General features: G+C 40.4%; 6 protein-coding genes across 7 annotated transcripts; 2 read left to right on the top strand and 4 right to left on the bottom strand.

The window, feature by feature from the left end:
* Positions 1-34,466: 34,466 nt before the first annotated feature.
* On the top strand, positions 34,467-66,726 carry LOC137287357 (sodium-dependent multivitamin transporter-like). Of its 2 annotated transcripts, XM_067819611.1 has the most exons (16): positions 34,467-34,538; positions 34,970-35,360; positions 46,704-46,769; positions 46,930-46,981; positions 47,130-47,197; positions 48,664-48,818; positions 53,156-53,296; positions 59,548-59,677; positions 60,016-60,104; positions 60,336-60,451; positions 60,684-60,751; positions 63,324-63,410; positions 63,559-63,737; positions 64,146-64,246; positions 64,960-65,075; positions 65,571-66,726. In XM_067819611.1, the coding sequence occupies exons 2-16, from the start codon at positions 34,995-34,997 to the stop codon at positions 65,613-65,615; spliced, it is 1,779 nt and encodes a 592-aa protein (XP_067675712.1). In that variant the 5' UTR covers positions 34,467-34,538; positions 34,970-34,994; the 3' UTR covers positions 65,616-66,726. The 2 variants fall into 2 exon arrangements, with proteins under 2 accessions (XP_067675712.1, XP_067675713.1); XM_067819612.1 differs by having other exon boundaries at positions 34,538-35,360.
* On the bottom strand, positions 35,435-44,126 carry LOC137288274 (uncharacterized). The gene is made up of 4 exons (XM_067820749.1): positions 44,017-44,126; positions 39,937-40,042; positions 36,505-36,651; positions 35,435-35,449 (listed from the first exon to the last, which is right to left on the bottom strand). The coding sequence occupies exons 1-4, from the start codon at positions 44,124-44,126 to the stop codon at positions 35,435-35,437; spliced, it is 378 nt and encodes a 125-aa protein (XP_067676850.1).
* A 465-nt stretch (positions 66,727-67,191) lies between the features above and the next one.
* Positions 67,192-74,625, top strand: LOC137287359 (suppressor of tumorigenicity 14 protein-like). The gene is made up of 5 exons (XM_067819614.1): positions 67,192-67,437; positions 67,532-67,580; positions 68,268-68,390; positions 73,759-73,881; positions 74,430-74,625. The coding sequence occupies exons 1-5, from the start codon at positions 67,414-67,416 to the stop codon at positions 74,573-74,575; spliced, it is 465 nt and encodes a 154-aa protein (XP_067675715.1). The 5' UTR covers positions 67,192-67,413; the 3' UTR covers positions 74,576-74,625.
* A 4,354-nt stretch (positions 74,626-78,979) lies between these two features.
* LOC137287403 (perlwapin-like) lies at positions 78,980-89,082 on the bottom strand. Its single transcript, XM_067819667.1, has 4 exons — positions 88,950-89,082; positions 88,393-88,452; positions 79,909-80,005; positions 78,980-79,510 (listed from the first exon to the last, which is right to left on the bottom strand). Exons 1-4 carry the CDS (start codon positions 88,965-88,967, stop codon positions 79,218-79,220), a joined length of 468 nt encoding a protein of 155 aa, XP_067675768.1. The 5' UTR covers positions 88,968-89,082; the 3' UTR covers positions 78,980-79,217.
* A 4,887-nt stretch (positions 89,083-93,969) lies between these two features.
* Positions 93,970-109,522, bottom strand: LOC137286705 (uncharacterized). The gene is made up of 5 exons (XM_067818687.1): positions 109,496-109,522; positions 108,660-108,713; positions 107,955-108,042; positions 107,319-107,495; positions 93,970-94,238 (listed from the first exon to the last, which is right to left on the bottom strand). Exons 1-5 carry the CDS (start codon positions 109,520-109,522, stop codon positions 93,970-93,972), a joined length of 615 nt encoding a protein of 204 aa, XP_067674788.1.
* A 3,573-nt stretch (positions 109,523-113,095) lies between these two features.
* On the bottom strand, positions 113,096-131,789 carry LOC137287358 (spore coat protein SP87-like). Its single transcript, XM_067819613.1, has 11 exons — positions 131,657-131,789; positions 130,330-130,398; positions 129,224-129,305; positions 128,673-128,831; positions 128,523-128,557; positions 127,785-127,872; positions 127,362-127,561; positions 127,069-127,150; positions 126,250-126,449; positions 125,049-125,130; positions 113,096-114,090 (listed from the first exon to the last, which is right to left on the bottom strand). Exons 1-11 carry the CDS (start codon positions 131,684-131,686, stop codon positions 113,873-113,875), a joined length of 1,245 nt encoding a protein of 414 aa, XP_067675714.1. The 5' UTR covers positions 131,687-131,789; the 3' UTR covers positions 113,096-113,872.
* Positions 131,790-144,179: the final 12,390 nt, after the last annotated feature.

A 144,179-nucleotide genomic window follows, 5' to 3' on the forward strand; every position in this document is an offset into this window, starting at 1 on the left:
CGAAGCATTCAGCAATATTCCAGCTATATGGCGGCGGTCTGTTAACAATCGAGTCTGGACCAGACAATCCAGTGATCAACAGCATGAACATCGATCTGCGCAATGGGAAACCTATGACGTATAAACCAAGTCGGCAAGTCTGACAACCCGATCCCATTAAGTCCCCTCATTAGACAAGCATAGTCGCCTTTTGTGGCAAGCATGGTTGCAGAAGAACTATTCTACCCCGGAAACGATGAATGTGATATTTTACAAGTATAGTTTACATGGAGAGATTGTTATAATTTCAAAAGATTACGCTGGTGTAATTTTGTGGTTGTCTTTTCTGACAATTATACATTGTCATGTCTATGTGGAAGTGATTCAGTTTCAACGCACAGCTGTAAGAGTTTTCATATAAGAATCTAACAGGCTAGAAGCTCCTCAATATGACCATTACAAGTTAATATAGTAGTTTTGATGCCGCTTGTTCAATTTCGAGCCTAACGAAGAAGCCAATGTAATCTGAATTTCCCATGACACAAAGAATTAATTACTTCGTGCTGCGGCTTCTTTAAACAAAGCAAGTGCACTCCGAGAGATGTTTTAGGTTTCGCACGGTGGAATTTGGACAATGTTTTCGTGTTCACCGTAACATGTTTGTAAATCCTTTGTTTCTCTTCCGAAACTGCCACATAAGCACGTAAATTCGTAACCTGAGTGACAGATGAACTTTGTTGATTTAATGGTAAACCCAATGAATGAATTCGATGTACAGTTCAGTTTTGTTACTGTATTGTAGTCAAGCCCGTAAACTTAATATCATACATATATACATGGATCATATTTACATACAACAAATCGATCAGGGTCGAATCAATCATGTGCAAAGACTGATAGTCTCACGTGAGACGTTTTTTAATCATATTCAAAGCATACTTTACCCAAGTAAATTTCATCCGTTTTTCGGTCGAATAGTCGTTAAAAATGCAAGACAAGCTAACACAATTTCCATAGAAACGAAAAAAAAAATACTGTTCTCTACATACCAGTCCGGTGATAATATTTGTATATTATAGGTTGTTTACTGGTCACGATGGGGTCATGGGCTCATGTACCCTCGAGGTTTGTTTATGTTCCCCTCGCCCTGCGGGCTCGAGGATAGTAGTATACGTAATGGTTGTTCTGGCTCAACATATATAATCCATAATATAATAACCTGTCCTTCCCTCACCCATCTTAATTTATAAGCCCCATAACACGACCACTTTTCATCTTCCACGTAAAAGTTTACGATTAGTGATAAAAAGGCACTATGAGTGGTTCTGGACCAAACCGTTAAACCCTTGATAAATAAGATCAATTGAAAATATTGACCTCGGCGAAACAGTTTAATGTGTATCTTCTATTATGTCGTTGGTTTTTTGTAATAAATGTTTGTTGGGCTTGTATCCCTTGTTTTATATATATTTTTTTCTCGTCCTCGCTTATTACAGAGCTTTTTTATGACGAATCTTCTCTTTCATTTTATTGTATTTTTTGTTCACTTAGTATTAAACGAAACACTTCATCTGAGAGTTTATTGTCATTGAGTGCGGTAGAAATATGATCTTCTGTAGTGTTTAACGTTGCCTCAGCAAGGATTCTAATTTCATCGTGTTTCTTTGCTTTACGATTTGCGGGATACAAATTTAAACACCGTCCTAGCTGTTCCTGTAACTATAGCTGCTAATTCAAGTCCTAACACCACTGGTGCAGCTACGATGGTTGTCAACAGCCCAACTCCTACTGCTCCTGATCCCATGCTAGCTGCCATTAGGGTTGTATCCGTGTCATCTATGTAGTTTAAGGCTGTATTGTATTTTTTTTATGTAGTGATGCTCGAATATCACACTCTTGTTCTAGCTGTGGGTTTATTTTACATATCTGTTTAAGTCGAAACCCCTCTACACTCCCCTTTACATTTCCTTCTTCATCTAGGGCTGGATACAGCCCCATTCTGTGTGTCTATAATATAATCGTCCATATTTTTATACACTCAGTTTTCACGTTTCACGTATACAACCAGATTAGGCGTATCCTCAAAGTGATCAGCGCTCCACTTCCACAGGACAAGACATGGAATGTAACGAACAACGCGTATGATAGACGTGCTAACGAACGGATTTGTAATGAATTCGGAATTGACCCTAAGACCGATTGGCGTTTACCAGGTCTAAATCGTGGTTTAGGAATGCCTTACAGCGATGGGCTCTCGGTAAAAACATTTAAAAACATTTACTAACAAACTTTATGAAACGAAAAATGTTTGGTACGGAAATTTTTTTCCATGCCTTAGATGATATTGTTCCTAAACCTACCAAATATGAAAAAAAAAAAACAGTTAAAGATGCCAGCGATAATTTACTGAGACGAGGTATACTTAGCCAGGACTTTGGTCTGTCAAGCAATGCATGGAGAGATGATCGTAGGAAGTTTAAAGGGGATGTTGCTTTCACTATTCAAAAAGTGGAGCAGCCTCCAGGTTCGGAAGATGATTGGAAAATATTTATGCTGGATACATCGAAAGGATACACTCGCGCTGGTATTATCTGTTTAAACGATTCGATTAGAACGTACATGTGGGCTATTCTAGGCGCACAATCACAGACGCGCTCCAGTAGTAAAGGAACCGCTTACGACGCGCAGAAACACAATTCGTGGCTAATACTGAGGACGCGATGGCATCACCGGTTTATCTACCTAGTGCAATAAAATGATATCAAAACACGTTGCAATATGCCAGGTCAAAAGTCGACTACCTGTTCGATGTGGGATTATATATGACTCTGAGTGATATGCGTCTGAGAATCAATAAAATAACGGGATACAACAATGAAATAATCATCGCCACGGCCCATCAAAAATTGGGTGTTAGCACCGACGTCAACGTCTCCCACGTACAACCATCAACGCATACTGGTGAAACGGGTATAGTGACATCACCACCAGAGCCAAGGGTTAAACCAGGGGTATCCCCCACAATATCCCCCACCGTGCAGGCGTCCAATCAGCAGCACATTGATAGTAAAACAGCGTTAGTTGTCGGAGGTATCGTTGTCGGCTTGTGCCTTATTAGGCTAAGACTCTTCTAGTGGGGTTGTGGGGATACCCCCTACCTTATTTGGCTAAGACTCTTCTAGTAGGGTTGTGGGGATACCCCCTACCTTATTTGGTAAAAAATTCCTTAGCTGTAACGTACACCAGCCCACCCACGGCGACTATGAATGCCCATATATTTTGACTAAGCCACGTGGCGGTTTTACCCAGTGTGGTGAGCATCCACGATACAATACTTCCTAGTATACCTGGCAGAGCTTCTGCGGCCTTACCAGCGAGTATAGCCAGGTCTTCCCCGCGCGATTTGAGATGGTTTTTTTTTATCCAGTCTCTGACGTCACCACCACTCGGTGTTGGGGGTGGGGTAGTCCCTCTGGGGGAACCCCTACTAGTAACAGATACTACAATAGTTGATATAACGAAACCTAATGCTGTCAGAACGCTGACAAAAGTGATACCTTGCTCACGGAACAAAATTTTAATCCTGTCGGCTAATGCTGTATCCTCGTTCAGTATTCTATCGACGGTTTCCCGAATGCGGCTGATCTGAGTTCGAAGCCGTGCACGATTCGAGGAAGCGGATTCTAATTGGGTACGTCTCTCGTCTTCTAAGTTACTAATCCGTTCCGTGATACGACGCTTCATATCGTCTTCCGTTTCCCTGAGTTTAACTTTTTCACTAGCTATGTGCTTGTCTAGTTCGTTCAGTGTCCCCATGTTGTTCACGAGTTCTCCGCGCACGTGTTTCAAGGCTTCGTCTAGACCATACAGTTCCCTCATTGGAAATTCAAATCTCGGTAATGGTTTATCCCAGTGTTTACTCAACAGATTTTCAATAGTGGTCGATGCTTCTGTAGCACGCTGTGATGTGTCGTCACTAGGGGTGTGGGGTATCCCCACCCTACTTAGCTCGGATCTGGTAGTTTGCAGATCTTGAACGACCTCCGGGGGGACTTGCAGTCGGCTGTCCACAGAACTCCCCATTTTAGGTTTTGCACCACCATAATCCTGCATGTTTAGTTTATCGCGGATAAAATTGGTACCATGGCGACTGGCTAGAGTTGATAAGGCAAGGGCTTTTCTAGTTCGCCTGCTAATGATATCAATCTCCGGGTTATCCTTAAGACGAAGAATGCCCTTATCATCTATGGTAAAATTAGAATAGTCTTGACCCTGAGGCTCCACGTAGTTTTTATCGTTTTTTTAATCCATCGTAATAATCATCTACTGTTGTTTTTAACATTTGATTACTCAATGACAAACTAGTAAACGAAGTATCTTCATCGACATCAACATCAGGATGAGTAGTAGCTCCAAAATCATCCATCTCAAAACTGTCAACGTCAGACCGCACCCAGTCGTAGCGCACCACATCGCGAAATAGAGTTGGTTCTGCCAAAACTGCATCGGGCTATTGAACCACGCGTGGACAGATTTCTCATCCGTGACTAATAGCTTATACTTTCCAAAAGCATCTACAAACTGGGTTTTAAAATACGAACCATCTACGTCAACTAAGATTTTCATGTGTGTGAAGTCAGAGGCATTTATGTTATCGTTTTTTGGGCAACGTACTTCGGGTTTATACATATTATTGTTATATAATATAAAAATATAATAATATGTACATTACTCTTCCGGATATAAAGAGCGGTGAGGCAGTTCAACTTACGCACGCTATTGATAACACATGTGGGCAACTAGAAATAGCACTATGTGATATAACCTACTACACACGATCAACAAACATGAATAAAAATAGTAATAAAATGTTTATTAGTGGAGCCAGACACTTAATAACCGATGGATACTACAGCGTATGTTCTCTCAACGATGAAATTTTTAAACCCTTAGGAGCTGACCTTAAAATAAATGACAAACAGAACAGTGGTGTTAACAACAGTTCAACAACACTGAGACTATGCCGACCGTTGGCGAATATACTAGGGCTACCATCAGAAGAAATAAAACCTAATACTACCGTCACCGGTAGGAAATTACCAGAGCTAGTTCCATACCGCGAGCTATATTATATGTTCATCTCGATCAGCTTCGCAAAACAGGTAACATAAAACATAAAAATCCCTTCCACATTGTTAAGGGCTGTCCCGGTTAAAACAGAAAAATACATTGATGGACGAACTGAGTCATTTGTATCGAGACAGTATAAAAAATTAATAAATCGTAATATTTCTGAATTAAAAATTTCAATTTTAGATATAAAAAATAATACTATAAATATCGGCTACTTAAGCGTAACACTACGTACACAATAATGGCTAGTAGTCAAGGCCCAGGAATGCGAATAAATAAATGCATTAATGTTGGTTTATCAGACCTCCGAGATACTAAAGGGTTTGATGACTCAGGAATAGATGGCAAAATATACGCTTTTAAGCTTATGAACAGCATTTGCAAACGCGTTGAAGTTCCCACCGTCGGTGGTGGTTCTGGTGGTTCATTTTAACCTAGATACATCAAGATCTATCATCAACACACGATACGATATAGTTCGCAACGACGAGGATGAATGGAGAATATACCCATCTTTCGGGTGTAAATTATGCGATTTAGAAGACTTTGAAAGAATAAGTGTTGAAGAAAACAAATCGTACTATCTATTGCTCACTGACGACAAGAAGTGGGTGTTGGTACCATGTGGAATCGATTGGCTTCTCAACATAACACTAAGTTCACCATACGTTTTCCCAGAAAACAAAGACCACCACCTGAACAAAGTCGTAAATAATGGAATCATGCTCGTAGCTTACGTCCAAGTACAGAGGCGCAATGCATTAATTAAACCAGTCTCGAATATGGCAGCCCATGGCCACATGCTATCGGGTAAAACCGGGGAAAACGAAGTATTGCAGTTGGTTACTGAATTTAACGGTGTGCATTACCAAATGAAAAAACTCCCAGAGAATTCAACGCTGGCCATACATGTTTATTTAGGTTTACCAACATTTCAACCTAGTGGAATCAAACTTACTTGGAAAACAGAATCAAGTTTGCTCTATTTATGTACGGGTGATGCATGAATCACGAACAAGCCTGCAAGGTGTTCGCGTTAACTTAGAAGACACTATATCTCTAACCAAGATTTTTCTATCCGATACCTTAGATTTTATTACTTTGAAGTTCACACATGAGACATTATCAGAAAAACAATTGGCAACTATTTTCTAACAATTATATAAACAATGGTAAGCAATCACTCCCGTGTAACACTCGGTGATCTAGGTGACACAAAGCGATTCAACTCCCCTGGTGAAGAAGGCACCCCATACCTCCTATACTTTAATGACGACCCATACGAACAGATGCCACTAACAAATCTTACAGAGCTTGAATGGTTAACTGAAATAACAATAAGCAACCCTTACATATTTTTTAATCAAAATGATTTCGTCTCCAAAATTATTAACAACGGGATACTTCTCACATCCTTTAATCCTTTAAAAGATGATACTATACAAGTATTACACACACCAGGTCACAGTGGCAACATGTTAGCGCCAGGCAACTTGAACACCAGTTTAGTCATTCGCAGTATTTACGATTACCAACGTGATTGTTTTTCAGGTTCAAATTATGGTATGAAACCAAACACCACATTAATTATAGACGTATATCTCACACAGGACTGAGAATAATTTGGTTTAAACAACATGAGAATAAACGTTGCCTAATCATAACAATTCAAGGCTATGAACCATTAATAAGCCCAAATGGGGTTCGTATTGTAGATAAAAACATACCTATTAATATTTCACCTATTTACCTGCACGATAATGTAAACCTCGTAAGCCTTAGATATATTAATCAAAAATTAAATGACAGAAAATTAAAAATTGTGGATGGCAGTAGGTGGCGTAGTAACCACTGCTGTTGTTTCATTATTCATGTTCCTGCGGACAGCCCACCACAAGTCACCCCAAGCACAACCAGTTGCGGACAGCCCACCGCAAGTCACCCCAAACACAAGCAGTTGCGGACAGCCCGCCGCAAGTCACCCCAAACACAACCAGTTGCGGACAGCCCACTGCAAGTCACCCCAAACACAAGCAGTTGCGGACAGCCCACCGCAAGGCACCCCAAACACAAGCAGTTGCGGACAGCCCACCGCAAGTCACCCCAAACACAGCCAGTTGCGGACAGCCCACCGCAAGTCACCCCAAACACAACCAGTTGCGGACAGCCCACCGCAAGTCACCCCAAACACAACCAGTTGCGGACAGCCCACCGCAAGTCACCCCAAACACAGCCAGTTGCGGACAGCCCACTGCAAGTCACCCCAAACACAACCAGTTGCGGACAGCCCACCGCAAGTCACCCCAAACACAACCAGTTGCGGACAGCCCACCGCAAGTCACCCCAAACACAACCAGTTGCGGACAGGGCATTCCGTATGGCGGTGTCCCCCACTATCGACCCTCATATTATGTTATAATTAAAATTATATATTTTCCTTAATATATATTATGTCTGAGGGAAGAAACATTCGTTAACGATGCATACCATGGAGTAGTGGTTTCCGGATTAGCAGTAGGATACGCTCGGTTGACTAAAATGATTATAAAACAACCGACTATAAAACTCGACTTCGACCTGTAAGAGATTTTTATGCTTACTATGAACATTGGTATGGCGATGGCCACCAAGGACGTTTTGGTGAAGCAAGGTATTATACCTGAAAATATTTTAAAGTATTAAATATAATATGGCCACGGTAGCAATGATAGCTGGTGGGTCTCTCGTGATTGCCCTAGCATTTTCGGGGAGTAATTTTCTATTTTCACAATTTGGAGGGTCAGGCGCCGCTGAAGTAGAAGCGGAACGAAAACGACACGATATAGCTGTAGAAAAAAACTACAGGCAGCACAGGCTGAATACGCTATGAGACGAATGAAGAGACTAGATTTTATCAATATTCAACTCCAGCGCGAAAATAATTCCTTTAGGACTTTTAAGGATGTCGATGAAGCTATGAAAGAATACTACATGTTAACGGGTAAACAACTAGGATGATTAGGTAAAGAACCAACGATATCTCAGTATTACACTCCTTCAGAGGGTCAGAAAGATCGTGAGTTGGTATTTGTGGTACTGGGGGTAGCAGCGACAGTGTTAATGGTTAAACAATTAGACTAATTACACAAAATATTAAAAACATTGAGGACAGCACCATATACTTGTCAGTGGGTACTTATGGGGAAAACTGATATTTGTGGTGAGGGAAGCAAAGTTGAGGGTTATTGTTTTTTTAACTGTAAAGATTATACTAACTATATGTGTTCTGTGTGTGGTATAAGAGTCAAAGGTCATTACCGATTAGGTAAGGCCCATGGCGCGGATAAAAAAAAACGATTTCAGCGTCTTTATGAGAAGAAAAAAGAAGTTAAACGTTTGTTAAAGATAAACGTATAAATACTGAATAAAAAATCGTCCATATTTTTGAAATTATAATATATTTATATAAATATATAATATACGGAAGCACTGAAGGGACCTCATGAAATAAAATTTATCACAAGTTAAGATATTGAGCTCTCAAGATAATATCTTGAGCGCACAAGTTAATATCTCGAGCGGTCAAGTTAGCATCTTGAGCTCACAATTTAATATCTCGAGCGCTCAAGTTAGTTATCTTGAGCGCTCAAGTTAGTATCTTGAGCGCACAAGTTAGATATCGTGAGTGCTCAAATTCTGGTTCAGATGCCATTACTTGAACGTGCATATGCTTGAGTGCGGGTTAAAATGGACAAACTCTTATCCTTTCTTGAGGACCGCGGTATACCAATAGAAGACACCGAACGAAGAAAGACCAATGAGGTATGTAAAACTTGTTCCTAACATTTTAAACAATGCAAACGATGCAAAGTCGGAGTTGACTCCGTGATTGTGATTATACTATGTAAAAGTACGCGAAATTGTTATCGAGAAAGTTACTGTTCATCGTGTTTATCCTCCACAATACTAACCCTCCTCAATACTAACCCTCCACAATACTAACCCTCCTCAGTACTAACCCTCCACAATACTAACCCTCCTCAATACTAACCCTCCACAATACTAACCCTCCTCAGTACCAACCCTCCACAATACTAACCCTCCTCAATACTAACCCTCCTCAGTACGAACCCTCCACAATACTAACCCTCCGCAATACTAACCCTCCTCAATACTAACCCTTCACAAAACCAACCCTCCTCAATACTAACCCTCATCAGTACTAACCCTCCACAATACTAACCCTCCACAATACTAACCCTCCTCAATACTAACCCTCCTCAATACTAGCCCTCCTCAATACTAACCCTCCGCAATACTAACCCTCCACAACACTAACCCTCCTCAATACTAACCCTCCGCAATACTAACCCTCCACAATACTAACCCTCCACAATACTAACCCTCCACAATACTAACCCTCCGCAATACTAACCCTCCTCAATACTAACCCTCCGCAATACTAACCCTCCGCAATACTAACCCTCCACAATACTAACCCTCCACAATACTAACCCTCCTCAATACTAACCCTCCACAATACTAACCCTCCTCAATACTCACCCTCCACAATACTAACCCTCCTCAATATCCACCCTCCACAATACTAACCCATCACAAAACTAACCCTCCACAATACTAACCCTCCTCAATACTAACCCTCCACAATACAAACCTTTCACAAAACTAACCCTCCACAATACTAACCCTCCTCAATACTAACCCTCCACAATACTAACCCTCTTCAATACTAACCCTCCACAATACTAACCCTCCTCAATACTAACCCTCCACAATACTAACCCTCCTCAATACTAACCTCCTCAATACCAACCCTCCACAATACCATCCCTCCTCAATACCCACCCTCCACAATACTAACCCTCCTCAATACTAACCCTCCTCAATACTAACCCTCCACAATACTAACCCTTCACGATACCAACCTCCTCAATACTAACCCTCCTCAATACCCACCCTCCTCAATATCAACCCTCCTCAGTACTAACCCTCCACAATACCAACCCTCCACAATACTAACCCTCCGCAATACTAACCCTCCGCAATACTAACCCTCCTCAATACTAACCCTCCTCAATACTAACCCTCCACAATACTAACCCTCCTCAATACTAACCCTCCGCAATACTAACCCTCCGCAATACTAACCCTCCTCAATACTAACCCTCCTCAATACTAACCCTCCACAATACTAACCCTCCACAATACTATCCCTCATCAATACTAACCCTCCACAATACTAACCCTCCTCAATACCAACCCTCCACAATACCATCCCTCCTCAATACCCACCCTCCACAATACGAACCCTCCTCAATACTAACCCTCCTCAATACTAACCCTCCACAATACTAACCCTTCACGATACTAACCTCCTCAATACTAACCCTCCTCAATACCCACCCTCCTCAATACCAGCCCTCCTCAGTACTAACCCTCCGCAATACTAACCCTCCGCAATACTAACCTTCCTCAATACTAACCCTCCTCAATACTAACCCTCCGCAATACTAACCCTCCACAATACTAACCCTCCTCAATACTAACCCTCCTCAATACTAACCCTCCGCAATACTAACCCTCCTCAATACTAACCCTCCGCAATACTAACCCTCCTCAATACTAACCCTCCGCCATACTAACCCTCCACAAAACTAACCCTCCTCAATGCTAACCCTCCTCAATACTAACCCTCCTCAGTACTAACCCTCCACAATACTAACCCTCCGCAATAGTAACCCTCCTCAGTACTAACCCTCCTCAGTACTAACCCTCCACAATACTAACCCTCCTCAACACTAACCCTCCTCAACACTAACCCTCCGCAACACTAACCCTCCGCAACACTAACCCTCCCCAATACTAACCCTCCGCAATACTAACCCTCCACAATACTAACCCTCCACAATACTAACCCTCCACAATACTAACCCTCCTCAATACTAACCCTCCGCAATACTAACCCTCCACAATACTAACCCTCCACAATACTAACCCTCCACAATACTAACCCTCCTCAATACTAACCCTCCACAATACTAACCCTCCTCAATACTAACCCTCCACAATACTAACCCTCCTCAATACTAACCCTCCACAATACGAACCCTCCTCAATACTAACCCTCCTCAATACTAACCCTCCACAATACTAACCCTTCACGATACTAACCTCCTCAATACTAACCCTCCTCAATACCCACCCTCCTCAATACCAGCCCTCCTCAGTACTAACCCTCCACAATACTAACCCTCCGCAATACTATCCCTCCTCAATACTAACCCTCCGCAATACTAACCCTCCACAATACTAACCCTCCTCAATACTAACCCTCCTCAATACTAACCCTCCGCAATACTAACCCTCCTCAATACTAACCCTCCGCAATACTAACCCTCCTCAATACTAACCCTCCGCCATACTAACCCTCCACAATACTAACCCTCCTCAATGCTAACCCTCCACAATACTAACCCTCCACAATACTAACCCTCCACAATACTAACCCTCCTCAATACTAACCCTCCTCAGTACTAACCCTCCACAATACTAACCCTCCACAATACTAACCCTCCACAATACTAACCCTCCACAATACTAACCCTCCTCAATACTAACCCTCCGCAATACTAACCCTCCGCAATAGTAACCCTCCTCAGTACTAACCCTCCACAATACTAACCCTCCTCAACACTAACCCTCCTCAACACTAACCCTCCGCAACACTAACCCTCCGCAAGACTAACCCTCCCCAATACTAACCCTCCACAATACTAACCCTCCTCAATACTAACCCTCCGCAATACTAACCCTCCGCAATACTAACCCTCCACAATACTAACCCTCCTCAATACTAACCCTCCACAATACTAACCCTCCTCAATACTAACCCTCCACAATACTAACCCTCCGCAATACTAACCCTCCTCAATACTAACCCTCCGCAATACTAACCCTCCTCAATACTAACCCTCCGCAATACTAACCCTCCTCAATACTAACCCTCCTCAATACTAACCCTCCACAATACTAACCCTCCTCAATACTAACCCTCCACAGTACTAACCCTCCTCAATACTAACCCTCCACAATACCAACCCTCCACAATACCCACCCTCCTCAATACTAACCCTCCTCAATACCAACCCTCCACAATACCCACCCTCCTCAATACTAACCCTCCTCAATACCAACCCTCCTCAATACCCACCCTCCTCAATACTAACCCTCCTCAATACTAACCCTCCTCAATACTAACCCTCCCCAATACCAACCCTTCCCAATACCAACCATTCTCAATACCAACCCTCCTCAATACTAACCCTCCACAATACTAACCCTCCTCAATACTAACCCTCCTCAATACCCACCCTCCTCAGTACTAACCCTCCTCAATACCCACCCTCCTCAATACTAACCCTCCTCAATACTAACCCTCCACAATAGTAACCCTCCTCAATACTAACCCTCCTCAATACTAACCCTCCTCAATACCCACCCTCCTCAATACTAACCCTCCATAATACTAACCCTCCTCAATACTAACCCTCCACAATACTAACCCTCCACAGTACTAGCCCTCCACAATACTAACCCTCCTCAATACTTCTCTTCTTTGTAACTGATTTTGCTTCATTGCATAAAGCAGGCCAGGTATGTGTAATGTCATAATAATGATTAACACATTAGCTGGGATATTGCTGAATGCGACGTAATACAAAACTTACTCATTTACCCTTACGACGTTTTGCAAGTAGGAGTTATTTCCCTTTGAATCTTGAGTAATCATGCAAATGATAAACATGGCCATGGATGAATTCAATTCCCCGAAGACGTCCAGTAGCATCCATGCAGCTCTAGCTTATAGTGTCTATATTTCACATTTGCTCAGGTAGTTTCGAGCATATTCAGAACTTTTTTTATTAGTTTTGCAACGTTACAATCTCCTCCTCCTGCGAATTTCCAATGAAATTGACCTGAATTGTGATCTCCCCTTTTCCCCCCAAACGATCGCATTATCAATAGTCGACGACCGTACTTCCCCATTGTTGCGGCATTGCACTCATAAGGGCACACATGTTGATAACAGTAGTGGTTTTTAGTCTTGATAGGTGTGTTTTTTGTGTTTTCAGATTGACTGCGATGTGCTTCTTCTGCTTGACGACCAGGAATTATCTGAATATTAGCCACTTTACGGAGATAGACTTGCTGCGAGGAACTTCTCTCGTAGACTTGGAGAACGATCCTCCGAGAGAGCAAAAAGGAAAGAACACCATAGGAACCTTAAGGGCAAAATGCACAGACCTTCCCCGCCAAACAGTGACGAAGATGGACCGTCGACATTAACAAAGTGGTCCGGAAATAAGAATGCAAGGAAAAGTAGCCGACGTATAGAACTAGGATGGTTAAACTTTGGCGCAACAACTCAACAATACAAACAGGTACAGGCCAAAACAGGAGGCGGCATCAGGCATCTGAAAGTTGAGAAAACTATTACCATAGGTGAAATTCTTTCCCAAGGAAAACAGCTGTTTTTCCCAGACAGTAGATCAAGTAGAGGTCATATTGACGAGTTTTGCTTTGAAGTGAGAGATTTCAAACAGGAACTGATTCATCCTAACACCACTGTGGCTACGAACAGACGAAATTGAGAATGCTTAGATGCTACATGAACAGAAAGATCAAGGAATCACCTGATAAAATGTCTGATGATGGAGAGTTACCGGATGCTTCCAGTCTTGTTATGTCAACGTCAACGTCAAACACATCTACTTTTCAAGATGACAAAAAGGTGTCAGATGTATCCGCGATAACCATTTCCCAACCCATGACATATACAGCACTAGACCAAGATGACGGAGAGCTCCCAGATGTGCCAAACACTGCTACTTCACAACAGCATGTATCTACAGAACAATACTGAGACATACTACAGATATTGACCTAGATGCCACTCTTCCATATGTTACTCTTACGATACACAGAGGACATTGCCTACAAGAAATGGTGCATTATTTTAAGGATCCCACACTTGTCTCAACAGAAACTGCCTGCACGATGGTACTTCCTGATGGAACAGAGGAACATGGTCATGGCGATGGAGTGTTCCGGGATTGTCTCACACAGTTTTGGAATGAATTGTACGAGTCGTCCTGCGAAGGAAATGAAAAGAAGATCCCGACTTTTCGCCATGACTTCCAACAGGAAGAGTGGATGTCCGTTGGATGTATCATCTACAAAGGATGGATCCAAGCAAGCTACTTTCCAATTGTGTTAGCACCCATTGTTGTTGAACTAGCAATGTTTGGCAATTATGCATTTGATCTTATCAAATCCTTTCTAGACACACTGTCGACAGATGGTGAAACAACTCTGCAACAGGCCATGGACAATTTTCCGGACGACTTGGAGGAACTTGTTGACATTCTTGATGATCACAAATGCAGAGTGTATCCCACAAAAGAAAATCTTTAAAAACTCGTACATGAGGTAACTCACGAGGAGTTGGTCCAGACACCTGCTTACATTATAGAGAGATGGTCATAGGTATTAAGTGACCTTGCAAAGGTTCTGAGCCCCCAAGACTTGCAGAAGTTGTATGACGATTTGGAGCCCACAAATCGGAAGGTAAGTAAACTCTTGAAAGCACCTGAGGTCATGTCGGAATCTGAAAGGGTAACCATGAACTATTTGCGACGGTTTGTACGTGAAACTAGTGCAACTACACTGAAACATTTTCTCAGGTTCACCACAGGCTCAGATCTGATGTTGCAAGCACTCAAAGTAGTCGAGGTGGTCTTCTTCAAAGCCTCTGGCCTTCAGACATCTCCTATGGCACACACCTGCGGCCAAGTTTTGAAACTTCCATCAGAATATGAGAGATATGCAACTTTCCGGTCAGAATTCAACAATCTGCTGTCAAGTGACATGTGGATTGTGGACATTGTACAGACAGCTCATGTTTTTCTGATAGTTGCATTCCCCAGTCCATTATACCTATGCCAGCTACCTTGAAAGGAGTTGGAGAAAATGCTGAAATGTTTTCTGTTTACTAAGTAATATATCATTTGAACATTCGTGCATGTTCATCTGCTACTTCTCGGTTTCAACAGTTTCATACTTGACTTACTTAAACCATTTTCCTTTTTTTCAAGTGCTGTGGTCACCTGCTTTCAAGGATTGTTTATCAGTTCTTTTGTTGACGTGAAAGAAGCATTATTTTGTTAAAAATCATTTTTTCTTCTTCGCAAAAATGAACAACCATTAGCATTACTGGTGATTTAAAGAGTTTATATCTCGATGTAATCATTAATATTTACAGCAGATTGCTTATAATTAAAAAGTTAACAAGAAAGCGCTTTGTGTATTGCATACTACATGTAAATGTAAAACATGTCCAGAACTGACACAAATCGCTATTGCTCAAAATTAAACGGATGTTCAATTCACTTTGGGTTTCTTATTCATTGAATATGTTCTTGAAGTGCCTACATTATTACATTTAATCCTGTGACTCAAATGTCTGGAGTCCTGACTGCAGGAGTTTCATCACATCACAGTTCTCTAAGAATGTGTTCTCTTAGCTCCAAGTACAGATTGGAAGCAGTGAATGCGTCATTGGGGAGCTCCAGGTCATTGTCCTCCATATACATTTTGCAAAGACTGTTAACATCTTCGTCACAAGGTGGGACATCATCCATAAATGTGCATTCAGTGGCACAGACATCAAGTCGCTGAGGGACTATCTGACATCTGTAATCCCTTGTGTCATAAACCTCTGGAAGAGAAAACATCACTGAAGGTCGACCGCCAGCAGAATTCATTGTTGGTCGTATGCGATGGGCATTCCAAACCTTCTGTGTGTCCACTAGATCTTCCTGTACAATATACCCAAAGACGAATTACAGCCACGGTGAAACATATTGGCATCATGTGCATAGATGAGTCCGTGAAGATGAAAATGTCATTTATGTGATGAAACTAGCATCTATGTACACTTAACAAAAATAGGTACATCGTACTTTCATATAGTCAGAAAATATATCTATCTCCGTGGAAAATGTACTGAAAGGCAACATATCTTTATCGCTTTGGAACTGAGACTTCTCTGTATAGTTTTCACTACATCTGTGTAGACAATAGTTTCATTCACACACATGATAAACATAATTACGCATGCGTGGATGCACACATTAAACATCCATGCAATGGCACATTCACTTGACAATTTACAGAACAAAGTAAAATATAAGTATGTCTGTTCTGGTCAAGAACTATATGTACTGGGGTCTTTGATATGGCTTTAAACGTAAAATCGTAAGTAAAATATTACATGAAACATATCTGCGGAACTACAAGGGTCCCTGATGTATTTCCTTAATAAGATGCAGGAAGCAAAATTATCAGACTCTTGTCCAACAAATCTCCTGAAAAGTAACCATCTGATTTCATGTCATGAAATAATGACATCCAAAACTGACTGGTTTGACGTCTAAGCATCCCCCACCAGCACTCTATTATCTGCTTGTGTTGACTAGTTCCACGTAGGTTACACGGAAACCGCTGGGGATGAGTTTCGCTTAAGAGCTCTTGCATATTCACTACTTTGATATTTTCGGTACTCATGTCGGTACGTATACACATGGGCCTTCCTTATAATTTGCGACATGCTCTGACATAATATCCGGCTATGATACGTGGGTCACTGTTGGTCTTTGCAGCTTCTAGCCATATCACTTTGCGCGAAAATCCGTCAATGCATCCACTGATACAAATTCCATAAGGGGACAGTTTGTCATATGAGTCCATATGCCACAGGAAGTTAGTCCCCTTTGAAGAATAAACACGTCGATGAAGACGGTGTTTTGAGCTGAATTCAACACCTTCTGGGTCCAACACCCTCAGCAACAACCGTACAATGTCCTGTTTCACGATTAAACCGCACTGGATACATTTCTTATGCATCCAACGATAACCATGCCTTTGGCCGGATCGTCGAAGTTAGTCCGCAATAAAGTCTATAACACCAGCAATTCTGGTGTAATTATTTCTGCGAAAGAGGGACACACACCGCAGAATACGCACTGTGGCGCACTGACAATAGTATACCATGGTTTCTGGCAAGAAGTTGTGTTATATCTTTGTATTGTAACCCAAGACTGAAATAAGCATGAATCAACTCCTCCATTGCTTCCACATGAACTGCTTATTCAGCAGTGTATTTCAAGTTGAGCGTTCAACATATGAACTTGTGCGCTCAACATAACTAACTTGTGCGCTCAAGATACTAACTTGTGCGCTCAACATACTAACTTGTACTCTCAACATATTAACTCGTGTGCTCAAGATACTAACTTGTGCTGTCAACATATTAACTCGTGCGCTCAAGATGCTAACTTGAGCTCTCAACATACTAATTCGTGTGCTCACGATAAATTTTATTTCATGAGGTCCCTTCAGCGCTTCCGTAATAATGTCATATGGTAGAAAGCCGTGCGTTAGTCGGTTACTATTACAAATAATCCCAGCAAGATAGACCAGAGCCAATTACTTGTGGTTAGATTCCCAAACTTGGGTGAGAACGATGTCATAGTCAAGTAAGAGTGAACGCGATAATGGTGCGTATCAGGGATTCGGTAACAAGACATCAAATAGGTTACGTATTGGGTATATTTTCACGCCAGAAGAGTTACCCAAAATATCGGTTGGTGAGCAAGCAATCTATGAAGCGTATGGGAACAGGTTTTGTATCCCACTAGACTTTGAGTTATTAATATTAACTGGGCATGCACCGTTTTACCAAGCCGCACTGGGTGAAAGGTTGGAATACAAGCACATGTTCAATGATTACAACAAAGTCGTGCGTTTACCAAACAGTAATGATAGTAATTGTGAGCTTGGTTACGAGATTAACAACATATCATTAGAGTTCGATAAAGTGACAAGGCCGGATCTTGTGAGGCAGATTCAAAATCAGTACTCTGGAAAAATGACTATCCTCTACGATAGGATACTGCGACAAGGAATGGTAACACTCGATAAGAGCGACACGGTATGGAATATCAACATGAACGTTCGAGCTCGATCGATAAAAGGAAATTTAATAATACCCGTGGATGAATACGAACCATTCAAAAGAGACAACGAGAAATGTTTCAACCCAGGGATCACCAAAGTAGATGTGACTGTAGCGGGAGTGCCTAATCAGTTATTTAGCCATGGAATGAGAGCATACCAGCAGTGGGATGAAATAAATAGTTAACTACGTGGTCAGTGACCTGGATCTATACTCCGTGAATATCGGTGATTACGTATCCACAAAATACTCGTTATGGTTGGATATCAGATCGACGGATGATAACAGTCTACACGGTAGCGGTCGTCTTATCCAAATGGAACTACGGCGCTGCTCGAAAGACTAGACTTCAGTTGGGGTATTTCCCACTATTAATGTGACCCACTCTTTATATGGCAACCAACGCTGGTAGGGGGAGGACGTTTTACTACTCAGTTCCAAATCCACATGGATTCCACCAACAATGACAAAAACCGTCCTGCAACATGTGATGATATCAGTATAAACATCAAAATATTCTTGAAAATGTTGTATGACATGGATTAACATTCAGGTTGCATAAATTGAATTAAAATAATCATGTATTGCAATACACTGGGTTACAACATTCACACAATACAGTGAGAAAAATAAATTGTGTTTTTAAGAAAATAAACCTTACCCATTTGTGGAAAGGAATGGCAGTTTAATTTACCCTGTTTGGCACCTGCAAATAACATTTGCCAAATTCATACCACTGCAAGGCATACAATAACTGAAATACTTTAAGTACTTGTTATGTTGAAAATAATTATTTGTAATGTTTCTTAAATTATATTTAAACAGTGTAAATGATAACATTTTATCTTAAGTGTATTTGAATAAAAGAATATCAACTGAAACTAACCTGTGGCAAGTAACACTGTTGTTTCTGTGCTGTTCTGTTGCTGGATACTAAGTGCCATGTGCTTGGACACTCAGTGTATTAATATCCCCAAAAATAGATTGTACCCAATCAGAGACTTAATCTCTGGTCACATTACACACAATATGAAACTGAGGCCAGAATGAACCACCTCACGTCTTTAGTGACATAAATGTTCCACAAAGGGGCATAATTTAGATGCACCTCAACCACATAGAATTTTCTACCACACCCTCAACAAAACCTCTTATGAGTTTTGAACATCAAATCTAAAAAAAAAAAACACAATGTTTATTGAAAAACCCTTCACCAAAGAAACTTTTAAACATATTTTTGGAATTTAGCAGTTTATACTTTTTATTTGCATGATTTTATATAAAACACCCTCACCTGACAACAGTAAAATCTGTCATGTCTCAGTTGACATCACTTCCTGTTACATAAAAAACCTTCACCTGACAACAATAAAATCTGTCATATCTCAATTGACATCACTTCCTGTTACATAAAACACCTTCACCTGACAACAATAAAATCTGTCATGTCTCAATTGACATCACTTCCTGTTTCATTAATTTACCATGCATTCCGCGATGCGGTATAATATGTGGGCAGACGGGTTGTGGTAAAACCTTTTTCGTACTTAATTTGATGGAGGGGCAGTATAAATACATATTTATATGTACACTACGAGGGTGCATGAACCGAGGGACCAGCGAACAACATATTTATCTTACCGAACACCTTAATTTTAATTTTGAACGGTTTGAAGCACTTCTGTTGAATGCGAGGCGAATCGCCATTTTGCAGACACAAGGTAAACAGATTTAGAGTTATCTCCGTTCCATTGATTTTCAATCACAACACATCGGTAATTTCCATGCTTCATGCATAATTCAATGTTATTCGAGACAAAGAAGTACTACAATGAAGCACCAGAAGAGTTCGGAATTCCTAGCGGTGTACATTGAAAATAATACATCGCTTCTATGCGGGGTGCAATGAAAACAAAAAGAACAGCGCTTAGCCAATCAGCAGAAAGTGACATTCATGTGTGAGGTAAGATGAATAGGTATGTATATTATATATATGATGACGACAGCTGACGAACTTCACCAAGACAAGTATTAGTTATGTTCAACAATACGTGTAATTGATTGACCTATTGCGCCAGTCGTTTTATATCTTCGACTGAAGTAATACGACTAACTGACCCAAGAAATGAAAGAATTGCTCGTTTTGTGCAAGAATCTTGATGAAAGACTTTAAAATACAGAACTGATATCTCATTGTCTTTACTTACATTAGTCCAATACGCGAGCAGGTCTTTGTTTTTGATTTCTTTGTATAACCATTTGTAACAGCCACAGGTTAACAATGGAACTTGTGCGCAATGAGGATAGTCACAGACAGACTCCAGATATATCTGTTAATTTACACTGGATACATGGATCTATCTGTTTTGAAAAATGTCGACAATGTAATTCCGTTTGCGCAACATTAACTTGGTTCCCGGAGCTGACAAGCGTCAGCAGACCAAGACCCACACTGGTCGAAAGAAATCCATGGATTCTAAAATTTTAGGAATGCGACAGTGAACAAAAGTAGAAAGACTGCATTCACATGGCTTCCTTCTTGTAAGCAGAAACCGACTGCATTTGAAATGTATGAGAACATTTGTCATAAGCAGCATCCAACAACTGAAGTTGATTCTCACCATCGTGTTTCCTCAGGACATTTCTCATCATGTACCATACATTCGTATATGTACCACATCGGTTGTATTTTGACTGTATGTAATTCATTGAGCATCACTGCCTTGGTAATTGAATCGTATCACCATGTATCACACTGACAACACATCCTTTACAATTAGGTCATAGTTCATTTCAGTTTCTCATTATTTATAGAGGATATTACATGAGTTCCCATGTTGGTATTTTCCAAGCGAGAGCGAGGTAAGTCCTGATTTTTTAGATACTTATGATGTTATCAGGTAAGAAAGCCAACGTTGCCCACTTGAGTTGCGCTTAGTCAATTTTTCTCATAACACAGTCTACACAAAGTAGAGACGCGATGTCAACATACGTACGGCAGGTCACCAAGGTCATGAGATGACTTATACACGTCATTCCGGGATATCCCTTACTGGAGACGAGCGAATCAACAAGTGTTGCTTGGCCACTCCATCTTGTGGACTGGGCAGATATTAGTAAGCTGTATACTTCGTTTCTTGCATCTTTATCTCTCCCTACCACCCCCGTCGGGTGCTTTTAGTCAAGTGCGACTAGGAAGCTTTCTCTTTCTTGTTTGTTGTTTGATAGGCCTGCTGTCAATTCACTCGTCAGCCCGCGCTCCTCTTGCACGAGCTACACGAAACTCTCGCGCTTGTGTAGCTCAGGCAGATAGGCGGACCTTCCGTCTTGATGAACCCTTCATCAGTTGACTCTCGTTTCCCCTCCGCCTCTCAGCACAGTTCTCTTACCTATTGAACCCCTCCACCTCTCGTGCAAGAGGAGCGCCGGCTGACGAGTGAATCGACAGCAGGCCTAACAAACAACAAACAAGAATGACAAAAGTTCCTAGTTTTCGCCTGGGCGGATCCTTTGTTAGTTCCTTCTACTATCGAACCCCTCCGCCCCAGTGCGGAGTAGTGGAGGACAGACGGACCCTCCGCCAAGGTGGACCATTCGTTAGGCGTTTCTTCTGTTGCTCCCCCGTGCGTAGTAAGACAGCTAGCTTGTGCCGGTTAGGGCAACCTTTAACTTTACTAGGCTAAAGGGGCTGTCAAGCCTCGATTTGGGGAATTAGCTATTGGGAGCGAACCTTGAAACAAGAAAGGAGAGAGCTGTGAGTTCCTTGGGTTTATTCAAGCAAGTGTGTGATGACATTCACAATACACCAATTAACACATAATAATGACATACAAATAATAGACATAACAATCAATATCCTAATACACTTTCAGTATAAGTCAAGTATACAGAGCATGTATGGTAACTGCTTACAGAAACACAATACAAATAATACAACATAACCTATCTTGCGGGTAAAGTGATACCTACTGTAACGATTTATGACTATCAGGGGTGTAGAGCCTAATATTCTAACTACGGTAATGGGTCCACCACGATAATTACGGTATGTAGTGCCTATTGCATTAACTACGGTTTGGATTAATGTCCGTTATGATAGGTCGCGCTTGATGCATTAACTACGGTAAAGATTTTACGATTAATGACAGTAGTTTTCAACTATCAAAATACATGCATTGAGCAAATACGATAAAGGGCATGTAGTGTACAGACTGGACATAAGCCATTTAACTCTGGTATTGACAGACGCACTCTAACTACAATGTTAGCAAATGTTTTCTCAATACAATACGGAACGTGACATAAGTAAGTAATATGTGTAACTGCAGGGGAGAAGGTACAGTTTTAGCTAGAGTAATGCTAATTTGTTTTATCATGAATTATTTGGGTGACTATGGTAAATGTGTTCCGACTGATGTTGCCGTGGACAACGAACGGTTTCGATATATATGGAGTTTTATCAATAACGTAGAATACATGTAATACTGTAATGCTATACTTAAAGATGTCGGAATGTACATTTTTGTGCTTTACAAACAAGACAATAACACAGCTAAATGGCAATGTTAACTTTCTAGGATGGCTCTGATAAAATACGGCACTGGATAGGAACAGAATGAAGGCTGAAATTACATGCTGAACTATGCGGGTTTGAAAGTATAATTTCGTGAAATAGGAAGAGAAGACAGTGCCATTTTCGAATGATTACGGTATTTAAATTCACGTATAAACTGTTCTGTACCGTATACAAGAGCACGTGGAACTGAACGTTTCAAATCATAAGTGAAATACTTATTTATGTTTATGAGACATCAAAATACAAATGTTGACTGTTGTAACCTGTTCTGTGAACGCGTATTTGATGCAAATCTACTCGAATATTATTTGATCCACGGAATCTCTTAAAATACGGAGTAACTGCCCTACATATAAATTCATCATTGCTCGAAATAATTGTATAAACTCTCGGAACTGATTTTGCGACTAAACTACAAGCATCTAGGCTACTGAACACGAATCTAACCTGTATGTACAGATCTAACACGCAAATTGAATAAAACTGGACAAAGACATGTACAGCTGTGTGTCGAAAGATAGAAAAGAAATATTCGTTTGTACATGAAAAACATAAAACTTGAGGAGCCCACGACGCAATGTGCATAATTAAATACTTCTGGGTAGTGGCTAAGGATTAATGTAAAACCAGCACTTGCACTGAAGAGTGCTTCAATATCGTAGGAGCGCTTCAATATAACTCTAGCCTTTTAAGACGATAATTACAAAGACATAACAAGTTAGATATAAACAAGAATAAGGTTTAAATGTTTCTTACCTTGAAACAAGAAAGGAGAGAGCTGTGAGTTCCTTGGGTTTATTCAAGCAAGTGTGCCTGAGATGGAAGAACCCAGGATTTTATAACCCACAGCTCTACCCGTTTGTCGTTATCAAGTTTCTCCGATGTTGGAGTTTTCCATATGCATTATCTACCCTATGCTGACAAGGTTTACTATACGAGGTGGGTGGTAAGGAGATGATTACCTAACAAGACTTGATTTTCTTTATGGTATAGGCATGGCCGGTTTGTGTCAGCTGCTAATCCACATATCTGTCAGTACGTGGTCATGGCATTTACGACAAGACAAAGAGGGTGGTACGATGGTAAAGTTGATTTTCGATTACGGCCTAGTTGGTGGTATAGATGCTCCTGCTGAGATGGGCCTACCTATCTGCGCTTGACCATGGGATGTAGCCGAGAAGAAAGGCCAGTGCCGACACAGCTCACTAATTTCATCTGTGATTAATTAGTTAAGGCTGGCATGGACGTGTTTGCTAATTGCCTGACGCTTTGCTTGACAAAACAAGATACACTATGCATAGTAATTGCTCCTATACGGATTTCCTTAGTTAAGAATTATTTTTGAAAAATATAAAAATATATGAGGAAATATATGCACTGTAACAGTAGTAGAGGAGGATAGGCGAACCTTCCACCTGGTTGGACCCTGATGTGTCTCTCCTCAGATTGGAGCTTAAACGGACATCGCCCCTTGGTAGCGAATCCTTTCGTCTGTTCCACCACGGTAATTCGCCTCCTTTAGTACTCAGTGTGGCACTCGGAAGTCAGCTAAGTGGGAACCTCACACCTAGTGTAGGCTTTGCAAGATCCCCTGTGCCCCGGATAACACTTGCGCAGAATGTGAGGTTCTCTCTGAGCGAGACTTCCATCAGTACCTGGCGGGACTTAGAAAGAGTGAGAGGGAGTCTCCCCAGAAGAAGGCGGCACCTTCTGTAGGTCCGCCCATATCTCCTGCGTCGTCCAGACGATCGGTACCCCCCCCCCCCCCTTCTCAGTCCGCCTTAGAGGAGTTAGTTATTCATGTAGAGGCAGAGGAGTGGGACCCCATCAGGACTATGCCAGAGGGGAGCTTCTCGCTCCTGTTCCTCCTCTCCCCCTCTGGTCCCCCTGAGGGAGGACGTGGTCGTATCACACGAGGGTAGGAAGGAGAAGGAGAGGAAGGAGAAAAAAGCAATGGGGGATGACAGCGACCCTATTACTCCGGAACCTAACCCTCCAGTCTGACTCTGCTTCTAGGTTGGAGGCTATTGCGGGATACACTGCGTGATGTTGGATCAACCTTCCACCTCTTCTAGGGCAAGAGGCGAATCTTTCTAGGAGGATCAGGCTTCTGGTGGCAAAATTACCCATTCCGCTAGATCCTCCCTCCTTGGACACGGACATCTCTCGAACGCCTGCCAAGCTATGGTCACTTTTGCCAAGGAGGCGGGGATGGACCAGGGCATTTGGAGCGGTATCCGTCAGAGTAGCACAAGTCACCCTGTCGGCTGCGAGGATTTCGGCTGCCATTACTTACGTCAGATGGGAACGCTTTCTGGGGCGCACCAATCTCCCTCCAGAGAAGGGAAGGCCATTAAATTTCTAAATAAACCACGCACACACATATACTTCACAGTTTTGAACTCTTCGGAAAATTCCCAGTTTCTTGATACCATCCGCTACTATCTCAGACCAAGCTAAATTGCATTTCAAAATAGGCTTCATCTTAAATGTCGCTATGTTGTATGTTTTGAATGTGAAAATCGGATAAATACTGTGAGTATTGAATTTAAAAAATAGCATATTAATGATCACTGCTATCAAGTTTTCATGTAACCTTTAATGATAATTCTGAACCGTCGCCGATGAACCTAGAATAACGCCGAAGTGCGCCGCCATATTGGATAATGCTTACAAAATGTTTCGAGAAGGCCGGTATTGACACGCCTATTACATCATGTATACTTCATAGTCAGCTGCAACATAATTATGTATCATTGAATTCCCCAAGCGTCTTAGAATCAAATTGCAAATGGTCTTTGTCACCCACACCAACTGTCTAGATAAAGATACTGGGTATGAAAACGAACGCTGTGCTCGAGAGACTGCGTTTGTTTGAAATGTAAATAATTTCATTCCGATTTTACACTGCGTAGCATTTTCGGAAATTTTCCAACATCCAGCACTGTAACCATTGCTTACAATGGCTCAATACGTTTAGAATATTCAGTGAAAAGTATCGTAGCAAGAAATAGCAAATTAACAGTACATACAATGCAATCATTTGATAATTCTTAAGAAACTGCCAAACTTTTAGTGCAGCGTGACGCCATGACTGACGCAAAATCACGCATAACGACAATGGTACTTATCGGCAATTCTGGCTTCTTCCGCCATTTACAATGTAAAGATAAAAAACATATAAGAATATACAGATAGTCAGAATAATTCTGAATACTTACATCTCACATTTATGTACAAAGGATCCCAGAATCAAGGGAAAAGTCCTGTGTACCCTTGTCAGCAAAGCCGCCATTTTGAAGTAAATCAGTCAACGGTAGCGATTTCACAAGTTAACATTGTTGCACATATTAGGCAACTTCTTTGAGGTGAAAGTCGGTTGAACATGAGTATACCATTCCGATTGTACTTTCAGTATTGTGATGTGTATTTTGTGTATTATATCACATTTTATTCCTCTACACAAGTGTTAGAAGATCACACGTAGCCATTACTGCAACATCTGCTTTAGTTCCCGTGATGTACAATAGTCAAAACATTGGGACAAATATTGCAGTTCCATATGGACAGTTTAATAAAGAGCGATTTAATTCAACCTGATAAGTAAAACTGATAATATTAATGAAAACGATTTGTACATTTTACGAAATGTATAGGCACACGTATTTAAAGGAATTATATTATTCATTGCATTGGTTTGTGTCGTTTTTTAAACGAGAAAACAATTATGAAGATTGATTGACCAGGTGCGAGTTTGTCAAAAACCTCTTATGATGCATTAGCATTGTTCTGGATAATAAAGTCAATTCAGATTCGATTTAAACATATTTTGATGGCAGAATATCAAACTCAAACAATATTTATACGAAAATTGTTTTAATAAATATAAACCAGGTGATGTGTTAACAAACCTTGCGTCCCAAACCATAGTTCCATACTAAAAAAGCGATCTCTTTGTAACTTTCATTGCATACTTATGAAGTGAAATAATTACATAATCATAAGAAGAAAAGTGTAATATCCTAAATGAATATTCCATGAATATTCCATGAATATTCAGGTACATGTATGTATACAGGTGTATGTGTTGTGAAATTGTCATTTACGCTGAATCGATGCCTGACAGGTGCGCGTGTTGCTCACAATAAGATACGTAGTAAAACCGTTTATCTGTTGACATATTCAAAGACACTATTTCAGTGGTAAAACCATTCGTATTATGCTTTGTCTAAAGAGTGTTGAATTCTGACACAGAACCCGAGACCCTTTACACACTGACTGGAAATTAGGTTAGATATACTAATCAGCAAACCAGTGTCGTTTTTTCCCACGTCTCAAAAAATCGTGCTTTCATTGGTACACGATAAAAAGCGGAAAAATGACTGCTTTTTAACACACCCAAAAGTTTTGGACAACATTTAGCAGTGTCTATTTCTCAGACCCGTGAGGTAACCACAGTTGTATTTATACCAACGGATAAGAAATGAAATATTCTACATTTCTGTGTAATTTTATAGCCGTACGTAGATCCAGGACCACGCGAGCGCAAGTCTCGCACAACGTTCACTTTTCTATTCTTACGAAAATGTGCACCTGAAAAAAACCCCTCGGCATCCAGTTAGGTGTTAGATGACTCCACGATGTATGTCGCCTACGACAGAAGCCATATAGTACAGCTTGCAGCTGCCTACAGTAAACTACACCGTAGCTCCCCGATCTTGATACGCAGTTGCTTCACTCAGCTAACATCACCTGTGGAAACATCGCGTTTATGTTTTCCGACGAATATAATGTCTCAGTTCGACTCACAAATAAACAGTGACACCATCGTCGTTTCACAATGTTTAAATATTACTTTTCAGTGATCCTATCTACTTTGCATTGTCACTATTGGCTTGATGACGCGAAGATGTAGCAGAAACGTGTTTGTGGAGGGTCACCTTTGGGAACGAGTAGTGATGAGAAAGGGATACGTGGAAAACGGACCCCAGCGAAACTGGGCCCCCCAAAAATAGAGAAAACGGCCACTGCGAAGGAGAAAATGACCTCCGAACTCAGAGAAAACAGCCAACATGCTGATAAACGTTTAAAAATTCATTGTTTTCTTTTTTGTTTCGATCTCCCCTCGATGATTGATTGTGTGTTTCGATAATCACAATGAACAAACCCAATTCATTGATATACATAGATATAGGATATTTATATAGCGCACATATCCACGCACTAGTGCATGCTCAATTTAAGGCGCTGGTATTTTCCCCTCGATCACTGGATGTCAATCTCAACAGCACATCGTATTTCAATTTCAACTCCCTGGGGAGTATACAACTCTTGCTCTAGGCGCACCGAGTTTATTGTGGCTCTCTCATGCTAATGAGGTACCCAAATCGACAGCTGGGTGGACTGGGACACATAGTCACAGTACTTTGTCCAAGTTTACTGCACGTTGCTATACCCGCAACTAGGTGTATGCACGTATTCATGTGACCACCATCTGGTCATATACCAACGGCTTCGTAGGTTCTTTTAAGTGCACAGGGTTGTGTACTGTACACTTGGGGTTGTGACAACACTGAAAGAGTCTGCACACAATGTTGACTCCAATATTTTTACACCCGGTCACAGGTGGGCTCGATCCCAACACCTCAACCTCGCTGGATCACTAGCCTGGCGCCTTAGCTAGCTCGCCCACCATGCCCCCATTGGTTGTTTATTTTACAGGTAAGGTTCATGACAGAGAAGAAGGGTAATGATGTAGTGTATGTATTGACGAGCGGGTCAGTAGTACTAGTGTAAACTTTAGCTCTTGTTTGGTTTAAAATATTCAAATTTAATTTCTAGTTTTAAATTTATACCTGCGATAAACTAGTTGTTTCACTGTCCTTCGGTGACAGGTGTTTATTATCTGCCTTAAATTATCATGATATTATAACTTGTTTTTAGTCACGATATGACTGAAATATTGTCGGTAACTAATGGTAACTTCCCATTTTTGGCAGTCTGTTGTGCACTGGACCATGCAGGTGTTGGATCTCACTGCCAAAATTGGGACAACGAGTGTAACCAATTAAGACCAATTAGGTCAAGTGTTAGGTTCGTGAGTCAGGTGTTAGGTTCGTCAGTCAGGTGTTATGCTCGTCAGTCAGGTGTTAGGACGTCAGTCAGGTGGTAACAAGCTAGCTATTGGATCAACTGGGCACTGAGAATGTTTGTACAGTACGTAGTTTGTAGTAGCAATTGAGATCAGTTAAGTCTCATCAATAAGGTGGTAACTGGAACAATTAGGATCACTATAACCCATTAGGAAGCCAAGTGACGTCACTCATTCATAAACGTCGTGTTCTGTATTGTTGTGCAGCTACGATGAGAACCTGTGAAATTTGAATCTATTCGACCATAAAATGGTGCCATTTTGTGATGTGTAAGAAACAGATTACTGCACTTGTGTCAGTCAGATACCATTTACCTTACAACTCGTTGTTTCCAAACCTATTTTACACGCTTTCGCTCGTTAGATACGTTTTCGAACAATTCCTTGTAAGATAAATGGTATCTCACAGACACTAGTGTGGGCTTAACATATGACGTCACAATGCGAATATAAATTGTATTGTTAGTTAAGAAATAATTATTACGGGTCACATTTCGCGTCATAAATGCTCACTACTTTTAGTAGTGTGGGAGCAGGTTTTCAGGAAGTGCTTTAGAGTTATTTCCCTTTGAGGTTATGCTTTGATTATTTGAGTGTACTTTCGGAACACTGCTAGAAGATTCAACGTTAGTGGCGATGGTCGTAAGTGCACGAACCTTCAGGAAATATTGACTGTGTATATAAAGGCTACTAGCCGTGTTGTCGAGACGGACACACATATACTGGGTTAATGTGGCCGAGATGATTTTAGTACTTCTGCTTAAATGTTTTAGAAACGTGTTTTAATCTATTTTGTGTCTCCTTCTTCAAGTACATGTACAAGGTCAGTTTGTGTTTTGTCCTCATATTTATGTATATATAGATATGCCGATGTGTAGATGTATAAGAATTAAATGCATTAAATTAATGCATTGATAAGATATATTCCTCTGCTGAGCCAACAAATTAACTTGCAATTTATGCTGTGTTATTGAAAGTTCATAATTAGTGTATAAGTATATTTAAATGTGCAGATATTAGAATGGCTTAATGAACTGCCCGCTCATTGCCACACAGTGGTAAGTTAACTGTACATATTGTATATATTGGCTGTAGATCTTGAAAGTTGGTTGTAATGTGTCAGCCTTGTAGGCATACAGTTTATTCTGAAGAAAATATTCTTTTCAGTTTAACTGTAGTGACTGTTCCCTTTCTATATTATTCAGGCATAATTTATTCTGAAGAAAATATTCTTTTCAGTTTAACTGTAGTGACTGTTCCCTTTCTATATTATTCAGGCATAATTCAAAGATATTATGTGATATGGCTGATACAAGCAGTTTATCTCATGTATGGTAATAGTATTTTTATATAATATTTACAGAGCTGGAAAACACTGACTAGTAAATTGGGTTTGCTTAATAAACTGCTTGCTGTCAGCTCACCATCCAGTAGCTGTTCTGGGTTATTTCCCCAACTGGAACCTCGTCCGCTACTACAGTAACATCATCAATCTCCGTCAGCGCTTGATCTACATGACCGTTGCCTGACCAATCGGTGTGTTACATTCTGCATAACTGTTTCTCACTCTCAGATCAAGACTTCCATGAGTTGACACTATATTTGTAACCCATTATTGTAGATTTGACTCATTTGCATTGTATATGAAACCTCTCTTGTGAATCTGTATATTTTTGCCTTTGTTTGCTAAATATAAAATATCATTGAAAATCTTAGACTTGTCAATGTTAAATTTTGCTGGTTCTGTGGGGATTTCTTACACCTTTTGTCACGACTAATTTTTAACCGTAACAAAACTACTAAACTACTTCCGTGAGATATCGTTTTTATTAAACTCGTAAAAGATTTAGTATCACGCTCGCTTTTGCTCGTTTCATACCAAATCATCAACTTGTTTGATAGAATGGTTTTACACTTAAGGTCGTTTGATGATGTTTTAGAACGGAAGTTTGTTAGTCACAGACAAAAGTTCTTTTCACAGTTCGAGTCTAGATTAAAATGTTACTGTGACCGAAACTGGCGCTGCTTATGTTTTAAAGTCATAAAAAATACTTTGTAACCTTGTTTCGGGCAAGAATTGTATGGAACTTTTGTGCAGATAAACAAGTTTAGGATAACCATGGCACGATTTAGATGTGAATCTCGTAACCGTAGGATTGAAACTGGTAGATACAATAAAGTGCAGCCTGATACGAGAATGTGTGTATATTTTAACAGCCAATGTACTGAAAATGAAAACAACTTTTTGTTCATGGGTGATTACTGTGGAAGCTGTCAAAACCGGCATCTGTCCAATCTGGCAAGTTGTCAACACTGGCATAAAATATCAGTCCCATCCTTGTACTTTTATCACCAGTTCTTCAATTCGACACATTGTCTAAACCGGATAATTCAGTCCCAGTGAGTACCGTTTTAGACAACTTATACTGTATTATTGTGATATGAAAGGATTAGATATATTGCACAAACGTTTTACTAGTAGCCATCTTTACCTATATTTAATATGCTAATGGCATCATCAAATATTGAAGTTGTTAGAAACACGGATATGTACGTTGCTAAGCAAATGTAATACGTCATGCACCCTCCTCATTGCACATCCGTAGTCATCTGTTATACATCAACCAAGGGAGTAAACTTGTAACCACAGACGTAACCATGGGCCCATGACGTACATTACATGACATACAGACGAACTATTCCTGACTTCTAACGGGAGACTATACCATTTCTCTGATGTATCAAACACATAGGATCTTTGAAGCGTAGATCTCCGTGATATGATGCAATAATGACAGTATCTGAGATCATACTTTTGTGTTGTCTGACCGTCAAAAGTTTGTATTCACTTTAAACAATTACTATTTATTCATTACAAGTAATTGCAAATCATGGAATGATGCAATACAGTGGAAGCTGTCTAAACAGGTACTCACTGGGACTGTGCCGGATTGAACAACTGGTGATAAAATTACAAGCCACGGATGGGACTGAGATTTTATGCCAGTGTTGACAACTTGCCAGATTTTACTGATGCCGGTTTTGACAGCTTCCACTGTAGAAAGATGAAACGTATGTACACCTGATAAACAAAATGAAACAGTAGACTTACAAATCATCAAAAGCACAACCCGTGAAACTGTCGACCAAAATGTGCTGCATTGATGGAGCAAACTGTTAACATTAAAGTTGAAGTGAGCGAAGTCGTGTTCAGTAACTCTTATGCCCACCAGGGACGGATGCAAGCTCCTACACATCTTCACACTGACAAATGATCCTGTCAAGATGCTGTTGTGGAAGTTCTGCCACATTGTCTCTGTAACGCCTGCTCAAGTCCGCACGCACGGCTTCAAATAATCTGCCACGCATATTCATTGGGGTTATGATCAGTCCATGTGTATTGTTGATCTAAATAACATCATTATTATATCTTATAGGGCCTTACAATGAACTTATGACACGCTTGTTGTGCCCGAGAAATCTTCATTTAGGTCTCGAACGAGAACAACATTTGGTTAAATGTCAAGGGCTGATCGATTCTTATGAGTGGCCAGGATAGGTCCACTGTGACGTAGGGGTGTTTGGTGGGCGATATGCAATGCGCATTAACAAACTCGTTGGAGATAATGTACTTGAAACCACATTATTTCATGAAGAATGTTGTCAATTTTCTTTTATTCTGTGAAAGGCGATGTTTCGACATAGATCATGATGTCGTTGCTAAGCAAGTGATGTATATGCATACAAATTGTCGTCTTTCTTCATCAATTCAAGTTCTAAAATGCCCGCCACAGAACACATTATTTCATGATTGTGTAGTTCAACATTTATTCTGTGATAAAACCCCAGTGACTCACGAAAATATACCACAAGGTATATACACCACAATATACCATTCCCAAAGCAAAATCTGATTTTGTAGGTAGAACTGCAGTCGTAATGAAACAAATCTGTGGAAGCTGTGTATAGCATTACTACCATCATAATCTACACTGGGAAACATCAAAGACAAGTAATGAGAGCAATCACAGGTTGGTGATTTTCCTGTGTCACAGGTAATAATTTGCCGTGACAAAAGGTATAAGAGTCCCCTTTGAACCACAATATACTACTTGGAGAAGTCTAAAATATTCAATAACATACTGAGCAAACAATGAACAAGTTACAATGAATTACAATTCAGATTTCTAGTACACTCTATTTGAGTCACAAGACTAAGATAACTGGTCACACATATAAAATATCAACAAACTAGAATCTTGGCATTTTACAGTGGGATCAGATATTCTAACTGAAGGTAGTTTCCACAGTGAGCAGTCAGGCATGCAGTGTCAGTCTTGAATCTTGAAAGTAGACGATGCTGTTGACAGACAGACGTTGATCTGCCTAGGGACACAACTCCAGTAATTCCGAGTGTACGTCTGTGTGTATGTCCGTCAACACAACAACCAGTCTTTATATATATTGACACAGTGTCGGGTACATTCAAGCCAAGAGTGACTGTCTCAGTCAGAACATTCAAGAACAGGAAATAACAATAGACTGCCAAGGGCAGGTCACCGGACTGCTATCAAAAAAGGTCTACCGCTAAAAATACTGTTGCCATGTATACTATATGACAATATAAGTGACTCACAATCCACAAACAAAACTCGAAACGTTGTGACTCAGTGATAACTATCACTTAATCAATGATAATAGAAATTACAGAGAACACACTCTCGTTACAGAGTGCATTGGTATGCTATATAGTCATGATTAAAAGTAAACTAAAATGTAAAGCGTGAGAGCGTTTGATCCAAAGAGATTATGCATCTACTCAAAACTTGCCAGTCAATAAGTGATCCTATAGTTGCATTTCAAATTCATAAGCATCCAAGCTTATTGCTTGACATCAATAATATCTTGGTTTTCAACCAACAGAAGCGTTCTCAAAGTGTGTGACACCATGAGAGATGTAATGCATATAGAGTAGGGTGACTTGCAACACAATGCTCAAACTGAAACCGATCGCCATGGCGTGGCGGTGTCGAGTTATTGACTAGGTAAACTGAAGGGTGAGTACTCGCCATTTCTTGTGCTTTGCAATGAAACAACAGTCAGGCATGTCTGCTACTTTATGGTGTTGATTTATTCATCAAAATTGATGTCATCCTTGCACTGATGGTGCGAGCCCCCTGTGTGTCAAGTGGATAGCAGAGGTTATGTAAGTCTCAGCCGTGCCTTGTTGTTGCCCAACCTCAGTTGCTGGTAATCTGTGGTCCGCAATATATGTACGGTTATCTACGAAATACGTGTATACATACTACCTGGTTTCAGACATGCATGTGTATTATATGTAGTAATCTAGTTGTTTTCCGACATATGCTTGCTGTACATGTATCAATTATGCATACGTTTTATGGTCACGATATGCCTGATGTAACTCACTCACACGGTTAAAGAGCTATAAACCGGGATGTTCATGATATATCACAATTTAATGTAATTTTCAAAAATAGCACACTCTGCACATGTGCACTATGACTCAGTGTGAATGCATCAAGTACCTCACTGTCTCCTCCCATCGCGCCCAGCAACCAGGTGTTGTGCGTGATCGGTTACTGTGAAGTAGGAACGGGGAGGTAAGACTCTGACTTACAACTTGCCAACAGACAAACTATGTTCTGTATTTGAAGTAAATAGTATCAGGTTTTATGTCAGCAGTGATATGCTCTGCTGCTTCGTTGGTTGGTTGTGACGTGTAATGGGTAAACGGTTTCATGGCAGAGCAGTCCGGGAAATATGTATGTTGCCATGACTCTGTATGTTGCCATGAGTCTGTATGTTGCCATGACTCTGTATGTTGCCATGAGGATTGTATCAACCTTGCTAACATGCCGTCATCGGAATAATAAATATGCCGCTCCGCATCCTTGTGACACACATGTTCATGTCGTGAACATCTACTATTCCTATGGCACTGAAACATCTATTGTACGTATCACCGTGATAGATTTACACGCATGCATGTCCTAGTCCGTGTTCTATTCTGTGTCAATCTTATTTCAAGCAGAACGTGACTGTCACCGAAAGACAAAATGGAGACGTCGTACAGCATCCACACTGGAGAGACTAAGACCCTGGGTGTGGTGGACTTTGTGGTGTTTGCCAGCACACTGTCAGGCATGTTATTTATAGGACTATATTTTGCAATGAAAGACAAGAAGAATCACGATCCAGCTCAATATTTGGTAGCAGGAAGAAGTATGGGGGTACTTCCAGTATCATTGTCCCTGGCTGTGACCTTCCTCTCGGCCTTGACCTTGCTAGGACTTCCGGCTGAAATCTACAACTACAACACGATGTTCTGGTGGATAGCTCTGGGGCTGGTTCTGGCAGTAGCTGGAGCTGCCCACGTGTTCAACTCTGTGCTGTACAACATTGGGATCACCAGCGTGTATGAGGTAAACAAAGAGTGCATGACAGGGAGGGATGGATATTGCAGGGAATGCTCATGTTGCTATATACTGCGATGTGATCACCACACGATTTTCTGTGTAAAACATGGAAATATCCGAATATTTCCGAGCGTTTTCCGAAGTTTTATGAATGCATGTAAAAATACCATTTTCGATGAAGATATCGCCTCCATTGTTCCCATCATTTCAATGTATTCATTATTATGCATGGCCATAACAGATTTCATGCATTGTGTCTATTTTTTCAGGTGAAATATACACTTCAGCTGTTTCATCAGGTTTTGAGAGTGACACAAATGATAAGATTATTTACACATATTCCATACACAGGGATTTGGTTTACTCGCAGGAAGGCGACTTTTTAGTTTTAGCTTTCCGCACACGAAGGCGAAACACGGCACCCGTTGATGCTGAGTGTTGTTATAGTAATGTTTACGTCAGGACTTAGTGTTGTTATAGTAATGTTTACGTCAGGACTTAGTGTTGTTATAGTAATGTTTACGTCATTACTTAGTGTTGTTATAGTAATGTTTACGTCATTACTTAGTGTTGTTATAGTAATGTTTACGTCAGGACTTAGTGTTGTTATAGTAATGTTTACGTCAGGACTTAGTGTTGTTATAGTAATGTTCACGTCATTACTTAGTGTTGTTATAGTAATGTTTACGTCAGGACTTAGTGTTGTTATAGTAATGTTTACGTCAGGACTTAGTGTTGTTATAGTAATGTTTACGTCAGGGCTTAGTGTTGTTATAGTAATGTTCACGTCAGGGCTTAGTGTTGTTATATTAATGTTTACGTCAGGACTTAGTGTTGTTATAGTAATGTTCACGTCAGGGCTTAGTGTTGTTATAATAATGTTCACGTCAGGGCTTAGTGTTGTTATATTAATGTTTACGTCATTATTTAGTGTTGTTATATTAATGTTTACGTCATTACTTAGTGTTGTTATAGTAATGTTCACGTCAGGGCTTAGTGTTGTTATAATAATGTTTACGTCAGGGCTTAGTGTTGTTATAGTAATGTTTACGTAAGGACTTAGTGTTGTTATAGTAATGTTCACGTCAGGGCTTAGTGTTGTTATAATAATGTTTACGTCATTACTTAGTGTTGTTATAGTAATGTTCACGTCAGGGCTTAGTGTTGTTATAATAATGTTTACGTCATTACTTAGTGTTGTTATAATAATGTTTACGTCATTACTTAGTGTTGTTATAATAATGTTCACGTCAGGGCTTAGTGTTGTTATAATAATGTTTACGTCATTACTTAGTGTTGTTATAGTAATGTTTACGTCAGGGCTTAGTGTTGTTATAGTAATGTTTACGTCAGGGCTTAGTGTTGTTATAGTAATGTTAACGTCAGGACTTAGTGTTGTTATAGTAATGTTCACGTCAGGGCTTAGTGTTGTTATAGTAATGTTTACGTCATTACTTAGTGTTGTTATAGTAATGTTCACGTCAGGGCTTAGTGTTGTTATAGTAATGTTTACGTCAGGGCTTAGTGTTGTTATAGTAATGTTCACGTCATTACTTAGTGTTGTTATAGTAATGTTCACGTCAGGGCTTAGTGTTGTTATAGTAATGTTTACGTCAGGGCTTAGTGTTGTTATAGTAATGTTTACGTCATTACTTAGTGTTGTTATAGTAATGTTCACGTCAGGGCTTAGTGTTGTTATAGTAATGTTTACGTCATTACTTAGTGTTGTTATAGTAATGTTCACGTCAGGGCTTAGTGTTGTTATATTAATGTTCACGTCAGGACTTAGTGTTGTTATAGTAATGTTTACGTCATTACTTAGTGTTGTTATAGTAATGTTCACGTCAGGGCTTAGTGTTGTTATAGTAATGTTTACGTCATTATTTAGTGTTGTTATAGTAATGTTCACGTCAGGGCTTAGTGTTGTTATAGTAATGTTTACGTCAGGGCATAGTGTTGTTATAGTAATGTTCACGTCAGGGCTTAGTGTTGTTATAGTAATGTTCACGTCAGGGCTTAGTGTTGTTATAGTAATGTTTACGTCAGGGCTTAGTGTTGTTATAGTAATGTTCACGTCAGGGCTTAGTGTTGTTATAGTAATGTTTACGTCATTACTTAGTGTTGTTATATTAATGTTCACGTGAGGGCTTAGTGTTGTTATAGTAATGTTTACGTCATTACTTAGTGTTGTTATAATAATGTTCACGTCAGGGCTTAGTGTTGTTATAGTAATGTTTACGTCAGGGCTTAGTGTTGTTATAGTAATGTTTACGTCAGGGCTTAGTGTTGTTATAGTAATGTTTACGTCAGGGCTTAGTGTTGTTATAGTAATGTTCACGTCAGGGCTTAGTGTTGTTATAGTAATGTTTTCGTCATTACTTAGTGTTGTTATAATAATGTTTACGTCAGGGCTTAGTGTTGTTATAGTAATGTTTACGTCAGGGCTTAGTGTTGTTATAGTAATGTTTACGTCATTACTTAGTGTTGTTATAATAATGTTTACGTCATTACTTAGTGTTGTTATAGTAATGTTTACGTCAGGGCTTAGTGTTGTTATAATAATGTTCACGTCAGGGCTTAGTGTTGTTATATTAATGTTCACGTCATTACTTAGTGTTGTTATAATAATGTTTACGTCAGGGCTTAGTGTTGTTTTAGTAATGTTTACGTCAGGGCTTAGTGTTGTTATAGTAATGTTTACGTCATTACTTAGTGTTGTTATAATAATGTTTACGTCATTACTTAGTGTTGTTATAATAATGTTTACGTCAGGGCTTAGTGTTGTTATAGTAATGTTTACGTCATTACTTAGTGTTGTTATAATAATGTTTACGTCAGGGCTTAGTGTTGTTATAGTAATGTTTACGTCAGGGCTTAGTGTTGTTATAGTAATGTTTACGTCATTACTTAGTGTTGTTATAATAATGTTTACGTCATTACTTAGTGTTGTTATAGTAATGTTTACGTCAGGGCTTAGTGTTGTTATAGTAATGTTCACGTCAGGGCTTAGTGTTGTTATAGTAATGTTCACGTCAGGGCTTAGTGTTGTTATAGTAATGTTCACGTCAGGGCTTAGTGTTGTTATAGTAATGTTTACGTCATTACTTAGTGTTGTTATAATAATGTTCACGTCAGGGCTTAGTGTTGTTATAGTAATGTTCACGTCAGGGCTTAGTGTTGTTATAGTAATGTTCACGTCAGGGCTTAGTGTTGTTATAGTAATGTTTACGTCATTACTTAGTGTTGTTATAGTAATGTTTACGTCATTACTTAGTGTTGTTATATTAATGTTCACGTCAGGGCTTAGTGTTGTTATAGTAATGTTTACGTCATTACTTAGTGTTGTTATATTAATGTTCACGTCAGGGCTTAGTGTTGTTATAGTAATGTTCACGTCAGGGCTTAGTGTTGTTATAGTAATGTTTACGTCATTATTTAGTGTTGTTATAGTAATGTTCACGTCAGGGCTTAGGGTTGTTATAGTAATGTTCACGTCAGGGCTTAGTGTTGTTATAGTAATGTTTACGTCATTATTTAGTGTTGTTATAGTAATGTTCACGTCAGGGCTTAGTGTTGTTATAGTAATGTTCACGTCAGGGCTTAGTGTTGTTATAGTAATGTTCACGTCAGGGCTTAGTGTTGTTATAGTAATGTTTACGTCATTACTTAGTGTTGTTATAATAATGTTCACGTCAGGGCTTAGTGTTGTTATAGTAATGTTTACGTCATTACTTAGTGTTGTTATATTAATGTTCACGTCAGGGCTTAGTGTTGTTATAGTAATGTTTACGTCATTACTTAGTGTTGTTATATTAATGTTCACGTCAGGGCTTAGTGTTGTTATAGTAATGTTTACGTCATTACTTAGTGTTGTTATAATAATGTTCACGTCAGGGCTTAGTGTTGTTATAGTAATGTTTACGTCATTACTTAGTGTTGTTATATTAATGTTCACGTCAGGGCTTAGTGTTGTTATAGTAATGTTCACGTCAGGGCTTAGTGTTGTTATAGTAATGTTTACGTCATTACTTAGTGTTGTTATAATAATGTTCACGTCAGGGCTTAGTGTTGTTATAGTAATGTTTACGTCATTACTTAGTGTTGTTATATTAATGTTCACGTCAGGGCTTAGTGTTGTTATAGTAATGTTTACGTCATTACTTAGTGTTGTTATATTAATGTTCACGTCAGGGCTTAGTGTTGTTATAGTAATGTTTACGTCATTACTTAGTGTTGTTATATTAATGTTCACGTCAGGGCTTAGTGTTGTTATAGTAATGTTCACGTCAGGGCTTAGTGTTGTTATAGTAATGTTTACGTCATTATTTAGTGTTGTTATAGTAATGTTCATGTCAGGGCTTAGGGTTGTTATAGTAATGTTCACGTCAGGGCTTAGTGTTGTTATAGTAATGTTTACGTCATTATTTAGTGTTGTTATAGTAATGTTCACGTCAGGGCTTAGTGTTGTTATAGTAATGTTCACGTCAGGACTTAGTGTTGTTATAGTAATGTTTACGTCAGGACTTAGTGTTGCTATAGTAATGTTCACGTCAGGGCTTAGTGTTGTTATAGTAGTGTTCACGTCAGGGCTTAGTGTTGTTATAGTAATGTTCACGTCATTACTTAGTGTTGTTATAGTAATGTTTACGTCATTACTTAGTGTTGTTATAGTAATGCTCACGTCAGGACTTAGTGTTGTTATAGTAATGTTCACATAAGGGCTTAGTGTTGTTATAGTAATGTTCACGTCATTACTTAGTGTTGTTATAGTAATGTTCACGTCAGGGCTTAGTGTTGTTATAGTAATGTTTACGTCATTACTTAGTGTTGTTATAGTAATGTTTACATCAGGACTTAGTGTTGTTATAGTAATGTTCACGTCAGGGCTTAGTGTTGTTATAGTAATGTTCACGTCAGGGCTTAGTGTTGTTATAGTAATGTTCACGTCAGGACTTAGTGTTGTTATAGTAATGTTTACGTCAGGACTTAGTGTTGTTATAGTAATGTTTACGTCATTACTTAGTGTTGTTATAGTAATGTTCACGTCAGGACTAAGTGTTGTTATAGTAATGTTTACGTCAGGGCTTACCGAGGCATAAGCGTAGGTCACTTCCTCCCTATGAAGATAAGGTGGAAACAGAGAGGCTTGTTTCAACGTATTCGCAACTGAGATATTGTAGTGAGAACTTCGAGACAATTTCTTTGAGTGGCATTGTAGGAGTTAGAAGTTTAGAAGTACAATAAAGGGCATACTTTATGGATAACAACATATTTTCTTCTTGCGTGCGACAGATTCATGTACCGGTGTCAAGCAGGAGTGGAACATGAAGACGGGATTGTATATATGTACCAGATCTAACGAAGAAAACAACTACTTTGATTATGTTGCTTTTTCTATGTTAATATTTCATATGTTTCCACATTTGTTGGTTTTACTTCTACTATTCATATTCAGCCTCCAGCCAGATCGTCCAAAAGGAATAGGATAATATTGATCACCCTGAGCGACTGCTCGATTCACTCAAGTCTTTAATGAGTTGCTGGTCGGCTAAACTTCAGATGTACTTACAAGGGCAGGTGGAGACTTCGGAATCTATTCCAACCAGAATGGGCATATTTCAGAGGGACCCCTTCAGTCCTTTGCTTTCTGGCCTGTCTTTATATCCTTTGCGTTTTCTGCTCTATAGGGAGGGGGGTTACCATCCCGGACCTCCTCAGCACAGATTCCCAACACCTCTTACTCATCTCCTCCACTTAGATGACATCAAGCGTCTTGCCAACGGAGATGCCTGTTTGAAAGAACAGGTTCTTACACTGTACAAGGAGATCACCATATCAAACACACTGAACAAGGGGAACAGTATGTCAAACACACTGTACAAGATGAACAGCCATGCACACTGATCTTCTAATAACACAATACTTAGGTAAATATGAAACCTTATAACCACAGAAAATTTTCAGATATTTCTAGCAATGGCAAAGTGGTTGACATTAGTGTAGGGATTCAGATAAATAGACCAGGGACGTAGCTATCATTGTACAAAAACGTCCCGAGCTTGACACATGATTTTTGCTCTGAAAATTGGGACAACCCTCAATACTATCTAAATGTAAAGCTTTGCAATCTGACTTTTACGACACTGCTTAATACGCGTTGTAGACATCATATTATTACATGACATGATTAAATGTGGAGGTAAAAAACACAGAAATAGGATCCAATTGGATCGGTCATTATACCATCCAGGCATTATAGTTGTTTGAGTAAGTATAAGGAATACGTACGCCTGGATTGTCAACAGGACATGTGTTCACGCAGATTATGATTCATGTGCAACGACCACTGAAATATCCATCACAAAATAGTGAAGTGTAACCAGTGCAGCGTTAAAAAGTGAAATAACTGCAACAGTAGAACAAACGGAACGCAAGGCAGTAAAGCACAACAATCGATCCAACACATGACAGTAATGTGCATCAATTAGTTGAACACATGGCAGTGATGTGCAACATTTAGTGGAAGAAGCGACATTAATAGTGAAACGAACAGCAGATGTTTATAGTACATTTATTACAGCAGATTCTAATGGTAAATGAAACACATACCTGTAGACTCTAACAGTGAATAAAGCACATGACTGTAGACTCTAACAGTGATTGAAACAGCGAAACTGAGTGTCGATCATTTCAGATGAATGTATATTAACATCTCCAACTATAGATACCAAGTCCAACGTAGGGGATACTAAGTTCTACGTAGGACATACTAAGTACTACATGGGAGATACTAAGTGCTAAGTCTTATGTAGGAGAAAGTAAGTCCTACGTAGGACATGTTAAGTCCTACGCAGGTGATACCAGGTACCTCATAGTACGTCCTACGTATGAGATATTATGGCCTCCGCAAGTCTTGATAGCTGCTACGTAAGCTCATACACAGGAAATAGTATAAGCTAAGTAAGGAGATAGTATCTGCTATGTCCAATGTAGGCGATACTGCGTCCTACACTGGACGCAATAGCTCTTACGTAGGAGATATTGTTAGAAGAGTGTGTTTTCTGTAATTTGTATTATCATTGATTAAGTGATAGTTATCACTGGGTCACAATGCTAAGAGTTTTTGTGTGAATTGTGGGTCACTTTTCAAATTATATATGTTCTTTTCTCCAAGGTATGATAACATGGACGTTATCTGCCAGACAGACGACGTCAGGATCCCGCACCTGGGATGGCGTGTCCTTACCCGAATTACGGTACACCCCTGTACTTCGGTCCTGACGATAGGGGATAATGTCAGTACCCGGAGGCCCTTGAAGTTTTACCGTAATTCCTCCAGCAACCACAAGACGATGACCTTCGTTTAATAATAATAATGATAACAAAATGGGAAAAGAAGAACAAATTCATCAAACAAAACAGACTTTTTAGAAACAATGAAAAACAATTCTATAGGCAACTTAAAATGATTGGTGACGGTGAGCATGATAAACGGCCTCCCATGGATGCCAATGAAAGGTTCTGGAAACAGTTGTCTATACCCGGCGACTGTAACCTGGAGGCACCATGGGTCAGTGATTATGACCATGAAATGCATGAGAAAGTAACTAGGCCGTTTGTCTGTTACATCTCACCAGATTGTCTGAAAAGTGGAGTAGTTGATTGGACCAAGCAAGACATCCAGAGTCTTGATCGCCTGACCAGAAGGATCATGTCAGATAACAGAGCACACCACCCTCGTTCCTCTCTTAATCGTTTATACATGCCAATCAATTCTGGAGGTCTGGGTTTTATGAATGTGACAGAATTTTATTGTGTACTTTTGCACATGTTTATTTATCGGATGATCCTCTGGTGATGCACGTCAAGATTCACGCTGAAAGCATGGAATTCCACAGAAATTTTAAGCGTGCCAAGGTTTTTGGACACAATCTGAAATTTGAAGTTGATTCCTTCACCAAGTCTGTTCGGAGTCGGTCCTCTGTGGAGAAGCTTTCTGAGAAAAGCCATTGCATCGTGTGGACATGCAGTGTGTAGAACAGAACAGCAGTCCAACCGACTCCTACGCCTGGATGAAGTCGACTGGTCTCAAATGTGAAACTGAGGGCTTCCTTTTTGCTGCTCAGGACCAGTCACTTCCCACTCGCAATCGCCAGGGTGTGATTCTGAACCAAAATGTGAACATGAAATGTCGTCTATGCAGTGAATTTACAGAGACTGTCCAACACCTTGTCAGTGGATGCCCTTCCTTGGCACAAACAGCATATCTTAAAAGACATGATGGCATGGCTCACTGCTTTTATTATCGTCTCCACAATGCCAGTGGCTTTGACCCCGAGGTCCATCCATGGTACGACCCTGAACATGTCCAGGGCATCCTGGAAAATGATGCTTTTAAACTTCTCTGGAATAGGCCAATTTACAGTCTGAGACGAATTCCTTGAAATCTTGTCCTTTTTGATAAAACCAATGAAATTATATATATCATTGAATTTTCTGTTCCTCTTGACAGCAATGTAATTGGGAACATTCGGGAAAAGCATGATAAATATGCCAAACTCGCCTTTGAAATGTCTCGCTTGCATCCCAAGTACACTGTCATCAGACTCCCCTTTAAGTCTTTGAAGACTCCCCTTTGTTCTCGATGCCCTTGGTTTGGTACCTCCAGATCTCTTGGGGCAGATCAGGAGTGTACCCGGGTTCTCCACCGGGAGCACAGCCCTTCTGACAATCTGGGTAATGCAGAATGCTGCAGTGTTGGAGAGCCTTCATATTCTCCGGAAAGTTCATGGTGGGTTCGACTAGGCATTGTTTTCTGGGAGAAATCCCATTTGATGTCTGGGCTGCGTGTAGAGAGGGCGAGGGCCCTGAGCTGATGATGAGCCTTCCCGGCCTGCCTGCATATCAATCTTAATCTGTAAAACATAATGATAAATTATGCATTTATATTGCGCCAGCTTATCCAGAAAATACTCCTGCTCAAGAGCGCTAAGCCGTAAGCTCTTTTGGAGAGGATGGTCTTCAGTGTGGACCGGAAGCTGCTGAAATTTTCAAATCGCCTGACATCCACTTGTAGCCCATTCCACAGATCACCGTCTGCTCTGCTGAAGGTTCTGCCACCATATGTGTTGGTCCGGAATGGTGGAACTGTCAGCAGTTTCTGGTCTGCAGATCTCAGTGTACGTCCAGGTTGGTGTATGCTTGTCAGTTCTTGCAGGTACATCGGAGCAAGCCCATGAAGCGACTTGTACACAAGTGTTAGAAGTTTGAAGATAATTCTTTGTTTAATAGTTTATTAAGACTGTGTTGCTGGTCAGCCCACTTTATGGTCACTCTATAAGACTTCAGCTGCAAAACTTCCGTCTTAAGCCAAATGCTGGTGCTTTTTAAGATAGTTTTTCAGACGATTCCTTGTGACCAAACACAAGAATGATAGCGCACGACTCCCGACCATGGGCTCTGCTACCCCTTAAAGCTGGATCCGTACGTCACAGCCAACACCTTCTTCCTTTTGCCCATTTGACAACAAGCCGTACGCCTACCTAACTTTTCACTCCCCACTTCTATTTCATGAGGCTGTGAGGTGGATTCCAAGAAACCTCAAATCTCCTAACCATATATGTCTCTTGGAATACAACGAGCTGCTACCGAGGTCCCCGGACAAGTTGTTCCATCTTGATAGTACACTCATTTTCCCTTTACCTAATCTATGAATCATCTCAACTTGCCTCCAACAGGCACTAACGACCTACTTTCTTGCTTATTTCCTCCGCAACCGAATACCTACCTCTCTTACCTTGTTTATGTTTCCTACCTCACAAGCCTTTATTTATCATTTCCTATTTGAAATGTAATAGTAAAACGCTTTAGTCACCTGTTATTAATAATATCATCCTAGATCTAAATAATATACCAATATGTATAAATCATCTACATCACCATCTATAAAAACAGTCTGTCTGACTACTTATTTAGTAGACAAACTTCATTTGAGTATTTCTGCTCTCTCTTTGTAAGATTTGGGCGAGTTAAATTTTTATATTTGTGACCCATTGCCTAAGACTTGTGATTCAGTGGCATTGTATTTGAAATCTGTATTGTGATTCACTGGAACTTGCTCATTGTTTGCTCAATATATTATTGAATATTATAGACTTGTCTGTTTTGTATTTTGCTGGTTCAGAGGAGAATCGTTATACCTTTTGTCTTATACCCTTTACCAACTGTAGCAATATGAAATCATGTATTGTATAGCCAACTAAAGAAGTTAGAACTCAACCTAATCCAACGACGTCGTCGTCACTATTCTGACCTAGTTTCCCCGTCGACATGCACGTGAGGTGGACAGTCGGGTTACGTGGGGCATGCATCAACACATTCTCTTAGATGTTCGGTTGGTTTCTAGTTCTATAATAGGAGTTACTGCATAACTCTAATACACACAAACCCATTTAAGCACAGGGTCTTAGCTTTTCACACACACACACACACACACACACATACACACACACACACAGACAAACAAAACACATTTCGCTGGTATGTCATGCTAAATCTTGTAAATCTTTATTTCTCTTTCTTACATATACCACATTTTATGCCAGTAAGTAGAATAAGTGCCTGATCGTTTTTTTTTATTATACACTCCATGGTTTTGCAAACGCAGCTAGTTTGTGAAATTGGTCAGTTATTTGAAGGATCGGTATGGTGACGACTAGGCATAGGAAATTGAACAATTATAACATCACGCCATAAAGAGCGAAATTCTTCTGAAGTCCAAATACTATCAAAATATTTAAAAGGGGTACCTAAAGAGGACTCTGGTGAGTACTTCAGGAGTTGATTCTTAATGTTATCAGTTCCTGCGGCAGTAGCGTGAAATTGTTCAAGAGTTTTATCCCATTTCGTGAACTTAAATTAATCATTTCTTTCTTGCTGCTTTAGATAATGTTGAAACCAGCAAATAACAAATCAGTAGTTAAGTATACCCACATAACATTTCCCTTTCATCATGTCGACATGACATTTCTCTTTCAGTATATGGACACGACATTTCCCTTTCAGTATAACGGACATGACATTTCTCCTTCAGTATATGGACACGACATTTCCCTTTCAGTATAACGGACATGACATTTCTCTTTCAGTATATGTACCTGGCATTTCTCTTTCAGTGTATGGACATAACATTTCTCTTTCAGCGAATAACAAATCAGCAGTTAAGTATACTCACATAAAATTTCCCTTTCATCATGTCGACATGACGTTTCCCTTTCAGTATAACGGACATGACAGTATATGGACATAACATTTCTCTTTCAGTATATGTACCTGGCATTTCTCTTTCAGTATGTGGACATGAGATATGGGAGAAGTGTCCGGGTGTTGGTGTCATCCAGCTGGATAATCCAAACGGTGAGTAAGTGATATTTGTTTACGAAGCCACCGAAAAGTCAGACATAGTTATTATGGTTCGTCAGCACCACCAACGTCATCTGAGTGTTGTAAACAACGGATGTGACTGTTGGTCCCTTTGTTTTAACACAAATGAATACTGACGTTGGTCATTTTTCAGATGTCCTATATGGGAACCGTGCTATATGCTCCTTCGCTCGCACTGAAAACAGGTTTGTGTGCTTCCGAAATCGCTAATCCCAACAAAACTACAAAGTATGTGATGAAATACTCCGTGTAATTAAAGCTTGACATATAACTAACCATTACTGTGCAGCAATATCGAAATGATATTCACTTGATATTTCTCTACTGTTACAGTAAGCGGCATGGAACTATGGCTGTCCATTCTTACGGTGGGATGTCTGGTCACTGTGTATACATCACTGGTGAGTGTACAGAAATGCATGCCTTTAACACAGGTGAGTAACCAGAAATGCCTGTCTTGAATACGGATGCCTGTCTTGAACATGGGGAACGCTAAAGATTGCTATAGACACATATGGCACAACTGAATGCACACATGTAAGTGATAGTGGGCAACGGCATGCCAGTGCCACAGCTGAATATACAGAGGTGACAAGTGAGTGCACAACACTACAAGTCCATGTGTCAGTCAGCTGTGGAATGTAAGAATGCTGGTTTCTGCTTGGCGTTTCACAGTTTTATTATAAAATTAACTAGGTTTACAAATCAATACAGATAGCGCTCACTTCAACGTAATAACGGCAGTGCAAGATCCAAAGTGGGTTGTTGACATTTTCAGTAGCAGCTACTGCAACAGTCGTGAAGGTAGCATCAGTTATGTTATTCATCTAGCAGCAACAAATGATTATCACCTATACGGTCGAGAAGATCACTTGCAATATTATTTTGGTACTTGCACAGTAAACGATTTAATGATTCCTAGTGCTCATTGGTTGATCGTACATTGGTGCACTGTCATTGGAAGCCGCAACTATTTTCATACCACCACGTTCATCCGTAATATTTCATCCAGTTTTTGAAGAATTGACCGTGCTGACCGACTTGTACGATATTTTAAATTAATAATAATAAAACAATAACATGCAGAATTTCTATTTTGATGTTAATTTAGTTCTTCATAAGTGTATTTTGCCTGTTTTTGACTGGAACTCAGAATTTAGAATTATCGTTCCTGACAAGGACACATGCGCGAGGTAAGAATAAGTACGTCACAGTATATTTCATGAAAATGTTGAACAACGTTAACATGTTCGTATTGTCTGCTTAAAACAAACATTCATCATTTATGCGTTTTGTTGTTCCCTTGCAGAACAAAACAGACTCTCCTATAACTAACACGTACATTGTGGTACGCAGTGGTTGATCTGGGATTGGGGGAAAAGCACAACGAATGTATCTCTAGGGCAAATGGCAACCCTGAAAAGTCTGATGAAACCCTCAGATATTGCCTGAGACAAGCTAATCTTAACCATGCTGAAAAACATCTGACATGACATCTGAGCATGATCGTTCCCAGTGGAGAACTTTATTAAAGCCATGATGATAAACTAAGCTGACGTGACTACTGAGGTGTTCATTGTTTCAATTCGGAGTAGGTGCCGATGATAATCAAATGAAAGGAATTCTACATCGAGAGCATACTGGGCTATCATGATATCACCGCTACTGCTGCAACAGCTGTGACGATTTCAATGTGATTTGTGCCACGTGGTTCCAGAAAAAAACATGACGTATCTCACATCCCTGGCTGACAAACGTTACTTATGAAAGTATATAGTACTACACATCTATTTCATGATTCATTCAGCTGTTTACTATGCATGTATGCGAAATATGGATATGTTCACATGATCATCTACATCTTCAGGGTGGTATGAAGGCTGTTCTGTGGACGGACAGTTTCCAGGCACTGCTCATCCTCGCAGGTCTTCTGTTGGTCTTTATACAAGGCTGTATCACGATCGGTGGATTTGGACGGGCTTGGGACATTGCAAGCGAGAACTCCAGAATCTACTTCCATGAGTAAGGAGAACGTCCTACGGGTTGTTTTTTCTTATTTGGGTTTTCCCCTTGAAAACTTTGAAAACTGAATAGGACAGCGACACTTTCGTCCAGTCCAATATCTAAACGTAATACATATGGCATAATATATATATCGAGAACACATGAAGTCATCGATTCATTAAACAGACACTTTGGTATATATCATTGGAAATGTGTTTATCATGAAAAGTTCTGCATCCTTTAGATGTTTTCATGAAGCAAATCTGGCAATAGTTAGTACTTAAACCCCTGACTGGCATTAAATGACATTCCTTTAGAGTATTTTTCAAAGAGTCTGGAAATATATGTAGTAAAGATCTATAATCCAAAAATACCTTGGATACCATATATTTCGTTTAAAGATTCCAATGACAATAATCCAATTTTCATCACAGAGATCCCTAGTATTAATAATCCCTTTACCTGCCCAGTTCGTTATATAGTTTGATGAATTTTTGAAATTGTGATTAAACCATGATGGCTGTGATAGAATTTCATTGATGTTATGTGGGTCAATATAATGTTTTTGGTGAAATAGTTGTCATACTTTTAGTACATCCTGCCCGAAAGGGTTTTCAGTCTTAATGTAGGCATCAGAATTTGCTCCTAAATTAAATGTCTTTGAAAGGTGTGTTGCGTGGATTTTCCTCATCACCTTTTCCGAAATATCATCGTAACCTAGATAATTTCAAAGCGTCCATAAATGTTTTAATATCGATCATTCTCAAACCTCCTTCTTCATAGTTATTTTTTATTATGTTCCTCTATATTTTGTCATTCTTATTATTCAAAACAACTTTAAAAAACATTCTTTCGAGTTAAGTAAGTCGATGTTTGGTGGGTCGGGCAGGGAATTGAAAATATGAGCCAATTTGGAGATTGCTAGAGTTTTTATTAATGTTATTTTACCAATAAGTGTTAAATCTTTATTTCTCCAAGATGCTAGGAGACTATTAATTTCTTGCAGTCTTTTTCTAGTGTTAATTACCATAGGTCATCAGGATCTGGTGTAAATTTAATACCTAGTACATCGAATTCAATAACTACCCATTCAACCTTTAGATCATTACATGCCATATCAGTAGATTTAGCTTTTGAGGCAATCCCTATTGCTTTTAATTTATCCAAATTAATTTTCAAACCTGACATTTTGTAGAAAGTAGTAACTGTGTCTATTGCAGTGGGCAAACTCTCTTCAGTCCCATTCAGAAATAGTTCAGTATCATCAGCATATTGATTCAGTTTATATTCATTATCATAAATAACTATACCTTTGATATTTTCATTATGTCTTATCATGCAACCAAGAATCTCATCTACAAAGAGGAAAAGACATGGGGATAGAGGGTCTCCTTGTGTACAGCCCCTTTCATTTGAAGAAAAACTCAGATAGGTTACCATGTTGGATGACACAAGATGTTGTTTCACAAGTTAAAGTATTTATCCATCCTATCATTTGGGGGCCAAATTCAAGTTTATGGAGGACTAGATTGATAAAATCGTTTGAAACAGAATCGAACGCTTTTTCAAAATCAGTAAGGATTAGCAAACCAGGGATGTTCTGTTTCTTTGTTTCAAACATAATATCATATAACAGTTTTCACTAATTGTCCTCCCTGGTATAAAACCAGTTTGGTTAGAGTGAATGAGTTCATCTAGAGTAGTTTGTAATCTGTGTGCTATATAGTAGCTGATGATTTTGTAAATAGCATTAAGTAAAGTGATTGGTCTCCAGTTTTTAAGTAATGTTCTATCCTTATAGGGGTTTGGAATACAGATAATAACACCTCTTTTCCAATTTGCAAACATTTATTCTAGGATAATAAATCGTTAATGGATCTATAGATCCATGTCTATGATTCCTTCCCCCCAAAATAAAGAAATCAATAGGAAAACCATTAATCCCTGTGCTTTTATTATTCTTCATTCTGTACACTAATTTCACGTAAACTGATTACTCTTTCAAGATAGTCCCTCTGTGTTTGATTTAAAGCTGGAGTATTAATATCCTTCAAACAATTTTCATCCTCATATTGTTTGTGAGAGGCATACTGATGTTTGTAAAATAGTTTTAGTACATTCAGCATTGACTTGCTGTCAGTAATTTCACTATGATCATTAGTTACTAACTTGTTGATTGATTTTGGGGAGATTTTTTCCAGGTGGCAGGAATATTGTCAAGGTTTGTCTCCCTCTTCGTACCAAAGAATTTCATTTCCTCTTTTTTAATTTCTTCCATTTCTCTTTTATATTTTGATAGTTCACTCAAAAGTTCATGTATGTTTTGAAATTTTTTTTCTAAGTTTTTTTTTTCTAAAAGTATCTTATACCTGTTTTATTTTTAATTCTAACTGTTCTGTATTTTTACTTTTGTTTTCTTCAAGTAGGATGAAAAGATATAGTCTTTGCTCGAATGTTCATTTATAACGTTTCCAGACATAAAGAGTTAGAAATAGTAAGTATACTATTTCCAGTGTTATAAAAATCATCGGTTTTGTCTGTTGAATATTTAAGAACTGTGTCATTTAAAATAGATCTGACTAAGTTTCCATATTCAGGATTTAACAGCAATGACGTGTTAAACTTCCAATATCCATGTCCCCCGTTCCTGGCCTAAAGTGTTTGAAAAGGTTAATGTTATTGTTGAGTGATCTCTTTTATAGCCTCGCAAAATGTCTGAATCTAAAGTTATATCAAATATATCCTCTGATACAATAAAGAAATCAAGTCTAGCTTGTTGTCTTGGATTTCTTTCTGCATTTATCATTCATACTGCTCCAAACATCAATAAGGTTTTAAGATTCGATAAATTCTAAAACAGTATTTCTTGATTTAGGGTTGTTTACATGTTTATAATTCTCAAGATCAATTGTTGGACGAGTTAGCAAATTCTCCAACTATTATCAGAGAATCGTTCTCAAAATTTAGAATAGTTTTGAACAGATTAGTGTACAAATGACTGTTAGGACCATAGAGATTAGTTAGCGTTGGTCTCTTAACCTCTATTGTTAAATCAGCAATTATGTAATTTCCATTTTCATCGGTTAAGGTCTTATGTAGTTTAAGATCAAGATCATTGTTAAAGAGAATGGCCACTTCTCTGGATTTAGATTTAAAAGGTCATCAATATGAATATCTTGCAGACATATGACTAAGTGTAGCTTTTTCCGGTGTATGACCATTAATTCTTTTCTTTAAGATTTGTCTGCAAGTCCTCTACAATTAGCTGAGATAACTTTGATTTTCTTAACATTATCCATTGTAGTCAATGGTTATGAGAACTATCAATATACATAACATTGTCTAGACACTGTGGTATCGGTGCAAACTGAATGGAGGTAGAAGCTCTCATGATATGCTTGTGAGAGAGCTTGTACAAAAAATACTTGTGATATCACGGGAACCTTTTTTTCTTCATAAATAGAAAAAAATGTGTTAAAAGAAACAGAAGGTAAATAGAACCAAATAGCGGGCGAACTGTTTTGGATAATACTTAATAAAGTGCAAATTCATAAACATCATAGGGTTGAGTTCCATCTACGGTTTGAAACGACACCCAATGCATTCCATACCAGGATGACTAAGAAAGATAACCGGACATTAACTTGACATGGCCGTAATGTGACTGTAGGAGATATTCCATGCTGTACTCGAGGCCTTGGTGACTATACTCGCCATGACAGGAATGGCATAGACATGTCACTAAGACATACACTGTTGAACTGAGATGAACCACAAGCACGATCTGCCACAGGCTCCAGGCGCTAACCACATGTACAGCTTGACCTCGTACTTAATATGTTTAATATGGTATATATATATATATATATATAAACTAAGAAACTAAGTTTGGAAACTAAGTTATTTGATGACTCATTTCTAACATATATATATCCATACTTGTATATACCGCAAATCAGTGTTAGAAATGAGTCATCAAATAACTTAGTTTCCAAATCAATACAGAATAGTGGACAGTATTCAAACATTTGTGTGGCAGGGCAAAATTCATTGGCAGCTCAGCTGCAATGGCTACTGATACTCAACAGCAATATTAGGTGCCAAGACAGTGAACGTGATATTCAATGGTCACACTACCAAAGCCGGCGCAGGCTGGTTATTGAAGGGGAAAATATGCACCTTCACAGACAACTGATCTACTGTCAAGTGAAGATGAGCATATACAATAATTGTTTTCTTGAAACTCGATGACATGCTGCTTCTGGGTGGCTCTTCTCGGAGTTTCAAACGCGTGAATCAAATGCTTGAATACTTTAGAATATGTTAAAACAATCTTTACACCCAACCCTGACTAGTTTCAGCATGGACCCGAGAAGCCGTGCCTCCTTCTGGTCTGTGGTTGTTGGGGGCGGGATAATGTGGATGTCCTACTACTCCGCGAACCAGAGTCAGGTGCAGCGCTTCCTTGCCTGCCACACGCTGAGAAAGGCCCAAGTGTAAGTCAGTGATCATCCATGAAGTCAACATGTGTTTGGTGCAAAGCGTTGGTTACCTTCTGTAAATGCAGGCGTATTTTTTTAATCCATTCCAGGTTATTCGACACTGGTTTCTTCACAGAAACCTGAAGAGATAACTGATCATCCGTTTGCCTGAAACTTAATCCCGTGACTTATGAATGAGATACTATACTCTGAAGTCTGAAAGGAATGTTGTATACCCACGAAAAGAATGCCGTTTTTCGTTTGACATCCCAATCGAATTCATTTTCCCCACCTGCAACGCTTCATCACAGTGCTGAGAAAAATCGTTCGTTTCTAGACAAACTAGATCTTGTATTCTGTAACCACCCTTTCATATACACCTACCAACATACATCCAACAACATACTCTTAGCGACAAACATCCAACAACATACACTTAGCAACATACATCCAACAACATACACATAGCAACATACATCCAACAACATACACTTAGCGACATACATCCAACAACATACACCTACCAACATACATCCAACAACATACACATAGCAACATACATCCAACAACATGCACTTAGCGACATACATCCAACAACATACACCTACCAACATACATCCAACAAAATACACTTAGCGACATACATCTAACAACATACACCTACCAACATACATCCAACAACATACACCTACCAACATACATCTAACAACATAAACCTACCAACATACATCCAACAACATACACTTAGCGACATACATCCAACAACATACACCTACCAACATACATCCAACAACATACACTTAGCGACATACTTCCAACAACATACACATAGCAATAGACATCCAACAACATACGCCTAGCAACATACATCCAACAACATACACTTAGCAACATACATCCAACAACATACACCTACCAAAATACATCCAACAACATACACTTAGCGACATACATCCAACAACATACACCTAGCAACATACATCCAACAACATACAACTACCAACATACATCCAACATCACAAACCAACCAACATACATCCAACAACATACACCTAGCAACATACATCCAACAACATACACCTACCAACATACATCAAACAACATACACTTACCAAAATACATCTAACAACATACACTTAACGAAATACATCCAACAACATAAATACCAACAAACATCCAACAACATACACCTACCAACATACATCCAACAACAGACACCTACCAACATATATCCAACAACATACACTTAGCAACATACATCCAACAACATACACCTACCAACATACATCCAACAACATACACCTATCAACATACATCCAACAACATACACATAGCAACATACATCCAACAACATACACCTACCAAAATACATCCAACAACATACACTTAGCGACATACATCCAACAACATACACCTACCAACATACATCCAACAACATACACCTAGCAACATACATCCAACAACACACAACTACCAACATACATCCAACAACACACACCTACCAACATACATCCAACAACATACACTTAACAACATACATCCTACAACATACACCTACCAACATACATCCAACAACATACACTTAGCGACATACATCCAACAACATACACCTACCATCATACATCCAACAACATACACCTACCATCATACATCCAACAACATACACTTACCAACATACATCCAACAACATACCCATAGCAACATACATCCAACAACACACACCTACCAACATACATCCGACAACATACACCAAGCAAGATACATCCAACAACATACACTTAGCGACATACATCCAACAACATACACTTAGCAACATACATCCAACAACATACACATAGCAACATACATCCAACAACATACACTTAACGACATACATCCAACAACATACACTTACCAACATACATCCAACAACATACACATAGCAACATATATCCAACAACATGCACTTAGCGATATACATCCAACAACATACACCTACCAACATACATTCAACAAAATACACTTAGCAACATACATCCAACAACATACGCTTAGCGACATACATCCAACAACATACACCTACCAACATATATCCAACAACATACTCATAGCAACATACATCCAACAACATGCACTTAGCGACATACATCCAACAACATACACCTACCAACATACATCCAACAAAATACACTTAGCGACATACATCTAACAACATACACCTACCAACATACATCCAACAACATACACCTACCAACATACATCCAACAACATAAACCTACCAACATACATCCAACAACTTACACTTAGCGACATACATCCAACAACATACACCTACCAACATACATCCAACAACATACACTTAGCGACATGCTTCCAACAACATACACATAGCAATAGACATCTAACAACATACACTTAGCAACATACATCCAACAACATACACTTAGCAACATACATCCAACAACATACACCTACCAAAATACATCCAACAACATACACATGGCGACATACATCCACCAACATACACCTAGCAACATACATCCTACAACATACAACTACCAACATACATCCAACAACACAAACCTACCAACATACATCCAACAACATACACCTAGCAACATACATCCAACAACATACACCTACCAACACACATCAAACAACATACACTTACCAACATACATCTAACAACATACACTTAACGAAATACATCCAACAACATACACCTACCAACAAACATCCAACAACATACACCTACCAACATACATCCAGCAACATACACCTACCAACACATATCCAACAACATACACCTACCAACATACATCCAACAACATACACCTACCAACATACATCCAACAACATACACCTATCAACATACATCCAACAACATACACATAGCAACATACATCCAACAACATACACTTAGCGACATACATCCAACAACATACACCTACCAACATACATCCAACAACATACACCTACCAAAATACATCCAACAACATACACTTAGCGACATACATCCAACAACATACACCTACCAACATACATCCAACAACATACACATAGCAACATACATCCAACAACACACACCTACCAACATACATCCAACAACACACACCTACCAACATACATCCAACAACATACACTTAGCAACATACATCCAACAACATACACCTACCAACATACATCCAACAACATACACCTAGCAACATACATCCAACAGCACACACTTAGCAACATACATCTAACAACATACACATAGCAACATACATCCAACCACATACACCTACCAACATATATCCAACAACATACACTTAGCAACATACATCTAACAACATACACATAGCAACATACATCCAACAACATACACATAGAAACATACATCCAACAGCACACACTTAGCAACATACATCTAACAACATACACATAGCAACATATATCCAACAACATACACCTAGCAACATCCATTCAACAACATACACTTAGCGACATACATCCAACAACATACACCTATCAACATACATCCAACAACATACACATAGGAACATACATCCAACAACATACAGATAGCAACATACATCTAGCAACATACACCTAGCAACATTCATCCAACAACATACACCTAGCAACATACATCCAACAACATACACCTACCAACATACATCCAACAACATACACATAGTAACATACATCTAACAACATACACCTAGCAACATTCATCCAACAACATACACATAGCGACATACATCCAACAACATACACCTACCAACATACATCCAACAACACACACTTAGCAACAAACATCCAACAACATACAAATAGCAACATACATCCAACAACATACACATAGCGACATACATCCAACAACATACACCTACCAACATACATCCAACAACATACACATAGCGACATACATCCAAGAACATACACGTAGCAACATACATCCAACAATATACACCTACTAACATACATCCAACAACATACACCTACCAACATACATCCAACAACATACACTTACCAACATACATCTAACAACATACACCTAGCAACATACATCCAACAACATACACTTAGAGACATACATCCAACAACATACACCTACCAACATACATCCAACAACATACACATAGCAACATACACCTACCAACATATTTCCAACAACATACACTTAGCGACATACATCCAACAACATACACATCGCAACATACATCCAACAACATACACCTACCAAAATACATCTAACAAGATACACCTACCAACATACATCCAACAACATACACTTAGCAATGTATATCCAACAACATACACCTAGCAACATACATCCAACAACATACACCTATCAACATACATTGAACAACGTACACCTAGCAACATTCAACCAACAACATACACCTAGCAACATACATCCAACAACATACACGTACCAACATACATCCAACAACATACACATAGCAAGATACATCCAACAACATACACCTTCGAAAATACATCCAACAACATACACCTAGCAACATACATCCAACAACATATACCTATCAACATACATCCAACAACATACACATAGCGACATACATCCAACAACATACACCTATCAACATACATCCAAAAACATACACCTAGCAACATACATCCAACAACATACACTTAGCAACATACATCCAACAACATACACATAGCAACATACATCCAACAACATTTATATAGCAACATACATCCAACAACATACACTTATCAACATTCATCCAACAACATACACTTAGCGACATACATCCAACAAGATACACCTACCAACATACATCCAACAACATACACCTACCAACATACATCCAGCAACATACACATAGCAACATACATGCAACAACATACACCTAGCAACATGCATCCAACAACATACACCTACCAACATACATCCAACAACATACACCTACCAACATACATCCATCAACAGACACCTAGCAACATACATCCAACAACATACACCTACCAACATACATCCATCAACAGACACCTACCAACATACATCCAACAATGTACATCTACGAACGTACATCCAACAACAGACATAGCAACATACATCCAAGAACATACACATAGCAACATACATCCAACAACATTTATGTAGCAACATACATCCAACAACATACACTTATCAACTTTCATCCAACAGCATACACTTAGCGACATACATCCAACAACATACACCTACCAACATACATCCAACAACATACACCTAGCAACATACATCCAACAGCACACACTTAGCAACATACATCTAACAACATACACATAGCAACATACATCCAACAACATACACCTACCAACATATATCCAGCAACATACACTTAGCAACATACATCCAACAACATACACATAGCAACATACATCCAACAACATACACATAGAAACATACATCCAACAGCACACACTTAGCAACATACATCTAACAACATACACATAGCAACATATATCCAACAACATACACATAGAAACATACATCCAACAGCACACACTTAGCAACATACATCTAACAACATACACATAGCAACATACATCCAACAACATACACCTACCAACATATATCCAACAACATACACTTAGCGACATACATCCAACAACATACACCTACCAACATACATCCAACAACATACACCTAGCAACATACATCCAACAGCACACACTTAGCAACATACATCTAGCAACATACACATAGCAACATACATCCAACAACATACACCTACCAACATACATCCAACAACATACACCTACCAACATACATCCAACAACATACACATAGAAACATACATCCAACAACATACACCTACCAACATACATCCAACAACATACACCTACCAACATACATCTAGCAACATGCACCTACCAACATACATCCAACAACATACACATAGCAACATACATCCAACAACATACACCTACCAACATACATCCAACAACAGACATAGCAACATACATCCAACAACATACACCTAGCAACATTCATCCAACAACATACACCTACCAACATACATCCAACAACATACACTTATTAGCATACATCCAACAAGATACACATAGCAACATACATCCAACAACATCCACCTAGCAACATACATCCAACAACATACACATAGCAACATACATCCAACAACATACACCTGGCAACATTCATCCAACAACATACACCTAGCATCACACATCCAACAGCATACACATAGCGACATACATCTAGCAACATACACATAGCGAGATACACCTAGCAACATCCAAGAACACAATTATGCTCTGTCTTCCAGAGCCATGTGGTTGAGCGGCCTCCAGCTGGTCGTGATTGTCAGTCTGTGTTGTCTGGTCGGGGTGTTACTGTTCGCCTTCTACAAAGACTGCAACCCTCTCCACTACAACCTCGTCAGCAACACGGACGAGGTGAGGAAATGTACAAATACCATGACACCAGAATGTTACCTGTTTGTAGATGGAGTGACAGGGTGTGGTAGAGTGTATGCTTCCATTGAGAAGTCACGTTATTCTCTCAGGTTTAATGTTCTTGGTATTAACGTGTACATTTATGGGACCTGACCAAGCACCGCCTGATGACCCGTTCTCAAGACCAGTATATGTTGATATGGCCTGATGACCCGTTCTCAAGACCAGTACATTCAGGTATGGCCTGATGACCCGTCCATCTCCATGGCCTCTTAACCAGACGAAAAGAACATTTTAATATCTGCAATCCGAATCACCACCTGTTTTATGTTTTGCAGTTACTGCCTCTGTTCGTGATGGACATCTTGGGACATCTGCCGGGTCTACCTGGAATCTTCCTCTCCTGTATCTTCAGTGGTAGCCTCAGGTACAACAATATCATATGTGTATATACAGCATACAATGTCAGCCTCGGGACCAACAATATCACATGAGAATATACAACATGCAAGATCATGTGTATATGAAACATGCAATAACAGTCTGTTATCTCTAGCCATCACTTCCAACAGTCTCTTAACATAACATACAATGTAGTCTGACATCTTCACCCTAAGGTTTAATGTTACCACCTGTTACCTCCAGTCATCACTTTCAGCACTCTCTCATCCGGGATGAATGCTGTGTCGGCGGTTGTGCTACAGGACTACATCAGACCTTTCTGCAGCTGTAGCATCAACAACTTCACAGCAAGTGTCATCACCAAGGTTACAAGTAGGTGCTAGTGTCAGTAGGTGCTATGTTTTTGTGGCAAGAATGCTATGACGCCAGTCGGTGACGCTGTCTGTTCTTGTAGTAATAATAAAATGTCACCAGTCAACGACCATGGGTTTTTTGCGTTGTGTCACATATACTATGTTGTGTAATATTTTATACGTATCGAGTCACATGTACTCCCTTCTGTGTTACGTGTTAGGTCCTGTTCTGCATGTATCGTGTGTTTCAGCTGCAGTATGTGGAGCTATCAGTGTCGGATTAGCGTTCGCAGCTTCACGGTTGGGGTCGGTGTTACAGGTGAACTACCGCACGTTATATAACGCCTCACAAATTCGTGTCCAAATAGTGAGTCTTGGTCAGCAAATCCAGTGATAATACTCTGTCAGTCACCATTCAACAAAGGTGCAACAGTAGGGCGGAATTCGGTATTGTATGTCAAAAGCCAGGTGGTGTTTAGCAAACATCAATGATGAAACATGTCTTTATGGTAAAGTTACTAAAAGCGACGTAAAACTATACGCACTCTCTCATTTTATGATAAAGTGTTACATAGGCGACACAAATAATGACAGTAGTCTCATTGCAATATTTATACATTGCAGCTACACTGAGCCCCATTTAAACATCACTCCGTTTTTGAAATTGGTAATCAGTTTAATTCAAACACATGTAAATAGCCTAATAAGTGCCGGAAAGACTTCAATATTAGCACGTTTGATCATCAATACTTAGTGACAAATTTCTGACAATTACAAGTGAAAATGACGACAGGTGGCGCGACAGTGCCTGAGCGTTGACAACGGCGATGTATCATCAAGTACATGGAGTGGATGAGACTGCTCATGGAGGCTATGGAAAGCCAGACTCGGTGATGCGTCTGAGAGAGTTCATCTACAGGTGTCATCTTTGGCAGCACATCATTGAGCTTCCTGTGAATCCCACAAGTGGTCTGTTGGCTTAAGGGTTGAAGCAAGGGTCTGAGCATTTGATCAGTGTAGTGGGACGATGGTACCCCATTTCCTCTAACAGGACCGATATACGGCAACACCATAGTTCCTAGTTTGTGATTGAGAACAATAGCACTCCACACCAATCTGTTTGGACCTCCCCACGAGTCTCTCTCTCTGGACGCCAATTCCGATGGTGTGTGGCCCACAGTGAGGATCGGACACAAGGTCTGCGACATCTGACTTTTCTCTGACCTCAAACGCTTCCGCACTGTGTAGGCGGTCTCTGGTGATTGCCAAGATTGTCCGTGAGGTTTCTGTGGCTCTTGCGAAACGATTGCGAGGACAGTCGCCTGTGCTTCCAGTGGCTTGGACTCGTTGCTGTAGGTGGTGTATTGTGTCTAACATGAACAGAAAAATGATTTGCAACCTGTCTCGCAGTATTCAGTCTTCTTCTTTGTTCTCTTGATACTCGTGTCGCAACAGTGTTCATACATGTTCGGTGGCTCTTCTTACATGGATGACAGCTCGGGATGCACGTGCATTGTCATTTTGATGAAATACGCTCATCATTACTCAAGTAACTGCGTTTTGACATGTTTTTGTATCAGATACAGAATCTGAAACCATATTTTCTAAACAAATGGCTACAAACCATTCTCGAAACGCTCGTAACCCTATGAAATCTTAACTTTGATCATAGCCAATGTCTTAAGAATGGACTTAAAAAGTTCGTAGAGCTACAAAAGTTTCGAGAATAGTTAGATAGGTAAAGTATAAAAAGTACAGAAAATAATTGGAATTATGATGAAACCTATCTGGCAAAATGTTTGGTAGGGTGATTTTTCTCTTCAGTATGTATATTTATATTATTTTACACATTATTTCACATTATTAGAATTATGGTAAATAACGTTACGAATAGAAACTACCAAAGTATAATCACTAACCACCTGTGGGCAGGTGACCTGATGTTTCCTCAACTGAACGCCGTCAGTGGTATGAGTATGTATCTAAACACAACATCGACCATATAAATGCTGTAGAGAAAGTAACCGAAATATGTAATGAACGGAATTAAATTCCAATTGTATTTCACGAAAAAACACTGGGATAAAATGCATGATGATAATGAGTGCAAAGCAAATTATCTTCAAGTCAATGGTTTACATAAATACCTAACTAAGATATTAAAGAATATTTATCTCGCCATTGCATTATTACAACGATAATACGTTCATATACCACGAATCAACTGAAATATTTTAGCACTTTCTACATTTATATTACATTACATGAAATACATTATAATACAAAAGGTGAACCTTGAATTTCCTCAAAACAAAACAAATCCGCTTCTCCTGAAGTTGCCAAACAGGCTGAAATGACTGAGTTCCTTTGCCACCCATGAACGACAGCGTACAACCAATGGGATATGTTGTCAAGCTTCTTGGTAAACTTTAAACCAATCAGAACAGTTCGTAAAGTATTTAAATTGTGGATTCTCCGCACGTAAGTTGTTAGAGTGAGTGGTTCTAAAGGTCCCCAGCTCATTATGAAAATAACAATATCAAAATCAATATAAATAAATACGTATACTGCAAAGAAAAATTATGGGAACACCCTAAAATTTGATGGTCATTTCTTGTAATACCACTGGCAGGAAAACAATGACGAGGTCTGTTCTTATAGTAATGATGATATTACATCAGACAGGTATTGTAATACGTCTATGAGACAACTAGGATGGTGCTTGTTTTTGTCACTGGTGGCTAGGACACCTATGACTTGGTCTGTTCTTATAGTAATGATGGTATTACATTAGGCAGGTATTGTAATACGTCATTGAGACAACTAAGATGGTGCTTGTTCTTGTCACTGGTATCTAGGACACCTATGACTTGGTCTGTTTTGTTTTGCAGCTCTCCTACGTGGCCTTCAGCGTTACGGACGGACCTGTGTTTGGAGTCTTCATACTTGGAATGTTCTTCCCCAGAGCCAATAGATGGGTTAGAAATTCAGTTATTTTGTGTTCGGGAGTAAGTAATGTGCTCCCTTTGCAATATAAGGAAAGGGGTTCTGATGTAAAGGTTTAAACATTTCCTTCGAAGACCACTGAGCTGAGCCACCACACACTAGTTTCACTTACAATTGAAGGGGGCTCTCGGTGGCTACGTGACCGGCGTCATCATCCTCATGTGGATTGCAGTTGGAGCCTTCATCCACAACATCATCACTCCCATGTCTAAATTCTCTGTTCACGGCTGCAATTGGAACGCTACCAACTCCACCATGCCCACAACACCGACAAACAACAACACCACACATGCCGAAAGGTAGGTTACGTATCTGATACGGCGTCTCAACTGACACATAAAAACATTGGCAAAAAAGGGGCTTGCATGAAAGAGTACCATACGAAAGATCTTGCAAGTCTTTTCTTTGGACTAAAAGTCGATAGTTAGCTATATTTTCAGCTAAGTACAAGTACCAGAGAAATAGGATGAATGTCTGTGGATGCTATCTGTGTAATTCGTGATTTGCAAAGTGTTTAGTTTTCTTTAGATCTAGTTGTACAAGACATTTTCGAGATTAAGCCCCACTATTATAATCAGTTAGGTTATAACTAATTATCTGACTGATTGTGTGGACGTTTTGCTGTAATTTGTTGACTCATCTGATGACAAGACAGTTGCTTTGTTGTTTTTCTACATCAATGCTTAAGCAATACTGTTTCCTTTAAGGGACAAAGGTCTCGGTATCTATGAACTCTCTTTCTTCAACTACACAGCCACGGGAGCCTTTATTTGCGTCATCGTTGGTATAATTGTCAGCCTCATTACAGGTACGACATTTACAAATATACCGTGTTTGTCAAGATGCTCTGTATCTTACTGCGTGACAGCTGGTTCTCAGTGGAATATTGCCCAGGTCATGGAATAGACACGGTATGGTAGGGAGAAAGTTTTATGGATGTCAAGTTCGTAATGAACACAACATTTTGAAGTAGTTCATTAATGAAAGGTAAAGCTATTCGTAACACTATTTCCAGAAAGTTGTAAAATCTACGTCATTGTTTGAAATATAATTATACAACTGAATGGTTTAGAAATCTCCCTAGCTGTATGGAAATACACTCGAGGCCGTTTAAATTGCGTTACCTTGTTTAACGTCAGATACATTTCGTTGCAAATGACATAATTTTTATTCGAATTGTCACTAACGAAATCAACCTGCTACTTTTAACGCCAATTATTTGCAAGTGCAAGTCACTCTCTCCTTGGAAAGTGGAGGAAAATACGCATTTATTGAAGTTTTATCACAGTTGTTTACTGTTCATGAACCTGTTTGAAACCGCAGCTTAAAAGAAGTTTTTGCAGTGTCAACACGCGTGTATCACTCACCTGTTATGGCGTACGGGCCTCTGACCTACAGGTCAGAAACACAGAATCTCTGTGTGATAAACATGACAAAGGACAAGCAAGAGGCAGTGGGTAATAGAACTGGTAAATAAGGAAGAGCAAAGTAAGGATAAGACAGTATTTCCCGTCCTTATAGGTTATGGGAAGCCGGTTACAACGGACCCTAAACTGGTCTTCCCAGTCATTCGCTCGCTCTGTCCATGTCTTCCAAAGACAGTCAAGGAGAAGTTGGAATATGCGCCTGTAGCAGAGGTACGTATCTCTACTGGGAGATTATGCTGTTAACAAATGAAAAACCGCAGTCTGTGAGAGGAAACACACGTCTACGCTCATCAGAGAGTCCTGGGTTGAACACCGATTGTACTGTTTCCCAGCCAGTAAGGCTAATGAATAAATAACATCTACTATACCATACATGCCGTTACTATACCATACATGCCGTTACTATACCATACGTGCCGTTACTATACCATACGTGCCGTTACTATACCACACGTTACGTGCCGTTACTATACCATACGTGCCGTTACTATACCATACGTGCCGTTGTGTTGTGTGTACAGTGTTGACTTTTACGCTGTTAAGTGTTACAGTAGTGAGTGTTAAATGTTACATTGATGGGTGTTACAGCTATGTTTCAGTCTTTACAGTGTTTAGTGTTACAAAGTCTAGTATTTAATGTCATAGTCTTACAATGTTCCAGTGTTGGGTGTTACTGTGTTGTAACTGAACATGTTCTGTGTACAGGGACCACATCATATAGACGTAACGGAAATGAGTGAAGGAGTGTGAGGCGAAACTGACGTCAGGAAATGCTCGGATGATACCTCAATCGTCCAGCAGACACAGGTCCACCTCAAGTCCACCTCAAGTCCATCTCAAGTCCATCTCAAGTCCACCATATTCTCGAGGCCTAGCTGGACTGGCACGACATTTGCTACTTTGTATAATATCATGTCGCCAACATTCTGCCGGAGCCGACTGATCTGTGATCAGACAACCTTGACACGCCGGGGATGAACCCCTCACGTACTGCCCCCTCACGTACACTTCTCATAGTAGAGCTTTCATTCACAACTAAACATAGTATTAGCCAGTGTGGTTATCTAAGATAATTATATGTGTATATGTATGAATCTCGGCCAAGGATTGACGCAGAGCTGATTCAACAGATTAATGCAGGATAGGAGTGGATATAACACATATTTGGATGTTTTGTATTGAACAGGAAGATGTCATAGGAACCGAGAAACAACCCTTTCTTCGAACTCTTTGGGAACTCGTTTCTCTGCTCCCACAACATCTCCTTCAGAAGAAAACATCCAAATGCTCCATAGTTTGGAATGAAATCACATTGTAAATCACTGATTTTGTGCATTTGTATGAAAGAATATGTCTATGTAACTGTCAACAAAATAAACAGCAGAACGCTGGCAGCTTGCAGAGGGAGGGAGCCAATGACCTGTACAAATCTATGTAAGACGTTCTATATATGAATACACCTTTAACTCGATGTAACCCATACATATGTGTCAACATCGATGAGACATATGCACATTTATACAACTATAACTCGAAGCAACACATCAATATATCCAATCGACTCAACATTCATGTATAATTCGCCACACAAACCCAGAAGTAAATGTTATTGTGACATAGCACAGAAACTTTTCGCCATCACTCATTATACTCCGGACCTCACATTATCAAGCAATACATCTGAGAGACATGTTTTCCCCTGTCAGCGGGCATCCATTGGAAAGTACTTGAGTGGGATTTGTCTGCATCATACATTGTCACGCTATGTGCGTGACTGATGGATATCCTGTTATTTTGTTTGTTGCTATGGCACTTTCTGTTTGTAAAACATCATGTAATAAATAAATATGATTTATTCAGACATCAGACTTATAGGACTGATTAATGTTTAAATATTTGACTTGTATGTTTAGTTTTCTGGCTGTACGGCGTTAGATTGTTGAGGGTTTCAATGTCAGACAATAAGTGGTATTCACAGTTTCATTCAAAGTTCTTTTTCTTCATAACGTTACAAGAATCACATTTAGATCCTTGTAAATCACCCATAGATGTCTCATTGCTAACAGTGGCCGCGTATAGTTCCTTGCCTAGACCAAAGGTAAGTATAAACAGTTTGGTTGGTTAGGTTTCAGTTACAGTTATGACGCAGCTTTGCACGTGTTTTTTCCACTGCGCAACATCCACACAGAGGCAGTCTAGTTCGTCATAAAGTTAACTGCACACTCATGAGAACCCACATACTCTCGCACAAATCGCCTCGAGGAAGCAGTGTTAACGCAGGTATGTTTTCCATTGAAGTCTTTACATCCATCAGCCACCCAGGTTCAGATGAGAACCGTCCGCGGCAAGTGCAGCAGGTAAACAAGTGTACCTCAATTATCACGAGAACAACGTCCTTTAGGTGCACTTTCCTTTATCTTCCTATCCGGCAGCTACAGTGTCACAGAACTGGTTGTACAGGATCGCGCCACCTGTGTGTGTGTGTGTGTGTGTGTACATGATCTCACGTAGATAACAGTTGCCTGAGAATTCGGAAACTGTCCACAAGATGTCGGCTTGTGCGGTCTTTGCTGTGAGTACGACAGTGTTACCTAATCTCAACATTCACATTTCCTATAAATAATCACTAGTATGTGTGATCCATGATTGATCCATGTTTGTTTCAGGTGTGTGTCCTTGTGTACATCACAACCTGTGTACCATCAAATGTTGAAGGTGAGCATGTGCTCTGAGAAACACTTCGGTCAGCCTGGTTGCACAGTGTCACGACATGCCATATCCTAGAATGATATTGAGGGTCAAGGTCATCATTGCCCCTGTCTGTGTTGCGCATGAACGTTTCTGCAGATTGCTGACGTTGTGTGACGTCAACCGCGGTAGGACATGTAGTTTTCAATATGTCCGTGAAGGAGGAAGTTAATGAGCTGTATTTCACTACAGTGTTTCGCCTTGAGTATATGTAACTGGACTGTGGGTAAAGTTTGTACACTAACACATTCAAGCATTATCAAGAAGCTATAATTCACTATACCTCCTTCGACATTTATCATTACTCTTGGACAGCCGAAGGCACTGTGACCTGTGCCTTGTGCCACAGGTATTGGAAGGACACAATATATATAGGAGAAAACACGCCCCCGGGTTTTGGTAGACAATGTAAAACCGGAAGAGAAGGGATTTCCCGACCCAGATGGTTTTACATTGTCTACCAAACTCGAGCAGAAGTTTTTTCCTTAACACATATTACGTCAACGAGGAATAATTACAGTGTAGATGAGCATATTAATAAACCTACATAACAATAAAATCAATTGAATGGTAGTAACTATAAGTAGATAATTTAACCCCACCGCCTTCGTCGGTCCGTGTCACTCGGTCACGACCTCGACCTCTTGTTCTCAGGTGCCTGTTCCTCGTCTCAGTGGGGCTGCAGCAACAACAGATGCATCTCGGCAACGCTGAAATGTGATGGCAAAAACGACTGTGGTGACAACTCCGATGAACGCGAAGGCTGTGTTGATCTCGGTCAGTCCTGCTAACATCTCTCCTATCTTAACACGATTGCGCTCACCCATGTTAGCAACTCTCCTATCCTTACACAATACCACTCAGTCCTGCTAGCATCTCTCCTGTCGTTACACCATGACGCTAGCCTTTGTTTATTTATTTATTTATTTATTTATTTATTTATTTATTTATTTATTTATTTATTTATTTATTTATTTATTTATTTATTTATTTATTTATTTATTTATTTATTTATTTGTTTGTTTATTGTTTGTTTGTTTTTTTCGGGGGGTGTTATTGAAGAAACAGACATCCAAGTGTTGTGTGGCTGTAGGTAACCCATGTGTTGTGTGAATGCAGGTAGCCACTGTGTTGTGTGACTGTAGGTAACCCCTGTATTGTGTGACCGCAGATAACTCGTGTGTTGTGTGACTGTCTGTAACCCGTGTCTTATGTGACTGTAGGTACCCCATGTGTGGTGCGATTGTAGGTAACCCCTCTGTTGTGTGACTGCAGGTATCCAATGTGCTGTGTGAGTGTATGTAATTCATGTGTTCCTTGACTGTGGGTAACTCATCTGTTGTGTGTCTGTAGGTACCCCATGTGTTCTTAGACTGTAGGTAAAACATGTTTTGTGTGACTGTGGGTATGCTATTTTTCTATTTTCGTACCTGTGGGTAGCGCATGTGTTGTGTCACTGTAGGCATCCCCTCTGTTGTTTGACTGTAGGTAATCATGTTTTGTGCCACTGTGGATAACCCAAGTGTTATATCACGGTAGATAATCATGTGTTGTGTGACTGTAGGTAACCCATGTGTTGTGTGAATGCAGGTAATCTGTGTGTTGTTGTTGTGTGACTGCATGTAACCCATATGTGCTTTGACTGTAGGTACCTCTTATGTACTGTGACTGTAGGTAGCCCCTGTGTTGTTTGACTGTAGGTAACCCATATGTTGTGTGACTGTATGTAACTCGTGTGTTGTTTGACTGTAGATAACCCCTGTATTGTGTGCCTGTAGGAAACCCCTGTGTTGTTTGACGGTAGGTAACCCATAGGTTGTGTGACTGTAGATAACCCATAGGTTGTCTGCCTGTAGGTAACCCATAGGTTGTGTGACTGTAGGTAACCCATATGTTGTGTGACTGTAGGTAACCCATATGTACTGTGCCTGTAGATAACACATATTTTGTGTGACTGTAGATAACGCCTGTGCTGTGTGACTGTAGATAACCCCTGTGTTGTTTGCCTGTAGGTAACCCATATGTTGTTTGACTGTAGGTAACCAATATGTTGTGTGAATGCAGGTAGCCACTGTGTTGTGTGACTGTATGTAACCCCTGTGTTGTGTGACTGCAGATAACTCGTGTGTTGTGTAACTGTGGTGTGCTTGTAGGTAACCCCTCTGTTGTGTGACTGCAGGTATCCAATGTGTTGTGTAACTGTGTGTAACTATTGTGTTGTGTGACAGTGGGTAACCCCTGTGCTGTGTGAGTGTATGTAATTCATGTGTTCCTTGACTGTGGGTAACTCATCTGTTGTGTGTCTGTAGGTACCCCATGTGTTCTAAGACTGTAGGTAAACCATGTTTTGTGTGACTGTGGGTAAGCTATATATGCGTTGTGTGAATGCAGGTAACCCTTCTATTTTCGTACCTGTGGGTAGCGCATGTGTTGTGTCACTGTAGGCATCCCCTCTGTTGTATGACTGTAGGTAATCATGTTTTGTGCCACTGTGGATAACCCAAGTGTTATATCACGGTAGATAATCATGTGTTGTGTGACTGTAGGTGACTCCTTTGTGGTGTGACTGTAGGTAATCATGTGTTGTGCCACTGTGGATAACTCAAGTGTTATATGACGGTAGGTAATCATGTGTTGTTTGACTGTGGGTAGCTCATGTGTTATACCACTGTGTGTAACCCAAGTATTATATGACTGTAGGTAATCCTGTGTTGTGTAACTGTAGGTAACCCATATGTTGTGTGACTGTAGGTAACCCCTGTGTTGTTTGACTGTAGGTAACAAATAGGTTGTGTGACGGTAGGTAACCCATATGTCGTGTGGCTGTAGGTAACCCCTGTGTTGTTTGACGGTAGGTACCCCATGTGTTCTTAGACTGTAGGTAAAACATGTTTTGTGTGACTGTGGGTATGCTATTTTTCTATTTTCGTACCTGTGGGTAGCGCATGTGTTGTGTCACTGTAGGCATCCCCTCTGTTGTTTGACTGTAGGTAATCATGTTTTGTGCCACTGTGGATAACCCAAGTGTTATATCACGGTAGATAATCATGTGTTGTGTGACTGTAGGTAACCCATGTGTTGTGTGAATGCAGGTAATCTGTGTGTTGTTGTTGTGTGACTGCATGTAACCCATATGTGCTTTGACTGTAGGTACCTCTTATGTACTGTGACTGTAGGTAGCCCCTGTGTTGTTTGACTGTAGGTAACCCATATGTTGTGTGACTGTATGTAACTCGTGTGTTGTTTGACTGTAGATAACCCCTGTATTGTGTGCCTGTAGGAAACCCCTGTGTTGTTTGACGGTAGGTAACCCATAGGTTGTGTGACTGTAGATAACCCATAGGTTGTCTGCCTGTAGGTAACCCATAGGTTGTGTGACTGTAGGTAACCCATATGTTGTGTGACTGTAGGTAACCCATATGTACTGTGCCTGTAGATAACACATATTTTGTGTGACTGTAGATAACGCCTGTGCTGTGTGACTGTAGATAACCCCTGTGTTGTTTGCCTGTAGGTAACCCATATGTTGTTTGACTGTAGGTAACCAATATGTTGTGTGAATGCAGGTAGCCACTGTGTTGTGTGACTGTATGTAACCCCTGTGTTGTGTGACTGCAGATAACTCGTGTGTTGTGTAACTGTGGTGTGCTTGTAGGTAACCCCTCTGTTGTGTGACTGCAGGTATCCAATGTGTTGTGTAACTGTGTGTAACTATTGTGTTGTGTGACAGTGGGTAACCCCTGTGCTGTGTGAGTGTATGTAATTCATGTGTTCCTTGACTGTGGGTAACTCATCTGTTGTGTGTCTGTAGGTACCCCATGTGTTCTAAGACTGTAGGTAAACCATGTTTTGTGTGACTGTGGGTAAGCTATATATGCGTTGTGTGAATGCAGGTAACCCTTCTATTTTCGTACCTGTGGGTAGCGCATGTGTTGTGTCACTGTAGGCATCCCCTCTGTTGTATGACTGTAGGTAATCATGTTTTGTGCCACTGTGGATAACCCAAGTGTTATATCACGGTAGATAATCATGTGTTGTGTGACTGTAGGTGACTCCTTTGTGGTGTGACTGTAGGTAATCATGTGTTGTGCCACTGTGGATAACTCAAGTGTTATATGACGGTAGGTAATCATGTGTTGTTTGACTGTGGGTAGCTCATGTGTTATACCACTGTGTGTAACCCAAGTATTATATGACTGTAGGTAATCCTGTGTTGTGTAACTGTAGGTAACCCATATGTTGTGTGACTGTAGGTAACCCCTGTGTTGTTTGACTGTAGGTAACAAATAGGTTGTGTGACGGTAGGTAACCCATATGTCGTGTGGCTGTAGGTAACCCCTGTGTTGTTTGACGGTAGGTAACCCATGTGTTCTGTGACTGTAGGTAAAACATGTTTTGTGTGACTGTGGGTATGCTATTTTTCTATTTTCGTACCTGTGGGTAGCGCATGTGTTGTGTCACTGTAGGCATCCCCTCTGTTGTTTGACTGTAGGTAATCATGTTTTGTGCCACTGTGGATAACCCAAGTGTTATATCACGGTAGATAATCATGTGTTGTGTGACTGTAGGTAACCCATGTGTTGTGTGAATGCAGGTAATCTGTGTGTTGTTGTTGTGTGACTGCATGTAACCCATATGTGCTTTGACTGTAGGTACCTCTTATGTACTGTGACTGTAGGTAGCCCCTGTGTTGTTTGACTGTAGGTAACCCATATGTTGTGTGACTGTATGTAACTCGTGTGTTGTTTGACTGTAGATAACCCCTGTATTGTGTGCCTGTAGGAAACCCCTGTGTTGTTTGACGGTAGGTAACCCATAGGTTGTGTGACTGTAGATAACCCATAGGTTGTCTGCCTGTAGGTAACCCATAGGTTGTGTGACTGTAGGTAACCCATATGTTGTGTGACTGTAGGTAACCCATATGTACTGTGCCTGTAGATAACACATATTTTGTGTGACTGTAGATAACGCCTGTGCTGTGTGACTGTAGATAACCCCTGTGTTGTTTGCCTGTAGGTAACCCATATGTTGTTTGACTGTAGGTAACCAATATGTTGTGTGAATGCAGGTAGCCACTGTGTTGTGTGACTGTATGTAACCCCTGTGTTGTGTGACTGCAGATAACTCGTGTGTTGTGTAACTGTGGTGTGCTTGTAGGTAACCCCTCTGTTGTGTGACTGCAGGTATCCAATGTGTTGTGTAACTGTGTGTAACTATTGTGTTGTGTGACAGTGGGTAACCCCTGTGCTGTGTGAGTGTATGTAATTCATGTGTTCCTTGACTGTGGGTAACTCATCTGTTGTGTGTCTGTAGGTACCCCATGTGTTCTAAGACTGTAGGTAAACCATGTTTTGTGTGACTGTGGGTAAGCTATATATGCGTTGTGTGAATGCAGGTAACCCTTCTATTTTCGTACCTGTGGGTAGCGCATGTGTTGTGTCACTGTAGGCATCCCCTCTGTTGTATGACTGTAGGTAATCATGTTTTGTGCCACTGTGGATAACCCAAGTGTTATATCACGGTAGATAATCATGTGTTGTGTGACTGTAGGTGACTCCTTTGTGGTGTGACTGTAGGTAATCATGTGTTGTGCCACTGTGGATAACTCAAGTGTTATATGACGGTAGGTAATCATGTGTTGTTTGACTGTGGGTAGCTCATGTGTTATACCACTGTGTGTAACCCAAGTATTATATGACTGTAGGTAATCCTGTGTTGTGTAACTGTAGGTAACCCATATGTTGTGTGACTGTAGGTAACCCCTGTGTTGTTTGACTGTAGGTAACAAATAGGTTGTGTGACGGTAGGTAACCCATATGTCGTGTGGCTGTAGGTAACCCCTGTGTTGTTTGACGGTAGGTAACCCATGTGTTCTGTGACTGTAGGTAACCCATAAGTTGTGTGACTGTAGGTAACCCTTGTGCTGTGTGACTGTAGGTAACCCCTGTGTTGTTTGACTGTAGGTAATCCATTTGTTGTGTGACTGTAGATAAGCCCTGTGTTGTTTGACTGTAGGTAACCCATATGTTGTGTGACTGTAGAAAACCCTTGTGTTGTGTGACTGTGGGTAACCCATAGGTTGTATGATTGTAGGTAACCCAGAGGTTGTTTGCCTGTAGGTAACCCATAGGTTGTGTGACTGTAGGTAACCCTTGTGGCAGCGGGAAGATATGCAGAAGCATCCTGAAGTGTGTATCCAAGTCTCAGCTGTGTGACGGTAATGACGATTGTGGGGACAACTCGGATGAAGACGACTGCCCTGTGGTCTGTGAGTATTTCTTTAACAGACCTACAGACCATTTCCATTTTAGCAGTTGTAGAAGTGAAGTATTACCGTTTCAGTATAAATTACTACTTAGACGATATACTAAATATTAAACGCACTGACTGTTTTTTATCCTACATAATTCAAGGGTTACGTCAGAATGGGCTGACGTCTCAATACTGTGAAAATTATTTCCAGTGACATCGCGTATCCATTGTAACTTGGTGTGTGTAATTACTGACAGGCGTTGGTGACAGAATTTCAAGTTGCTGAATTTTATTCTCCCTGAAGGAAGGACTGTGGTGAAGTTAACTACGTGTCTCACTGTATGTTTTCACCAGCATCTCCCAATCACTGTGTCAGAACCACACCAGCTCTCACGTTGTCCATGGTGTTGGGGCCGCCAGAGAATCGCCGGCCTGTACATGAAAGCAGACTGTACCAGAACACGTACAATCCATAATGATATTCATAAATTCACATACACCAGTTACTCATGCTGTGGTGTTTGGACAAAGGTGAAATATAAACGAGTTTCGATCTACCTTCAGCCCAGTGCCCAAGAGGAGCACCATTAAAAGACTCCAAGGGAATGGCATATTTCTGTGGACGGGGTCCATCGGCTCAGGCGTGTCCGCGAAACAGCGCCTGTGTCACCGACCCACTCGACCGGTTCGCCGTCTGCTGTCCTGTTTGAAGACATTCTTACGCGAAATAGAAATAAACGTTGCATGTTTGACGACAAAATCTTTGGTTTTTAAAAACATCTGAAGTAGTATTGTGCACCGTGAGTGTCTGGGGTAGGACTGGTGTAAGTGTACCCCAACCGCCATCGTCGTTTCATAAATGTCACATACTGATACCAATAATGTTATTTTGTGGGCTTTGTCGTTGGTTTTCTCCATTCCAAATGGCATCAGCGACAATGATCAAACTCAGTAAAAACTAATACCAGTAGTACATAGCCAGACCTGCGTATTTCAAACAGTCCACGCCAGTCCATACTCTGATGAATAAAGAAGCCATGAATGGTTGCCACACTATAAGCAACTCTTTAGTGGTGTTTCATACAGTAGATCATTAAACTGACCATGATTATCACGACAGTTCTGGCAAAATCCAGACCTTACCGCAGCTATACTTGAATCAGCAATCACCAAAGAGATTTTAGAAAGTAGTGACTATCCTAAATCAAACAAATCACCAGGATTTGCTGACATGAGATCAGAATTCTTTAAACACTCGTCTGACCTTATCGCACCATACCTAGAACTACTATTTAATATTATATAGGAAAATGGTACTTTTCCACACTTTGGGACAATTGGTATCATTGTTCCAATCCATAAACACGGTGATGCAAATAACCCAAATAACTGTTGAGGAATAACATTACTTAGTAAATTTAGTAAAAGTTTCACTTGCGTAATTAATAAGACACTTGTAAGCTGGGGAGATACAATAGATAAGATAATGAATCACAAGCTGGATTTAGCCATGGATATATCACAGTTGACAACATATTTATTTTACAAAGAATAATGCAAAGATGAATTCCAAAGGAGGAAAATTATATGCCCTGTTTGTAGATTTTGCGAAAGCCTTCGATTCCGTCCAACTCAACAAACTTTGGTCTCTGTTCCAGTACCATGGTCTCAGTAAGAAAATGAGTATACTAATATATATGAGAACGTGAATGTACGTGTCAACCATAATCAAGAAATCGGAAACGTTCGAACTACAAACTAAAAATGCTTTATGGTTCAACGTCTTTATTATACAAGGTCACAGCGTTTCGAGACTCTCTCTTTCTTCAGGTGAGGTGAAGAAGAGACTAGAATCTGTCTCGAAACGCTGTGACCTTGTATAATAAAGAAGTTGAACCATAAAGCACTTTTAGTTTGATTCCTCCAACTTCTAAATGCCTTTGAAACAACTTGTTCTAATTACAACTTCGTGTAAGGCAAGGATGTATACTTCGTCCTTTCCTGTTTTCTGTTTTCATGGCTTCCTGCTCGAATCGAAACTAAATGGTGAAGTGGCATATGACTTCATCCAGAAATAGTTAAAATTTTCCTTCTGTTGTTTGCAGACGATGTTGTGTTGTTTTCAAGTACCGTTAGTGGCCTACTAAGACTACTGAAATAAATGGAAACTAGCAGTAAATATAGAGCAAACAAAAATCGTAGTCTTCGAAAAAGGAGGTAAACCTAAAGAAGAATGGTGGTTGTTTAAGGTGATACACCTAGACTGTTAGTTATTATTAATATTTAAGATTGTATTTTACCAATGGTTTGTCTTGGACCATGCATGTCAAATATGCTTCGCTCCAAGCGCAATAGGCACATGTTGGTATTATAAAGACATTAAGTACACTTGGAGATATCAGTTTCAAAATCTTTTTAAAGATTTTTTATGAAAAAATAAAGTCAATTTTGATGTATGAAGCAGAAATCTTGGCCAGGTTTAGGCTTGCAATTACATTCAGAGTCTCACGTAAACAGTTCGGTAAATACCTTCATTGGGCAGTGGTCTCAACTTGCCGATTCCTTCTAGTCTTAACATCTATTCAGTCTCTAAGTAAAGAATAAAACTCCACGGTAGGGTCAGCGGACTGACAGTTTCACTCCAGCCATCTGACTGATAAAACATGGAACAGGCACTAGCTGTCTTGACATGGAACAGGGCCTAGCTGGCTTCACATCTCAGCAGAGTAAAGGGTATTAATGAAATCTTTACACACTCTAATGGCAGACTGTATTGGAGCACGCATATCATACTAGATTGTGCAAAGAGTTTTACATGAAACAATAGACATCCTGCTCCTCCGGAAACACCACAGCATGAACAATTCCTGATTCCCTTTAATGTGCTCCTAGTCAGACCCTTTCTTGGTGTTCTATGAATTCATTGAGCAGCTGCCTCGTGTGACAACAATATGATCTCACATTGTTTACTCAAACCTTTCCTCACAAAATTTCACTAGTGTTTCTACTGCTACAAAACCAAAGTCCGAGAGGCAAAGAATTGATGCGGTATACAACAAATTGAGGGACATTGCTCTGTCTGCTTATTAATTCATTCGCTCATAAATAAACAAATCAAAATCTTGGTCCATACATTTCCCCCGAATATATGGATCACACTCTGGATATGTATGAAAAGGCCGCTGCAGAACATTTTGCACAACTCACTATTGTTCTGAAACCTAGCACAAATGACAAGGATCGACTGCACTTCAACCTCATAAAGGAATACCACTGAAGAGTAACAGGTCAATCTATACTTGACCTGTAGATTAACCAGTTCACCACGAAAGCCAATCGATATTCCACCGACTTCTGAGACAACAACGACAGAACAGAGATCACCGTACGACCCTCAACTCACTCAAGAAGGAGACAAAGTTTTGGGCAGTAGTGTGGGACCCTTTACTATGGCCAGGTGCATGTGCAGATTGCATAGTACATATGTGAATCATGCGTGATCTACAGCGACGTATCAAAACGTGTCCAGAAAATGCCTGGAAAGACCAAAAAGACAATGTGTCACATATGAGATGCAAGGACGACAGTGCCAATGAAGATGCGCCATGGAATTCGAAGCCGTGGAGTCCCAAAACGAGGGCTAACGATGTCTGTCTGTCCGTCTACTGTCCATGTATATAGCGCGCACTAATTTCAGCGACGGATGGGACGTTATATAGGCGATAGAACGGCAAGACAAGAACAGACAAAGCAGACATGAGTGAATGTGTGTAAAAGGCAAACTCAAAATTCAAATACAATGCTTAATTGTGGTTCATGTACGAAAATAGACTTAGAAACCTATCAAAGTGTAAACTATCTACCAGCAGCATCTGAACTAGAACTGTTCAATACTACCTGTCGTTGAAAATGTGCCTTTGCATCACCACTTTGACTATACAACAGTTTTGTTTTTTTTAAAAGATAGATCATGGACAATTCCATCGTTTTGTTCTCTGCCCATGAAGATTGTGTGTGTCGATGTGAATGGTTATTGAGCTCGTGAATTATAATGTAAAGAGTAACCACAAGTTTTATGCTTTAACAGCGTTTTAATTATTATTTTATTACAATCATTAAGAAATTCGGGTTTTTAACAAAAAGAAACTCACAAGATAATCTGCCCGTGAGTTTAAGTTTCACAAAACATACATGATCAACTAAGGCACATGATACAGGGGAACACCAGTAAACTCCTCCTTGCATGTCAACATTGGGTTCCACAGTCTATGTTGAATAAGAAAGACGAAGAATGTTTTATAGACCAGTGTTTTCTTCTAGAATGTCATGCATTCCTTACTTTGCTAGGGATATAAACCTACATGACCATTCAGTAATGCTTCACCACTATTCACTGAAATATTTAAATACCAGTTATATTTCTGACAGGTAACACATACACAACAGATATAGGTTCAACAAGGTGAAAACCCATGACTTCTTTGATTAACCACTTTCAAAATAAAAATGTACAATACAGCAACTCTAACGTTTAATGTCAACAAACGTGTCACAAATATATTGAATAGGTGTTGCAACTGGAATGAATCGTCGAGTTGAGGCCACTATCCAGTATTTACAAAGCTGTTTAAGTGGGATTCTGTAAGTAACTGCATGCCTAACCTGACCAAATCTCTCCTTAGACATCAGTTGTGTAATTGCTGTACTTGTCTATTTCCTGCACATTTCGTCTCCAGGGCACTTTAACATGTTCATGAAGTGTGATAAGTCATGTCTTACCCTAGACAGCAGCTTTCAGTCACCATGTTATGAACTTCATGCTTTGGCGAGCGCAGACTATTTGAAATACGCACTCCCACTACTCTACCACAACTCACTAAATGTAAACTCTATTCTTTACAACAAGCTCTACATAGGTCTATTCATTAAACTGTTGTTTTCTCGTTTCATGTAAAACACCACAAGAACAAACCGCTACTTGATTAGACTTCCTGACCTGTAAAACAATGTCTGCATTAGCCTGTGCATTTGGGTTTTCTGCATGAATTAATGGTTTAACCAGTTTAAGCAAAAGCAGGCCTGGTTCCCACCATATATAAACTACTAACACTGCATTAAAAGCTTGTGAGTAAATAAACATTTATCAGTCATACAACTGTTGTGTAAACGTTTTAGAAATACGGGATCTAACTCAATATATTCAGGGCCGAACCAAGAAAGGTGGGCAGCTGTAGCTTGCGGGGGCATCTCATCATTAGCATCAATACCTCGTGCAGTTTCTGAAGGCAACGCTAGACATCACATGGCACCACTATATGAATTGTTCCCAGAGACTGAAGTATTAGATACAAGTCAGTAGCCAACAGGATCAATACACATCCTGGGGCAGGTACCACAACACTTCCTGGCGCCAGGACAGTCTCGGTCTGTGCTGCAGTGTGGATTCAGTGGACAGGATGGTAGGGAGTCCGGACACTGGGACAGTTTAGGACACACCCCATTCTTCTCAGATGATATGGGTACTTTACATACTCTGGGACACCTGCCACAGCACTTTCTGTCGCCAGGACAATCGCCGTCGTGGTCACATCTCGCTGTACACAGTCCTGTGATGGGGGACTCGACGGGACATGCACCATCTTTCACTGAAACAGAAGCTCCTGATGGAGAGATATGTTGACTTGTAACGTGACTGCATAGTCCGATTACCTAAACTGAATACTGAGTTGTGTGCTGAGGTATCACGTCTGGTACCTCAACCCATGGTCCCCGAGGGACCAGTGAATAACGTATTTATCTTACAGAACACCTCAATGATAATTTTGAACTGTTTGAAGCATGGGTATCGGGTCGGTCACTTCACCAAACCTGTGTCAATCAGACGATTCGAATCTTGCATCTTGGTATTTTTCCCGCAGGTATTATCTTAGTAAAGTCGCCGCGGTGTAATTCCCTTTCTTAATAAATACTCCTCGTTTGTAAGTGGGGTCCATCAGGAAAACGACATTCATGTGTGAGATATGATAAATGACCATTTGCTCACCTTTGGGTACACACTCTGGGCGTGGTGGTGGACATGGACCCAGGATGCAGTGAGAGAATCGGACCTTACACGCCATGTTAGGGGGACACCACTTGATCTGCAATATGGGTTTACGGCTGACTGAACATTTGAAGAGTTGTAAATAGGATTCTTCTCTAACAACACAGCTTGATCCCAGGTCCGCGTCTTCAAGACCAAATACATGCTATATATAATGTGCAGGCTTCAAATAACTCTCTTATTTGAAGGATTTGTTTTACGAATGTAAAACTGTTGATAATCAGACTGACCTTTACTTAAACGAAGCGCGGCAGGTGAAACTGATGGCGAAGGCACTCTTATTTCGGAATTCTTAAATGATATATTGACAGCGTACATTGGGTTTTGGTTGGCACTTGTCATAGTATCCCAGTTACGTAGATCGATACTCATACTATTGATCACTGGATTACCTGGTCCAGAACCATTGTTTAGAGACAGGCACCATATAACTGGAATGTTTCGGAATGCAGCGTAATCTCACTCCTTGTTCAGCGTGTTTTGTCGCCTTGAAATCAGGTGCAAACAGAGGAATGTCAAGTGAAGACCTGGTACACCGATGAATGGTTTTGATAGATGTCTTAACTGGTTGAAATACAGGAAACGGACCCAATGCGCTGACATTGACAGTGTTCTGATTAGAAAGATACCTAAACTCATTGTGTATCATTATGTTCATATGGCACTAATGTACACAGTCATATCCGATGATTGTCTCTTGACATTCTAAGGCTAACTGCAGCAAGAGCTATTAGAATGGCAGTATAGGTTTTTGATATCCTAAGTTTAATGCACAGGTTGGCGTGATGTTACGAACTGAATTATACTGTTGGTAGATACAAACATATTGAAACAATGGATTGTGAAACAGCTCTACTAATGCCTGATCTATGCCAACAAACTCGTGTCAATATATAGTCTCAGTTCTGTCTCCGCAACATACATCAACCTAAGAACAGTACGTACACTCAGTGCTATATGTGACATAATTATGTCTGACAGGATATGACTTCAAACGATTTTGAGCGGCATCTCATTGATGTTAAGTTAGATTTGAATTGAGGGTCCGTTATAAAAGTAGGACACGCTATGCACAGACAGACATAATTTCGTTTTTGTTTGCTGTTCACAAACAGATAGAAACATATTCCACAAAGCACCATCAAGTATGGAACGTGTTGAGTTAATGTCATCCAGTATTGTGTCCTTTCTACAACAACTTACTGTGTGCTACACTACGGAACGAATAAGACACCAGTAATGTGTCCTTTCTACAACAACTTACTGTGTGCTACACTACGAAACGAATAAGACACCAGTATTGTGTCCTTTCTACAACAACGTACTGTGTGCTACACTACGGAACGAATAAGACACCAGTATTGTGTCCTTTCTACAACAACTTACTGTGTGCTACACTACGGAACGAATAAGACACTATTAATGTGTCCTTTCTACAACAACTTACTGTGTGCTACACTACGGAACGAATAAGACACCAGTATTGTGTCCTTTCTACAACAACGTACTGTGTGCTACACTACGGAACGAATAAGACACCAGTATTGTGTCCTTTCTACAACAACTTACTGTGTGCTACACTACGGAACGAATAAGACACTAGTAATGTGTCCTTTCTACAACAACGTACTGTGTGCTACACTGCGGAACGAATAAGACACTAGTATTGTGTCCTTTCTACAACAACGTACTGTGTGCTACACTACGGAACGAATAAGACACTAGTAATGTGTCCTTTCTACAACAACTTACTCTGTGCTACACTACGGAACGAATAAGACACTAGTAATGTGTCCTTTCTACAACAACTTACTGTGTGCTACACTACGGAACGAATAAGACACCAGTATTGTGTCCTTTCTACAACAACTTACTGTGTGCTACACTACGGAACGAATAAGACACCAGTATTGTGTCCTTTCTACAACAACTTACTGTGTGCTACACTACGGAACGAATAAGACACCAGTATTGTGTCCTTTCTACAACAACTTACTGTGTGCTACACTACGGAACGAATAAGACACCAGTATTGTGTCCTTTCTACAACAACTTACTGTGTGCTACACTACGGAACGAATAAGACACCAGCATTGTGTCCTTTCTACAACAACGTACTGTGTGCTACACTACGGAACGAATAAGACACCAGTAATGTGTCATTTCTACAACAACGTACTGTGTGCTACACTACGGAACGAATAAGACACCAGTAATGTGTCCTTTCTACAACAACTTACTGTGTGCTACACTACGGAACGAATAAGACACCAGTAATGTGTCCTTTCTACAACAACGTACTGTGTGCTACACTACGGAACGAATAAGACACCAGTAATGTGTCCTTTCTACAACAACTTACTGTGTGCTACACTACGGAACGAATAAGACACCAGTAATGTGTCCTTTCTACAACAACGTACTGTGTGCTACACTACGGAACGAATAAGACACCAGTAATGTGTCCTTTCTACAACAACGTACTGTGTGCTACACTACGGAACGAATAAGACACTAGTAATGTGTCCTTTCTACAACAACGTACTGTGTGCTACACTACGGAACGAATAAGACACCAGTAATGTGTCATTTCTACAACAACGTACTGTGTGCTACACTACGGAACGAATAAGACACCAGTAATGTGTCCTTTCTACAACAACGTACTGTGTGCTACACTACGGAACGAATAAGACACCAGTAATGTGTCCTTTCTACAACAACGTACTGTGTGCTACACTACGGAACGAATAAGACACTAGTAATGTGTCCTTTCTACAACAACGTACTGTGTGCTACACTACGGAACGAATAAGACACCAGTATTGTGTCCTTTCTACAACAACTTACTGTGTGCTACACTACGGAACGAATAAGACACCAGTAATGTGTCCTTTCTACAACAACGTACTGTGTGCTACACTACGGAACGAATAAGACACTAGTAATGTGTCCTTTCTACAACAACGTACTGTGTGCTACACTACGGAACGAAGAAGACACTAGTATTGTGTCCTTTCTACAACAACTTACTGTGTGCTACACTACGGAACGAATAAGACACCAGTATTGTGTCCTTTCTACAACAACTTACTGTGTGCTACACTACGGAACGAATAAGACACTAGTAATGTGTCCTTTCTACAACAACTTACTGTGTGCTACACTACGGAACGAATAAGACACTAGTATTGTGTCCTTTCTACAACAACTTACTGTGTGCTACACTACGGAACGAATAAGACACCAGTAATGTGTCCTTTCTACAACAACGTACTGTGTGCTACACTACGGAACGAATAAGACACTAGTAATGTGTCCTTTCTACAACAACGTACTGTGTGCTACACTACGGAACGAATAAGACACCAGTATTGTGTCCTTTCTACAACAACTTACTGTGTGCTACACTACGGAACGAATAAGACACCAGTAATGTGTCCTTTCTACAACAACGTACTGTGTGCTACACTACGGAACGAATAAGACACTAGTAATGTGTCCTTTCTACAACAACGTACTGTGTGCTACACTACGGAACGAAGAAGACACTAGTATTGTGTCCTTTCTACAACAACTTACTGTGTGCTACACTACGGAACGAATAAGACACCAGTATTGTGTCCTTTCTACAACAACTTACTGTGTGCTACACTACGGAACGAATAAGACACTAGTAATGTGTACTTTCTACAACAACTTACTGTGTGCTACACTACGGAACGAATAAGACACTAGTAATGTGTCCTTTCTACAACAACTTACTGTGTGCTACACTGCGGAACGAATAAGACACTAGTAATGTGTCCTTTCTACAACAACTTACTGTGTGCTACACTACGGAACGAATAAGACACTAGTATTGTGTCCTTTCTACAACAACTTACTGTGTGCTACACTACGGAACGAATAAGACACTAGTATTGTGTCCTTTCTACAACAACTTACTGTGTGCTACACTACGGAACGAATAAGACACCAGTAATGTGTCCTAACTACAACAACTTACTGTGTGCTACACTACGGAACGAATAAGACACTAGTAATGTGTCCTTTCTACAACAACTTACTGTGTGCTACACTACGGAACGAATAAGACACTAGTAATGTGTCCTTTCTACAACAACTTACTGTGTGCTACACTGCGGAACGAATAAGACACTATTAATGTGTCCTTTCTACAACAACTTACTGTGTGCTACACTACGGAACGAATAAGACACTAGTAATGTGTCCTTTCTACAACAACTTACTGTGTGCTACACTACGGAACGAATAAGACACTAGTAATGTGCCCTTTCTACAACAACTTACTGTGTGCTACACTACGGAACGAATAAGACACTAGTAATGTGTCCTTTCTACAACAACTTACTGTGTGCTACACTACGGAACGAATAAGACACTAGTAATGTGTCCTTTCTACAACAACTTACTGTGTGCTACACTACGGAACGAATAAGACACTATTAATGTGTCCTCTCTACAACAACTTACTGTGTGCTACACTACGGAACGAATAAGAGACTATTAATGTGTCTGCCTTTCACCTTCGGGAACTAAATCGGCTATGGTCACTTCACTCAACAAACTACTGTGTGTAAAGAAATGGAACCTATGACATACACTTTACTACAGTCATCCCCGAGCCATGACCTTGTCAGATGTATAATACAAGAGCAGTTAAATACGTAAATATTTACATTTATGCCAGCATTGATGTTGTTCAACAGAGTGAGTGAGTGAGTTAACAGTTAACGTCATATCGGCAATATTTCAGCCATATCGTGACGAGAACATGTTTGATATTGAAATGAAATGTGCATACACTTTAGAAACCTGACGTCAAAGGACAGTAAAACAACTAGAATATCACAGTTACAATTTAAAACTAGTGTGGAAAGTTAAAACTAATTTCACAATTTGGACAATATAAAATACGGGCTATTTATCACCAACAACCGAAGGCAGATCACCACACTAGGAACCACTACATTTGCTTCCTGCATAGACCATACATTCAGCTGCTAGCAATTTAGGAAATCTAGCCATATATTAAAAAGACACACATCCTACGATTAAAAATATTTACAGTTTTAGTTTTCTTTGAATGTTCGTGGACTTACGTACCCTCTCAGGAGGACAATAATTTCACAGTACTTTAACCCCCCTCGAGGATACAGCCACTAACAACCACAGTCACGAATATAAACTTCCAACACTAAAATATTTATCTATTTACAAGTCATTTAACAAATCTATTTCTTTTAAAAATGCAATGATTAAATGAGAACTTATATTATCAAAAAGATAATTCATAGTTCTTGTTTTGAAATAGGTATCCCTTGTGATGGAATATTCGACACAGTCAAGCAAGTCATGCTTGACCATATTTATTTCATCACAAGGGACGCAGAACGGAGGATCCTCACCTTTCAATAGGTATTCATGAGTATATCTCGTATGGCCAATACGACATCGCCGCTTGATGACCTCTTCAAACCTGGACTGACAACCCAAGTAGGTATAACCAACATAAGGTTTTATTGCATGTAATTTATTTATGCCCACTTGGGTGTCCCACGTCTTCTGCATCAGATCACGGATATAAGATTTAATGTAAGCTTTATAAGCGTGTAAGGAATAAGAAGTGGTGTCACAGATTTGTTGAGTACTGCCTTGACAGCAGGATCGGCCATCGTGTTCTGGTAACACGAAATGTCAACGTGGCTGGGAAACCAACAAAAGACAATGTCGTATTGGCCACTAACAAGTTCATTATACAATTAAAATATTTCAATATTTAAAGTGGATATTTGCAAGAAGTATTTTTAATAGCTTGAAGCAAGAAAGAGAGTCTGGATAGATTATATGCTGTTTATGTTTTGGGTGTCCTTGAACATATTTGAGAGCCGTTAATATGGCGTTAGCTTCAGCTGTGAAAATGGACCTGTTATCGGGTAATCTAGAAGATATTGTTCTGGATCCAATGACAGTGGCATAACCTACTGCGCCACCGTCTTTGTACCCATCTGCAAATAAGGATTTGTAATATATATATATATATATATATATATATATATATATATATATATATATATATATATATATATATATATATATATATATATATATATATATATATGTGTGTGTGTGTGTGTGTATATGTGTGTGTGTGTATATATGTGTGTGTGTGTGTGTATGTATGTTTTATTTGATTATATTGTCATTCATTAGTTTCTGTTTTTTTAAATGTAGTTAATGTTAGGTCGACCTGTGGTCTAACTAATTGCCAAGGAGGAGAAGAAAGAAGACGGGAAGGAGCTATATTATCCAGCTCAATGCCAGCAGCAAAAATAAGTGGTTTTATTCTAAAGTAAGAGGCCGAACAAGAGAAGATGTCTCATTGTATAAATCCTCATACAGAGGATTGAAGACACAGTTATATGCAGGATTTGACACATTCGAATGTAGCTTTGTTATATACTGTAAAGCTAATTTTATGAGATGGTTCATCAGCCTCGACGTATAGGCTGTCAACAACTGAAATTCGAAAGGAACCAAGACAGAGTCTTAGACCTTGACGACGGACTGAATCTAATAGTTTTAGGTTGCTTTTGCAGGCTCCACCATACACAATGGAGCGAACCAGTGATCGGTACAGGTGTAGGAGGGTAGCTTGATCCCCTCCCCACTTGGAACTGGAAATAACTTTTAATAGATCTAATGTTTTCAAACATTTATTTTTTAGGTATTTAATGTGTGGAAGAAAAGTAAAATGGGAGTAAAAAAGTATACCCAAGAACTTGTCTTCCTTTACAACTTTGCTAGCGCTTGTTTTGCTTAAATGTGCGCCTTGCTTTAGCATTTAACACTTTATGTTTATTTAAATTATGCGCCATTGTGTGGAGGCGGAAATAATGTTCAGCTTTTTTCCGTGCTTTCCTAGCTTGTTTACAGTCATTAGTAAACCATGGTTTACGTATGCATGGATTTATAGAGGACTTAGGAATACATTCATCGGCTATTATGTTGAGCTCATCAGAGAATAACTGTACTGAATCAGGAACATCAATGGAACGATCAGGAATTAATTTGTCCTTGCAAAGTAGTTTGAACAAAGGCGAACTTTATTGAAGTTCAATCTTGACCATGGACGGATATCAGCTGGATTTATTGCCTGAATAATGGCCGGAAAATGATCGCTGCAACACAGATCATTGTGAACTAACCATTCGAATTCATTTAAGAGATCTGCATCAGTGAGTGACAAATCAAGAGAAGAATATGCACCTGTACCAGGATGTAAATACGTTTTCGAATTATCGTTGAATATACATAGTTCATTGTTTGAAAGAAAATCTTCTAATATCTTCCCATTTCTGTTTGTATTAGAACTACCCCAAAGTGGATTATGGCCGTTAAAGTCACCTATAATGATACATGGCTTAGGGAGCCTGAATATCTGTTTATTGAAAAGTGAAAAATGGTGATACATAAACTGAGCACAAAGTGAATACAATATTCAAAGTCAGCCTGACGGCAGCAGCTTAAAGTGGTGTATTCAGGGGGACATGGCTTTGTACAACTCCCTGCCTCACCAAAATTGAAGAACCCTTTGTAGCTCTAGGTCCTTGAGAATAATAATTATAAGAATCATATTACCTTATATCCATGCGGTCAGTGTCTCCAGAATAGGTTTCTTGCAAGCAGAATGGTTTGAAGTCCTGTATCAGTAACTGTAATTCATTTAAATTGTTCCTCAGTCCTCTACAATTCCACTGGATGATGTTGGTTGAGCGGCGGATTGACTTCAACCTCTAAAGGTTCAAATTGGCTGTTAACCGTTATAGGGGAAGACTCTGAGGAAGGCAGCTCCAAATGGTACATTGTGCTTCAAAAGATACCTGCTCCCCATCCACCATGGAGTGTCTACGAGGACGGTGTTACAGCGGAAACCAGTTTGTTCCACAGGGTTTGGTGCGACCAGCCGATTGATTGAATCGGGCCTATTCAACCATCCGTCTAGGTGAAGTTAGGGCCAAAGTGGCGTGTTGAGCAACAGAAACACGGTTGCAGGCCCCTGTAACCCTCAACCACCAGGATCCCCTCCTCCACCGACACAGGGCCGCAACCCACGGCTAACGGGTTGGTGGACCAAATATGCCCCCGGGTCCACAACGGGGGGACGGCGAGCACTTAGCGTTACCCAGCACCCAATACGAGGAGGTGGCTCGCCACGAGTGCCTGTTCAACAGAAGGGTGCATTAGTTTGACAACACAACTGTGCACCTAGCAGAATTCACAGCAGTAAGGAAGAAACACAGGTGAAAACATGACACAAACAGGTATGCATTTAGTGCACCGCACATAGACCGCAGCGGATAACATCGTATAGTAATAGAGTGGATCTAGAATACCTACTGCACATGGGTCGGGTCTCTGACTGTAGGCAATGCAGCAGGTCACACAGCAGACAATCACCTGGAAATGTATTGAAGACATCTACATGTGTTTATCACTGATCAAAAAGTGTGAATTTGATTGACCGTGAAATTCACGCCCCAATTTGTATTTCCTATAAGATACGTAGTGTGAGGTAGGTGTATGATATGGAACGTACGGGTGGGAATGATCTCCCGCAACCCCTGCTTGCAGTAGGAGGGTCGGCGGGCATGATGACAGTTGATGGTGTCATGGCTTCAACTAACTGAACAGCGAATCATTGGAATGCTCAAGACTAAGTCAAACAACAAACAGCAGAAACTTTAGAAACATTCCAAAACATGTCCATTATTTGTAGGTGTGGTGTTTGAAGGGCTGTATGTGTTTAAGCATGGCAGTATCTTTGTGGGTTAAGTCCCCTGTTTTGTCCGCACCTTCACTGAACTCCTGACTTTCGCACACATCGTAAACATCTACCAAGAGAGAGGCGCATTGATCAGATCTATACAAGTGAAGGTAAACGTCAAAACACTTACCAGTATGACAGGCGGCATGACGCGCTGTGCAGCTTCTTGTGCAGCTGGATTTAGACGGAATGAATGTAAAGGCCAAGTGCTCGTTTATCACGTTGACACGTGACGTGGGTACTTCAGACTAGCAGCATACAGCGGCAATACGTCGTCACGTTCATATTTTAATAGCGTCACGAATAACAGAACAACAGGACATGTTCGTGGTAAGTTAAACACCTCAACTGACCTTTCCTAGACATTCCCACGAACGTCCTAACCGCATGCGACAGTTCAGCACCGCATTACTGTAAACATTCTATTTGCAGAAACAAAACACATACCTCTTGAATTCTGAAGACAGATGAAGCATGTGCCACATGCCTTGTATTAATGTAACATTCATAGTGATTACTGACATCAGAACAGTTAGCCCAGCGTTAGTTAGTTCTTGTTAATCCGGTCAACTGACGTCATTTAACATCTTTTTTCTGTTTCAAATGTAGAAGCAAACAGGCTTGTCGAGTTTCGGATCCCGGTTTTCTTTGTCAAATATCACAATATTACAAGACATAGTGTTTTGCCGAATGATTCAAAAGGGGCAGGCGACAAAGAATCATAAAGGAATTTTTTCCAAAAGGGAATGCAGTGACAGATTTTTCAGCATGCTCTTAAATTAATCAAGTGTAGAGATTCTTGAAGGCAGAAAGAGCACAGTTATCCCACTTACTCTCAACATGAAATGGAAACTTGAAACAACCAAGTGTTAATATCAATTACTGTATTAAAAGTAGGACAGAGCGCCATATGAAGCCGGCCTAGGACAAACACTTAATAACGTGTTTTGTACTTGAGTTGATATCCTTGTCAAGTTGTGAGAATTGGGGATTGTATTGGAATCTAATACACAGTCGTTACACAAAATCTGGGACAGACAGACAGTTTAGTCCTGTGTCAAGGCCACTGTCCCAAAACACAATCTGGGATTAACTTTCACAATCCGTACAGACATATAAAACTCAGATTCCATGAATTATTGCAGACAAGCGTTGTCAGGTACTTAGATTTCCTGTGACGTGCACATATCACACATTCATTTGACGTGTAAGGGCAGTTCTAAGTATACTACCCGTCAAAGGTTTATACTCATTTGAAACACGCACTGTGTTATGTACAACTATATGTTTACATTGACAATGAGTTTCTTCATTAACTTGGGGTAAACAACTGCAAACCCTCTGTAGATGAACTGCGCGAGGATCATGCAACACATTGCTGAGTAGCATGTGCATTTATCCTGTATGGGAACAACAGCGTTTTGAAGTAAAGTTTTGTCAACAATTCGCCCATTTGCTCCGGATTTCACCATTTATTGGACTCATACCAATAAATATTTCAACGTTACAGCATTGCTTTAGAATCCATCAGTTCAGATGTAAACAGTACCTTTAAACAGTATGAAATATTTAGCAAAATCTAGTTTAGTTGACCGATGTAAGTGGCTACATTAAGACGAGAGAAACCTTTGATGGGTAGTGTATATATCCTAAGTAAGCACTGAACAATATCATAGGCAACGCTACATTTATTTCCATGGCCCAGGACATCCATTATCCCAGAGGCCGAGAGATCCTGATGGACAGCATCCCGATGCTCGCGCAGATATCCTACCCTGCTTCTTGAGCTTGACACTCCCTCGGACAACACCCACAACCCCTTGGATATATCCAGTCTACTGTGACAGGACATGGTCCAAGGGTATCTCGAACCATATGTCACTTTGTCAGCCACTCTGTCCACTTGAAACATAAATAGCTTGGTTTGTTCAATTCCGAGATTCATAGACCTCTTCTGTGTATGTGCTATATGCCTGGTCCCCCATCTCAACTAATATTTAGTCACTGATATATTCTAAAATTAGTAACAAAACTTAACTCAACGATTACTATGGGACTCACAAAAGTAAGTACATTTTCCCAAATTAATATATGCATGAATAGGGTTGAACTATTTAGTGTTACGTCCGTTAATCTGCAGAGGAAAGAATATGGAGGTACGGAAGGAACTAGTTCGATCGACCCATAAGCCCAAGACTCGTTTGAACTAGTATAGCTAGTTCTTAACTATTAAAGCTCGTTTTCAGGTTCTCCCTCACCTGGTCAGTGGAATGTCCTAGACTGCATAAGTGCCTTTCTATGATTACCGATTAGTATACATTATATATATTTAGCTATCCTAGAATAGAATGATGTTACCATTCAGTGTTTGATCAGGTGAGAATCATGATGAAAGCTGTTTTCTGAAATAACAGCTAAATTTCCTTTTTTTTCATGATTGTGTTTAGAAGCCGTGTGACAGTCTAACGAAACGGAGGTACTTAACTAAGATGTAACTTGCTTTTGGTTTGTTTGCAAATTGTTAAACGTTGCACACCTCTGACGAGTTGTACGCCCCCAATGGTACTTCTCGCAGTTGCTTCCGATTATAACCCATCAGTTACTTTCCACAGGCCATTCCTATCACCCTTAGCGAAGCGGTACTGGAGAGGGACGCTCGTTGGACAAGATGGAGCCTGATAAGTATTAGTGATGGAATTTCCAGTGGAAGAGGAAACGTTCGCGTGGAATTGGCGTCTTTTGGAAGGTCAATTTCCAGAAACACGTATCATTAACTTATTCTTTGGCAGAATAATAATCTATCAGCTTTCAATATTTTAAATACATGAAAACTTGATATTTGCAGCGCAGTTCATCTGTCAATAGAGATCATTGAGGGATATTTTATGGCTGTTCATTCACTTTACTTTATCTGCTCACATGTGGTCACATATGCCATGGGATTGTGCCCCCCATCATCTTTGAATAATTCTTCCAAGAATTTGCCGTTTTCGAAGATACTGTCACAATTCCAGAGGAAGAAAACTGAGGTTGTAATATTCCTCCGTTATGCAAGTTCATGCCGCGAAAGTAGTGCTGCCAGGCCCCGCCACTCTATTTTCATAGTAAGTCAAGTGATCGACATGTAGACGAAACAGGCTGACAATAACGTCTAAGATAAATAACTGGAAACATACACTGCATGAAACAACGTTAGTCAAACTGTCAAACATGTGAAATATTTAAGACACATTAGTAACGATTGATATGTTTATTGCGAAAGAAGTCATCTAGATGTTCAGGAAAACACCTTGAAATGAACAGCAACCACTTCAATTATCGAAAAACAATTAGATTAGGTAATCCAGGTTTGCCAGAGTTGACAAAAGACACAAGTGGTATTCCTATGACCGCAGACAACAATGTAACATATCTGCGATCACCTGGCACAAGTGATTGTCAGTACTGCAGTTATTCAGAAATCCCGCTAGACCTACATACCCGCTGCTTGACCGCTCGCTGTGTTACATTCAGTATAACTGATTCTCACTCTCACAAGACATCGGTTAGTTGACATTATATTATATTTTGCTGACGCTGAATAGCTGTAACCAATCAGTAAAACAAACAGTAAATTGCTTCATTGTCCGGACACTGTAAATCATGTTCACGAACCGTAACAGCGCCTCCCTTGCCTCCCGGGCGATGTTTACGTAACTGCCCTCAGTCATTGGGAACAATAAACATTGAGTTGACATGATGAACTCTTGTTAACTAAGTGTACGCGAGGTACAGACATAACTCAAAGGCGTGGATGACCAGTGAGCTCTTTTCTGATTGGCTGAATGTTTTGGACAGACAGGTGCGTTCAAGTGATTTTGCTTCTAGACAATGCTGCAAGCCATAAATGTGCGTTTATGTGCTGTATTCAGAAACCAGGTGTATTCTTGTCTCTATCTCCACAGCCACCAGGTGTATCCTTGTCTCCATCTCCACAGCCACCAGGTGTATCTTTGGTCTCCATCTATTCAGAAACCAGGTGTATTCTTGTCTCCATCTCCACAGCCACCAGGTGAGTCTTTGGTCTCCATCTACACTCTCATGGTTTTCATTTACTAGTAGTTGAAGCAAAGACACCCCAGCCTCTTTGCAAAACTGTGTCTTTCTGCTCATAAATCTGACGTTCTGTTCTGGACCACTACAACAAAACAAGGTAATTTCATCGTCAACTTGAAAAGCATAAGTTTGAAGAATATCGCTGATTTGATATAGTTCGAGCAAAGAGCTAATTTCCTCTTTCCAACTATACTTTAATCAGAGGGGACCTATGAAACCGCTATATGTGTTTCATAAACATTCAGAGAGACCAAGAATTCTTGTATGACAAGAAGTAAGACATCCACTTTCCAATCGTCCACTTTGCCCTTAATATCGACGAAGACACAGGCGCTTTACTATGATGTATTTAAAAGTAGGACCTATATACATAACGTATAGAAAGGTGTGACAGTAAATCGGAACAAAATAGCGGCCCGTCTTGCCTCGGCTCGGTTTCGGTCGGACAAACGCTTCCATTGCTGTGACCGTTGAAAAAACTGAATCTTAATTTTGAACTGCTTGAAGCTCTTCTGTTGAATGCGAAGAGAATCGCCATTTAGCAGACGACACAAGGTAAACGGATTTAGAGTTGTCTTCCCTTCCATCGATTTTCAATCGCAAAACATCGGTAATTTCCATGCTTGATGCGTGATTCGAGGCAAAGAAGTACTACCGTGAAACACCAGAAGAGTTCGCAATTCCCAGCGGTGTACATTGAAAATAATACATCGCCTGTAAGCGGGGTACATTGAAAATAGTAGAATAGCGCTTAGCCAATCTGAAAGCGACGTTCATGTTTGAGGTAAGATAAGTGTACATATATTATATGCAAATAGAATGCAGGAGCCAGATGCAAGAGCTTCATACACAATACAATGACCTGCACTGAATGGTGTTCTCGGATTACCTAACACCACCCCGTGAAACACAATACTTTCGCTCTGAATTCAAGATCAGTTTATTTATGATACATGCTTAAGAAATAGTAAAAGCATAAAGATATCAAATACAGCGATTATAGCTTGGGATAATCCGTTCCGTATTGCCAGAGTGGTCTTGGTACATTCCTTGGTTTAATATTGGTACAGTCCGTGGTCGCACAGGCCGATGAGTCTATCCAAGAAGGAACATTCCTCCGTGAACCTCGCCAGGAGGCAGCCCTGTCTCCCACACTTCTCTGTGTGGCAGCACTTCGAACCGGGCAGACAGTCGCTATCCTGTTCACACCGGGGGACCATGAAGTAACAGAAGAAAACCGGTAGGGGGAATGTCTTGGCACAGTGACCGTTAAAGTTGTGGAATGGATTGTTCGTCACAGGCGGCATGGTGACAAGTCTTGGACCTGTGAAGGCAATACAGAATAATCAACGGCTTCTCAATTTAAACAGACCTTGTCGGCTGTTGTGATACCAATTATTATTTTACCTTCGTGTCAAATACGAAAATGTTATTTAAGCAGTTTCTAATTATGAATATCGTAACATGGAAATAATGTTAATAAGAACAAGAACCTTACAGACAGGTATGTGTGCTGATATTTATTTGTGCCTCACTATTTTGTTGAAATCGTTCACATAAAACATGGATCTGAACGACCTCATTGATTGAATATAGTTCGCATATTTATTGTTAGAAAATTGACATAGCACGATGGACTGCTATGATTTTCTCTTGTTGTATACTGGAAATACACCGAAACAATACATGTACTTTCAAAAATGGAATAATAATAAAGAAGACAGTATTAATTATTATTATTCATTTGGCATGTATGATTTCAATGTAGTGAGTGAGTAGGTTTGGTTTTATGAGGAATTCAACAATATTCCAACTGTATGACGACTTCTTGTAAATAGTCGACTCTGGACCAGATAATCCAGTGAGCAACATCATGAGCATCGATCTGAGCTATTGTGAACCGATAACATGCGTCAACCAAGTCAGCGAGCTTAACCATCCGAACCTGTTACGACACGCATGGGCTACTGAAGGTCGATATTCTAACCCGGACCTTTATGGGTCTCATTTCAATAGACCATCGAGATCTGTTCTTCCATTTGCATATAGTTATGGAAAATCACATGGCTATGATATACATAGAACTGAAGGGACTCCATTCTTCGACTCATTATAACTGATACAACAGAGTCCACCACCCTCATTCCTCTCTCAGTTGCATATATTCCATTCAGTTCTGGAGGCCGGGGTTAGATTAATGTGGAGGCTCTTCATGATAGAATTCTTTTGTGTACCATTGCATATGCATATATTCATCCGATGACCCTCTGATGATGCATGTCAAGCCTCACGATGAAAGCAAGGAATTCCACAGCTATATTAAACATGTCAAGGTTGCTGGACAGATCCTGAAATTTGAAGTTGATTTTGTTGATTGCGGTGTACTGCTGGACAGTACCGCGATGAGAGTAGACCAGGTGAAGTTCTTCACCAAGTCTGCCCCAAGTCCGACATTTGTGGAAAGTGTTCTTGTAGTGTGCGGAACAGAATAGCAATCCAACCGACTCCATCGCCTGGATGAAGTCGTCAGGTCAAAAATGTGAAACTAAGGGCTTCCATTTTGGTGCTCAGGACCAGTAATGTGATTTTAAAAGAAAATATTACGATGATCGTGAAATGTATTGAAGTTACAGATACTGTCAACCTTCAGGTAAGCATTAACTCCGAAACGTTGTGTTCTCATAATAGAGAGGTTGATATCCATAAAAATCTTCATTCTTATGTGTTATTTCACTTCTAAATGCCCTTCAAAGACTTGTCAAACACCTTGTCAGTGGATGCCCTTCCTTGGCTCAAACAGCATACGTGGAACGACATAATGGCGTTCCCCGTTGTTTCCTCTACTGTCTGTGGCTGTCTGTGGCTTGACTCAGAGGTCCATCCATGGTGCGACCCTGACCATGTCCAGGGCGAGATGGAAAATGATGCTTTGAAACTTCAGTGGAATAGTCCCATATAAAGCCCGAGATGTATTCCAGCCAAAAAACCTGATCTTGTGCTGTTTAATAAAGCCATTAAATGTATTTATGTCAGTTAGATTTCTGCTCCTTATAACAGTAACGTGATAGGCCAGATTTAGGAAAAGCAGTCTAAACATGCAGACCTCGCCTTCGAGATGTCTCGCATGCATCTCAAGTACACTGGCGTCAGTTCCCCATTGTTCTCGGTACCCTTTGGTTGGTACCTCCATATCTCTTGGCGTAGCTCAGGAGATGCCCGGGGTTTCCACCGGGAGCACAGACCTTCTTACACACTGGGTAATGCAGACGGCTGCAGTGTTGGGGTGTCTAAATATCCACGGAAACTTCTTGGCGGGTTCGACTAAGCAGTGTTTGGTGGGAGAAGTCCCATTCGCTGTCAGGGTTGAGGGGACAAGGGCCCTGACCAAATGATGCGCCTGTACAGGCTGACTGTGCCTAGATCACCCCCTGTGCTGCTTTGTATATTAATCTGTATGACATAATTCTAATGGTTCAATAGTAATGCACTTAACTCCTTAACACTTGCTCTAAACGCAAATGCAATAGTCAGTAACGAAGGAAAAGAAAGGTGAGATTTAAACTTCAGAGAGTTGGAGGAGATTGAATGTGAAAAGAAGCATTTTTTTCCAGTTTGTAGAGCATCGGCTCATGTACAATTAAAACAATATAAATGATATTGTGCATTATGGCAGTAGGCAGACATTAATGTTAATACATAGAAGATCGACATTTAAGAGATGATTTAAATTTAATTGGCACAAATAAATTAAAGTACCATGTCATTGGAAGTTATTAACTTTATGAATTTACAAGCATTTGTTAAATTATTCCATAGAGGTAAATGTGCTTTTCGTAGCGCTACGTATTTATCATATTCAAATAGGAAGAGGATGTCATCTTCGTTTCTGTTGATATTACACATGTTACAAATTACATCTGAGCTCATTGTTCCCTTCCTTCTAATATTAAATCATAATGGTTATGTATTGAATCTTAACTAACGTAAATATCTGCTTAAGTCTCTTACGAGGTGATATCAAAAAAGTTTTGAGCCTTGCATATTTATACGTGACAGATAGTAATGGGCGGGGCATCTAACGTATATTAGTGTCCAAGCTACATATTCCCAGTAGGATCACATAGCTGGATGCATTTCTTCAATGGCAGTGCTTTGCAGAAGAGATATACCCCCTAGTGAATGTGAAAAATGGACAAGGTTGAATATAGAGCAGTAATAAAGTTTCTTGTCCCCGAGGGCAACACGACCAAGCAGGTTGAAGAGCAGCTCACTGCTGTTTACAAGGAGTCTTCCCCTTCTGCTGCAACCATCAAACGTTCTGTGAAAGAATTTCAGCGAGGAACAGAGAACTTAGATGATGTCCCCCGTCCAGTACCAGTACCATCAAAGCAAACATTGACACTGTGCATCAACTAGTGATGGGAAACCGTTGTATCACCCTGCACGAGTTAGAAGATGCAACCGGGCTCTCATATGGATCCATTCACAGCATACTCCATGACAATCTCCACATGTCAGTGGTGTGTGCAAGATGGGTCCAAAGAATGCTTCTGATGACATGAAGCTTTCTCTGGTCAACAACAGTGGCGCGATGCTGACTCGTTACCATGCCAACCCGGAAGATTTTCACTTTAGAATAGGTAACCTGTGATGAAACCTGGCTTCATCATTATGGCCCTGTGAGCAAGCAGAAGTCAGTGGAATGGAAACATGTCACCTGTCCAAGGACAAAGAAGTTCAAATCGACCAGGTTAATATGGCAACTATTTTTGGGGACAGTAAAGGTGTTATCCGCTTCGGCTACTTGCCTCATGGCACGACAATGAATGGAGAGTACTATGCTAGCCTTCCGAAGCAGGTACGCCAGTCCATCAAAGGGAAGCGGCGGGGAAAGATCAGGCGAGGAATTCTTCTTCACTAGGACAATGCGCCAGTCCACACCAGTCGAGCTGCAATGGAAGCTGCGCGCACGTGCGAGTACGAAATTCACCAGACCTAGCCCCTAGCGACTTCCACCTCTTTCCTCGACTGAAAAAAACACACCCGGGGCAAGAAATTTCAGGATGATGATGAGCTTATCGCTGCTGTGGAGGGTCTTTTAGGGGACCAAGATGTAGAGTTCTTCAGATCAGGAATCAGCAATTGGCAAACCAGATGGGAGAAGTGTGTGAAGTTGGAAGAGGACTATGTTGAGAAAGAAAGCAGCATGAATTCCAAAATCTTGCTTTTTCAGGGCGAGACTCAAAACTGTTTGATATCCCCTCGTAAATTAGTTCTTAAAATGTGATTATCAAACGGCAACGATAGTATAATACTTACACTTTTAAAATGTACAAGACTGGCTGTAGATTTAATTCCCTTTGGGAGAGAGTTCCACAGGAAAGCAGCCGAATGTTTGACGGAGATGTCCGAAATGTTTGAGTTTATTTGGAGCACAAGAAGAAGTGACTGATCGGCAGATCCGAGATTCTTCTATTGGACGTGTGCCGAGACAACGGCTTGGGGACAGAGTTGAGCAGTTCCATTTAGGTCTTTGTAGGGTAGAGTTAAAATCTTAAACTGTTCTTACTCTCAACCAGTTGGGGGTAGGAGTAGGACCAGTGTTCCTATTGCTCAACACACCACTTTGGTCCTGACGGGTGGTTGAATGGGCCCGGTTCAACCAATCGGCTGGACATGCCAAGACCTGTGCATGGATTTTATGTTTACATTGGCACAAAATGTGATTTGGAATTGTTTAAATTTTGGTCTTGGCGCCCTTGGTTTAAACAATATTATTTAACTATAATTTTGTTTACATGAACTTTGCCTAGAGTCTTATGCCCAATGGGCGGTGGCCCATGGGCCAATCTTTTGGTGCATATCTATAATGCTACTGCTTGAGTATATCCTCTTGGAAGCAAATCTTCTGGAAGCAAAATCATTCGTTAAATTTTAGCAAAGGAATCATCCGAGACAGAGATAAGTCTTGCTGATCTGTCAAACGATGGCATTGTTAGTCAGTTGCGTATGCATATGCGTATGTGGTCGAGGCTATGCGATTCAGCTTTAAGAAGGATGGAATATATGTACCCTCAAATACTTACTTGCTTACGTTTGATGTACCCAGTTTACCTCAATCAATTAAAGTAGGATGCTTCTCTATGAAAATTGACATGTATGTTCCAAATCCACTGAGATGTTTTCCCTGTCAGAAGACTTGTAAAAATCATGCTTCTTGTTCACGCTGCGTTGGTACAGATCACGACAACAGCACATGTTCGTCTGAAATCAAATGTGTAAATTGTTCTGGCTCTCACATGTCGTCTTCTAAAGAGTGTCCGGTGTGGCAGTTTGAAATGAGTGTCCAACGTATTAAAATTGAAAAGAACATAGCTTTTCAGAAGCAAGGAGGTTGACAACTTCAGCTACACCATCTGGTAGCACTGTATTGAGAGGAAAGTCAACATATGCAGAGGTGACGAGACCTGCCACTAAATCTATTGACTGCCAAACAGACCTGACCTGGCTGACGGCTCAGACACCTATGAGTATTCAGGATCTTCCTTCTGTTTCTTCCTCACTAAAAACGTCACAATCCTCTGAAACTCAAACAGCACCTACACCGGTTATCAAAAAGAAGAATGTAAACGTAGATTACTCTAAGAAGCAAAATGCAAGTGACCGTCTTCCTAAAGGACAAAGAAGCCCTGTGTTACTTTTAAACAGATTTGATCTTTTAGATGACATGGAGGTGTCACCTCCTCTGATAACCCGCTCTCGGAGCCATTCTCCTAAGAAAACGGGTCGTGAATTTTCACCGATAACATCTCCTAAATGACGGATACAATAGTACACTGGAATTGCAGAGGACTTAGGAAGAATTATAATGAGCTTCTTCTATTGTTACAGGACTTTAAACCTTCAGCACTGTGTCTCCAGGAGACGTATCTTAAACATACTGATGTTTTTAACTTACTACAATATAGTTGTTACCATTCATTTTCTCCCCACGGGGACAAAGCTACTGGAGGATCTAGTATCCTGGTCAGACAGGACATAATTCTTAGTGCCGTTCCACTGAATACTAATCTTCAAGCTGTTGCTATCCAGCTGACCCTGCACATTGCTCTTACTTTGTGCACACTGTATGCACCACTTGCATCAGTTCTTCGTCAAACTGACCTTCAAAGTTTATATGATCAGCTCCCAAAGCCCTGCATCATCATGGGCGACTTAAACGGGCACAGCCCTCGATGGGGTAGTACAAATACAAACAATAAAGGGAACGTTATTGAAGATTTTATTTCCGAAAATAATTTGTGTGTTTATGATGATGATTCCAACACTTACTTGCATCCAGCCACTGGAACGTATTCTGCACTTGATCTAACTCTCACAGAGTCGAAAATTGTCAAGGAATTTGAATGGTCTGTACATAATGACCTTCCCTACTCTCCTGAGATCTATAACACCAGGTGACAATCTACCTTCATCCAGTAAGAATTTCACTAAGACAAATTGGCCTGTATATGAACAATTATTCGTTGACAAATTAACACCTGATCACTTCAGTAATGTACCAGATCCCAACCTGATGTTCCCAACACAACTGAATGAAATTGCTGATCAAACCATTCCTAAGTCCTCTGCAACTCCTCATATTCGTAAACCATGTTTTACTGACGAATACAAACAGGCAAGTAAACGTAGGAAGAAAGAAGAAAAATATTTTCACAGAGATCCTACTGTTCATAACTTCAACAACGCTAAAATTACTAGTGCTAAGGCACGACGTACGTATAAGCAAAACAAGCGCCAATCTTGGAGGAACTATGTTTCAAAAATTAATTCACGTACACTCATGTCTAAGGTGTGGAACATGGTTCAGCGAATAAAAGGCAAAGGTTCAAAATCTGTTGTTCACCATCCCAAAGATGGTGACATATTAGTAACTAACAAAGCGGCCATTACAAATAAAACTGACGAAACTCTTGCAAAAATTCTTCATCGGCAAATTATGTCCCTGAATTTCAGAGATACCAAAAACAACAGGAAAAGACAAAAGTTAATTTTGATTCCAATAATGGTGACGACTATTATTAAGTGTTTTCGTTACATGAGCCCCACTGGGCTCTTGATCAAGCTCATGATACTATTAACATGGTGGAAATGCACAATATTTTATAAAGATTCTATGACAGAATATTTTATTGAAATATTGAAATGCTACTCGTTCCACATCTTCAGTCTGCCAAGGGTCACACTGATAACGAAGGTCCAAGACCAGTATCTTGTAAGTGTCAACAGATAGAGATAGGCTAATCCAATTTATCGTGTACTTCACTCGTGGTCACACTGATATCGAATGTCCAAGACCAATATCTTGTATGTGTCAGCAGATGTATCGTGTCTTTCGCTTGTCAACGCCGTTGTGGTCAAATACGTTATGAAAATCTTTATGTAATTCTGACAGACAGAGTAACTTAACTTCGCAGTAGGTACGTTATCGGTACTCGAATTAGGCAATAGGATTGAGATACAACAACTTATCAGCAATATTATCAGTAAACCCGATTAGCTATGACAACTGGGAAAGGGTATAAAACAGGGACGACCACAGTCACAAATCATCCTGTGACTGTGGCGCAATAAACTCCTTGTTTATTTACTCAGGTAAGACCCTTTACTTTCTTCTACCTTGGCAAATCGTTACCATTACTGTTCAATGTTTTCTGCAGTACATTTTTGCTATCATGACCACATGTTAAGATCCTTGGCAAGGTCGTTATGTTTAGGTGGAACGTGGTCGTTAATATATTTTAGACTGTATTACTCTCTATTGCTCTGTTCAGGAGCGGCGAGGTACCCTAGTGGTTAGAGCGTTTGCTCGTCACGCTGAAGGCCCGGGTTCAATTCCCCACGTGGGCACAATGTGTTAAGCCCATTTCTGGTGTCCTAAGCTATTGCTGAAATATTGTTAAAAGCGCTGTAAAACCCAAATCGCTCCCTGTATTGCTGTTCATGTTTTGTCTGTTTGATAATAGTGGTTTCGTGGCTGTTGTAGAGCTTGTCGTGTATTGTTTCAATTATTGTATTATGAGTAAATACTTTCCAGTGTTGAATGATCCTGGTATAATGAATAGAGTGTGTTCGACACTGTGTATTTCATTATGTACTGCGTAATGTTGCTTTGGATATGCTAGTATTATAAGATGTATGAACAAAATTGTGTTGATGTTATGTGTTAGAAAATGTATCTTGATTTATGTAATATGTGCCGTGTATATCGACGTATGATGATTATGTACTTTGTATATCGGCCTATAATGATAATGTATTTTGACACCTGATTACCGTGTCAATATGATCCAATAATTATTTGTACCTAATCATGTAAAAATGATCCTGTGACTGTGGCGCAATAAACTCCTTGTTTATTTACTCAGGTTCTCGTGTTGTGTGTGGGTTGGTATAGTTACACCTCCTAGCTGCCAAGCGAGCTGATTCCCCAAACTCGCGAGTTAACAATACTGCAGCGGGTGATGACAATATTCATTACCAGCTATTGAAACTCTAGCCTGAACCATATCTGGTCACACTTTTAGATATATTTGACAAAATATAGACGTCTGGAATTTTTCCTCCTTCCTGGCGTAATGCCATTGTAGTGCCAATACCAAAACCTGGCCGGGATCAAACCGATCCATCTAATTACAGACCGATATCTTTAACCATCTGCATCTGTAAAACCATGGAACAAATGGTAAATAACAGATTATCTGGAAACTAATAACCTCATTACAAATATTCATGTTAATATATGTTTTCGGAAGAATAGAAGTACTATTGATCATTTAGTACGTTTAGAATCCTTCGTCAAAAATGCTATTATCACCAACCAATACGCAGTATCTATATTTTTGTTATCTTGAGAAGGCATACGATACTACGTGGAAGCATGGCATTTTAAAGGATTTACATGGTTTTGGTTTGCGGGGTCGTTTGCCTCTCCTTATATCACAGTTTTAACCGACAGGCAATTTCAAGTCAGAGTGGGTTCTACCCTGTCTGCTCATTATAATCAGGATCAGGGTGTCCCACAAAGCAGTATTTTGTCGGTCACGCTACTTAGTATTAAAATAAATAGTCTTTCAAAGGTTTTAAGTGATTCAATTGATGGATCATTTTTTGTGGATGATTTTAATATTTCTTGCCGTGGTAAAAATATGCGAACTATTTAGATAAATACAATTCATAAATACTCTGTGGAAAACGGGTTTAAATTTTCTAAAACTAAAACTAATTATACACATTTTTGTAGGAAATACAAACCCCCAAAAGACCCCGAATTATCATTAAATGGCACACCCATCAAAGTTGTGAAGGAGGCTAAATTTCTTGGTCTTATCTTTGACTCGCATCTAACCTTTCTGCCCAATATTAAGTACCTCAAAGCCAAATGCTGAAGACACTCGATTTGTTAAAAACTGTTTCTAATTCAAAGTAGGGAGGGGACCAAACTACCCTCCTTTACTTATATAGATCTCTTGTTCGATCGAAACTTGATTACGGTTCCATTGTGCATGGTGGAGCCTGCAAAGGCAACCTAAAGCTATTACATTCTGTATATCACTAAGGTCTGAGGCTATGTCTTGGATCTTTCAAAACATCTCCCATTGACAGTCTCTCAGTTGAGGCCGATGAGCCATCTCTAAAACTTCGCCGTATCAAATTGTCTTTACAATATATCACAAAGTTATATTCTAATGAATCCAATCCTGCTCACAACTGCGTTTTTAATTCTCTTTATGAGGATTTGTATAATGATAAAACTTCACCTGTTCCTCCTCTTGGGATACGAATCCAACAATACATTTCTGCTGCTGGGATTGGGTAGGAGGATATATCTACTTCCCGTCTTCTTTCTTCTTCTTGGCAATTAGTGAGGGCACAAGGTGACCTAACACTGGCAAAGTTTAAAAAATCAGAAACTAACGAATTACAATATAAACAAGAACATAATCAATTAAAAAGTAAATATAGTACATACAAATCCTTATTTATTGATGGGTCAAAGGGTGTTGGAGCAGTTGCATGTGCCATTGCCATTGGATCCAAAACAATATCTTCTAGGTTATTGGATAACAGCTCTATTTTCACAGCAGAAGGAAACTCAATACTAACAGCTCTCAAATACATTCAAAGATATCCTACACATAAACAATATATAATCTTTTCTGACTCTCTTTCATGTCTTCAAGCTTTTAAAAACGTATCTTGTAAACATCCACTTTTAATTGAAATTATTGAATTATATAATGATCTTGCTACTGACCAATGTGACATCGTCTTTTGTTGGATACCGTGTCACATAGGAATCTCTGGGAACACAGTGGCCGATATTGCTGCTAAGGCAGCACACAACAAATCTGTGAAATTCTGATTCCATATTTAGATTATAAAGCTACCATTAGATCTTATATCCGTGATCTGATGCAGAAGAAGTGAGACACCCAAGTGGGTGTTAATAAATTACATGCAATAAAACCCTATATTGGTTACACCTACTTGGGTTGTCAGTCCAGATTTGAGGAGGTCGTTATGCGACGATGTCGCATTGGCCACACTAGATACTCTAATATTTATAATATTTGCTTAATGGTGAGGATCCTCCGTTTTGTATCCCTTCTGATGAAGGAATCACGGTCAAGCAAGTCTTGCTTGACTGTATTGATTTCGCCATCACAAGGGCGAAATATTTCAATGTCAAAATAATGACGGATCTTTTTAATGTTAATTATCATTTAATCATTGAATTTTTAAAGGAAATAGAATAATTAGATAACTTTTGAATAATATGTTTTGTAAACAGAAAGTTGATATTTTAAACACGGTGGTATAAATTGTCAACTGCGATTGTTAGTGTCTGTACCCTCAAAGGGGGTAAAAGTAGCGTAAAATTATTGTCACCTTGAGAGAGTCCCAAAACTTTCAAAGAGAAAAAGTGAATTTTGTCATATAAAAATTCGGCTACATTTTCCTACAATCACAAGCGGCTGAGGGGATGGTGTAAATCCAGCTTAGGGTCCATGCAGGTAGCAAAAGTAATGTAAGTCCCCTTGGTCCCTAGTATGGTGATCTACCTTCAGTTGTTGGTGATCTATAGCCTGTTTTTTTTATATTATGTATTGTCTGAATTGTGCTGTTACTGTTTAACTCCATATGCTAGTTTTAAACTCAAAATATGATCCTCTAGTTATTTTACCGTACTTTGACGACCGGTTTTAGAATATATACATATTCTTTATAATCATGTTTGTTCGCGTCACGATATGGCTGAAATATTGCCGGTGTGACGTTAAATAATACCTCACTCACTCACTCACTCACCAATCCAGAGACTAATATGGTAGTCTAACCGCGACAACACTGACGATCTCTACCGTGCAGCTGGGACTTTTCTGCTGTACAGGTGAAGGACAGAACCAATGTTCCTCGGGAAGTGGTGGCATATCTCCATTAGTGGTAGATACGCTTTTCCATGGATAGATTCTCGTCTATAAACATGCGTAGGTTTTCAACGGAAACAGAAATGTCTACGTCATCGATCTGGAGATAATAGATGCCACATTTCTGCATCTGGATTTAGAAGCAATAATCATGACTTCAGTTCTGGGCCATTTAGCTACAACATGTTCTTAGGCATCCAGTGTTTCACGCACGTCTCTATTCTGGCACAGACCTCAGTCTGACTCTGGGGGTCACAAATACAGTTATCCATGAGTTGAGAGTCAGCGTAAACATAATGGGCAATATGCTGGTCACTCATTATAGAGCCCAATGGTTTGATATCAAGGATGGATATGAGTACTCGACACATCAATACAGTATCGGGGACATTGTGTTCAGTACATATACAGACTGGGTTCTGTTCTGTAGACAGAAAACACAACATTTGAGGCATTCCGGTGGATACGGTGATCGTTTTCCAGAAGTTGATTGTCCACAGTATGAAAGACGGAAGACAGTTCTAAATCAACAAGCATTCCAAAGTTATCACCATCTACCGACCGACTACTTCACCTTATGCACAACCCACTCTGTGATATGGGTTCATCTGTAGGCAGACTGGTACTAGTCTATGTTCAGTCAGATGCTGCCCAGTCTGAATCTTCACTATCTACTCCATAGTTTTGGATATGATTGGAAGGTTAGATATTGGCCTGTAGCTTTGAATCAAGTGAAAGCTTCTTGATCAGTGGTTTGACCACGGTAGACCTGAAGCACTTAGCGTACAATTCCAGGTAAGTATTTACCAGCTGTAGAAGAGCAGATAAAGCATGTGGGTTTAGATTCGAGGAGTAATTTACTCTTCACTCACGGGGTGAAAAGTGTCAAAACTGCTTCCAGAAGATTCATAATCTGGTGGTCCAAAGGTTATCCAATCTTCTCAGTGAAAAAAACTGGAGACGTTTTCGGCTTGACGACTTTCATCATCTTTCGGATGTACATTTGATTTTCCAAAGTGATGATTCAGTATTGAAAATAACTCTTTAGGACTCTTGTGGACAAAAGTTATTTTCGATTTCCCGATTAACACCTAAATATATAACTTATAGTGCTAAGAAGGGGTGTACCTGACGAATGGGTACCCCATCTATACATACCAGGTGTGGGAGCTCCTGTTGTGTACATACCAGGTGTGGGAACGTCTGTTGTGTACATACCAGGTGTGGGAGCGTCTTTTGTGTACATACCAAGTGTGTGAGCGTCTGTTGTGTACATACAAGGTGTGTGAGTGTCTGTTGTGTACATACCAGGTGTGGGAGCGTGTGTTGTGTACATACCAGGTGTGGGAGCGTCTTTTGTGTACATACCAGGTGTGTGAGTGTCGGATGTGTACATACAAGGTGTGTGAGTGTCTGTTGTGTACATACCAGGTGTGGGAGCATCTGTTATGTACATACCAGGTGTGGGAGCGTCTTTTGTGTACATACCATGTGTGTGAGCGTCGGATGTGTCCATACCAGGTGTGGGAGCGGCTACTGTGTACACAGCAGGTGTGGGAACATCTGTTGTGTACATACCAGGTGTGGGAGCGTGTGTTGTGTACATACCAGGTGTGGGAGCGTCTTTTGTGTACATACCAGGTGTGTGAGTGTCGGATGTGTACATACAAGGTGTGTGAGTGTCTGTTGTGTACATACCAGGTGTGGGAGCATCTGTTATGTACATACCAGGTGTGGGAGCGTCTTTTGTGTACATACCAAGTGTGTGAGCGTCGGTTGTGTCCATACCAGGTGTGGGAGCGTCTGTTGTGTACATACCAGGTGTGTGAGCGTCTGTTGTGTACATACCAGGTGTGGGAGTGTGTGTTGTGAGTGTATCAGCTAGTGGTGGGTGTGAATGAGTGTGTACTTACCAAGAGATGGGTTCCAGCAGCAGAGGGCCTGGGTGTCTTGTGTCTCAGTGTTGCACTCGGTGGTGTCAGGACAATGTTTCTGGCCGTCACAGTACCGAGTGCTGTATATCTGCGGGCCTGTCTGTTCCAGCACTGGGCTACCGTACCTACACGATCCGACTAATCCCTGGCCACGGGCTGAAACAGACACCAGGGAAACACTTGTGGTCATCTTCCCGTTGTGTCACAAACATAGCAAGTCATCTTCAGTTATCACTAAGCATACATTGCATCAACGTTGCGCTTTTACACAATGAACTTTTCAAGACGCAGACAGTGTTTTTTGTTCTGTTTTGATGTAGCTTTCATGGAAACTTTCTGTTCATGCAGGCTGTGTGGATATTACACATAATGAAACACCACGGACATACTCTCTGAAGTTCCAAAGCAACATCTATTTATCTGCTTTTTACTTGTAATGACATCAGGGCAACGCGATTGTAAGATTTCAGTGCATGTTTTTCTTCACTCAATCATGTCACTCTCTCATCTATCACTCACTTCAATACTCACACATCTTATAAATCATCCACTCATTCACTCACGCACTCACTCACGAATTTATCACTCACTCATCTGCATCTATCCGACACTCACGGACACACTCTGGTTGTGGGGGGCACGGACTGTCAGGAGCGCAGGACACGATGACAAGGCGACACTCATAGCCCGGCGTCTCACAGACCTGGGTACAAACACATGGTATTGCGAAACATCATACGTCACCATAATAAACCTTCAATCGTCACTATTTGTTCCAACTGTGTACACAACATACGAACATATGACAGGTGAAGCATGTGTTGTCAGCCCTTTCAAATGACGATAACAGAATCGTGAACAGATTCACCGATTAACTTCAAACTTCGGGGAATGTCTTTATCTCCACGGTAATGTGACTGCACGATTTATTGACACTGATGATGAAATAAGTAGAGAACACATCCCAGTGTAGCCATTTTACACGTCAGCTGACTCTAATGTTACAGGAACATCAGTGTGATATTGTCCATATATGACAGCAATGCCTGCTGTAAAACTATCACCCATGTGATAACGACGGTCATTTCTTGTGCGGGTTTCAGTTATCACCTCGGTATTAAGATCAATTTTTCAAGTTTATATATGTGACTGCTCCTCGTTAAACGGTGGGTGTGTGTCTGTCTGTGTGTCTGTCGGTGTGTATGTGTGTGTCTGTGTGTCTGTGTGTGTCTGTGTGTGTCTGTGTGTGTCTGTGTGTGGTGTGTGCCACTGATGGCCATGTGTACCCATCATCAGTGGCTACTCAGTGCTATAACTCACATGTACAGTGCAGGGGTCCGACGTCTGAGTCAACACCGAGCTGACCAGGTAACCCTGAAAGTAAAGACCACATGATGTTATATATGTCAGGTGTTGGTGGACGCACTCCAGGAGGTGAGGCGTACAACGACCTACAGATACGTGTAACCTGAAACATATAACAAGCACGTTGCCCTACACACCTGTAACCTGAAATATACAACAAGCACTTCGACCTACGCACACATATAAGCCGAAATATACAATAAGCACGTCGACCTACACACACACACACCTATAACCTGAAACATACAACAAGCACTTCGACCTTCACACATATATAATCTGAAATATACAAGTACGTCGACCTACACACACGCGTAACCTGAAATATACAAGCACTTCGACCTACGCACAGATGTAACCTGAAATATACAACAAGCACGTATAACGTGAAACATAGAGCAAGCGCGTTGATCTGCAGAGATGCGCCACCTGACACAAACAGATTTTATATCGATACAAGCGGTTACTCACTGTAGATATATACAGTATTTATTTGGTATTCGACTGTCATGACTAAACATGTGGAACATATACACATCCTTCATTCAACCATTTCATTACACGACATGCTAACTGGGTTAGAGTTAAAAACAAAAATCTGTATGTAAATTTTGATGATTCATTCAGATATTTCAGGTGAGTGAATATTGTCTCCTCCAAATCTGACATGTCATTCAAAACAGAACATGTATTGCTGAAGCTAGCATAACTGTCGTGTGAAATTTAACTCCTAAACCCCATTCCATTGCACCCGCACACCCTACATGTCCTTGTCAAAGTCAGATACTCACCAAGATACAAGCTCTCAAGAACATCATATTCACAATGAGATATCCACTAATTTGATTGGAGCCTTCGACGTGTTCATGTAGGTATCCAGTTAGCACTACTCACAGAGTGCCTGGTAGGGGCAGAGACTGGGCCCTGACACTGTATGATCAGTCAGTATATGTACGGAATGGGTTGTGTGTTGACTTAGTTCGGCTGGTCGCGACCATGTAAAAGAACTGTGCACTTAAAAACCAATCGAATGTCAATCTTTACCTTCCCACGAGTTATTCATGACTACAGAAGGTATAGACATGAGTATGTCTTGAAAGGTGAGTGTCTTCCCTCCTCTTCACGTCCAGTCTCTGAAACAATATGGTTAATGGCCTGCTTCACTAGTTCGACATTTTCGAGTCACTGCAGTCTGCGAAGTCACAAGTTAGTCTCGGGAAACTGACAGATAGAGAGTGCTAGGAATGCTTCAGCCTCGTACCTAAAGGGTCATAAGACATCAATTGGTAACTTATGGAGACGTTTACAGCACAGGTTCCAGTCAGGAACCCTTACAGTCCACACCACACCTGGCAACAAAGGTGCCAAACAGTTCAACGACGTCTACCCTAATTCTGACGTCATAACATTGACGATGACAAATGTTGCAGTAAACAGACAACACTTGTTGTAAGGGGTACGTGAGTGGAGAAGACGTAGTAGAGCCGACGAGTCGCTTTTCATTCTTCAGTGAGCTGCTGACTGCAGGACACGCATCTACAGGAGCACAAGTGACGTTACATCAAGTGGTACATAACCTCGAATCCTACAACAACACTACCAGGGCTCCGTCAGCTCTTCCAGCAGATATGTTCATCGTTATCATGTTCTTGCCTTGGACAGAGCCGGTAGCAGAGATCGTCGTGGTCCCTTGCGAACCGGTCTGCTACCAGGGTTTTCGATCTACTGAGCACATGGACCTCCTTGGGTCACTCAGTGTCCTCAGGAGTACTGCGTTCGGTGTCACAGTACGTTGCACCCTTGTTAACACAGGACTGCCGTACCTACCGGCCGTCGTACTGCCCACTCCTGAGACACATGAGTAGTATGTCGATCTCAAACACGTGTCGCCTGAAACACACACAAGTCGTGCTTGTCTCATCCCGTCTCCGTTCCTCTCACCCACCAATATAAACTGGCCACTGCCCTGATACATCCATGTTATCACGTGGGGAGCCAGTGTATGGTACCTCCCTCTCCTCACACCCAGTGTATGGTACTCCTTCTCTTTACCCCAGTGTATGGTACCTCCCTCTCCTCACACACATTGTATAGTACCTCCCTCTCCTCACACACATTGTATGGCGCCTCCCTCTCCTCAACCCCAGTGTATAGTGCCTCCCGCAACTCTCACTCGGAGTATGGTACCCCCCTCGCTCCTCCAGTGAATGGTACCTCTCTGTCCCCACCCCCAGTGTATGGTACCTCCCTCTCTGCCAGTCCATGATACCTTCCTCTCCACTACCTCCGTGTATGGTACCTCGTTCTCTTTACTTACAGAGGTACCTCCCTATCTTCTCCCCAAGTGCATAGTGCCTCCTTATCCTCTCCCCAAGTGCATGGTACTTCCCTATCCCCTCCCCCAGTGCATGGTACCTCCCTATCCTCTCCCACAGTGCATGGTACCTCCCTATCTTCTCCCCAAGTGCATGGCACCTCCTTATCCTCTCCCTCAGTGCATGGTACTTCCCTATCCCCTCCCACAGTGCATGGTACCTCCCTATCCCCTCACACAGTGTATTGTACCTCCCTGTCCTCTCCCACGGTGCATGGTACTTCTCTGCCCCCTCCCACGGTGCATGGTACCTCCCTGTCCTCTCCCACAGTGCATGGTACCTCCCTGTCCTCTCCCACAGTGCATGGTACCTCCATGTCCTCTCCCCCAGTGTATGGTACCTCCCTGTCCTCTCCCCCAGCGCATGGTACCTCCATGTCCTCTCCCACAGTGCATGGTACCTCCCTGTCCTCTCCCACAGTGTATGGTATCTCCCTGTCCTCTCCCACAGTGTATGGTACCTCCCTGTCCTCTCCCACAGTGTATGGTACCTCCCTGTCCTCTCCCACAGTGCATGGTACCTCCCTGTCCTCTCCCCCCAGTGTATGGTACCTCCCTGTCCTCTCCCACAGTGCATGGTACCTCCCTGTCCTCTCCCCCAGTGTCAGACGGCTGGAATAGTAATAGCACAACACACAGGAAACAAACAGTGCACACATAGTGGATCGCTGTAGACAGATACTGTATGAACAATGGCCAGTCACTCATCATCCCATGTTACACAGTTGCCGTATGTCAATGCCTCGGATTCATTGATAATATTTCATATGAATAAATGAATATTGACTAACTTTGCATCAGGAATTAAGCAGCTGTTGTGGCAATTCATTGTCAGTTCAGGATCTCTCATTGGACACGCCGATGTGAAAGTCACTGACTCAAAAGGATCCAGGTTTAAGAACAACAATTGGGCAGTGCAACTTCCTCCGGTTTGTTTGAAACGTGTGACGTGTTAGTGTGAATGTAGACATTTATAGATCGTGGCTGTGTGATTAGTCAGTTTTTGTCACTCACGGAAACGGGATGTGAGGATTGTTTTGATCGGGTCAGGTTTCAGCAAACCTTGACCTTTGAGTGAGTGAACACGGGACATATATGTCACCCGAAATTCTACAAACATTCACCTTTACTGGGGACTCCTTTCAACAGCAGTCGCTGTCAGAACTCTCGACTGGAATGGCCAAGGTTATTCTACATAAAATGGGTTTCACTTATCATTGCCATATCGACAAGGTGTCTGATGAAATGGTAGTATGTGTCATTGGACGATAGGTACCTGTAAACGTGATACGGACTAGTAGATCTAGTGTGACCGTCATTTTAGGCTAGGCATGCGCGTTACCTCGAGGGAACTATCGCCATTCCGCTTGCTACCTTAAGCTGGCCTATGTTGAAGGTGTTAACACCTTCACGCTCTTGTACGTTGTCTTTTACACTACGGCATAGTATTTAGTTCATAGCTGGGACTCTCCTATCAATTACAGAAGCACGTTGGTACCACGTACCTAACTGTTTAACAGAGGTGGCAAAAACAGCGCACATTCAGGACAGCCATGCTTTCTCTCTTGTGAATCGTTGTTATAATGCACGCTCATTTTTTCGCCTCCAAGACCCTCGGATTAAGGAAGCATCGAAGTCATTTCAGAATATTAAACAATAGCATTTTTTATCTGAAACTTCCCTGCAGTCCCCCGACATTCAGGGTGACGTTCACATCACCTACGGTGTTAGGCCTAACGGAGACATAGACTGGTGGAAAACACCCGTGGTGAAATTAGTACCCGATCGGACTGATTGGAGAAGCATGATTCAAATGGTGCGTAGGCGAAACGTCATCGCCAGAAATTTTTAACGAAGGACACTGGCGGCAAGCAACAACCCAGTTTAACAAGTGTAGTTTGCAACACGTAAGTCAGTCGCTTTTGGCAGATCTTAGGTAACATGACTGAAAAATCTAATGATTACATCAAGAGGTACATAGCCTGAAACAGTTGGCACTGGGATATAGCAAGACGGAAACTGTCGACAGAGTGTCACTTTATTCGTCAAATGAAAAATGTAAAATAAAACCAAACATATAAAACTATATGTGAAATAGTCTTCATCACTCCCCACACTGTGTAACAAATAACTACCCAGTAGGTCCGGCCCAGATCTACTAACGGGTCAGGTGTTCTGAACAGGTGTCATGGGCAGGCGTCAGGGATAGGTGTCAGCGACATGTCTCGGGGTCACATGTGAGCGACTAGTGTCGGGGACATGCCGCGGGGATAGGTGCTTGCGATAGGTGTCGGAGATAGGTGTCAGCGACAGATGTCGGGGTTATGTGTAAGCTACAAGCCTCGGGGACAGATGTTGGCCGCAGGTGTCGAGGATAGGCGTTACTCACAGGTGTCGGAGATAGGTGTCAGCGACAGATGTCGGGATATTGTCACGGGGGTTGGTGTTAGCAACAGATGTTAGCAACAGGTGTTACCAAGAGGTGTCGGGGATAAGTGTTTGTGCAACTGTTACAGATTCGAACATGTATTGCTGGGGCCCCCATAATAGACTCACGTTGTCACTAGCATTACACTGTCAGTTCGTCAGTTATTCACCAACTGGCTGCCTCGAAAGCACAACGTCGTCAGGTCATTGATCAACAATAGCAGCGACTAATATGTCCATTCAGTGAAAACACTGGCGTCATACCACATACTGGTAAACGCTAAACATGTCGCACCCTGATATATCTGTCATCTTCCACCATATGCTGTTGTTCTCCGAGCTTGGTTTTCATATAACTGTCTTGTCGCTACCATCCGCCAAATCCTGTATACAGGTCAGGACGCAGACAAGACCGTCTCCCGCAGCCACTAGCGAAGCAGCACAACATGCCTGATGTACAGTCGGTGTCGACGTTGCAGTGCTGCAAGAAGAAGTCGCAGAGGAACCACAACATGGGGAAACTTCGGGGGCACCTGCCTGGCCTCGTGGTGGTGGCAACGGGAAGAGTAGCTGTAGGAGCAGAGTCTGGGGGCAGAAGGAAGGTGTAGGTTAACAACTGAACATGACATAATATCACGTCATAGGGAATATATACTGCACAGTTATCATGACATGATGTCACGTCATAGGGAATATATACTGCACAGTTATCATGACATGATGTCACGTCATAGGGAATATATACTGCACAGTTATCATGACATGATATCACGTCATAGGGAATATGTACTGCACAGTTATCATGACATGATGTCACGTCATAGGGAATATATACTGCACAGTTATCATGACATGATATCACGTCATAGGGAATATATACTGCACAGTTATCATGACATGATATCATGTCATAGGGAATATATACTGCACAGTTATCATGACATGATGTCACGTCATAGGGAATATATACTGCACAGTTATCATGACATGATATCACGTCATAGGGAATATATACTGCACAGTTATCATGACATGATATCACAGTCATCATATGCTTAAGAGATATAAGTTCAAGAAAGAGACAAACATCGCCAGAACGCCAAAAAAAAATAGTTTAATTGTAACATCGCTATATTTCTGGTTGGTTCCGGGGTACAGGGTAACCTGAATCCCTACGTGGTAACTTGAAATAGGGAAATGCCTATGTGGACGTGATATGAAGGTATAGGGAAAGTATTGTAACTCAGCACTTATTGTGTAAGAGAAGAAGTATGGAGGCTCGGAATGTTGTGATACGAAGACCTATATAATTGCTATTTGGTATTCAATCAAGTGGAAAGCAATTCTTCGCGAATATCGACTTTGTCGAATGGTAACAACCTATCCCAATGACATGTGGTGGCGAGGTAAATGAAAGTGCATCTGCACATCATAACACTGATTGACAGTTAGGTAATAATGTATAACTAATGGGTAATTCCCTATTTATCTAGACTTATGTTTCAAGTAAATACAGGTATCAATCACACAATATATCAACAGAGTAGAAGACCAAATTTGTAAAACATATCGACTCTCTTTCACATTTGAGCTGTACATTTAGTAAAATATTTTAATCACATCTGTGTTCTCCAACCAAACTCATCAACTGTATAAATTCTGCTCTATTTTTAATCAATCACTCTGTACATGAGTCTACCTTGCTCAAATCACTTCCGTGTATTCAGTGTACATCAACCTTGCTAATTATATACACTCGGCAAGAAGTAATGTATATATTTTCATTAGACAACGCTCAGTGCCAGCAAACATACCCGTTGTATGATCAGCAAATTGTGCTAAGAAACATTCGTTACATCAGTCTTCATGCTCAGGATGTTGCTGTTATTTTGTATCACATAACCGAGTTAATATGAAGAGGTACAGGGAGAGAGGGTCTCCCTGTCGACAGTCTCTTGACATTTCAATAACTGCAATTCTATGTAATGCTGTTTGACACTGTGTGGACGCTATGTAATGCTGTTTGACACTGTGTGGACGCTATGTAATGTTGTTTGACACTGTGTGGACGCTATGTAATGTTGTTTGACACTGTGTGGACGCTATGTAATGTTGTTTGACACTGTGTGGACGCTATGTAATGTTGTTTGACACTGTGTGGACGCTATGTAATGCTGTTTGACACTGTGTGGACGCTATGTAATGTTGTTTGACTATTGGGTGACACTGTGTGGACGCTATGTAATGTTGTTTGACACTGTGTGGACGCTATGTAATGCTGTTTGACACTGTGTGGACGCTATGTAATGTTGTTTGACTATTGGGTGACACTGTGTGGACGCTATGTAATGTTGTTTGACACTGTGTGGACGCTATGTAATGTTGTTTGACACTGTGTGGACGCTATGTAATGTTGTTTGACTATTGGGTGACACTGTGTGGACGCTATGTAATGTTGTTTGACACTGTGTGGACGCTATGTAATGCTGTTTGACACTGTGTGGACGCTATGTAATGCTGTTTGACACTGTGTGGACGCTATGTAATGTTGTTTGACTATTGGGTGACACTGTGTGGACGCTATGTAATGCTGTTTGACACTGTGTGGACGCTATGTAATGTTGTTTGACACTGTGTGGACGCTATGTAATGTTGTTTGACACTGTGTGGACGCTATGTAATGTTGTTTGACACTGTGTGGACGCTATGTAATGCTGTTTGACACTGTGTGGACGCTATGTAATGTTGTTTGACACTGTGTGGACGCTATGTAATGTTGTTTGACACTGTGTGGACGCTATGTAATGTTGTTTGACACTGTGTGGACGCTATGTAATGTTGTTTGACACTGTGTGGACGCTATGTAATGCTGTTTGACACTGTGTGGACGCTATGTAATGTTGTTTGACTATTGGGTGACACTGTGTGGACGCTATGTAATGTTGTTTGACACTGTGTGGACGCTATGTAATGCTGTTTGACACTGTGTGGACGCTATGTAATGTTGTTTGACTATTGGGTGACACTGTGTGGACGCTATGTAATGTTGTTTGACACTGTGTGGACGCTATGTAATGTTGTTTGACACTGTGTGGACGCTATGTAATGTTGTTTGACTATTGGGTGACACTGTGTGGACGCTATGTAATGTTGTTTGACACTGTGTGGACGCTATGTAATGCTGTTTGACACTGTGTGGACGCTATGTAATGCTGTTTGACACTGTGTGGACGCTATGTAATGTTGTTTGACTATTGGGTGATACTGTGTGGACACTATGTAATGTTGTTTGACACTGTGTGGACGCTATGTAATGTTGTTTGACTATTGGGTGACACTGTGTGGACGCTATGTAATGTTGTTTGACACTGTGTGGACGCTATGTAATGCTGTTTGACACTGTGTGGACGCTATGTAATGTTGTTTGATACTGTGTGGACGCTATGTAATGTTGTTTGATACTGTGTGGACACTATGTAATGTTGTTTGATACTGTGTGGACGCTATGTAATGTTGTTTGACTATTGGGTGACACTGTGTGGACGCTATGTAATGTTGTTTGACTATTGGGTGACACTGTGTGGACGCTATGTAATGTTGTTTGATACTGTGTGGACACTATGTAATGTTGTTTGATACTGTGTGGACGCTATGTAATGTTGTTTGACTATTGGGTGACACTGTGTGGACGCTATGTAATGTTGTTTGACTATTGGGTGACACTGTGTGGACGCTATGTAATGTTGTTTGACACTGTGTGGACGCTATGTAATGCTGTTTGACACTGTGTGGACGCTATGTAATGCTGTTTGACACTGTGTGGACGCTATGTAATGTTGTTTGACTATTGGGTGATACTGTGTGGACACTATGTAATGTTGTTTGACACTGTGTGGACGCTATGTAATGCTGTTTGACTATTGGGTGACACTGTGTGGACGCTATGTAATGTTGTTTGACTATTGGGTGACACTGTGTGGACGCTATGTAATGTTGTTTGACTATTGGGTGACACTGTGTGGACGCTATGTAATGTTGTTTGACTATTGGGTGACACTGTGTGGACGCTATGTAATGTTGTTTGACTATTGGGTGACACTGTGTGGACGCTATGTAATGTTGTTTGACTATTGGGTGACACTGTGTGGACGCTATGTAATGTTGTTTGACTATTGGGTGACACTGTGTGGACGCTATGTAATGTTGTTTGACTATTGGGTGACACTGTGTGGACGCTATGTAATGCTGTTTGACTATTGGGTGATACTGTGTGGACGCTATGTAATGTTGTTTGACACTGTGTGGACTCTATGTAATGTTGTTTGACTATTGGGTGACACTGTGTGGACGCTATGTAATGTTGTTTGACTATTGGGTGACACTGTGTGGACGCTATGTAATGCTGTTTGACTATTGGGTGACACTGTGTGGACGCTATGTAATGTTGTTTGACTATTGGGTGACACTGTGTGGACGCTATGTAATGTTGTTTGACTATTGGGTGACACTGTGTGGACGCTATGTAATGCTGTTTGACTATTGGGTGATACTGTGTGGACGCTATGTAATGTTGTTTGATACTGTGTGGACTCTATGTAATGTTGTTTGATACTGTGTGGACGCTATGTAATGTTGTTTGATTATTGGGTGACACTGTGTGGACGCTATGTAATGTTGTTTGACTATTGGGTGACACTGTGTGGACACTATGTAATGTTGTTTGACACTGTGTGGACTCTATGTAATGTTGTTTGATACTGTGTGGACGCTATGTAATGTTGTTTGACTATTGGGTGATACTGTGTGGACACTATGTAATGTTGTTTGACACTGTGTGGACGCTATGTAATGTTGTTTGATACTGTGTGGACACTATGTAATGTTGTTTGACACTGTGTGGACTCTATGTAATGTTGTTTGACTATTGGGTGACACTGTGTGGACGCTATGTAATGTTGTTTGACACTGTGTGGACGCTATGTAATGTTGTTTGACACTGTGTGGACGCTATGTAATGTTGTTTGACTATTGGGTGATACTGTGTGGACACTATGTAATGTTGTTTGACTATTGGGTGACACTGTGTGGACGCTATGTAATGTTGTTTGATACTGTGTGGACTCTATGTAATGTTGTTTGACTATTGGGTGATACTGTGTGGACACTATGTAATGTTGTTTGACACTGTGTGGACGCTATGTAATGTTGTTTGACTATTGGGTGATACTGTGTGGACACTATGTAATGTTGTTTGACACTGTGTGGACGCTATGTAATGCTGTTTGACACTGTGTGGACGCTATGTAATGTTGTTTGACTATTGGGTGATACTGTGTGGACACTATGTAATGTTGTTTGATACTGTGTGGACTCTATGTAATGTTGTTTGACTATTGGGTGACACTGTGTGGACGCTATGTAATGTTGTTTGACTATTGGGTGACACTGTGTGGACGCTATGTAATGTTGTTTGACACTGTGTGGACGCTATGTAATGTTGTTTGACTATTGGGTGATACTGTGTGGACACTATGTAATGTTGTTTGACACTGTGTGGACGCTATGTAATGTTGTTTGACTATTGGGTGATACTGTGTGGACACTACGTAATGTTGTTTGACACTGTGTGGACGCTATGTAATGTTGTTTGACTATTGGGTGATACTGTGTGGACGCTATGTAATGTTGTTTGACACTGTGTGGACGCTATGTAATGTTGTTTGACTATTGGGTGATACTGTGTGGACGCTATGTAATGTTGTTTGACACTGTGTGGACGCTATGTAATGTTGTTTGACTATTGGGTGATACTGTGTGGACACTATGTAATGTTGTTTGACACTGTGTGGACGCTATGTAATGTTGTTTGATACTGTGTGGACTCTATGTAATGTTGTTTGACACTGTGTGGACTCTATGTAATGTTGTTTGACTATTGGGTGACACTGTGTGGACGCTATGTAATGTTGTTTGACACTGTGTGGACGCTATGTAATGTTGTTTGACACTGTGTGGACGCTATGTAATGTTGTTTGACTATTGGGTGACACTGTGTGGACGCTATGTAATGTTGTTTGACTATTGGGTGACACTGTGTGGACGCTATGTAATGTTGTTTGACTATTGGGTGACACTGTGTGGACGCTATGTAATGTTGTTTGACACTGTGTGGACGCTATGTAATGTTGTTTGACTATTGGGTGACACTGTGTGGACGCTATGTAATGTTGTTTGACTATTGGGTGACACTGTGTGGACGCTATGTAATGTTGTTTGACTATTGGGTGACACTGTGTGGACGCTATGTAATGTTGTTTGACTATTGGGTGACACTGTGTGGACGCTATGTAATGTTGTTTGACTATTGGGTGACACTGTGTGGACGCTATGTAATGTTGTTTGACTATTGGGTGATACTGTGTGGACGCTATGTAATGTTGTTTGACTATTGGGTGACACTGTGTGGACGCTATGTAATGTTGTTTGACTATTGGGTGACACTGTGTGGACGCTATGTAATGTTGTTTGATACTGTGTGGACTCTATGTAATGTTGTTTGACACTGTGTGGACGCTATGTAATGTTGTTTGACTATTGGGTGATACTGTGTGGACGCTATGTAATGCTGTTTGACACTGTGTGGACGCTATGTAATGTTGTTTGACACTGTGTGGACGCTATGTAATGTTGTTTGACACTGTGTGGACGCTATGTAATGCTGTTTGACACTGTGTGGACGCTATGTAATGTTGTTTGATACTGTGTGGACTCTATGTAATGTTGTTTGACACTGTGTGGACGCTATGTAATGCTGTTTGACACTGTGTGGACGCTATGTAATGCTGTTTGACACTGTGTGGACGCTATGTAATGTTGTTTGATACTGTGTGGACGCTATGTAATGTTGTTTGATACTGTGTGGACGCTATGTAATGCTGTTTGACACTGTGTGGACGCTATGTAATGTTGTTTGACACTGTGTGGACGCTATGTAATGTTGTTTGATACTGTGTGGACTCTATGTAATGTTGTTTGACACTGTGTGGACGCTATGTAATGTTGTTTGACACTGTGTGGACGCTATGTAATGTTGTTTGACACTGTGTGGACGCTATGTAATGTTGTTTGACACTGTGTGGACGCTATGTAATGTTGTTTGACTATTGGGTGATACTGTGTGGACACTATGTAATGTTGTTTGACTATTGGGTGACACTGTGTGGACGCTATGTAATGCTGTTTGACACTGTGTGGACGCTATGTAATGTTGTTTGACTATTGGGTGACACTGTGTGGACGCTATGTAATGTTGTTTGACTATTGGGTGACACTGTGTGGACGCTATGTAATGTTGTTTGACACTGTGTGGACGCTATGTAATGTTGTTTGACTATTGGGTGACACTGTGTGGACGCTATGTAATGTTGTTTGACTATTGGGTCACACTGTGTGGACGCTATGTAATGTTGTTTGACTATTGGGTGACACTGTGTGGACGCTATGTAATGTTGTTTGACTATTGGGTGACACTGTGTGGACGCTATGTAATGTTGTTTGACTATTGGGTGACACTGTGTGGACGCTATGTAATGTTGTTTGACTATTGGGTGATACTGTGTGGACGCTATGTAATGTTGTTTGACTATTGGGTGACACTGTGTGGACGCTATGTAATGTTGTTTGACTATTGGGTGACACTGTGTGGACGCTATGTAATGTTGTTTGATACTGTGTGGACTCTATGTAATGTTGTTTGACACTGTGTGGACGCTATGTAATGTTGTTTGACTATTGGGTGATACTGTGTGGACGCTATGTAATGCTGTTTGACACTGTGTGGACGCTATGTAATGTTGTTTGACACTGTGTGGACGCTATGTAATGTTGTTTGACACTGTGTGGACGCTATGTAATGCTGTTTGACACTGTGTGGACGCTATGTAATGTTGTTTGATACTGTGTGGACTCTATGTAATGCTGTTTGACACTGTGTGGACGCTATGTAATGTTGTTTGACACTGTGTGGACGCTATGTAATGTTGTTTGACACTGTGTGGACGCTATGTAATGTTGTTTGACACTGTGTGGACGCTATGTAATGTTGTTTGATACTGTGTGGACTCTATGTAATGTTGTTTGACACTGTGTGGACGCTATGTAATGCTGTTTGACACTGTGTGGACGCTATGTAATGCTGTTTGACACTGTGTGGACGCTATGTAATGTTGTTTGACTATTGGGTGATACTGTGTGGACGCTATGTAATGCTGTTTGACACTGTGTGGACGCTATGTAATGTTGTTTGACTATTGGGTGACACTGTGTGGACGCTATGTAATGCTGTTTGACACTGTGTGGACACTATGTAATGTTGTTTGACACTGTGTGGACGCTATGTAATGTTGTTTGACACTGTGTGGACGCTATGTAATGTTGTTTGACACTGTGTGGACGCTATGTAATGTTGTTTGACACTGTGTGGACGCTATGTAATGTTGTTTGACACTGTGTGGACGCTATGTAATGTTGTTTGATACTGTGTGGACTCTATGTAATGTTGTTTGACACTGTGTGGACGCTATGTAATGCTGTTTGACACTGTGTGGACGCTATGTAATGCTGTTTGACACTGTGTGGACGCTATGTAATGTTGTTTGACACTGTGTGGACTCTATGTAATGCTGTTTGACACTGTGTGGACGCTATGTAATGTTGTTTGACACTGTGTGGACTCTATGTAATGTTGTTTGACACTGTGTGGACGCTATGTAATGCTGTTTGACACTGTGTGGACGCTATGTAATGCTGTTTGACACTGTGTGGACGCTATGTAATGTTGTTTGATACTGTGTGGACGCTATGTAATGTTGTTTGATACTGTGTGGACGCTATGTAATGCTGTTTGACACTGTGTGGACGCTATGTAATGTTGTTTGACTATTGGGTGATACTGTGTGGACACTATGTAATGTTGTTTGACTATTGGGTGACACTGTGTGGACGCTATGTAATGTTGTTTGACTATTGGGTGATACTGTGTGGACACTATGTAATGTTGTTTGACTATTGGGTGACACTGTGTGGACGCTATGTAATGTTGTTTGACTATTGGGTGATACTGTGTGGACGCTATGTAATGTTGTTTGACTATTGGGTGATACTGTGTGGACTCTATGTAATGCTGTTTGACTATTGGGTGATACTGTGTGGACACTATGTAATGTTGTTTGACACTGTGTGGACTCTATGTAATGCTGTTTGACTATTGGGTGACACTGTGTGGACGCTATGTAATGCTGTTTGACTATTGGGTGATACTGTGTGGACGCTATGTAATGTTGTTTGATACTGTGTGGACTCTATGTAATGTTGTTTGACTATTGGGTGACACTGTGTGGACGCTATGTAATGTTGTTTGACTATTGGGTGACACTGTGTGGACGCTATGTAATGTTGTTTGACACTGTGTGGACGCTATGTAATGTTGTTTGATACTGTGTGGACTCTATGTAATGTTGTTTGACACTGTGTGGACGCTATGTAATGTTGTTTGACACTGTGTGGACGCTATGTAATGTTGTTTGACACTGTGTGGACGCTATGTAATGTTGTTTGACACTGTGTGGACGCTATGTAATGTTGTTTGACTATTGGGTGATACTGTGTGGACACTATGTAATGTTGTTTGACTATTGGGTGACACTGTGTGGACGCTATGTAATGTTGTTTGACACTGTGTGGACGCTATGTAATGTTGTTTGACACTGTGTGGACGCTATGTAATGTTGTTTGACACTGTGTGGACGCTATGTAATGTTGTTTGACACTGTGTGGACACTATGTAATGTTGTTTGACACTGTGTGGACGCTATGTAATGTTGTTTGACACTGTGTGGACGCTATGTAATGTTGTTTGATACTGTGTGGACTCTATGTAATGTTGTTTGACTATTGGGTGATACTGTGTGGACTCTATGTAATGTTGTTTGACTATTGGGTGATACTGTGTGGACACTATGTAATGTTGTTTGACTATTGGGTGACACTGTGTGGACGCTATGTAATGTTGTTTGACACTGTGTGGACGCTATGTAATGTTGTTTGACACTGTGTGGACGCTATGTAATGTTGTTTGACTATTGGGTGATACTGTGTGGACACTATGTAATGTTGTTTGACTATTGGGTGATACTGTGTGGACACTATGTAATGTTGTTTGACACTGTGTGGACGCTATGTAATGTTGTTTGACTATTGGGTGATACTGTGTGGACGCTATGTAATGTTGTTTGACTATTGGGTGATACTGTGTGGACGCTATGTAATGTTGTTTGACACTGTGTGGACGCTATGTAATGTTGTTTGACACTGTGTGGACGCTATGTAATGTTGTTTGACTATTGGGTGACACTGTGTGGACACTATGTAATGTTGTTTGACACTGTGTGGACGCTATGTAATGTTGTTTGATACTGTGTGGACGCTATGTAATGCTGTTTGACTATTGGGTGATACTGTGTGGACACTATGTAATGTTGTTTGACACTGTGTGGACTCTATGTAATGCTGTTTGACTATTGGGTGACACTGTGTGGACGCTATGTAATGCTGTTTGACTATTGGGTGATACTGTGTGGACGCTATGTAATGTTGTTTGATACTGTGTGGACTCTATGTAATGTTGTTTGACTATTGGGTGACACTGTGTGGACGCTATGTAATGTTGTTTGACTATTGGGTGACACTGTGTGGACGCTATGTAATGTTGTTTGACACTGTGTGGACGCTATGTAATGTTGTTTGACTATTGGGTGACACTGTGTGGACGCTATGTAATGTTGTTTGACTATTGGGTGACACTGTGTGGTCGCTATGTAATGTTGTTTGACACTGTGTGGACGCTATGTAATGTTGTTTGATACTGTGTGGACTCTATGTAATGTTGTTTGACACTGTGTGGACGCTATGTAATGTTGTTTGACACTGTGTGGACTCTATGTAATGTTGTTTGACTATTGGGTGATACTGTGTGGACTCTATGTAATGTTGTTTGACTATTGGGTGATACTGTGTGGACACTATGTAATGTTGTTTGACACTGTGTGGACGCTATGTAATGTTGTTTGACTATTGGGTGATACTGTGTGGACGCTATGTAATGTTGTTTGACTATTGGGTGATACTGTGTGGACGCTATGTAATGTTGTTTGACACTGTGTGGACGCTATGTAATGTTGTTTGATACTGTGTGGACACTATGTAATGTTGTTTGACACTGTGTGGACGCTATGTAATGTTGTTTGACTATTGGGTGACACTGTGTGGACGCTATGTAATGTTGTTTGACACTGTGTGGACGCTATGTAATGTTGTTTGATACTGTGTGGACACTATGTAATGTTGTTTGACACTGTGTGGACGCTATGTAATGTTGTTTGACTATTGGGTGACACTGTGTGGACGCTATGTAATGTTGTTTGACTATTGGGTGACACTGTGTGGACACTATGTAATGCTAATATGATGGGTGCGCGTGTACCTACCGACACACTTGGCTATGGGGTCACAGGGTGCATGGAAGCACTGCACCTGCTCCACCTGGCACATTAAGCCTCTTGAACATCTCTGAAATGTTCACCACAATCAATTAGTACTGAAAATAACATCACAATAACGTTCATATATGCTTTCAAACAGATATTGCCCCGATGTTAATTTTTCTTCAATACGTTATTTACCAAATAATTAAACGAACACAGATATAACGAACTGACTTCTATAGCGAACTGTTTCAAAAGTCCCGAATAAACCATTATATGTTATCGTGAATAACGAACTTACCGGCTATAGCGAACTGATTTGCAATTCCCGCGCGTCCTAGGTAACACTAATTAACGGTGTGAATAACGAACTGAGCGAACTCAATCAGTGTCATTGCCAGTGAGCGATGTTCACTTTGAAATCATCGACAGTTCCAGTTAACACTAATTAATGGTGTGAATAGTCAATAGAGCAAATTCAATCATTGTCAATTACCAGCGCTCACTTTGAAATCTGACCAATAAGTTAGACGTCAAAACACACTCCAGTTTTTACACCCATGTGAAGTTGTAGTTTGCATTATTAACCAATCAGATTGCCGGAGGCCGTAAAGCCCGTCGCCGACGACTTAGTTTTGTATACTTCCGGCACAGCAACTCGGTCTTTGGCGATTTAATAGAAAATGACAAGTGCATCCCCTCAAAAGGCCTGTGTATATGCCTCCCACACACATCAGAAATGTGGACAAAAGCTTTTGATACTCGTGAAACTCATAAAATACGATATATTCAATGACGAGTGCGTAGTGACGACTGACCTGTGTAAGATTACTGACTTTGTAGTGAAAAGAACATAATATGAATGAATGTACGAATAAACTGAGTAGGAATGTGTTGTACTGTATAGTGTGTTTTACTGTTCTTTCAATGGATTTTCGCGAATAGCGAACTACGGATATAACGAACTAATTTCGTTATAAAAGTACTGTAATCAGATCAGTCATTGTCCTTCTTCACTTATGTCCGAATGCATTTTTAATAACGAACGATGCACAGACAGAACACCTATAATCCATCCAGCCAGTTCCAGACATTCCCACCCTAACCTACACTGTTGCCCCCAGCTCTTCATTTGCAGTCGAAGGTTCCGAAAAAAACACACAAAAAAAACCAAATGGAAATAACCAAATAACATTTCGCTCACAACTGTCGCGCAGGGGTCTGAGGGTGGAGTCGGCACGGTTGCCACGGCAGCAGTAGGGATGGTGCAGACGCTGCCACAGCCGTTACTGCAACATTTCATGTTGTTGTTACAGTGGAAATCCGTTTCGCATTCCGTGATGCAGATTCCCGGACCGGTCACTCGTGGACACTCTCCTGGCTTCCCAGTTAACGGAATGTCTCCTGTAACACATCAGCTCATTTCAGTGCTCAGTAACACGCGTACGTGTAGTTTCAACGCGTGTACATTTGTGTGTGTCTGCGTATGACGTCGTGTACTATTAGGTAATACTGTATGATTACTATGTAATACTGTGTAACTGCTACGTGACACTGAATGAATACTATGGAATGCTATTTGCCTATTATGTGATACTGTATGACCACTGTGTAATATTGTTTGACTGGTAGGTGACACTGTCCTGCCGCAATGTAATACTGTTTGACTGGTAGGTGACACTGTACTGCCGCAATGTAATACTGTTTGACTGGTAGGTGACACTGTACTGCCGCAATGTAATACTGTTTGACTGGTAGGTGACACTGTACTGCCGCAATGTAATACTGTTTGACTGGTAGGTGACACTGTACTGCCGCAATGTAATCGTGTTTGACTGGTAGGTGACACTGTACTGCCGCAATGTAATCGTGTTTGACTGGTAGGTGACACTGTACTGCCGCAATGTAATACTGTTTGACAGGTAGGTGACACTGTACTGCCGCAATGTAATACTGTTTGACTGGTAGGTGATATTGTATGGCCACTGTGTAATACTAATGTGAGGGGTGCATGTGTACCTACCGACACACGTGACTATGGGGTCACAGGGTGCATGGAAGCACTGCACCTTTTGCACGCGGCACTTCATGCCCCTTGCACACCTCTGAAATGAACAACACAATCAGTTCACACCTCATAATGACACCACATTTACATTCATATATATTTCCAAACCGATACTGTCCCGATGTTAAACATATCTACATTTGTCCATATTCATAAGGTGCCCGAAACACACACACAAAACAACACACACAAAACAACACACACACACAAGAAGAAGAATGAAAATAAGCAAATAGAAGTTTGCTCACAACTGTCGCGCAGGGGTCTGAGGGTGGAGTCGGCACGGTTGCCACGGCATCGGTAGGTATGGTACAGACGCTGCCACAGCCGTTACTGCAACATTTCCTGTTGCCGTTACAGTCGAAGTCCGTCTCGCATTCCGTGATGCAGATCCCCGGACCGATCACTCTTGGACACTCTCCTGACTTCCCTCCTAGCGTGGAGTCTCCTACAACATATCAGCAGTGAGTGAGTGAGTGAGTGAGTGAGTGAGTGTGTGAGTGAGTGAGTGAGTGAGTGAGTGAGTGAGTGAGTGAGTGAGTGAGTGAGTGAGTGAGTGAGTGAGTGAGTGAGTGAGTGAGTGAGTGAGTGAGTGAGTGAGTGAGTGAGTGAGTGAGTGAGTGAGTGAGTGAGTGAGTGAGTGAGTGAGTGAGTGCAAGGGAGCTACTTACTGACACAAACAGCTTCACGTTGACAAGGGGGTACCCCGCAAATGACCTCCCGGTTCTCACAGTAGTGACCTTCCGGACACAGCGCCGCCTACAGGCAGAATAACACAGATCACAGTTCATTTGAACATGTTCAAACAAAGATGTCACTTTTTCGTATGACCAGAGCATTCTGTCGTGTCACGGCCAAAACATTTTCCATACTCATGTGAAATCCCTGCGAGTTGGACTTTAGTGTGGTGAATGTTTGTCGCCCCACCGATAGCACCTGTCACAAACACGTGAACAGGCAAGATAATTGTTCCCCAAAACACGAGAACATGTCGCCAATCGAAACAGGAAATTGCGCTCGACATCATTTTCGTCAACGATACGTCAGATATGGAAATAACTATATGCCAGTAATAACATACCACATATACTATACTATATATACTATATATATTATTATTATTATAATAACAATAACGCTTGCATGTCTTGAACGAAAGAACTTTGTCAGTTGTCTCAGTTTAAATCTACCAAAGGCTGGCATAACAGATATATTGTTCGACATGCAAACACCATGGTCGTCGGTGAGACGTGAAACTTCCCCCGTGGCTACACTAACAGTTCCTGAAGACATCACTGTGGCTAACACTGAGTATTGTAACCTTGATCTATGAACACAACAACCGCCCTATGGTAGTCTTTAGTGCCTTGGAAGAAATAACACAAGTGTAATGAATGAAGCACACTTACTATACACGGATTGGTCAACCCAGGCGGAGTGACATCTGAAACAGGCAAGACACAACAGCTGCATCATTTAATATCATTCATGACCAGTATAATATAAACAAGATGCACTCACACGTCTAGAGCAGAGGCAAGTTTCAGTTGATGACTCACCTCTTGGCTTCCAGCAGCACGTGGTTTGTGTGTCCATCACCTCAAAGTTGCAGGTAGTGTGACTGGGGCAGTCTCGGTCCGAAACACATGACAGGGCGGACAGGTTCCTGGCCAGCACGGGGTCGCCATAGCGACAGCTGCTCACTCTTAGTTTGGGTTCTGAGGAAACCGAAGTTACATGATGACACGGTTGCACTCCTGACAGAAGTACATCCCTGACAGAGGTACATACCGGTTACAATTACATGTTACAGCTACATCTACGTTACATTACACCAGGTGACAGAAGCAACTCTCATACCATAGTTAGGTTCCTGTATCAGTCAGGTCCATGCTACAGTTAACTCCATGTTCTATGTACACTATGAGGACACGAATCTGCATGTACCTGCATATACACACAGATTTGTATATACATACATACAATAATGTGGAGATGTGGGATGTGGGATGTGGGATGTGGGGATGTGGAGATGTGGAGATGTGGAGATGTGGGATGTGGGATGTGGGATGTGGGATGTGGGATGTGGGATGTGGAAGTGTCTACATACGTATACACACGGGTTCCGGTGGGCACGTTGTACAACCGGTCTGTACGAGACGACATTCCTGTCCTGGGGCACATCCTTGGCCCTACAATACAAGATGCACGTGTTGACAGGATATTTGACTCTGTGTGGAATACAAGGCAGAAACAAGGTATATAAACCCGGTAAGTATATAGATTAAGTTCGTGATTTGGACACAGGCTGGGTGACACAGTCGTGTTTGGGAAATATGTAGAATGGTTGGGGGACCAAGCCGTGAACTCGACAAAGTTGGGGATTGGCACTTTCAAACTTGAGATGATGGGTTTAAGGGCTCTATACTAAATGATGGTGACTGTTTTTAAACATTTAAACGAAGACTCACGTATAACCTTCTCGTGGATGATTAATTTTGACAAATTACAATCTTACAATCTGCCTGCACATTTTGCTCGACTACTTGAAACACACCAGATGTCAGTTGGCTGCATCGATCACCGTTTCAGAAGAAAAGTCTTATTCTCTGATAGAGATATCATGTTACATCCATGCTGTGTGGAGATCATTCCCAGTCTGGATATAGATATTTAGAAGTAGAAGGTCAGACCATTGCTGCAGTGAATAGAATATTACTATCCTTGTCTGTGTTACTTTTATCACTACCTTTGAATTACATTGTCATTAAACTGAATTGCTGCTCAATTTTGTATTGTCAATCTTTTACATTTGTGCTGATCACATTCTATATTATTGTTGCACACCGGTTTCTTCTATGGTCTGACTTTGGCTCAGGTTCCGTTTGACTAGTACAACAGCTGTAACCCCCGTGCTAGTAGTGAACAGTTCCTGGATCGTCTCACACGTACATCCCGCTCAGTGTAACAACGTCTCAGGCAGATCTCACCTTGCTCTGAACCTGATACACTATCTCCACAATACTTCATTATAGTTTACTAGTATATCATCAGTGGCTCCGAATGCTCCGAGTAGTCGTATGCTATTGTATGATTTACTGCCGACGACTGGAACGGCAATATGTAAATGAATATTAAACATCCTCAATATGTGAAGCTTTGTTATTGGTTTGCTGTCACATTGCTGACTTCTGATTGGTTGGATATAACACACACCTCTGACTCTTTCTGCCTGCAGGGGTCTCTGTACTGTAGCTGGGCAACCACTGTCAGCCCCAGACAAATCTGAAAGGAAAATGTTATCACAAGTTAAATAGAACACGGATCAGTCGATACAGACTCGATATAGTTGTGTGTTGTATGCAAGACTGTGTTTATTACGTATCATCACACACAGTGAAATTCATGTGTGTGTATGTGTGAGTGCTTCTGTGTATGGATGTGTTTGTGTGTATGTGTGTGTGACATGTTGGGTACACTCGGTATACCTTCACAATTAAATGTCGATCATAACATTCACTTCAACTTAACTGCATAACGCATCAACCACACAATGTTGTCATCAACCAAACAAAACTCTGACGCCATAAATCATTGCATCGTTGTCCACATGTAGCATGTGTTAAGAAGACAAAGACGCTCATAGGAGTGTGTAGGAGAACGTAAATCTAATTCACATTTGAAATCATTTGAAATATACATGTATACATTTCTAATGGTCATGTTCTTAGTTTTACCCGTAAATGCAATTCTTTTGAATGATATTAGCAAGTGGAATTCAGGAACATTTCTTTCGTCGACAGAAATACTGTCGGTGCGAAAATGAACACACACCGAATAAAACCAAATGTCTTCGGGATATTCACTCCCTTTTAAACTACAATGTTTTCGTTATTTTAAATAACGCTTTGTCACTCATGTCGTTTCAAATACATTTAATCGGGTTTACCTTGTAAGATGAGTAATAGTTATGGAAATAAAGATGTCGTCAACTTCCTGTTGGATTGTCAAAGATATGTAGCATTACAAAAGTTAATCAGGTTTTATTCGACGCTTGATATCCGCTCCGACTGACTGTATGACACCTTCCGACTAGTGCCTGGTGTTACTACCTGTCCGGTGTCCCGTGTGACAGTGTTAAAGTACAGCTAGAGGCGATACCGAGACGGAAGCAGGAACAACGTCTCCTTCATCAACACACGGGAGTGTCAGCCCACAATCCCTTTAATTGTAAAAGGAGTGACAGACATAATCCCCGAGGTTCTTTATAGATTACACTTCAGCCTACTTTCACCAATAGGTTTAGTACAAACACGCACACGAAGGGAGATTGCAGACTAAGATGGACTTAAAGACGAACCGGTGTGTGTAATATGCTACATAAAAACTGCAGTAAAAAGATGTACATGTTATATGGTCATGTTGACCACGTGATGGCCCTTCGAAGTGATGATCCAAGCTAGCTTAATGACTTCATTTGTACATAACACTACACACACCACGTATTACACTGTCACTGATTAATCAATGATATACTACTAACCGTGAAGGAAGATACTGTTATAAAGCCCATGCTGGAGATGATACTGTCCACTGCTTTCCTTGTCTGTTGACCACTGTTTGCCGTATGTCATGTAATCACGACCAGACTTTATAGGGCCCTCAGATGACGTCACACACGACCAATGAGGGCCACTGACGCATATGTCGTTGCGGGTCAAAGGTCAGTTTTCAATCATGACATCCGGATCCTCTGCAATGAAAGGTTGGTCCTGCTAGCTGACTAGCACTAGTATCCTGTGTTTCACAGTAAACACGTTGTTGACGACCCTGCTCAAGGAAGCCTCATGCTCGCACGTCGGGTTCTGACACTCCAGATTAACTTCTTAATGACCACCAGTCAGGTTCTCATGTCTAGCGGGAGCATGTACTGTTCTGTATAGTTTCACGTACAGTTTGGATGAAAACAACAGCTCAGAATGTGGACATGTTGGGCGGTTTAACTCATTATTCAAAATACTGAACAAACCCAAAACCAATATTTAACCAAAACATAAAGCGCAGTCAATCATGTCGACTACACAATCTTCGTGCTATCCACAACCTTGTTTTCACGATAATGTAGAGGACTGATTGGAGAGTCCCTTGTCTCACAAGGAACTGCGTTATGGCGAACGCTCTTATTGTGGACGTTACATAATCGTAAGTAATATTAAATTGACCTCCACTTCGCTTCCAAGACTGAAATTGTTATGTTATAAGCGATCATGCAATGTCTGTAAAACTCTAATGTCCATCAATAAAATACATATTTTACTTCCAGTGAAAGGCATTTTTTTATTTTGTAAGTCGGTGAAAACAAACTTAAATAGCATTTATCCTCAGACAGGGCGCCGCCGTTTTTTGAAAATCGTGAAGTCACGGGTAAAAGTCTGTTAGAATTATTCTGATTATGATTTGTTCTCATCAAGTCAGAAAATCAAAACTATTCTTACTAGTAGTTAAATATGCATTTGAATCATGGCCAAAATGATTATGCATGACACAACTTTTGCCAAGGAAGCAAGGTGTGTGTCCAAGTGACAAAATTATATTGACCTCCACCTCACTTCCAAGAGTGAAATTGTTATGTTATAAGCAATGCCATGAAAAATCCTATTGTCCGTCAATATAATACATGTTATACTACCAGCAGAAAGTAGTTTTGCACTCATCCTAAGACAGGGCGCCGCCATTTTTCAAAACAGTGAAGTCAAATCCATTTGAATAAATTAGATTATGTTTTGTTTTCATCAAGTTAGAAAATCAAAACTACTTTCTACTAGTAGTTAAATATGTATTTGAATCATGACCAAAAGGATTTTGCATGAGGCAACCTGTAACATAACCTAAGGTCGGTGTCGACGTGAAAATACTGCGCGATAAATTTCTTCACTTCCTAAATTTACTTGGTTTGTAACGTTCACTCACCAATGTGTAGACACTTGTCAATATACCTCTTTATACTTGGTCTCATAATCCTAATTACTTTATAATCATACTTGTATGCATTTGGAAACATAATAAAAAGAAGCGATCTGCGAATGTATGAAAGGAATGTCATATGTAGACATTTCATTGTTTGCCTATATGAATCATAATTCGCACGCACGCCCTAGTGTATGTCGTCTGCATCATTACATTTCACGACGAAAACAATGATTCTGTTGAAAGCTAAGACAACTTAATAAAAACAAAATGCAACTATTAAAATTAAAGTTATAGGAGCAATCTCAGGCTCTTACCTTGTTCGAGGAATGTATCCATCAATATCCACCAAACGAGTGATATGTAATTCATCTGCAGATTTCCCAAGTGATGTGTCTTTTCACAGTCAAATTTACGATAAGGTTTTTCACATTGCTGCACAGTCTCACTGGTCACCCAAGATAGCACACCTGGCAACTAATTGCATGATGTGCGTCATTCTTTTAAAAAAGTTATTTAGTTAGCCAAAAATGAGCAATCAATCAATGTATTGGAGGTTAATCCTTTGAAAGAAGGGTGTTGTTTTACATAGATACATACACGACAGAGTGTATTCAGTATAGATTAGTAAATGTACATACATAAACACTACCTTTGACAAATCTTCCATTTAAATCCCCATAAAACTCATTAATCAATTAGCGTGTTATCGGTTAATCCTTTGATCGATCCAGACACAAGAAATGCCAAATGGGGGCCTTTGTCGGGTAATCTAAGTGGCGTTACAACTAATTATACCTCTTATAAATTCACTAACTCAGTATCTAGTGAATGGTGACAAATAACGTGTAGGTTTATACCACCTAACACGGATTACAACCTAGCGACACCAAGTGATTTTGACAGAATCGTCTATGAAAACAGGGAGCCTATATAGAGAGGGGAGGTGAAACTCCTCGAAAAACCGCTGAACGTATGTCTCGCTTTGTCACGTGACCAGTGGAGACAATATGGCGGCAGCTTAGTATTTAAGATTGAGCTCGGTTCATTTTCAACAGCTGATTACATTCGCTGAGTGTTGTGACAACTCGGAAACTACACGTAGAAGGTAAGTCACCTGTTCTGTTACTTCAGTTCTAGTCACATATTTGTAATCAGTGTCAGTATAAGAAAATATGTTTGTAGTAAAGTTTCAAGTCGGCATCTTGTAACTCTCTGGCTTCAATTATCGGTACACAGCGAAGATAGACTGAGTTTCGTCAATAAAAACTTCTTTCACACATTCCTTTATGTTTTAGCAGGGAAATATACGTTTAGTTGAAAGGTGTCTGCAAGCAATAGTGATAGTTTTGTGACTTAAAAACATGTTGGGGTTTAATTGGGGTGTGTGAAAAATGTGGCAGATCGCCGATCTGATCTGATGCGCCATTGAAATACTACACGCCGTTGTTTGAAGTGTGTCTAGATATTACTCATCACCGTCTTTTACTTACACCTTTAATTTTTAGGTGTTTTGCAGGTAATAGTGATAGTTTCATAATCTAAAATAAATCGTTAGGACGTACTTGAGGTGTGTGAAATTTGTGCCATCTCGCCGATCTGATCCGATCCGCCATTGAAATATTCCACGGCGTTGTTTGAGTGCTTTTGTTTCAGCTTCAAAAACTTCATTCACATACACCTTTATTTTCCATTAGGGGAACATACCATCTAGTGAAAGGTGTTTGGAAGTAATAGTGCTAATTTTATAATTAAAAAAAAATCGGTAGGGTGTTTTTGAGGTGTTGAAAAATGTGCCATTTCGCGGTTCTGTTCTGATCCGCCATTGAAATAGTATAACTTTGAGTGTTTCTAGTTATTGCTCCAAAACCTCTTTCATGTGCACCTTAAATATTTATGAGGGGAATACACTATGACCCGAAAGGTGTTTGCAGGTAATATTAATAATTTGATAATCTAAACATATTGTTAGGATGTATTTGAGGTGTGTGAAAAACGTGTCATCTCGCTGATCTGTTCTGATCCGCCATTGAAATACTACACAGCATTTTTTGAGTGTTTCTAGTTATTGCTCAACCAACTTCTTTCACACACACCTTTAATTTCTGTTAGGGAAACGTTCCATCTGGTGAGAGGTGTTTGGAAGTAATAGTGATGATTTTATGAATTAAAAAAATAATTGGTAGGGTGTATACATTCACAAGTATTTCATGTGTGTGAAAAATATGACATATCGTTGATCTGATCTGATCACTCATTACTACAAGCCAATGTTTGAATGTTTAGTCGTCCTAAAATTCATTTCTTTCAAATACACCTCTAAGTATTGAGGGGAATATTCTATCTGGTGAAAGTGTGAGGTATGACATATCTGATCTGTTCTAATCTGCCATGGATGCCTTTGATGCTTGAATGTTTTAGTTCTGAAACTATTGTTGATATTTGATAAAACTGCAAAGGACTTTTTAACGCTTTGTGATGGTTTTAAACTTTCTGTTTTTTTAGGTGGGAGTGACTGTGTCAGTTGACATTCTGTCAGTATCCATGCAATTGCGCACATGCAGGAAGACATCTGGTCATCTTCATTAACTGCCCTCTTAAAAAAATAATTTCGACTTTGCCACGACCGTCCATTTGTCCATTATAGACTGAGTGTCTGTAAGAATGAGAGTGACTGAATCTACAACTCATTAACATGTGCTTAACTTTCCAAACTGTATTCCTGAAGGAAAAAGAAATAAAAATGTGTTCCTCCCTCGTCACATTTTTTCTATCAAAAATTAAAAATCAAAGTCTTACTCGTCACTTTTGAAAAGAATGTGCCTGAGAAACATATTTTTATGCAGCCTAAGCATTCCACACAAAGAGAAAACCACTGAAACGTAATGATACATTTTAATTGTGTAACAGATCATTTCAAATACATATAATAACAGTGTTTGCAGTTCTTTAGTTTGCCATTTGGCCATCAGGGCTTGCTGCCACTTGCAGTCTTTAAAGTCTGCATACCCATTTTGTTGAAATCAAACCAATAAAAGCAAAATAGTCTTCATTGTAGAGAGTTTCACAGTCCCTACAAAATCCATTAGTGAAGTGTATGGAGCACAGAGAAGTTTACATTAGTTATAGACAGCTGACATTCCTATGCGGCACTGAATATATAATACTGTGAAGTGAAACTGGAAGTTATCCTAACATGAAGGATCAGGGATCATTCCTGAACATTAATACAAATTATGGGCAAGATGCTAGTTGAAAAGAAATGAGATCTAATTGACAGAAGACCACAAGGGCCTGCAGATAACTGAAACTGTTGGCCTGATATATTAACATCCGACGCTGGGCCTCTGGGCTGGCGATCGTTTCGAACGCTGTATCAAAATTGTCACATAAACAGAGAGTCTTTGAACAAGGCAATGAGTAAACACATTCTCAAGTCCTCTCATTAATCCACACATGCATCATTCGGCGACAGGAAGTGTAACCAGCTTGTTGTGACAACATTCAGGGGAGCCTACTCCAATTTACCGAGTATTACTCCGGGAGATGCCGATAGTTTCCGACAATAAACTGGTTGAAATACTGTTAAGCGCAGCCGATTTGCGCTGAGAACAAACCAAGTCGACGTGTGCAGTGGAGCATGACGAGGCACACGTTAATTAGCACAAATGGTAAGGAAAGCAAGCGAGTGACCAATCCCTGTTATAGAGTATCCCTGATGAAAACAAGGGTTGTAACTCAAAACCTAGGCAAAGCAGGAGACAAAACTAAATGATAGTGGATTGTGAGAACATACAGCTTTCATTTTTCACAACAGCAGTCGCGATTTCAGATTTGATTTGTACAAACTTGTAAACGAAATAGTTTAACCCCTGAAATGTAGATGAATTCTGCATAGCCCCCCACTATACCCACTATTGCGTCAAGGAGACGCGCCGCTCTGGTTGGTTGCAATTTCGTTTGCGGTTGAGAATTGTGCACTGTTGTCAAAAAGGTCGATTTAAGGTAATTAAAGATCGAAATGAGCAGTTTTAATGACGGGGTTTTATTTATAATGTTTTCAATGAACGATTTATGCATTTCCACACCCTAGAGTATATGTGATATGTTACAGCGTGCATTTTTACAGTGTAGGATAAAACCGGAGAGATAGCAAAGTTCAGACAACATTAAGAAAGGTCACCTTTTCAAACTGCCTATGCATATCGAATAGGAAAATTACTACTGCACATGTCTGCTTTGCAGCCGTATCTAGATGCAATGCCTGCTTAGCTGTGCACTTTTCAGATCTTATGAAAATGTGCCTCAGAAAACAGATCCTCGGCATCAAGGGAGTTAACTGTCCTGTGCATTGCCTGACCCTATTAACATGTGTTTTTCTTGTAACGTGTCATGTCCTCTCTGTATGGAAATCTGTACGTTATGACATCAAAGCAGATAATAACATTATACATTCAGTGTGATTTTATGTGGAAACTGGAGGCTCGAGAGAGCACTGCGCGCCGCCAATGCTGAACACCTTCAGAAACAGACTATAGAAATTTGGTTCATTTCATGTCAGCTCGCTGCTGTTGAAACAAGTGTTGACTCAAGAAAATACGAGGGGTAGTAGAGAAGTTGAGTAGAATTTATGAAGGCGGTGTTCACGGTCGTGATGCAAGATCATGACCTGACTGAACATCGCGGCTATTTAGGAATTGTACCTCACCATTTCCCAAACCGGATGTATTCCTGGATATGTAGCCGGAAGTATTTCAAGATACCTTGTCATCTGTCAAACAATTTTAGATATCAGTAATAGCAAGGATTAAAGATTAAACGAATTACAGATATCTCTAACTGAACTGAACACATCTCTAATGTATTTGTGGATATATACCAATCACTTCAGGATATCTAGAACTGAATTTAAGATGTCCTCAACTGAATTCAAGACAGAAGTAATTTCTAACACATTTGTTAATGTTTGAGATATCAATAATTGAATTTTGAATCTGTGAAATTAATTGAATATACCTTCGATTATTTACAGATATCTTTAAAACATTACTTTGAAAAAATACAGATATCTTTAAAACAATTGTAGATATCTGTAATTGCTTAATAAATGTAAAAACGGATTGCCATGCTCCGCTTAGCTGAAACACCTCAAGTAAATATTTAGCACAGTGCTGTGTTCAGATGTGTGTAACCGTTACCATTGTTACTAATGTTTGGCGAGATGTTACCAAGGTTAATGCATGTGCCACTGAGGGTATCCTCCTGATCATCCAACACCCCATCTCGCCAACAATAATTATAATGGTCTTGTACATTGTCTGTGTGACATGACTTACTCATCTTCTTACCTTAGTATCATTTGATCAGCTATACATGTTTTGATTCAATAAGCCTGACTTATTTTTTTTCTTTGATCAGCCTTATATGTTTCTATTGTATAAACATGACTTACTTATATTTTTTCTTTGATCAACCATACACGTTTTCATCGATCGTAGAAACGTGACTTACACCCCATCTTAATTAGGTTACTTTGATCAATCATACATACCTTTCTGTAGTATAAACATGACTTACTATTCTTCTACCTTGATCACCTAGACTGCTTTTGTGTTATCAAGACCTGCTCATGTCATCTATGTTTTGGCAATGTCGTATATAAACCTCTGCAAGTTTCACACTCAGCGTCAAAATTCCAGAAAGCAGAGTTTGTTACTTCTCAGAGAGGCAGCGCTTCATGATTGATACTGATACCTAATGAATGTCAAACGTCAACCTGCAGTTCAATAAAAGTGTACCATTCCTGATTGCGATGGAAGATGTAGCGCCACCGGCGACCAGAAAAGAAATCAAGAAGGTTGAAACAACAGCTAGATAACAGATCTAGACGACAGACAGGTCTTGGTGGTGCTGTACGTGCACGCATTGATGAAGACAGAGATATGCGAATTGAGCGACTAAAGCTACACCTTGTAAATGGACGAAAACTGTGATCCTGTCTCTAGATTTCTTACACACACTTAGTGAAATTACATTTGTACATCAATTTTCTGTGACTGAATTAAGTATATCTCATTAGTATATACATGTATATACGTAAGAATATCTCATTAGTGGAAGAGTCCACTTTTCTAAAGGTATAAAAACATTTACGTGATATGCAGTCAGTTTGCTTTGATAAAGGTGTAGGTGATGTGAGGTGTAGGTGATGTGAAGTCATTACTACGAGTTAAAAGATTGAGGATAAACATACAAGGATATTTAACAACAAATCAATACTTTATGTCAAATGGCTACACTGTACAGCTGTATTGTGACCAACAACCGGTTACGTCTTGTTTGGGCAGATGTCCAAGTCATGTCTGATACAATGTGGCAGGTATGTATGTATTCGATGACAGACCGATTCCCCCACACAGAGTATACAGCTGAAATAGGGTCACGGTTCTGCAGATCAGAGGATCAATGTCTGACACAGATTCTAGACCCTGTGTGTTGACATGTCAGGTGATGCATGTACCCTAAGAAACAGCAGTGAGAACAGTGGGGTTCATAGTGCCGCCATGGCGAGATGACACTTACTGCCAGGCAAGACAACAAAAAGATGGGATATGGTACCAAGAATACAAACGTTACCAAGACGTTCAAATGTTCAACATACGCCAGGATATCCCTATCAGCTGACACCATTAAATAAACATTTCTTATTTGTTTCATCTTTACCTAATAATCTTTTCCCCATCGGTGTAATTCCCTGGCCAACAAGAGTTGTACATCAAGAAGGGCTGTGTTATATGTCGATATAAAGATGCCTCGTGTACAGCATTTGGACGATGAACGACATTGACTGAATGTTTATATAGCTACCGATGTGTTAACACAGATAACATAGATCATCACTACCGTCTATGGAAGTTTATAACAGCTGTGCTAACACAAATAACATAGATCATCACTACCGTCTATGGCAGTTTATAACAGCTGTGCTAACACAAATAACATAGATCATCACTACCGTCTATGGCAGTTTATAATAGCTGTGCTAACACAAATAACAGAGATCATCACTACCACCTGTGGCAGTTTATAACAGCTGTGCTAACACAAATAACATAGATCATCACTACCGTCTATGGCAGTTTATAACAGCTGTGCTAACACAAATAACATAGATCATCACTACCGTCTATGGCAGTTTATAACAGCTGTGCTAACACAAAAAACATAGATCATCACTACCGTCTATGGCAGTTTATAATAGCTGTGCTAACACAAATAACATAGATCATCACTACCGTCTATGGCAGTTTATAACAGCTGTGCTAACACAAATAACATAGATCATCACAACCGTCTATGGCAGTTTATAACAGCTGTGCTAGCACAAATAACATAGATCATCACTACCGTCTATGGCAGTTTATAACAGCTGTGCTAAAACAAATAACATAGATCATCACTACCACCTGTGGCAGTTTATAATAGCTGTGCTAACACAAATAACATAGATCATCACTACCGTCTATGGCAGTTTATAACAGCTGTGCTAACACAAATAACATAGATCATCACTACCACCTGTGGCAGTTTATAACAGCTGTGCTAACACAAATAACATAGATCATCACTACCACCTGTGGCAGTTTATAATAGCTGTGCTAACACAAATAACATAGATCATCACTACCGTCTATGGCAGTTTATAACAGCTGTGCTAACACAAATAACATAGATCATCACTACCGTCTATGGCAGTTTATAATAGCAGTGCTAACACAAATAACATAGATCATCACTACCGTCTATGGCAGTTTATAACAGCTGTGCTAACACAAATAACATAGATCATCACTACCGTCTATGGCAGTTTATAATAGCTGTGCTAACACAAATAACATAGATCATCACTACCACCTGTGGCAGTTTATAATAGCTGTGCTAACACAAATAACATAGATCATCACTACCGTCTATGGCAGTTTATAATAGCTGTGCTAACACAAATAACATAGATCATCACTACCGTCTATGGCAGTTTATAACAGCTGTGCTAGCACAAATAACAGAGATCATCACTACCGTCTATGGCAGTTTATAACAGCTGTGCTAACACAAATAACATAGATCATCACTACCACCTGTGGCAGTTTATAACAGCTGTGCTAACACAAATAACATAGATCATCACTACCACCTGTGGCAGTTTATAACAGCTGTGCTAACACAAATAACATAGATCATCACTACCACCTGTTGCACTTTATAATAGCTGTGCTAACACAAATAACATAGATCATCACTACCGTCTATGGCAGTTTATAACAGCTGTGCTAACACAAATAACATAGATCATCACAACCGTCTATGGCAGTTTATAACAGCTGTGCTAACACAAACAACATAGATCATCACTACCGTCTATGGCAGTTTATAATAGCTGTGCTAACACAAATAACATAGATCATCACTACCACCTGTGGCAGTTTATAACAGCTGTGCTAACACAAATAACATAGATCATCACTACCACCTGTGGCAGTTTATAATAGCTGTGCTAGCACAAATAACAGGGATCATCACTACCACCTGTGGCAGTTTATAACAGCTGTGCTAACACAAATAACATAGATCATCACTACCACATCTGGCAGTTTATAACAGCTGTGCTAGCACAAATAACATAGATCATCACTACCGTCTATGGCAGTTTATAACAGCTGTGCTAACACAAAAGACATAGATCATCACTACCGTCTATGGCAGTTTATAAAGGCTGTGCTAACACAAAAAACATAGATCATCACTACCGTCTATGGCAGTTTATAACAGCTGTGCTAACACAAATAACATAGATCATCACTACCGTCTATGGCAGTTTATAACAGCTGTGCTAGCACAAATAACATAGATCATCACTACCGTCTATGGCAGTTTATAACAGCTGTGCTAAAACAAATAACATAGATCATCACTACCACCTGTGGCAGTTTATAATAGCTGTGCTAACACAAAAAACATAGATCATCACTACCGTCTATGGCAGTTTATAACAGCTGTGCTAACACAAATAACATAGATCATCACTACCGTCTATGGCAGTTTATAACAGCTGTGCTAACACAAATAACATAGATCATCACTACCACCCGTGGCAGTTTATAACAGCTGTGCTAACACAAATAACATAGATCATCACTACCACCTGTGGCAGTTTATAATAGCTGTGCTAACACAAATAACATAGATCATCACTACCGTCTATAACAGTTTATAATAGCTGTGCTAACACAAATAACATAGATCATCACTACCGTCTATGGAAGTTTATAACAGCTGTGCTAACACAAATAACATAGATCATCACTACCACCTGTGGCAGTTTATAACAGCTGTGCTAACACAAATAACATAGATCATCACTACCACCTGTGGCAGTTTATAACAGCTGTGCTAACACAAATAACATAGATCATCACTACCGTCTATGGCAGTTTATAACAGCTGTGCTAACACAAATAACATAGATCATCACTACCGTCTATGGCAGTTTATAACAGCTGTGCTAGCACAAATAACATAGATCATCACTACCGTCTATGGCAGTTTATAACAGCTGTGCTAACACAAATAACATAGATCATCACTACCGTCTATGGCAGTTTATAACAGCTGTGCTAACACAAATAACATAGATCATCACTACCGTCTATGGCAGTTTATAACAGCTGTGCTAACACAAATAACATAGATCATCACTACCGTCTATGGCAGTTTATAATAGCTGTGCTAACACAAATAACATAGATCATCACTACCACCTGTGGCAGTTTATAACAGCTGTGCTAACACAAATAACATAGATCATCACTACCACCTGTGGCAGTTTATAATAGCTGTGCTAACACAAATAACATAGATCATCACTACCGTCTATGGCAGTTTATAACAGCTGTGCTAACACAAATAACATAGATCATCACTACCGTCTATGGCAGTTTATAACAGCTGTGCTAACACAAATAACATAGATCATCACTACCGTCTATGGGAGTCTATAACAGCTGTGCTAACACAAATAACATAGATCATCACTACCGTCTATGGCAGTTTATAACAGCTGTGCTAACACAAAAAACATAGATCATCACTACCGTCTATGGCAGTTTATAAAAGCTGTGCTAGCACAAATAACATAGATCATCACTACCGTCTATGGCAGTTTATAACAGCTGTGCTAACACAAATAACATAGATCATCACTACCGTCTATGGCAGTTTATAATAGCTGTGCTAACACAAATAACATAGATCATCACTACCACCTGTGGCAGTTTATAACAGCTGTGCTAGCACAAATAACAGAGATCATCACTACCACCTGTGGCAGTTTATAACAGCTGTGCTAACACAAATAACATAGATCATCACTACCACCTGTGGCAGTTTATAACAGCTGTGCTAGCACAAATAACATAGATCATCACTACCGTCTATGGCAGTTTATAACAGCTGTGCTAACACAAAAAACATAGATCATCACTACCGTCTATGGCAGTTTATAACAGCTGTGCTAACACAAATAACATAGATCATCACTACCACCTGTGGCAGTTTATAACAGCTGTGCTAACACAAATAACATAGATCATCACTACCACCTGTGGCAGTTTATAACAGCTGTGCTAACACAAATAACACAGATCATCACTACCACCTGTGGCAGTTTATAACAGCTGTGCTAACACAAATAACATAGATCATCACTACCACCTGTGGCAGTTTATAACAGCTGTGCTAGCACAAATAACAGAGATCATCACTACCGTCTATGGCAGTTTATAACAGCTGTGCTAGCACAAATAACAGAGATCATCACTACCGTCTATGGCAGTTTATAACAGCTGTGCTAGCACAAATAACATAGATCATCACTACCGTCTATGGCAGTTTATAACAGCTGTGCTAACACAAATAACATAGATCATCACTACCACCTGTGGCAGTTTATAACAGCTGTGCTAGCACAAATAACAGAGATCATCACTACCACCTGTGGCAGTTTATAACAGCTGTGCTAACACAAATAACATAGATCATCA

The sequence above is a fragment of the Haliotis asinina genome, chromosome 6 (assembly GCF_037392515.1).
Source record: "Haliotis asinina isolate JCU_RB_2024 chromosome 6, JCU_Hal_asi_v2, whole genome shotgun sequence".
Lineage (NCBI taxonomy): Eukaryota > Metazoa > Mollusca > Gastropoda > Lepetellida > Haliotidae > Haliotis > Haliotis asinina.

What these genes read in the sequence shown, in the direction of transcription:
- LOC137287357 (XM_067819611.1), top strand. Translation starts at nt 34,995, where the DNA reads ATGGAGACGTCGTACAGCATCCACACTGGAGAGACTAAGACCCTGGGT. An exon ending in TCACTGTGTATACATCACTG is followed by an intron (nt 47,198 to 48,663) that starts GTGAGTGTACAG and finishes CTACATCTTCAG; the next exon opens with GGTGGTATGAAGGCTGTTCT. An exon ending in TGTCATCACCAAGGTTACAA is followed by an intron (nt 60,452 to 60,683) that starts GTAGGTGCTAGT and finishes CGTGTGTTTCAG; the next exon opens with CTGCAGTATGTGGAGCTATC.
- LOC137288274 (XM_067820749.1), bottom strand. Translation starts at nt 44,126, where the DNA reads ATGAAGGCTCTCCAACACTGCAGCATTCTGCATTACCCAGATTGTCAG. An exon ending in CTGCCCCAAGAGATCTGGAG is followed by an intron (nt 40,043 to 44,016) that starts GTACCAAACCAA and finishes AACAACACTAAG; the next exon opens with TCCTGACGTGAGCATTACTA. An exon ending in TAACAACACTAAGCCCTGAC is followed by an intron (nt 36,652 to 39,936) that starts GTGAACACTACT and finishes ATTACTATAACA; the next exon opens with ACACTAAGTAATGACGTAAA.
- LOC137287359 (XM_067819614.1), top strand. Translation starts at nt 67,414, where the DNA reads ATGTCGGCTTGTGCGGTCTTTGCT. An exon ending in TGTACCATCAAATGTTGAAG is followed by an intron (nt 67,581 to 68,267) that starts GTGAGCATGTGC and finishes TCTTGTTCTCAG; the next exon opens with GTGCCTGTTCCTCGTCTCAG. An exon ending in CGAAGGCTGTGTTGATCTCG is followed by an intron (nt 68,391 to 73,758) that starts GTCAGTCCTGCT and finishes GTGTGACTGTAG; the next exon opens with GTAACCCTTGTGGCAGCGGG.
- LOC137287403 (XM_067819667.1), bottom strand. An exon ending in AGAGACCCGACCCATGTGCA is followed by an intron (nt 80,006 to 88,392) that starts GTAGGTATTCTA and finishes CCCATATTGCAG; the next exon opens with ATCAAGTGGTGTCCCCCTAA. An exon ending in CCCAGAGTGTGTACCCAAAG is followed by an intron (nt 79,511 to 79,908) that starts GTGAGCAAATGG and finishes CTTCTGTTTCAG; the next exon opens with TGAAAGATGGTGCATGTCCC.
- LOC137286705 (XM_067818687.1), bottom strand. Translation starts at nt 109,522, where the DNA reads ATGATGTTCTTGAGAGCTTGTATCTTG. An exon ending in CGGACCCCTGCACTGTACAT is followed by an intron (nt 108,043 to 108,659) that starts GTGAGTTATAGC and finishes GTTTGTACCCAG; the next exon opens with GTCTGTGAGACGCCGGGCTA. An exon ending in CCCACAACCAGAGTGTGTCC is followed by an intron (nt 107,496 to 107,954) that starts GTGAGTGTCGGA and finishes TGTCTGTTTCAG; the next exon opens with CCCGTGGCCAGGGATTAGTC.
- LOC137287358 (XM_067819613.1), bottom strand. Translation starts at nt 131,686, where the DNA reads ATGGGCTTTATAACAGTATCTTCCTTCACG. An exon ending in CAGACCCCTGCGCGACAGTT is followed by an intron (nt 127,151 to 127,361) that starts GTGAGCAAACTT and finishes TGTTCATTTCAG; the next exon opens with AGGTGTGCAAGGGGCATGAA. An exon ending in CCCCATAGTCACGTGTGTCG is followed by an intron (nt 126,450 to 127,068) that starts GTAGGTACACAT and finishes GATGTGTTACAG; the next exon opens with GAGACATTCCGTTAACTGGG.